Genomic DNA, 131,328 nt, shown 5'->3' with positions numbered 1-131,328 from the left:
AAGAAAGTAATTGAGGTATAGAGATTCCACTGCAAATAGAAACTTGCATTTTTAATGTTGAATTTCAAGTTACGGATATTTTGCCATCCTACAGTTATATGTTAAAAAGACCTTGGATCTACATCACTGGGGCTATGCCTTCATCTTTACATCAAAAGGTAAAGTTTAGGGCTAATGGAAGACAAGTTAGATCGATGTAGAAGAAACCCTGCTAATTACCAAGACTTTGAGAACCCCTTATATAAAAGTCATAGAAGAGTGCTTAAATGCTCTTTTTGTGCTTTTAAGGTTGTAAATACCATATATTTGGGAGAAGGCTCAGCTATACCTACCCTTAATTTATCAAAGACTACTAGAATGATGGTTAAATAGATGTTTGAAAAAAGATGGCAACCTAGTCTAGGTTTGGGGCTAACACTGCAAGGAATGAAAGAAGTGCTAGAGTTTGTAAAGAATAAAAAAAAGTTTAGGTTAGGAAACAAACCAACAGCTGCTAACAAAAGAAAAGTTATATAAGAAAGAAGAAAGAAGAGAATGACCTACCTCAAGAGGCAAGAAATAGATGGGGGAAGAATGGTGTTTCCATACTTTATCATACTTTTTGTTTAGAGGATATGTCTACCCTTAGGTGTTAAAGGTAGGAATGCTAACAGAAGAAATTAAAGTGGCCTTTTCAAAGTTAAACTTGAAATTAGAAGAGATAGATAAAGCAATGGTGATAGAAAAAGAGATTTTTTTTGTTCTCTTTTAATGGTTGAATATAGAGACCAATTTGTTTACTTTCGTTATCCTTGAACAAAAATCCAATTCTTTTACCCAAGGGTATGCAAATAGTTTGTATGGCCTTATTTTTCAACATCATCAATAAAATGTTAAATGTCACACATTTTTCATGAAATAATTTTTTCCATTCTATCCATTTCCTATTACATTATTTTATTTATATATATTCTATTCTTTGTCAAAATATCCATCTATATCCCTACAATCTTAATAATTTTCAGGTTTCCAAATACTAAACATCATGGATGATTATGATGATTTTTTCATATTTGATTTTGAAAATTTTGATCAAGTTAACAAACCTAATGATGAGGATTCAAAGTACTATATTTTACCTCCTAATCTAATAAAGCTAGTTAAGCAGGCAAAAAAAAAAAAAAACAAAACCCCATCGAGAACTTGTTGATATGATCAATTTGGAGGCTAATAAGAATAAAAATGAGATAAAGGTGAGTACTTCCCTTCCCTAAGAAGAATGATTGAGATTGGAGAAATTGCTAGAGAATATATAGATGTGATTGCATGGTCATACCAAGATATGCTAGGGCTTAACACAGATATTGTAAAACATAAGTTGCCATTGATCCCAAGTTGTAAACCAGTACAACAAAAATTAAGGTGTATGAAACTAAAAATGTTCTTGAAGATCAAAAAAGAAGTCAAAAAGCAATTTGATGTCAACTTCTAGTTGTATCCAAGTATCCCGAATGGATTGCTAATATAGTCCTAGTTCCAAAAAAGAATGGAAAAGTGAGAATATGTGTTAACTCTATGGATTTGAACAAAGGCAACCCTAAAGATAACTTTCCATTATCCCAAATTGATACTATAGTTGACAATATAGCATGACATTCAATGTTTTCCTTCATGGATCAATTTTTTTGGTTATAATAAGATTAAGATGGTAAAAGAAGATATAGAGAAAACTATATTTGTGATAATGTAGGGAACATTTTGTTATAAGGTCATGCCATTTGGATTAAAAAATGCTTGTATTGCTTATCAAAGGGCTATGGTCACCATATTTCATGATATGATACACAAGAAGATTGAGGTTTATATAGATCATATGATTACAAAATCCTGAAAAGGTAAAGATCATGGGAAAAACCTTAAAAAGCACTTTGAAAGGTTGCATAAATATCAATTCAAGTTAAATTTCACCAAGTGTACTTTTAGGATAAAATAAAGAAAATCATTAGGATTTGTGGTTAGTAAAAAAAGAATTGAGATGGATCCTAATAAAATTCAGGCAATCACAAAGCTAACTCCCCCATGCACATAGAAAGAAGTAAGGAGTTTCTTAAGGAGGTTAAACCATATTGCCTAATTCATATCACAATTTACTGTGAAATGTGCCCTATTTTCAAATTGTTAAAAAAGCATGACCCAAGGGAATGGAATGAAGAATGCTAGGATGCCTTCAACAAAATTAAAGGATAATTGTGAATCCACCGAAGTTGGTGCCCCCTGTGGCAGGAAAGCCTTTGATCTTGTATTTAACCATTAAAAAAGCCTTTATGGGATGTGTATTGGGGTCAAGAGATGAAATAGGCAAGAAAGAGCAAGCCATTTGTTATTTGAGCGTGAAATTTATTAGTTACAAAGTCAAGTATTCCTAACATAAAAAAAATGTGCTGTGCTTTGGTATGGACTACTTAGCAGCTCAAACAAAACATGCTACACCATACAACTTGGTTGATATCAAAATTAGATCCCTTCAAGTACATATTTGGAAAGCCATCTTTATCAGGAAGAATAGTAAGGTGACAAGTCATGCTATTTAAATATGATTTTTATATGTGGTGTAAAAGATTGTAAAAAGAAGTGCCGTAGCTAATTTTCTTGTTGATCAAGCTACTGATGATTATAAGTAGATGAAATTTAAATTCTCGAATGAGGATTTAATGGTTATCTTACCAATAGAAAATGAGGAGTCTAAGGAGTCTATGTAGAAAATGCTCTTTGATGGGGCATCAAATGCTTTGGGCATGGTATTGGAGCTATATAGATATCCCAGAAGGAGAATATTACCCCAACATTACAAAGTTATCTTTTTATTGCATTAACAACATAGCAAAATATAATCATGCATCTTAAGATTACAAATGGCTTTAAATAGAAAAATCAAAACTTTGAAAGTCTTTAGAGATTTTAGAGATTCAACACTAGTGATCTATCAGCTAAAAGGTGAATGGAAGACAAAATACACAAAATTGGTCTTATAGCAAAGATTTATCACTAAACTGATAGAGTAATTTGAAAATATCTAGTTTCAACATGTTCCAAAGAAGAAAATCAAATAGCTAATACTTTGGCCATACTATCAATAATGTTCAAACTAAATGCAGATGTTAAAATCTAGCCTATTAAATACAAATGCTTAAAGTCCCAACACATTGTGCTAGTGTAAAAGAAGAAGTTGATGGTCAACCATGTTATCATGACATCTTAGAATATATAAATCATCAAAAATATCCTAAATAAGCTTTAGACAATGATAAGAGAATTTTGAGAATGATGGGATTTATTCTCGATGGAGTAGTCTTATATAAGAAGAGCCAAGATGAAGTGTTACTGAAATTTGTGAATGCCATAAAAGCAAGAAAAATACTCAAAGAAGTGCTTAAAAGGATATATGAAACACATGCCAATGGCCATATGATGGCTAGACAAATAATGAGGGTTGGTTATTATTAGTTGATAATGAAAAGTAATTATATTAATTATGCTAGGATATGCCATAAATGTTAGAACTATGTAGATAAGATTCATGTTTTTTTGGTACCATTACATGTCTTGGCTCCTTTGTGGCCTTTCTCTATATGAAGAATGGATATGATTACGCCTATTAGCTTAAAAGCTTTTAATAGACACCGATTCATCGTTGTTGTAATCGATTACTTTACAAAATGGATGGAAGTAGTATACGATATGCTAGTATAACTCAAACAGTTGCATGCAAATTTATAAAAAAGGAAATAATTTGTCAATATAGGTTACCTAAAAGAATTATCACTAACAATGCTAGCAATTTGAACAATAAGATTACGAGAGAAATGTGTACTTAGTTCAAGATAAGCCATCATAATTCAGCACCCTACCATCCTAAGATGAATAGCATAGTGGAATTCGCTAACAAGAATGTCAAGAAGATATTAGAAAAAATGACTTAAACATATAAAGACTGGCATGAAAAGTTATCATTTGCTCTATTTGCATATAGAACAACAATTCACACTTCTACTATGGCAACCCTTTTTTTCTTTAGTTTATGGAATAGAGGCAGTTTTGTCGATTGAGGTAGAAATTTCTTCTTTAATGATCTTAATGGAGATACAATTAGAGGAAGCTTAATGGGTCCGCAATCATTACGAAAAATTAAATTTGATAGAGGAAAAGAAGCTGGCAACACTTAATCATGGCTAGATGTACCAAAAAATAAGGGTACATGATAGGAAGATGAAACATAGATGCTTTCGTGAAAAAGAATTAATTCTTAAAAGGATATTGCCCAATCAACATAATAATAAAAGAAAGTGGACACCTAATTGGGAAAGTCCATATATAGTAAAAAAGGCATTCTATAGCATAGCTTTAATTTTGGTAGAAATGGATGGAGATGAATTGTCAAATCCTATAAACTCGGATATTATCAAGAAATATTATGCTTAAATGTAAAAAAAAAAACAAAAAAATAAAAAAAGAGAAAAAAAAGAAAAAAAAAAGAGGAACCAGGTTGAAAACCCAAAAAGGGTAATCTGAATTAGAAGGGGAAATACTTAAGTTGAAACCTTAAAAGATTAGTTTAGGTATAAGGAGGAAAGTGGAGATAATTGGGCTCTAAGTCTAAAATAGAAAGAAAAAAAAAAAGGGTAATATCGTGATTCAACATAGATGAAATAGGAGAAAGATCTTTGACAGGTTAAGGGGTTAGGATTGTAATTCTATGAGTCAGCATCATTCAAAGCCATTAATAAGATAAAAATTCTTAAAAGAATATCAAGAATGAATGATCTAGATCCATCTTAATGTTCAGTATTTGGAAATTTGAAAATAGATTCTTATAACCATTTCATCTGTTTACCTTTTTCATTTGCTCGAGTATACATTCATTTACTTCTTTCCAAGAAACTTGTGAACCCAAACTATCCAAGATTGCAATGAATACCCCTTTGTTTCCTTTGTTTAAATTTCTTTTGGTTCATTCATTAGTTGAAGCATTGCATTTAACATCATATTGTTGATATTAAATGATAATTCCTATAATCTAACTTGAAGTATGCATAAAGAAGGTTTGGGATAACAAAGATAAACAAGCTAAACTCTTAAAAAAAAAGACAAAGAGAATGAATGAATGACAAAAATAGATGGTGAACATGAATGAATGAAATGGAATGAAGTGAATGTGAAGAATGAAATGATGAAAGAACAATGGTCAAAAGATCAAACTAAGACGATAATAGTGAATGAATGATAGGTGATTGAATAGTAAAAAGGATGATTGATGTAAGGAAATTGATGAACAAAGGGTGGTGGAGAGTTTAAAAATAGAAATGATAAATGATAATGGTAGAGAAAAAGAAGGAAAAGATATCTTTAGAAGAATTTCATGAGGTAACCACTGAAAAAAAAAAAAAAGAAAAAAGATTTGACCAAGGAAAAAGAAATAATAATTGTTTGGATTGCAAAAAAGATTTCTATCAGATGAGTTCAATTTGATTGTCGGTGCCTTAGTCAAAATTGTAAATTTGAAAAATACTTGTGATCATGAAAAAATTGTTTCCATAAGCATAAGTGCATGATATGGACAAATTTATGATCATAAGACTCATTACATATGTTGCACGCAGAATGAACTTGATTTCAAAAAAGAAAATAACAACAATAAATACTCTTAAAGAATGAACACTTGCCAAAAAGAGACAAAAGATGACTAAAAAAAAAATCCATTAAAAAAGATCAAAACCCTTTTCCAAGCTTTTATTGTAACCCAATTTTTCAAAATGAGACTTTTCAAAAACTTCTTCAGAATTAGACATTTAAAACCTTTTGAAAATGAAATTTTTAAAGTTTATTGCCTATCTCTATAAGAGCCTTTTGCAAAGTGAGATTTTTAAAGTTTGTTCCTATCTTTATAAAAGCTCTTTTAAAAAAAAATTGTAAAATGTTTGCCTATCTTTATAGGAGCCCTTTTTAGAATGAGATTTTTAAAGTTGTTTGCCTATCTTTATAGGAACCCTTTTCCAAAGTGATTTTTAAAGTTTTTGCTATCCTTTAGGAGCCCTTTTCAAAAATAGATCTTAAATGTTTATTGCCTATCGTTATAAGAACCTTTTCAAAATGAGATTTTAAAGTTTATTGCCTATCTTTGTAAGAGCCGTTTTCAAAGTGAGATTTTTAAAGTCTGTTGCCTATTTTTATAGGAGCATTTCCAGAAAAAGACTTTTAAAGACGATTGCCAATTTTCATATGACCTTTTCTAAAAAGGGTTTTAAAAAAGAAATCTCCAACACGAAAATAAATGAATAACACCCAAGCAAGCCTCCCTTAATTCTTGGTGCTGGACAAAATTAGTGTCCTAGGTCTTTGCATTATTTTTTATTCTCAGAAATATGCGAAGAAGGGCAACTGTAGACACTTAATTTTGTCCACCTAAAATTTTGGCTATTTGTGAAGCTCTTAAAATCCAACTTTTCTTCAATTTTGATAAGTTTTTAAAAATTAAAATTGGGACCAATTTAAACTAAATGCCCTAAGGTCAAATTAGATTAAACCTAATCAAATTTAGTCAAACTTAATTAAAATTAGTCAAAAGTGGTCAAAACGGATGAAACTTGGGTCAATTTTTAAAATTCACAACCAAATGGAGTCAATGTAGTTTTAAATAGAAATTTTCAATTTTTAAAGCATTAAAAAAAATTTTTGCACTTCAAAAAGTGTAAAATTACTAAATTGCCTTTAGGGGCATTTTCATAATTTGGCTTTTTTGAAGTCAACTTTTTGTGAAAACTTCTAGATCATAATTGAATTTTTTTAATGCATTCAAAACCCGAATCACACCTTAGGGTGTGTGAAATTACAAATATACCCCTTATGGGGTATTTTCATAATATGAACTTCCCAAGGTCAAAATTTTATGAAAAATTCTAGATCATGATTTCATATTATTTGATGATTTTTGGAAATTTGAAAACCTTGATTGCACCATAAAAGTTGTGAAATTAGCAAAATATCCCTTAGGGGTAATTTCATAATTTAACCTTTGCAAAACTTTTCAGATAATATTTTTATAATATTAGATAATTTTTGGTGCATTCAGAACTATAGCAGTACCTTGAGAGATGTGAAATTATCAAAATAACCCTTAAGGCTAATTTGGTAATTTGACCTTCACGAGGTCAGATTTTCACAAAAATTTTTAAATCATAATTTCATATTATTTCATGATTGTTGATGCTTTAAAATTATAAAAAAGAATAAAAGAACATTGATTTTTAGTAAAATGGCCTAGAAACTAAAACTTTGTGATAGCGAGCAATTTAGTCTTTTCACTTTGACTTAATAGCTTTAAAAATTCCATCTTTGGTAGTGTGCATTCTAGACCATTAGATCATCTTAGGAAAGTCAATCCAATGATGAAAACTCACACCTTGCAACCAAAAACAAGAATGGAATATAGACCATGGGATGAGCTTTTAATCCAAGGGCTTGTATTCAACCTTGGGAGATTTTTTTATCTTTTTCATGGGGAGCTCATTTACTTTTCTAAAAAGAAGAAAAGAGGGTTGGGAGTGCATGAAAAATAGAGGAAATCAAAGGGAAAAAAAGGTGGAAAAAAAGGGAAAAAAGAGAAAAAATTTAAAGAAAGCTTGAAGGTATAATTCTTTTACTTTTCTTGGCATTCTCATCACATTTTCCATAGCATTCTCATATTGTTTTTACATTTTTTTTTGTTTTCTTGAAAGTTAATAATTCATTTTAGTTACTCAAAACTTGGATCAACTTCATCCAATTAATCAATGGTTGGATGGAGCTAGAAAAAAGTAACAACAATCAACAAAATCCATCATTAGAACAAGTTAGAGGTTTAGCCAAGGCTTATCTTATCATGGCCGAACCTCCTATTGGCTTTTCTTGATGTTTTGATTACTCCAAAGTGTGATATATGATGGCTAGATGATAAATTTGTTAATGTTTTATAGGGTTTCTGATTGGTTGGTGATATAGTAGTGTTTGTTTTATGTCCAAATTGTTCGTGATCTCTTTACTATTTTTATTTTGTTTTATGGTTGGTAAAATTCTTCTCATGATATGATGCCCTTACCTGGTGATTTGGAAGGTAAAAGATGAATGTTTGGAATGGAATATGGGTGGGGAAATGCCATGAAGGTTCGACCATGGTGTTTTCTTGTTTGGTCGAACCTTGTTCTTCCTTTGGTAAGTAAATGTTGCTTGATTTCACATGTTTGATTGTTGCTTTTGTTATGTCTACTAAGTTTTTAATGTGTTGGATTAATTTTTTTTTTTAAATGCTAGCTTAAAAAATTGTTTGGTTGATCTTGGTGTTTATTTGGTTGGGTTTTAAAGAACAAAAAAATCGGTGGAACATCTTTTAAAAGTTTGAAAATTTGTTGTCTTTGATCCATATTTCTCATATTTTATCATGCATATATTGTTTGTAATTTAGTTTTGTAAATACCTAGATTTGTAATTAGTTTGTCCTTATGTCATACATTTGTCACATGCATTTTTAATGGCATTTTTATAATTTGATTTTGTCACATGCATTATTCCATGAAACCCAAAATTCCCATGAAACCTCAAATTCCATGAACCCTAAACCCCAAACCCTAAATTTCTATGAAACCCCAAATTCTATAAAAACCCCATAAACCTTAAACCCTAAAATCGTAAATCCTAAACCAAACTAAATTATCAACCTAAATCTACACCCTATACTCAATCCTTAATAAAAAAATCCTCCCAAACGCTAAAATCAACTTTTAACCCCATCCATGCATTTGCATGCCATTTTTATTTTATCATACATACTTAAATCATCATGCATTCATATCATGTCATTCATGCATTCATTCATTTTTGTTATGTTCATGCATATGTTTTCAAAGAAAAATGCTTTCAAATATGATAATATCTCAACTAAATATGATCATTAAAATCTTGCCTAACTATAAGGGTACTTCAGTGGTTATTATTTTTATGAAGTGTTATCTCAGTTTTTTAAGGCAATTTGAAAACTTTTTAATTAGAGATATTTTTCAAAGCTAGACCTAAATATAAGAGAGTGGAAGAAGTGTCTTGATATTTAAAGAGTTTTCACTTTGATCCAAAAATAAAACATTTTGTTGATTTGTTTAAAAAAATGAAAAATTCAACTTTTTTGGAATGAAAAAGGGAATTAATTTTGAGACACTATAATAAAACCATTTTTATCAAAATTCAAGGATGGCATGCAATCAATTGTTACCTTCTTCGACTAGCATTGTAGGGGTGCTAATCCTTCCCCACGCATATCCAACTTTCAAACCCTAAATCTGATTTCGTAGACTGTAAATTTGTTCTTTTTATAAATCTTGTAAATGTTTTATTAAAAGGACAAAATTTTTTTGTTGGCCAATCACACCCCAAAAAAAATTGGTGTCGACTTTTTATTTTGTTTTTTACCAAAAATGCTTTTTAAAACTACATGTTTTTTTTTCTCATTCGCTATTCATCTAATGGACGAGCACTTCCCCATCTCTAAATGTTGTGATGGATAGACATAAGGCAACTAAATATCCTCAAGAAATAAATCGAACCTAAACCTTAAAGATTATCCAATCTAGAGATCCTGAGCTAATAAACTCACTTATGATAGAACAAGACTCACTCCCTCCCATAAAGAAACCCTAATAAGACTTTTATATATCTTTGTTAAAAACCACATGTGTTTGCCTTTTTTTTTCTTCTTTTTATTACTCTTATAGCTATTATCATTTCTGTTTTTTATTACTTTGTGATAGTTTCATCGTTCTTGGCTACTCTTTCTATTTTTATTAATTTCTACTTTTTTAAATGTACTCTTGTTTTTAAATTGATCAATATCACGGTAATCTTTATGTAAATGTAAAATTATACTCCAATTATGAGTTTATTTTGAAAATAATTATGGTTTTTGTGTTATTTATTTTTTATAATGTTTGGTTATGTTTATTTGGGTATATATTTAATGTACTGTCAGTGTATAGATTCTATTCATTGTTAGTAACTCAGATGACATCATTTCATTAATAAAGTGAATCGGATGATTACACATCATTGATGAGTACATTTTTAAAAAATATTAATTTTTTATATTTATTTTAAAGACTAATATTTGTTCATTAACAAAAGGCCATTATCTAATTCATTAATAGTGTATAGGATTTATATACTAAAAGTATATAAAATATAAACTCATATATATAATACCACATTTATTTTCTTTGAATTGAGTATTACTTTATTTTATTTAATTTGTTCTATGTGTAGTTGGCCCATCACTTTTAAAATAAAAAACAAGCTAATGAATTAAATTTGTTTCTTAAGCACTTTCATGCTATTTCTTTTAATTCATAAAATTACATTTTAATTCACGATTAGTTTTCTATTAAAAATTGCACTAACGTGTGCCCATGGGAAAAGTGTTGGTGTAGAGCTCTGAGCTGAGGGACAAATCTTGAAATCACAAGAAAGGGAAAAAAAAGTGATTAGACCAAAGGTAGAGAATGTTCCCTATATTTGCACTTCGATGCTCATATCAGAGGTTGAAACCAAAGAGGTTAAAAAGAGAGGAAAATAAAAATATAAGGAAAAATGGGATTGGATTGATAGTATCTAGATGATTTTAATTTATAGGCAGAAGATGAAGGATCTGAGGGACAGCATTGTGATGTAATGGAAATGATGTGGCATTGTAGATGTCAAGTCGACTCAAATGTCTATAATGCCTCTGGCCATCTACTAACAGTCTTTAATAAGGGAAAAGAACAATTTACTTTCTAAACTAAAAAATACACTTAACATTATGTTTCCTCACTAAGTAGTAAGAGCATCAAATTGATAGGTGCATGATCGAGCCCTTCTAGTGCATATATTCACTAGTTTGACCTCGACCTTGTGAGTGGGTTTTTAAAAAGCTATGTTTGGAACCTAACCTCACATTTCTAGGGTTAAATATCATCAAGGGCAACGTAAGAGTTAGGTAAGAAGTTTGTAGCTAATAGTAAGCCATTAAATGTAAACCCAAGCTATGCCTGAATATGTCAATTTATGAATGTCTACTGGCATGACTCATCTGTCCGACATGGGACTTATGTTTTTTTCTTAGTTTAAGAGTTTTATCCTCAAGCCTAGCTCAAGGTTGACATGGCAATTGGTTTGTTTGACCAATCCATCCTAGGTTTTACAATCGATCTAGTCAGTTTGCATAAGCGAGATGACTGATTTGCCCCTTAGTCATTTAAAAATCACATTTAATCAAGAGAGAGGTATTTGGGCAGTAAAAATCTAGAGCTAGGGAGGTGAAAGGTCATCTTTGATAACTGTTCAACATGTGGCATAATCTAGGCCATTCATCTAATCTAAGCATTGGCTATATAAAGGGCCTCATAAAACCTTCATTTTTTCACCTTATTGTCTTTTGCTTTCAAATCGACCTATTTTTATCGACTTTAAAGTTTTCACCTTCTCCCAACCAACCTTCTTTCCTTCCTACTTTGGTATGTTTTCTTTTTTTTATATAATATCTTCTAATGCAAGTTTTAGGGTTTACAAAGTTATAAGGTAGTTTCCAAGGGAGATCAACTCAGTGATAGGGATGAGGATAATAAGGTTTTCCTAGTTATTTTAGGGAAAAACTATAGCAAGGTAGGGTACTAGTTAAATACGATGTTTGAGGAAGATTAAAAGAGGATAAAAGAAAATGCATTTGCTAAAGTAGAATGGTCTTTTAGAGTGTAGATGAACTTGTGGATGCCATTAACTTTAAGCTTAATAATCCTTAATTTCCTATATCTTAGGTCATTTGACTTCTCTAACTAACCTTTCTTCTAATGCTATTCCTTCTTCTAATGCTATTCCTTCTTCCAAGGTTTAGCCTTCTTAGTCTTTTATTCCTCTACTACTCTCTTTATTTTTGCTTCATCTGTTTCTTTTGAGTTAGCTTCAATCAATGTCCCTCATTATTCTTCATTGTTTGAGGAATCTTTTTGTCTCTCTTCTTCCTCTAACATTGTGATTCTCTTCACCATTGCTCTAGCTAAAAATGTTACTGTTGCTTAGGATTATAAGTCTTCTAACTATAAAGTTTCAATGATAATGAAGGTTCTAAGAAAGAGCAAGAGAGGGAGACCAATCAAGTTAATGAAAGAGGTGAGGATAGGAAAGAATCCTAAGATTCAGAAAACCTGGCTCAAGTCCTTTTCTTCACTCTTTGTTTTATAGGTTTAAACCCTAAGGACATGATTAAAAGCTTAAGGGTGGGGCTAATCTTAAAGAGTGCCTTAACATGTGCTTTACTCACCACGTTCGATATTTAAGGGTCCACTTTGGCCTACTAAAAAAGAGATATAGTGTATTGATGCCAACCATCAAAGATCGGGTCACTAATCTACTGGATAGTCACCAACTATGGGTGTATTGGGATTTCATAGTAGTCAATCTGAGGTTTCTTTTACAGGTTACCAACTCTGAGGTTTCATCTCACCCTAAATTCTTTCCAGTACATAGTAGCTTTCATTATTCTTTATAAAAACTTAGGTATTTTTCCTACTTTCCTTTTATTCGGAAAGTTTTTCTCAATTAAGAAACATCCACGTGATAAAAGGTGATTTTATGTAATAGCTCATTCATCCAAAAAGATATTCACGAATTGCTTAAGCTTAATAAAGTATTGGAAGTTACTCTTCCTCTATATTCAGAAAGAGACTAAGAATAAAAATAATTAGCCCTAGGTGTAGAAGATTTTTAATAAGCCTGGGGTTTTTGATAACGAGCTCATTCTTCTTTTTGCGAGTGACATCGATGATCAAGACAAGATTTTAGAGTTCCCCAAGAGAAAAGAGCTAGTTGTATATGCGTACAAGCTTATCTCCTCTAAAGTAGTGAATGAATCCATATACTAGGGTAGGTGTAAAGTAACCTTATAGGGTATTTAGTTTTGTCAATTTTTTCTAACTCTTAGCTCATCTCATAGAGATATCTAACAATCCTTAACTGTCTAAAGCTTTTGACTTTCACAAATACCTCTACAAGCCAAAACTAAAAAAAAAAAAAACTAGAAGAAGTAGCTTATATAGCTCGAGCTCCTTTTTAGGGGGAATTAAACTATTTGATCCCCTTGTCTCTCAAATGTTGAGCTGCTCAACTTAGGTTCTCGTTGACTCCACAGGGAAGCAAAAAGTGATGGCAAATTGAGAAGTCTAGGCCTCTCCCCTTAAGAAACAAATGATTGATGCCTCACCTTCCTAACTAACCTCAAGGTCCAAATCCTAAAGCCTACCTCAGAATGCTTCCCCACTTGCCTAAAGTATGATGCCAGTGGAATCCCTTTGAGAGCGTTAACATGGCTAATAAGTTCACAAGGGTCATGATCTTTCTAGAGAGCAAGTTGTCTTTTTAGTTAAGTGTTTATATTGTTTTATTAATTCCACTATTCTTCAAAGTCTGACTTAATTTTCTTTTGTAGTTTATGACAAGCTTCAAGCTTATCACACTTAGTGTGCCAATGAAGGCCTACACCATGCTTACATGGCCTTGGCTTGTTTTTTAAAAATCGAATAAGATCTGAAAAAATATGATTAGGATAACTATAAGAATAACGATCTGATCGCCTTTCTCCAAGCTAGTATCTCTGCTTCACGTGGAAAAGAATCAAAGTAGAAAAAAAAGGTTGATGACTTGGCGACCAAGCTAGAAGAGGTGTCGGCTCAAAAGGCCTTAGTTGATTCAATGAAAGAATAGGTCAAGTTTAAACTCAATAAGGCTTAGGCTAAAATTGCAAAGCCAAGGTTTCAATTGGAGGTTAAGCAAAAGGGTAGGGAGGAGGAAAAGGAAAAGGCTAAGAAATAGTGTAAAGAGGAGATCATCTATGAGTTCATGGCTTCTGAGATATATTCTGACCTTTAGGTCAAATTCTCAAGGAATAACATCCTTGGCACCTATGAGCTCTACAAAAACAAGGTGCAGTTTAAGTACACCAACATAAACCTTAACCTTTTTTATATCTGGCTAGACAATTTTAAAACTAAACCTCCAGTCTAGTCTAAAGAAGAAAAAAAATAGGATGATGAAGATGAAGACGTTGCCATGGATGCCAAACTCAACACCACCCTTACTCCTAAAGCTCGGAAAGACCTAGTACTATTGCAAAGAATATGGGGAATTAAAAAGAATGAATCTTTTTTTCTTTTTTGTTGTTTCTTTTTGTTGAAATTTTTTGTAAAGTGTGAGATCGGGTTTTTATAATGACCTTTAATCAATTCACTCACCAAAAACTTCTGTCATTGAAATCACTAGTGAAATCAATGTAACTATTTTTTATCCAAGTTTAAGCTTTGCTTTTACCTTTTAATTTATTATTTATGCTTTACTTTCATGACACACTTGGTTTAAATTCTAGCTTGAGCATTAAGTTCAAATGAGATGAAGTTACTTGATAAATTAATCTTAACCAATCAACTTAAATAGTTTTAGCTTAAGTAAGAAGATAAGTGTAAACATTAAATTAATTTGGTAAATTAGATGATCACCAAGTTTTAGCTCAGATTAGGCAAGCTTAACTGATTTAACTAGTCAACTTAAAGACCTATTAAATTAACTTCAGGATTTAGATTGACACAAGTCCCAGCTTGATTTACTTTGACTATCAACCTACTTCTCTAGGTTAGCTTGATTAACTCAAGATTAGATCTCGGTTAATTCAAGATTAGATGGATAGTTTATTAGCTCTGCTATTCATATAACCTATGTTCAGGACTTTCATAATAAATGTAATCAAAATACAAACTTTATTCAATAATTTTCAAAATTACAAAGTGTGAGCTTGGCCTTATCTAAGCTATTGGTAGTAGATTTTAAGATTATCCAAATTTCATGATTTAAGATGGGATTACCATTCATATCTTGCAACCTATAGCTCGCATCATGGATGATTTCTTTGACAACGTAACGGCTTTCCCAGTTCAAGACTAACTTGCCACCTTGGTCATCTACTTCTAAGTTTTTAACCTTTTTGAGCACCAAATCACCCTTTTTTATTTTTATGTTGGACTCTTCTATTATAAAACTTGGCACCTTTTATCGGTAGGCCACTATTATGGTCAATGCTACATCTCTTTACTCTTCTACTAAATCAAGATTAGCTTTAAAGACCCCTTCGTTCCTTTCTTTAAACCTGAGCTCAACTCAGAAGCTTGGGAAACCATTTCTACAAGTACCATAACTTTTCTTCCAAATGCCAAATTAAAAGGGATTTTTCGTGTAGGGACCTTCGTGGTCATCCTCAAGGCCCACAGGACTTTAGAGAGCTCATCAACCCATTTTCCCTTAGCTTTATCTAGTTTTTTTTAGAGCATCTAGTGTTATCTTGTTGGTCACTTAGGCCTAGCCACTAGATTGGGGGTGGGCGATTGACATGAACCTTAGGTCGATGTGAAGTTAGAGCACCATTTTTTTTATTTTTGAAGTTTCAAACTTTTTTATTATGGACTGAGCTTTTGTTGTTGTGACTAAGGCGTCAACCTCAAGCCATTTTGTGAAAGAGTTAATGCCACCAATACAAATCTTTTTTATCTTATGACCAAAGTGAATGGATGAGGACATTCATCCTCAATTATAGAAAGGGCTAAGAACTAATAATAGGGGCTACCTCAATTGGGAAAGATGTTATACATGGGCAAATCTCTAGCATTTATCATAAATTCACTATCTATTATAGAAATTGGCTACCTTCTATTGGTAGGCCACTATTTTGGTCAGTGCTACATCTCTTTGCTCTTCTGCTAAATCAAGATTGGCTCTAAAGGCCTCTTTGTTCCCTTTTCCAAACTCAAGCTCAACCTGAAAGCTTAGGAGATCATTTGTATGGGTACCACAACCTTTATTCCAAATGCTATATTAAAGAAGGTTTCTCCTGTAGGGACTTTCGTGGTCATCCTCATGGCCTAAAAGACTCTTAGGAGCTCATCAACCTGTTTTTCATTAGCTTCATCTAGTCTTTTTTTCAAAGCTTCTACTGTTGTCTTGTTGGCTGCCTCAATAGCCGTTAGACTGGGAGTGGGTGACCAACTTAAACCTCTGGTCAATGTGAAAGTCAAAGAACCACTCTTTAAATCTTAAATTTTCAAACTGTTTGTCATTATTATTATTATGGATTGAGGTAGGCTAAATCTACAGATTATATTCTTCTAAACAAACTTTTTAACCTAAGCTTCTATTGTTGTAGCCAAGGCTTTTGCCTTAAGCCATTTTGTGAAATAGTCAACTACCACTAACACAAATCTTCTTTGTTCTATAACCAAAGTGAATAGGCCAAGGATATCCATCCTATATTGCATGAAGGGCTAAGGACTGATGGTTAGCTTGATTGATGGAAAATGTTGCACATGGGTAAATCTTTAGCATTTATCACATTCTTTCACCATGTTAGTTGCATATTTCCTGATAGTTGGCCAATAGTAGCCCTATCTGAGCACTTTTAGACAAGTGGCCAAGGTCCAAGGTGATTTTCACATATCTTTTCGTGTATTTTCCTAAAGACATAGTTTACCTCTTCATCAACTACACATTTCAAGTAAGGTAAACTAAAATAGCTCTTGTATAATTTCCCATTAATCATGGTGTATCAAAGAGCTTTCCTCATCAAGGCTTTAGCTCAAACTTTATCTTTAAATAGTTCTCCCATTGTCAGGTATGTCTTGATTGAGGTCATCCATGATTTTTTTTCCTTGACATATCCAACTAGTTTCTCTTCAATGTTTTTTTGTGGTAGCTCTTCCATCAAAATATCGAATAAGCTCTTCATTGTCATCCCCAAAACTAGCTTAGACAAAAAATCTACCTGTGTGTTTTATGACCTCAGTATTTTTTTTTTTACCTTAGCTTTAAAGAATGTGGCAAGGTGCTAAGTACTTCTTTATCCCTTTTTCTCTAGCTCCAAACTCATAATTTATTTGGTTGACCACCAATTATAAATCATCGTATATAATGAAAATTTCAACATTCAACTCGGCTACTAACCTCAAGTTAGCTATTAATGTCCCATATTCAACCTCATTATTGGAAGCTATGAATCTGAACTTAAAGGCATACTAGAATTGCAAGTTTTTTTTACTGATCAAGATTAGGTCAATCTCACTTCTATGGCTGGTGGCTAACCTAACAACAAAGAGTTTTCATATTTCATGTTCTCTAATCTTTTTTGCCTCATCAAGCTATTTATCAATTCTGGTCAAGGTGCACTCCATAAGAAAATCTATTAGCACCTATGATTTTAAAGCCAACTTGAGGAGTATGTGTAGGTTATATTCGCTAAGCACTACTATCCATTTGATTAACCTTCTTGATAATTCTAGCTTCTACAAAATCTACCAAAATGGCTAGTCAGTCAATACATGAATGGTGTGAGTTTGAAAATATGACCGAGTTTCTTAGCCAACATAACTATTGCATTAGCTAGTTTTTCTATTTTGGCATAGTTTGTTTTTTACCCTATTAGTACTTTACTCATGAAATATATTGACCACTATCTTTTTTCTTCTTTCTTGACCAATACCGAGCTAATGGCCTAGTTAATTGTAGCCAGGTATAGGATAGTACCTCATTGAGTCTTGACTTAGAAAGAATAGAAAGGGAGGAAAAAAAAACCCTTTCAGCTCTTTAAATGCTTTCTGACACTAAGGTGTCCATCTGAAGTCTAAAATATTCCTAAAGATTTTAAAAAATGGCAAGTAATGCTCTACTGACCTAGACATAAATTGCTTAAGGTAGCTATTCTCCCTATTAATCTGTGCATCTCTTTAACTGAGGTTAGCTCTTTCATGTCTAAGATGGCATGAACCTTTTCTGGGTTTACCTCTATGCTACTCCTATTAATCATATAAACAAGGAACTTACATGACATGACTTCAAAAGTGCATTTGCTTGAGTTAAACTTAATGTTGTACTTTCTCAAAGTGTTAAAGTTCTCATCTAGGCCTTTTAGTGCTTGATCGGGCTCTCGCTCTTCACTATCATGTCATCTACATACACCTTCATATTTCTAACAATCTAATTTTTGAAAACCTTATTAACCAACCTCTAATATGTTGCTCTTGCATTCTTCAAGTCAAAGGCATGACCTTATAACAAAATAGACCTTTTTTTAATAATAAATGTTGTTTTTTCCTTATCTTCTTTCAATATTTTAATTTGATTATAGCTTGAGTAGGTATCCATGAAATTGACTAGGCCTTGCTTAGCACTATCATCAACTAGCTTATCTATATTGAGGAAAGAAAAATTGTCTTTCAGGCAAGCTTTGTTGAGGTCAGTAAAATCGACACATATTTTTCATTTTTTGCTATACTTCTTTACCATTACTACATTGATTATCCAACGAGGTAATATACTTCCCTAATAAAATTTGCTTATAGTAGTTTGCTAACTTTTTCCTCAATAGCCTTTTTTCTTTCAAGGGCAAAGGTCTTCTTTGTCAAATTGGCTTCATATTTAGGTTAATGTGTAATCTGTGGACCATCACCTCATGATCGATCCTTGACATATCTGAGGGTGTCTATGAAAATAGGTTAACATTGTTTTTTTTAATAACTGAATTAGTTGTTCTTTTTGGTCCAACTTGATCCTAATTTGCATACATATTCCATGATTATTCTCTCATAACAAATACAAAGATGAGCTCTTCTACCAGTTTTAGTCTATTGTTATCAATTTCAAGTTTTTTGTCGATTATTTCTTTTTGTTCAGTGAGGTCGAGACTATTTCTATGAGAAGGATAGATCTTAATGTGGTAGTTTTTATTATTAATAAGATGGTGTATAATAGAAATGTAAAGCTAAACAAAATGTATGTTTTCATTTCAATTTTTCTTTGGCCAACTTAATAGCTCAGTACTATAAACATGTATATTTGTCAACTTAAGAGCTCGACCTTTGTAAGATCAATTCAAAAATTACAAAAGTCTATAGCTTGTATAAGTATAGAGCTTAAAAGCTTAAAGCGACTTAAAAGCATGCTTCTTTTCCATCATATTCTTGTTGTTTCTAATTAAGGTCACTATGCTTTGCTTCTTTCACTTTTTAACCATTACATCAGTCCTCTCTGTCTTTCTAGCTCTTCTTTTATAGCCAAACTGTCAATCTGCTTCCTAATCCTATCCTTCATTATTAATGCAGCATTATTGTATTATGAACTAGTCCCCTTGAACTTCTCTGACCTCGTTTGGTGTCAAAAACTTGATCATTAAGTGAGGAGCTAAGCCATTAGCCATATAACAAACTAGTTAGGTCAGCCTAATATCATGTTGAAGGCTAAACACATATATACCACCATAACCTCAATAATCAATGTGATGTTCTTTGGCTCAGTGCCCAACATGATTGGTAGCCTAATTGTCCCTTTTACTAACACTTGCTCATTCCTAAAATTGATCAATGTGGTAGTGAATGGCTTTAGCATCTCTTCTCTGATTCTTATTTTTAGCATTATGGTAGAGTACAAGACATTAGTCAAGATCCCACTGCTGAACAAAATTCTTCTCACTACGTAATTATATATGATAGCAGTGACTATGATAACATCATCATATGGGAATTGGATTCTTTCATATCTTTCGACATGAAAGAGATTGGTTCATCTTTCCAATCTTTCTCATTCTTGGCTAAGGACACTATGACCATGATCATTCCCTGGTTAAAATTTCTCTTAGCCAATGTGGAACTTCCCCCAGTAATTACATTAATTATGCTCGCAATAGGCATGTTATCTATTGCTTGGCTTTTATTTCCATCTTGCTCGTTCCTCTAATTTTAACCACCCTTATTACCCTCTTCTTTTTGCTTTAGATTTTTTCTTATCTCTTCTCTCTAATCTCTCCTTCTGTGCTTTGTTCTACCCTGACCTTGTCTTACTCAATACATAAATCTACCCAGCTAACCTTTCCTAATCAAACTTTCTATTTCATTTTTTAGGTCAACACATTCCTTTGTATTATGGTTGATGCTTTTATGGAAGACACATCTCTTGATCAAGTCTTTTTTTGTATTCTGCCTTAGTGGCTTTAGCCATATAAGCTTTGGATCTCTTTTTATTTCCCTCAAATCCTATTTTTAGAGGTATTCAGTGCGGTGTAATTCTTCCCTTTATTTGGGCTCCTAGCCATATGTCATCTTTCTTTTGGGGGAGGATCATAGAATTCTTTGCTTCAATTCTTTTCTTTAGAGATATTCAATATAGATATGCCTCTCTAACCTTGGTTGTTTTTCATAGTAGCTTCAGCATTTATGTATGTTTCAGCCACAAGTAGGATGTCGACTACCGTTTTTGGTAGCTCTAGGGACAAGGTAAGCTTCAAGTGGTACTTTCTATCGTTGAATCCACTAGTCAGCATGGCTATAGCAGCCATTTGCGCTAGATTTTTCAGTTGTGGAGCTTCTTCATTGAAATGCATAATGTAGTTGTCATAATGATTTTGAGGACCACTAGATGAATTTGAAAACAAAAGATCACCACCAATCTTTTTTTACTAGGTGTGATTGGCCACCTATTAAAACCTACCTTCTTAACAAAATTTTAAAAGTAATTAAAAATTATTAAAAATATAATTTTTGGGTCTGCAAAAACAATTTGGACTCGAGAGTTGATTATGCATGGAAAAAGATTAGAACCCCCATGACACTCATTTAAAATGGTACCAATTAATTCTGTGTTATCCTTTAATTATGACTAAAATGGTCTTAATTTTGGTATTTAAATTTTAATTTCCCTAATTTTCTTTAAAAACATATTTTTAATTTTAATAGGCTTGAAAAATAAATAAGAACCTTATGTTGAAAAATTCCTAAAAATATTTCAATACTTTGACAATACTAAAAGGAACCATCTCACCTAAGTAATTTTTAATAATTGCTACTAAGAATTCTCCAAAATCTTATCCTCAGTTGTTCATATTTATTTCCACAAAAATTTAAAAACAAATAGTATTCTCTAAAATCTCATTTCTATGCCATTTATCAAAGAATGAGAAATCTTTATCGAAAATTAATCTAAATACTCCAATATATTATAAGCATTTTAGAAAGATTTTCTTACCTAAAGATTCCTAATGAATCACTAATTGGATTTCTTTAAGATCTCATCTTTGGAGATTTTTTATTTGTTTTTTAAAAATTATTATAAGTCATGTAATAATAATATTATCTATAAATACATTTATTTCAAAAAAAAAAACGCATTCTTATTTATTAAGAAAAACTATTCAAATTAAAGAAAATAATTAAAAAATATAAATTAAAGAAAAACTGTTCTAATACTTTTGTAATTTTTAGAAGACTTTCCTCATCTAAAAAATTCTTGAGAATCACTATTTAAATTTTTTAGAGTCTCATCATCAAAATTTCCCAATACTTAATTTTATTAATAAAAGAAACTTTTATTAATATATTTTATCCTTTTGCAAGAATTGTTCAAATTAATTGAAATTTTGTATTGAAAAGAGTTTTTAAATATTATAATACTTTAGTAATTTTTTAAAAATCTTTTCTCACCGAAAGAATTCGGGGAACCACTACTCAAACTTCCCAGGGTCCTATCATTAAAAATTTTATTTGTATTTAAAATTATATAATGCAAATAATAAAGTAGAATATGCATACGAAAAATATAATACTTATTATTATGTTATACATTTTGTTATTCATTTTAATTATGCTTTAATCTCTTTAATTTATCACTAAAATTTTTTGAAAGGAACAAAATAAATAAAATCTTTTATTGAAAATTTTTTTAGATACACCGATACTTTGACAATGTTTAAAAAAAAAATTTCACCTATGGATTTCATAGGAATCTCTACTCGAATTTCCTTATAGAGATTTCATTTTTTTTTTCTTTCTTGCTTAATTTATTCTAGTTCTAATTTTGAATTTTTAATGAATTAAATTTTTGAAGGATAAAATTAGTTAATCATTATATTCACATATTATTATATTAATCTCATTACTAAAAGAGTAATTGTACGTTATTTTATTATCATCTAATATGTTTTTAGGAAAATAGATGAATGAAAATATTTTGTATTGAATAATTTTTTAAATATTCCATTACTTTGATAGTATTTTTCGAAAAATATTCTTACCTAGAAATTTTAAGGAATCACTACTCGGACTTCCTCAAAATCTCATCCTCGAAATTTTTCCATTTAATTATTACTATTATTATGTTCTTTACTTTTTATCACAAATCTAAAGAATATGGAAAATAAAATGTATCACAAACAAATTAGAATATGAAGCATTAAATTGCATCAAATTAAAATAAGCATAGGCATCTAATTACTCCAAAAAATTTAACTTAAGTAATACAAAAGAGATGCATATGGGCCTAAAAAAAATTGTTAAATTACCTGTATCCAAGGTTTATCAAGCCCAAAGCAAAACAAACATTGCAGTATGTTCCCAAATAAAAGAAAGACTTTGGACTTTCTTCCTCTATGGATGACTATCATGTAGAAACAACAAAAACATGTAAACAACCTGGCCATAATTCTTGGTTTCTATGAATGGCCCTACATCAAAGTATCAAACATGACCCATATGCAAGGACAACATACATGAATGATAAAGCGTCAATTTTCCTGGGTATTCCATGCTACAAATGTGAAAATTGGTAGGACATTCCATTTTTCAAACCAATGTTATAAGGAAAAGGGAATAAACAAAACATGGTAAGCCAACTGTATACATGAACAACATGCATAAAAAAGAAAAGAACTAACTCTTAGCTTGCATACAATAAACCCAAATGGTAAATATCAAATGAGAAGAGACTTTAAACTTTTTCAAAATAAACGTAAGCTATGATAATTTTGAAAAGATATAGTTCAAGAAAGAAAGCTTTAGCTTTACATAATAGTAAAGGAAAAGAAAAAAAACTTTAAAATTAGTTTTGGGTATCAAAGGAAATATAAGCTTTGTTTAACCTTTCAAATAGCACTGAGACTCATTCCTCAAAACTTTAGTTCTCATGGGATTTCTAGACTATTAGGATTTGAAAGCTTTTCTTTTTTTCTTGTTTTAATCTAATGGGAGTCATAGGTGAACAGGATGAGCATAATCTTAAGTTATCGTAGAAATAGAAGAATAAAATAACACCATACTCATTTAACAAAAAGAAAATAAAAAAATGAATGCTTGCTAGGTCTAGAATGCAACTCAGTCTTGTGCAAACAGATCACACATGTAATGAAGCTTCAGACTTTAACCCATACAACTCATATGTAAGAAAAACAACATGAAAGAGTATTAACTTTAAGGTTCATATAGGTCATTCACTCATGAAAATAATAGTACAAAGAAATGACCTTTACATCTATTCATGTTCGCAACCTATCACCCCTTGTTTTAATATGCCATTTTTTGTCATAAAAAATATTTTCTTTCCTTTTCTTTTTCCATGTTAAAGCTAAAAATCATAGTCTTAAACCTCTATTTAGAAAGTTTGGAAATAGGGATGATCCATAATAGAAAGTTATAAATTTTTTGAATAAGTTTTCTCTTTCTTTATGCCTAAAAAAAATCATGTTTATCTTTCTTAAACTTGCTTGTATCGATCATAAAAATAGCATGGGATGGAAAATGCATATTAGCAAGTTAAAAAAGGTAAAGGCATTACATTTTTCTCAATTTTGACAAGGTTGTATTCTTTTTTTCTGTAAACACCCTCTCCCTAGTTGCTTTTTCTCCTTTTTTTCAGAAAACTTCCAACCTTCAAAAAAACCCTCCCCGACTACTCCAAAAAAAAAACTCCTCTTTCCTTTTTTTAAGAGCCCCCTTTTTTTTGGGTAGACTCATCCTTCACTTTTTTTTTCAAAAGCCCCATTCCTTTCTTTTTTGGTACACTTCCCCTCCCTTTAAAGAATAAGACCTTCCAAAATATCTTTTTTCTTGGTGAGTATAGGCCATTGAATCCAATATCATCTAAAGGCCAAAGTTTCTTCCTTTTTTTTCTTCAAGTCATTGGATCAAGATTTAATAAGAGATCAAATGGCCCATATTATTCACTTTAAAAATTGGACTTTTATAGCTTTTAAACCTATAGAGAGACCATTTTACCCCTAACATAAAATTTTTTTATATTTAGGCCATTTTCTTAGAAATCAATCTTTTCATGCTCATTTTTGAGATTTTAAAACACCAAAAATCATGAAATATTATAAAATTAAGATCTGAAAAGTTTCATGAAAATCCAATCTAGGAAGGACAAATTACAAAATACCCTTATTGGGGTATTTTAGTAATTTCATACTTTTTGGAGTACTGCTATGATTTCAATGAACCAAAAATCATGAAATATTATGAAATTAAGATCTAAAAAGTTTCATGAAAATCCAAGCTCAAAAAAGCTAAATTACCAAAATACTCTTATAGGGGTATTTTGGTAATTTCATATTTTTTGAGGTACTGCTATGATTTCAAATATTCCAAAAATCATGAAATATTATGATATTAAAATCTAGAAAGTTTCATGAAAATTCAAGCTTGAAAAAGCTAAATTACAAAAATACCCATTAAAAGGCATTTTAGTAATTTTGTACTTCTCTAGTGCAATAAAAATTTTTAGTGCTTTAAAAATCTCCAAATTTAACTTTAAACCACATTGATTCCAATTAAGTTGTGAATTTTGAGAATTGACCCTAGTTATATTCATTTTAACTAAGTTTTGTTTAATTTTGACCAGATTTGACTTTCGAGTTTACTCGCTTTATTTATTATTTACATCTCATGCATCCATGTGAAAAAGTATTATCCATATAAATCCCATGCAAAATAGTTTGACAGCAATCATATGGGTCTCCTTTTTCTTTGTTTATTATAGTCTTAATATTGATGCATTTTATGGGCTCTTAAATGGACCTCTTTATGGGCTTCAAATGAGCTTTGTTCAACCATGCTAAAAATGTTCCAGACAAAATTCAGTGTTTATAGCTACCTCTCTTTGCATTTTCCTAAAAATTAGATATAATGTAAAGACATAAACAATAATTTTGTCCAGATGATGCTTTTGAGAGTTTTTTTTTAAACAAATACTCAACAACTTTTGAAAGTAACATACAAGATCATGCCCGAAGGTTTTACAAATCTCGAGATGTTTGAATACTCCTTTAATCAAAGTCATTAAAGCTTTAAAAGGTCTTGTTTGAAAATGACTTTCCCTAAATAGATGCTTTGACAATCTTTTAAAATCTTGTTTCAAAATGGCTCCCCATAGACAGAGGCTTTGAAACTTTAAAAATCTTGTTTGAAAATGGCTTCCCTTAAATAGAGGCTTTAAAAATTTTAAAATCTTGTTTGAAAATAGCTCTACCTAAATAAAGGCTTTGTAACTTTAAAAATCTTATTTGAAAATAGCTTCCCCTAAATAGAGGCTTTGACACTTTAAAAATCTTGTTTTCCTTTTCTTTCTCTTTTTTTTTTATTTTGAAACAAGTTTGGAAATGACTCATGATGTTATGGCTCAAGGGTTTCACAAGTTGTGATTGTTTTGAAATCATTTCTCATACTTTAGTCTTTTACTTGAATGATTCTTCCTTAAAAAAACAAAGTTCAAATTTTTCTAAAGAATGTATTAAACATAATTCATGAATGCAATGAATGCAATACATGTGATGCAAGTATTATTAGAAACCAATATGATGCATCCAAATTGTGGTAACAAGGTTCCTTAAGTCAATCATTTCTAATTTTTATTTTTTTTCCAAAATAACCAATCTCAATCCTTATCTACATATTCTAAGAGCTATTTTCTTGTGAACTATGATGATTATTTGCTGATATCATTATCTAACACTACTTCCAACAAGTTTTTGCTTTCATTTGATGATTTGAATTTCCCCATTTTTCTTAAGCTTTATTTCAACTTCATTATCCTTGATTTTCACAAAATAATGTAAAACCTTTTACGAATATTATCAATCATTTATCATATTCTAAGATTCATGAATAGTGTAATGAATTAGCATTTCCTCTATTTGAGAGAATGAAGATTATCAGAAATCAAGGTAAATTAGAGAAAGATGAATATTTATTATATAAAAGTACGAGGACATGTCTAATGAGAAGCTTGAACAATAGTACAAAGTTTAAACAAGAGAATTATATTTAGACAATGAATATTCAGATAGTCATGAATAATATTCCAACACTTTTCCTCTTAAAAACCCATTCCATTAATCCACCTAATCCTTTTGAGTTCGTTGTATTGGACATTGCCCCTTGCACTTGGACATTAGTATTCCTTTGCATCTAAGCCACCTTTTCAAATTTTTAACTTAGATCCTTCTTTTTAACTTAAACTGCCTTTTTTAGGTTTTCAATTAAGAGTCTTCCTTCATTTTTTTATTCATCTATTTTTTTCTCAGGCAAAATATTTTTTTATAGCATCCGAATTTATTAGGTTTGGCAAGCCATCCATATCCATCTCTGCCAAGATTAGTACTTCATCCCAAAAAGCCTTTTTGACTAAATATGGACCCTCCTAATTTGGTGTCTTTTTTCCTCGATTATCTTGTTGATTTGAAAGAATTTTCTTTAAAACCAATTCTCCCTCACTAAAATGCCTAAATCAAACTCTCTTGTCATGTGCTCACATCATTCTTTTCTGGTACAACTGACCATGGCAAAGAGTTATGAGTATTTTCTCTTCAATGAGGTTTAATTCTTCATAATGATTCTAAACCCATTTTGCTTCCTCTAAATCTACCTACATCAAAATCCTTAAAGAAGGAATCTTTACCTCAATTGGTAGCACAACTTTCATCCCACCTACGAGCAAAAAAGGAGTGGCCCCAGTATATGTGTGCATTGATATCTTATAAGCATGCAATATGAAAAGTAACTTTTCATGCCAATCTTTACAAGTATCAGTCATTTTTATCCTTTTGATATATTTATTAGCAGCTTCTACTACTTCATTCATCTTTGGATGATATGAAGCTGAATTATGGTGCTTCACTTTAAACTAAACACAAACATCCATTAACATCTTGTTATTCAAATTGCAAGCATTATCATAAATGATCTTTTTTGGAAAGCCATATCTACATATTTTCTCCCTTTTTATAAACTTGCATACCACTACCCTTGTCACATAAGCATAATAAGTTGCTTCGACCTATTTTGTGAAATAGTCAATCACTACAAAAATGAATCAATGTCTATTTGAAGCTTTTGGAGTGATGGGTCTAATTACATCCATCTCCTACATGGAGAATGACCATAGAGGTGTGAGAACATGTAAATGGATTAGAGGAGCATAAATCTTATCTGCATAAATCTAGCATTTATGGCATTTTTTGGCATAGTTGATATAATCACTCTTTGCTATCAACCAATAATAACCTACCCTCATGATTCATCTAGCCATCATATGGCTATTTGCATGTGCTCCACAATTGCCTTCATGCACCTTTTATAGTATTTTTTTTGCTTTAATAGCATTCACACATCTCAATAACATTTGATCCTGACTTTTCTTGTACAAAATTTTTCCATCAAGGAAAAATCCCATAGCCAATCTTCTAATAATTTGTTTGGCATTTTCTTATGCATGGTTTAGGTATTATTGGTGCTTGACATATTGCATGATATCATAGTACCAAGATAGGCTATCAATCTTCTCTTCAATAGTTAAATAATATGCAGTGATCCTTGCACATTTAACCAGATAGGTTGGATTTCCATTTTATCACACATTTTAAACATTATAGCCAATGTAGCTAGAGCATTAACTATCAAAGAACATTTTTAGTGGCTGTTTTTTTTGTTTCTTTTTCTCCATATGGGATATGGTCATTAAATCTTCATCAGGAAAGTCCAATTTCATAGGCTCATAATCATCAATTGCAAGCTCTGCAAGGAATTCAACTATCACACTTCCTTTGATCATCTTTTGCAACACATATACAATATCATATTCAAAAAGTAATGCTAGAAATTGATGTTTAAGATGTTGAAGAGTAATTGCAAACAAAAAAATCACAAAGAAGACAACTCATAAGAATTTGAATAATGGCAAAAATATGATTATTAGATTAAAAGGGATAAAAGTTCACCACCAAGACTAGATACTAAAATATATAGAAACACTACCCTAAGAATTCTAATTAAGGATACAGAATAATAAAAGTTTACCACTTTAAGAAATCTACCTAAGAGATACAGAACTTAAAGAACAATCTAAGAGATTGCTTAAGAATAAAGAAAACTCTATTCTACCTTTTACCAAAGAATAACAAAAAATAAATAGGCTAGGAATATCCCTCTAAGCATAGGAATTTCATAAATTGAATTCCTAGAATTGTGCCAAAATCATAGGATTTGCATGTGAACACAATAATCTATAATGTGGAAGTAATTATTTGCCCATTTACTTTTGCAAATTACATGACAATAAATCTGACCACAATCTAATCCATCTTCATATTCTTTTCCAACTAGCGCGAACACAATCTCCCTATTCTGACCCATATTATTTTTGCATTTATTTAGCAGATTTTAACGAAAGATAGGCCTATCTTATTTTTGGATAAGTCTTCCTTAATCTTAACACATCTTACAACTTAGGCTTGAGACTAAGGAAGGCTTTCTAAAAATAAGATGGGCCTATCCTTGGTCCAAATCTACTAAACAAATTCAGAAATATGGTAGCTTGAATAGGGATATTGTGTTCACACTAGTTGGAAAAGAAGAGTATGAAGATGGATGGGATTGTGATCAAATTCATTATCATGTAATTTGTAGGAGTAAATGAGCAGATAATTGCATTTACATTACAGATTATTGTGTTCACATGCAAATCCCATGATTTTAGGTGTGATTTTAGCAATTCAATTTGTGAAGTTCCCATACTTTGAGGGATGTTCTTAGCTTATTTATTTTTTGGTAAAAGGCATAATAGAGTTTTCTTTATCCTTAAGCAATCTCTGAAATTGTTCTTCAAGTTTTGTATCTCTTAGATGGATTTCCTAAAGTGGTGAACATTTATTGTTCTGTATCCTTAATCAGAATTCTTAGGGTGGTGTTTTTATATCCTTTAGTGTCTACTCTTGATGGTGAACTTCTATCCTTTTTAATCAATAACCATGTTCTGCCATTATTCAAATTGTTATGAGTTATCTTTTTTATGAGTTTTTCTGTTTGTAATTACTTTTCAACATCTCAACCATCAATTCTTGGCATCAAATTGGCACAGAGATATGATAGGTCATCGTTGTCAAGCACTAGTAAAAGATGTTGAAGCCAATATCGATGTTAAAGTAACTATAAATGTTGACCTAAAAGATACCCTCATAAAGGAGATGCAACAACAAATCCTTCAACTACAACAACAATTGCATATAAAAAAGAAGAAAAGAGATAAGGTAGCAATGAAGAAAGAATGAGAAAGATGAAGGAGAGGCCAATCTATACCATGAATACAACAGCAATTTTAATGACAGTACCCACCTCACCCATGGCAAGTCAGAAACCAACTACATGAAAACTAACTTCAACATAGCATAATCAATTCGAAGATAGAGATTCCTAAGTTCAAAGGGAAAATGCAACCTGAAGAGTTTTTAGATTGGCTATACACAGTAGAGCACATCTTTGAATACCTAGTGGCTCCTTGATTCCTTACAAATTCGTTTTACCATCCTTTACCAAATGTTTGTTTGATGACCATCCCAGTTGCACTTGATAAGCATGGACTGTGCACTTTCAACCCTTCCCTTACATAAGTTGCATTAATGAATTCAAATGATCCAAAAGAGCACTTCACTGCCTCTTCTGCTAACTTTAGAATGTCAACACATCTTACAACTTAGGCTAAGACTAAGGAAGACATATCCAAAAATAAGATAGGCCTATCCTTGGTCCATATCCACTAAATAAATGCAAAAATAAAGTGGGCTAGAATAAAGAGATTATGTTCACACTAGCTAGAAAAGAAGAGCATAAAAATGGATGAGATTATAGTTAGATTCATTATCATGTAATTTGTAAGAGCAAATGGGCAAATAATCATATTCATATTATAGATTATTGTGTTTACATGCAAATCTCATAATTTTAGGCACAATTCAGCAATTCAATCTGTGAAGTTCCCAAGCCTAGAAGGATGTTCCAAGCCTATGTATTTTCTATTATTTTTTGGTAGAAGGCATAATAGAGTTTTCTTTATCTTTAAGCAATATTTTATATTATTTTTTAAGTTCTGTATCTTTTAGGTGGATTTCCTAAAGTGAACTTCTATTGTTCAGTATCTTTGATTAGAATTCTTAAGGTGGTATTTCTATGGCTCTTAGTGTGTAGTCTTGGTGGTGAACTTTTACTCTTTTAATCTAATAATCATATTCTGCCATTATTCAAATTCTTATGAGTTATCTTTTTTGTGAGTTTTTCTATTTGTTATTAATCTCTAACATCTCAACCATCAATTTTTTATATCAAATTGGTATCAGAGCTATGGCAGGTCATCATCGTCAAGCACTAACAAAAAAAGTTGAAGCCAACATCGATGTTATAGTAATTACCAATGTTGACCCAAGGGATGTCCTCAGAAAAAAGATATGGAATAGATCCTTCAACTACAACAATAGCTACATATACAAGAAGAGAGAAGAGATAAGGATGTAAAAAAGGAGGAACAAAGAAGATAAAAGAGAAACCAATCCATACTATGGAAACAACAATGATTCTAATGGTAACACCCCACCTTACCGACAATAAGTCAAAAACTATCTATATAAAAATCAACTTCAACATAGCATATTCAATCCAAAGAGAGAGATTCTAAAATTCGAAGGGAAGATACAACTTGAAGAGTTCTTAGATTAGCTACACATAGTGAAACATATCTTCGAATACCATTAAGCCCCTAAACATCACAAGGTGAAGCTAGTGGCCATCAAACTTAGAAAGCATTCATTCATTTGGTGGGAAAATTTGAAGAAGCAAAAGGTAATAGAAGGCTAGAGAAAAATTACAACTTATGAGAAGATGAAAAAAAGGTTAAAGAGGAAGTATCTCCCAGACAACTTTCATCAAGACATCTTCTTTAAGCTCCATAAGTTAAACTAGAAAGATCTCTTAGTAGGGGAGTATATGATTGAGTTTGACCACCTCATGTTGAAATACAAATTAGTGGAACAAGAGGAGCAAACTATTGCACAATATCTTAGAGGGTTGAAGATCAAGATAGCTAATGTGGTATAGCAACAACCCTATTAGACTTTTAATGATGTATGCAAGCTTACCGTTAAGGCGGAGAGACAACAAAAATAGGCCCATGGTAGCAACTTAGGATTCAGGTCCTCAAAAGGCTATATCAATAAAGGTGGCACATCTAAAATTGTTGTTCCTTCTAAGCCTATTCCAAAGTAGCCCTAAAAAAAGATGAAACCTTAACAAGAAAGCCTTAGTGTAGTGCACAAAACATAATGTGTTTTAAGTGTTAAGGGATTGGACACATTGCCTCAAGATGCCTTAACAGAAAAATTATGACTCTAGTATAAGAAGGCCTAAAGAAAAATAAAAAAGAGCTAGTTGAAGAGAATCAAAACCTTGTAAAAGAAAAAAAGGTAACCTATGGTGATTGTAGAGCATTCTTAAAAACAACTCCTAGAATTCTCGAAAAAAAACACTCATCTTCCCTTTTTTCAAGAGCCCTTATTTTTTTTGACAGACTCTTCATTCTTTTTTTTTTTAAGAGCCCTCATTCATTTCTTTTTTAGTAGACCTCCCTTCTCTTTAAAGAATTAGACCCTCCAAAATATCTCTATTCTTAGTAAGTATAGACCTTTGGAATCAATCTCATCTAAGGGCCAAAGTTTCTTCTTTTTTTTCAATGACTAATTTTTAACCATTGGATCAAGATTCAATAGAAGATAAAATGGTCCACATTATTTACTGCAAAATTTTTTATATTTAAGCCATTTTCTTAGAAATCAATGTTCCCAAGCTCATTTTTTAGATTTTAAAGCACCAAAAATCATAAAATATTATAAAATTAAATCTAAAAAGTTTCATGAAAATCTGAGCTTGAAATAGCCAAATTACAAAAATATTCTTATAAGGATATTTTGGTAATTTACACTTTTTGGGGTACTGCAATGATTTCAAATTTACCAAAAATCATGAAATATTACGAAATTAAGATTTGAAAAGTTTCATGAAGATCTGAGCTCCGACGAAATAACCTTAAGGGATATTTTGATAATTTCACATTTTTCAAGGTATTGCTATGATTTCAAATGCATCAAAAATCATAAAATATTATGAAATTAAGATCTAAAAAGGTTTCATGAAAATCTGAGCTCAAAAAGGTCAAATTACTAAAATACCCTTATAAGGGTATTTTGGTACTTTCACACTTCTCAGGGTACTACTATGATTTCAAATCTACCAAAAATCATTAAATATTTTGAAATTAAGATCTTAAAAATTTTCACAAAATTTTGAGCTCAAGAAGGTCAAATTACAAAAATACTCTCTAAGGGCATTTTAGTAACTTTTTATTTTTCTAAGTGCAATAAAAATTTTTAGTGTTTTAAAAATCACCAAATTTAATTTTAAACCACATTGATTCCAATTAGGTTGTGAATTTTGAGGATTAGCCCAAGTTCTATTCATTTTAAACAAGTTTTGTTTAATTTTAACCAAAGTTGACTTTGGGGTTTACTCGCTTCATTTATTCTTTATTTCTCATGCATCCATGTAAAAAGGTATCATCTATATAAATCCCATGCAAAAGAGTTTGACAGTAATCATACAAGTCTCTTTTTTTCTTTATTTATTCTAGGCCTAAATATCGATGCATTTTATGGGCTTTTAAATGAACCTCTTTATAGGCTTCAAATGCACTTTTTTCAATCATGCTAAAAATGATTCAAACAAAATTCGAAATCTACAGTAGCCTTTTAAAGACTTGTTTCTATCTTAATTCATTGACATCAAGTTTAAGGTAATTTTTTTAGTTTTTCTATTGCTGATGAAATAGAGGAAGAAAGAATGGCTGAGTTCTTTAAATGTGGTGTTCAACCTCGATTTAAGATTATAATACCAGGATTGAGCTGCCCTTTTAAGGGTTATCGCCAACCCTTTGCACATTAGGGCTTCATTTACACCCTGCATCATCATGTTAGTTCTATAAAGTTCTAAGTGATCAAAAAGATCAAAAGTACCATTATAAGTCTCCATGATCGGCATTTTGAATCCTTTGGGGGTATGGTCCTATCAATCTCCTCGATGAAGGGTAAGATTTCCAAGAACTTTAACTCGTCTTCAAAAGTGATAGCTTTTCCTTTCATTTCTTTTTCCATGTCTTGCATTCTAGCCTCAGATCTCTATTCAACTGAAGTTTTAGGTCAGTTTGTTTGGATTTTTTTTATGGTCATGTGAGTAAAGTTATGGCTAGGGTAGTGATGATGGATAGCTAGGGTAACATGTTCTTTTTCGCTTTAGGCTAAAGAAATCTTAACTACCTCGTAGCTTGGTTGTCTTTCTATTGGCTATCTACTGCGAGTGACTAGGTCTAATACTTTTGAGACTTAGGATGACGTTATGGTATGTAACATTTGTTTTAAGGCCTAGATCTATTCGATCAAGGTTTGAAATTGTTCCACGGTTGGCCCCGCTTGTGTTAGTGTAGGTTGGTCCGTATGCTGGCTATCATGGGTTTTGGTCCTAATTAGGATGCTGTCTTACCTTCTTTGTTGGCTCTCTTTCTGAGTAACATGGTGTTTAGCTCAACTGCCCTTACTTGACACCCCAAATGTTGGTGCCAAGCTCTAATCTGAGGGACAAAATCTTGAAATCATAAGAAAGGGAAAAGCGCGATTAAGACAAAATCAAAAAGAGTTCCCTACATTTGCACTCTGACACTCAAGTCAAAGATCAAGACTAAAGAGCTCAGAAAGAGAGAAAAATAAGAATACAAGGAAAAATGGGATTTGATTAACTGTACTTGGATGGTTTCTATCTATAGGTGAAAGGTGAGGAGTCTGTGAAGTAGTATAGTGACGTAGTTGAGCTGACATAACAATGTACATGTCAGGTTGACTCAAAAGTCTAAAATGCCCTTAGTTGTCTGCTGACAGTCTTTAATGAGCAAAAAGACCAATTTGCCCTCTGAGCCCAAAAATACTCTTAACAAAAAGTATAAAAAAATTTGTACTTTGACTTTAAATAAAGCAAATCTCAGTCATTTGAAATTAAACATTATTCAATTTTTGTTTTTAAAATATCACTATATGAGTTATGATACAAAAGCATGTTTCACTAAACTTTATTATATAGCTTCGATTTTTCCCTTACTTATTTTACATTGAAATTTTGTTATTATATTATAAATGAAATTTTGTATACATAATTGCATATATGTACATCATAGCGCTTAAAATTAGTTATATAAGAAATAACATAACCCAAAGAAGATCTCATAAGTCGTATTCTACAATTTCATCACCTTATAAACAAGCATGATAGTAAGATCAGCTAGATTCTTTAGATTAACTGGCCTAATTTTAGATTTCTTTCCACCCCATAAAGCCTTGGAAATAAGTTTGTAGGTATGTTCTATTTGAGGGAAGTAATCCCAGAACAAGAACTCATTAGGTTTTGGACAAATTTTGTAACCTTCCCTACTACATTGTAGCTGCCCTCCTAAAGGTCCAGCTCCATAATAGGTGCTACTTACATCAAAGAAACCCATGGAATCAAAGAAAATGATAATATCAATAATTAAGTAAAAATAAAAGTTTTTGGATTTTTTTTTCTAAAAGAAAAGCCAATAAGGTCACTAACATTGTAATTTAAAATTTGTAAGAAAAAACTATTTTTTAATAGAAAAACTACAAAAAAAAAAAAACATATTCTTCATTTTCGCTTATATTTTCACTTGTCACTTTTGGTTTTTTAATTTAATCCAACTTTTTTTTTTAACAAATACCATGTCAAGGTTGACATCCATCATTTAGCAGCCAAAAGATTGCACAAAAATTAAGGTTGAAAGGTAATATTGTATAAAATAATAGAATGATAAATATGGAGCTCTTAATTTAGTTCAGTGAAAATTTTACTTCTTATCCCTTATTAAAAGGAAAAAATGTATTAGTAAAACTAGATGGAATAAATTCTAATGGAATCTTGAAAAAAGATTTGAGATTACTTGATTGAGTATATCCTTGAAAAGTTTTGAATATGTAGAAGTTGGGAAAGCAAGTACTTTTTTAAATTTAATTGTTGAGCAAATTACATCATTGATCCCTAAAGTTCATGTATATCATTTTGGTTCTTATAATTTAAAAAGTAAATTGTCGATTCCTATTCTTCTAAAGTTGTAATGAAATGGTCCTTTATCAGTGATATACATATAAATATATTAAATGATGCCTTACAAAAGTTTATTTTTAATTAAAAGAACTATTTTTTGTATTTTTTCTATTTTATTTAATTGAGCTGTTAAATTACTATTTTTATTTAATTAAATCTTTATTTGAATGAAATAAAAAGTTTGTTATTTTTATCATTTCAACTTTGACATAGATAGTTATTACTATATTAAGCTTGCAATATTTACATGACACATAGGTGACAAAACTAGGGCTTTTATAGACGTTGATATAAAATCTCATGCAAAGGCCAATTCAACATGAAACTTCATAAATAAAAGTTTTATCTTAGAAATTTTAAAAATTACAAAGCCTTTTTGATATTTTAACTTCTATAATTTTTTTTATCAAATTTGAGAATCAAGGTGTGTTGCTCTTTTTTTTTTTTTAAGTTAGAGAAAAAAAATTCAAAACCTTTTCTTCGAGATATATGCATCAACTATATCCAAATGCTCGAATTCTTTAATTATTTAAATTTTATAGGGTTAGATATTTACCATAACGAGTTGGAATTACTTGAAAGTGCTGGACAGCACCATATACTGCCCCGTAAACACCAATTGCACTAGGATGTTGAATTAGGATATCATTTACCAAGCTTTCCAATCTTTTATTGTACTTCTTAACCATCACATTCATCTTTCCATAACAGCAATTAGTTGGCGCACTAGGCAAGAGGGCTTTTGTTGGAATGCAATCGATAGGACTTAGTGAAAACACAGCAATTTTACGAGCACCAAGTTTGTAAATTTGATCAACTAGGTTAGCTACTTCTTTGATCATGGCTTGCACATAGGCATCTGGATCAAGTGTTGGGGTACCAAAAGGAAAAAAGTAATTGTATATGTCATTTAAGCTGGACTCCAAGAAGAAAAGAGATTTCTGAACTAGACTTTTATCTATCCTATTTTGCTTTACTAATGTTTGGAATTGTCGTAATTGGTCTTAGATTGATATCACTCCCTATGGTGTGGCATCAAAGATCAAATTGTTTGTAATATAAAACTCTAAATTTTTAGTATATGCAAATAGAGAGTGTTTAGTGACTTCAAAGTACTTTTTTAGGTTTATTTGAATATAAAAGGTGTATTCAAATAATAGAATAGGGTATTTATGGACAGTTCCTTAAATTGAAAAATAAAAAAATTTTAACAAAAATTTTATTTAAATGCCCTCAAAATTTTTTCATGATATCTTTTTCATCCATAAAATTAATAAATAATTCATCGACAATTTATATATATAATAAATGATATTTGAAAAAAAATTGAATCTACCATAAGTTAAACATGCAAGTATAATAAAAAAAACAAAAAATTAATGAATTCACTTAAATATCAAGAGCAAACACAAAGCTTCTCCATTGTCACTCTCTAAGCTAACAAATAAAAAATAAAATAAGAAGTAAGAATAATTAAATCTTATCCAATATTTATTGGTTTCTTGCAGAACACCACTCCTAATGCTAGCAAAGTTGATGCCATTTGATAGGTAATCATTTCTACTACCATTCATGAGCGCTCTCTGTGCCTCAAAGTATGGTTGTTGCATATCAATGCCTATAAATTATGTTGCATGCCATTTTAATCGTTACTCCAAAAATATTAATTATTCAAAAATTGAAATAAATAAAGGAAATGTAATCAAAACAGCGGTATAAGAAATAAATAATAAAGTAGGAGGTAGCTAACACACAAATAAAATCAGTAACTGTTCTGCCATTAGTGAACCTACCATTAGGGTGGTGCAAAAATGTTGAGCCATAAGGAGCGAAATCTGCCTGTGCAATACAGTTTTTGTTAAAATGGTTGTTTCTAACATAAAAAATGGAGTCTCCAAAAATAAAAATTGCTAGAACTTTTTTGGGAAAAGACTAGAGTAAATGAAAGATAAATAAGGATATTTATGAGAAGTAGATTAGTATAAAGCTTATTCTCAATGTTGAAAGAGAAAATTGAATTAATGAAATTTAGGGAATGTAGAGGAGGTTATATGAAGTGAAAAAGGAAATAATAATAAGACAAAGCAAGAGAATCAAAAGATAATTTGAAATGGAATGCACGAGCATGGCATTGGTTTCCCAAATACTTTTTTTTAAAGGCATTTTGGGGTTCAAAGGACAAAATGGCTAGCAGATAGTCAAGGGCATTTATGACATTTAGGTTGACTTGATATGTACAGTACCATATCAGCTTGACCACCTTATCAACCTATCTAAAGGATCATTTTTTATGCTAACTTGTCACTTTTTAAGTTGATGATCAATGTCTAGGTTAGTTCAATCTGCTAGGTCATCCTAACTATAGATTGACTATGGAAAACCTAAGCTGCCCAAAAACCCCTCTTCAACTATAAATAGGGTCATCCAGGTATTATCTAAACATTTCATACTCTTTCACTTTCATATTTTCTCCTTCTTATTCCTTCCCACACTGATCTCTAACTTAAGTGTTGAGTACATATATTGGGAAAACTTTTATCATTTATCTTTAACTGCTCTCTTTCTCCCTCTTATGGTTTCAAGGTTTTACCCTTTAGCTTGAAGCTAGGCATAACATTTGGCACACCAGGTAGAGGGCTATTCATTATCTAACCAAGCTAAATACCATGTCACCCAGAAAGAGATTTCTTGAGGACGAAAAGCTAGCTGCCTAAGTTGGAACCGAAATCCATACCAACCAACCCACAGACTGACTTGCACCCATACAAATAGGCTTTACAATGGAGCAATTCCAAGCTTAACCAAACAGTTACAGCCCTTTATAGAGACGATTTAAAGCCTCACACATCCGTAAACTTTTAGTGCCTAACCTAGTCACCTCTAGAAGACTACCGATTGAAAAGCATCCAAGCTACAAAGATATTGAAGCCTCATCAGCCTTACGTGAAAAGGAACCTATTACTCCAGCTAGCCACTTCTGTACTCATGCCTCAACACAAGTCACCACCTAAAAATCTAAACAAGCTAATCTAAAGCCTTAACCAAATAGAAACCTAAAAGCTAAAATGCAAGCCCTAGAAAAATACTTGAAAAGAAAGGTTATTGCCTTTGAAGATGAGCTTAAATTTTTTGAGACCTCACCCTTTACTGAAGAGATTGATAAAACCATGCCCCCATAATGCCAACCTTGGGGACTTACGACAATACTACTAACCTTTTTTTCATGATGATACATAAAGTGAATAAAGTTCTTATGTGCAAAAGACTAGCTACCATACTTAAAGGGGTAGCTCAATCCTATTATTGTAGTTTAAAGCCAAGGTCTATCATAACTGTTAAAGAGCTCAGTCATACTTTTTTTTCCCAATTTATGAGTAGCAAAAAATGAAAAAAACTACTTTGAGCTCGATGTCAATCTACTAAGGTAGAAACAAGTTTTTGAAGACTACATAATCCATTTTAATGCAGAAGCCTTTTAAGTAAAAAATTTAAAGCCCTAACCAATGGACTCACTGATAGAGAGTACCACATGAAGCTTACACGTTTCCTAAAACCACTAAAAACATTAGGCGACATGCTACTAGTCATAAAAAATACATTAACGTTGAAGCTACAATGAAAAGCCAAAGTGAGAAAGGCTTATCCCCCCTATTCGACCAAAAAAAAGGGAAAAAAATCTAAGATCTTTCCTTAAAAAAGAGACAACTGTAGTACCCCAAAGCTAGGAGCCTGAGCAAACAGAGGTACCACACAGCACTGAATATCTTTAGAGAGAGAATTCTAATGCATATAAAAAGAGATCCTAAACTTAGATGACTAAAACCATTAAGGCAAAATACAAGAAGAGATTTGACAAAAATATACACTTTCTATCAAGATATTCAACCACAACACAAAAGACTGTGTTAACTAAAGAATGAAATAAATAGTCTAATTAAAAGAGGTTAGCTAGGCATATTTGTGGACTGAGCAAGATAAGGCCAAGGTAGGCCATATTACAGTAAGGGTAACTAAAGAGAAGAGGTAAAAATAAATCAAGAAAACAAATAAGAAGAAAATCAATGAGGTGAAAACCATATAAATAAGGAAAAAGAATATAAGGGCTGAGCTATAGATAACTGACTTATTACGAGTATCATTAATATGATAACTAGCAAGAGCTCCACCTCAGCCAAAAGGAAGTTTGACCAGGGGATGATTATGACCATTGGTTTCTCAGCCCAAAAAGAGAAATCTAGAAAGATAAGCCAATCTCTTTTAGCTCAGAAGATTTGTAAGGGATCCAATTCCCACATGATGACATGATTATGGTTACTATTATAGTGTACAACAATGTGATGAGAAGGATCCTATTTGATAATGGAAGCTTGATTTGTGTTGTATTATGCCACTATGTTGAGGATGAGCATAAGGGAAAAATGTTAAAGCCATTCATTACCACTTTAATTAGTTTTGAAAATGAATAAGTGCCAATAAATGAAACTACTAAGCTACTAATCACATTTGGCACTAAGTTGAGGAGCATCACCTCGGTCATATAATTTATGGTAGTGGATATTCCCCATATATTTAATATGATCCTAGGTCGACCTAGCTAATCTATTATAAGACTAATTAGTTTAGTTCTCATTTGAAGATTAAGTTTCTAACCTCAAATTAAGTTTGAGAGATCAAAGGAGACTAGTCTACCACACGATAGTGTTATAAAACAATGATAAAAGGAATGACTTGGAAACAGATTGACAATTTGACCAAAACCAAGTTACTAAAAAAGACAAATGTGATTAAGGTGGATGTCAGGGAAATTGAAGAAGCCAAGTAAGACAGCCTTGGTAAAAAAACAACATGAAATTAAAAAAAAGCACGTTTTTAAGCCATTTTAAGCTTTTAAGCTCTACAACTGTACATGTTACAAAAGTTTTGTAATTTTTGAATGATTCTACAAAGGTTGAACTCTTAACTCGACATATATACATACATGTCAATAGAACTGAGCTATTAAGCTAGTTAAAAAAAATTTGAAATACAATTCTACATTTTGTTCAGCTTTACTTTTCTACATACAATCCTACTAATAATAAACTAACTACCCCATCGAGATTCATCCTTCTTCTAGAAAATAAACCTAACTTAACAGAGCACAAAGAAATAATTGATCAAAGACCAAAGATCAATAACAACCGATAAAAATTGGTAGAATACCTTATTTTTATATCATTCTAAGAAAATAATTCTAAAAAATACAAGCAAATTGGAGTGAAGCTCGACCATAAAAGAATAGCTAATTCAACTTTTAAGAGACAATGCTAACCTATTTTCTTGGACCCCATTTGATATGCCCATAATAGATCATGAGGTAATGGTTTACAGACTATATGCTATCCGAACATGAAACTAGTTCAGCAAAAAAAAAAACCTATGCCTCAAAGAGGTAAAAAGTAATAGAAAAAGAGGTTAACAAACTACTGAAAGTAGGCTTTATTAGGGAGACCTACTACCTTAACTAGATTGCTAATGTAGTAATGGCAAAAAAGCATAGCATAAAATGAGAAAATGTGTGTAGACTTTATCAACTTCAATAAAGCTTGTCCAAAATATAGTTTTCCTTTACCTAGCATGGATCAGCTAATTAATGATAGAGCCGAGCATGGCCTGCTTTATTTTATGGATGCCTACTCTAGCTATAATTAGATTAAAATGCTTAAAAAAAAAGAAAAAAATAGCCTTTATAACTAAGAAAGACTTATATTGCTATAAGGTCATGCCTTTTGACTTGAAAAATACAGAAACAACCTACCTAAGACTAGTCAATAAAGTCTTCAAGGATTAGGTCGATCGAAATATGAAATTATATGTAGATGACATGATTATGAAGAGCAATAGCTTGAATAAGCACCTGAAAGATCTAGAAGAGACCTTCAACACTCTTAAATGATATAATATAAGGCTTAATTCGAGCAAATGTGCCTTTGAGGTCATATTAAAAAAATTTCTCGATTACATGATCAATAAAAAAGGCATAAAAATGAATTTAAAAAAGGTTTAGGCCATTTTTGACATGAAAGCATCGACCTTAATAAAAGAAGTACAGAAGCTAATTAAAAACATAGTCCCCTTGAGCATTTTTGTGTTCAGATCGACAAATTGGTGCTTGCCATTTTTAAAATCTTCAAGGACATCCTAGAATTTAGATAATGGACACCTCAGTGTTAAAAAGTATTTGAAAAGTTGAAAGAATTTTTTTTCTCTCATCTTATTCTCTCTAAACTAAGGTCAAATAAGGTCTTATATTTGTATATCATTACAACTAACCAAGCAATCAACTCCGTACTAGTCAAGGATAAGAAAGGAGGTAGAGGTCAGTATATTTTATGAGTAAAGTTTTGATAGGGTCAAAATAAACTATGCTAAGATATAGAAATTAGCTTACATAGTTATCACATCAGCTGGAAAGCTTAAGCCATATTTTTAAGCTCACACAATCAATGTTTTGACTAACCAACCACTTAAGTAAACCCCACAAAAGCCAAAATTATTAGAAAGACTGATCAAATTAACAGTGGAGCTTAGTGAATATGGCCTTCATATACTCCCTAGGTTGGCTTTGAATTCACAGGTACTAGCAAATTTTATTGCTGAATACACCTTATCTCAGACTAATGAATAGCTCAAGAAGACTGATAAGGTAAAAAAAAAAAAGGAATGTAAAAGCTTTTTGTTGATGTGTCAGCTACTAATCAAAGAAATGGGGCCAACCTAATCCTAATCAACCTAGAAGATCTACAATTTCAATATGCTTTGAATTTAGGATTCAAAGTTTCAAATAATAAAGCCAAATATGAGGCACTAATTTTTATACTGAGATTAACTACCGAGCTTAATATAAAAAACATTATTATATATAGTGATTCTTAACTTGTGGTCAACTAGATAAATGAAGAATTCAAAGCTTAAAAAATGAATAAAGAAGTATCTAGACAAGGTGCTAGCTTACTTGGCCACATTTTTTAAGGTCGAGATCATGAAAAATACTAAGGTTAGAAAACACCTTGGTCGACTTGCTATCAAATTGGCAATAAAAATAATAACTGATAGCTCATCCCATATTCTGGTGGAAGAGTTACTAGAGAAAAGTATTGATAAGAAACTGGTCGACCAAATTAAAAAAAAAAAATGTCATTGATGACTCCAATCTGAGCTTATCTAATGAATGGTGAACTACCCGAGGATAAAGTTTGAGCTAAGGCTTTAGTGAGAAAAACCCCTTGATACATCTTGATTAATAGGAAACTATATAAAAAAATTTTCAACCTGTCTTACCTTAAATGCATAGAGGAAAATGAGGTAAACTATGTGCTTAAAGAAATTTATGAAAAAAATATATGGCAACCACTTCTAACCTTAGCAACTGGCCTACAAAGTACTCAAACAAGGCTATTACTAGCCTACCATCAGAAAAAATGTAACCAACTTGGTGAAGAGAAGTGATAAATGCCAGAGATTCACACATATACAACACATTCCATCAACTAAGCTGACTCTTATCATTAGTCTTTAGCTTTTCATGCAATGGAAAATGGATGTCCTTAGCCTTTTCACCCCTGCCACAAGGTAGAAGAGATTTGTATTAATAACGATTGACTATTTTATAAAGTGGCTTGAAGCCGAAACCCTAGCTATTGCAACCAAATTTCAAGTTAAAAATTTTGTTTAGAAGAACATAGTCTACACATTTGGTTTACCTCAGTCCATAATAATGGATAATGAGAAACAATTTGATAATTCGAGATTCAAATAGTGATGTTTCAACTTCCATATTGACCTAAGGTTCCCTCGATCACACAACTTCAGTCCAATGGCTAAGCCTAGGTAGCTAATAAGATCATACTAGAAGCTCTTAAGAAAAGACTAGATGAAACCAAAGACAAATAGGTCGATGAGCTACTCAATGTACTATAGGCTCTTAGGACAACCACCAAAGTCTCTACAAGAAAAACTTCTTTTAACTTGGCTTTTGGAATAGAGGCTGTAGTGCTTATGGAAATCAACCTTTTAAGCCTCCAAGTTGAGCTTGAATTTGAAGAGGAGAACGAGGAAGCCTTTGAGGCCAATCTGACTTGGTCAAAAAATTAAGGGACATAGCCCTAACCAAAATAATGGCCTATCAACAAAGTGTGTGTCTAATTTCTATAATAAAGGGTTTGATGTAAGAATATCAAGAAGGGTAACTTGTTACTAAAAAAAGTAAAAGCCTCAAGAGTCAAAGATTGTGGTAAAAAGTAGGCCTCAAACTAAGAAAGCCCTTACATAGTTAAAAAGGTCATCCATAATGTGACTTACATGTTGCAAGATATGAAGAGTAATCTAATACCAAAGACATGGAATATGGACAACCTCAAAACTTAGTGCTAGTGAAAGGATGCAAAGCTAAGCTCAAACTTATAATTTTGAAAAATACTTGTACTATGCAATTACAAAGTTGAATAAAAGTTTTAACTTTGCTCAAATCATACTTAGTGCTTAACTGATACATTAACCAAGATCACACTTGCAAAATTAAAGCCAAATCCAAAATAATTAGGTATAACTACATCTAATCTAATAACAAAGTATGAAATCCAAAGCTTTTGGCTCAGATCAATAAAGGGAGTTGTCCACCCTGACACTTGTAAGAAATTATTACATGAGGGTTACTAAGGTCCTAAAATCGATCTTGAAGAACATATTTAAAATTGAAGTAAAAACCTTGGCAGCAGTCTTACATTGAGCTAGCACTTGTTTAACCATCAAATTAGATTTTCAAGTTAATTTATTAAATCAAATTGATCACCTCATTTTATTTGAGCTAACATTTAAGTAATTATGTGTGATGAAAAAAAACTACAAAGTAAAAAAAGAAAAAGTAAAGCTAAAACTTAGGCAAAAGTATACTTTTATTTCATTAAAATGTGAGTTGATTGAAGTTTTGTCAACATAAGTTTTGTAAAGTAGTTTTAACAAAATTTGATTTAAGATATTTACAAAAAACCCAATCTCATAGTACAAAAATTATTAATAAAAAAATTATCAAAAAATAAAAATTTACCAAAAAGAGAAAACTTTTTCTTTAAGCCTTCCTCTTATCAATTCTTTTCTTTCCTTGCTCTCTGAAAATAAGAGTCAAAGGTCCATTGGCACTGATCTCAGCCTCAAACTCAATAGCTTCACCCTTCATGGTAGCCTCAATCTCAACATCTATCTTAGTGACTATCTCAGCATCATCATCCTTATCATCATAATCATCATCATCCTTATCATCCTCAACTTATGTTGGAATTGGCCTAAACCTTATGTTGTTCAGGCTAATGTTAGACAGGTCTAGGTTTAGCTAGGCAAACTTGAACTTCATCTTATCCATTGCCAAGTCAAAGAAGTCAAAGACATTTTTCTTAGCAAACTCGATCTACAAATCATAATACGTTTTAGACACTAAGAAAGCATCCATTATTTACTCCTCGATCTTTTTCTTAGCCTCCAACTCTAAACTCAGCTTCACTACCTTGGCTAGAGCCTTATTAAGCTTTAGGTTAGCTTTTTATTGAAGAGATTCAACTGTAGCTTTTTGGACAAACATATCCTTAAACTTTGTAATAAGATTTTTGACCTTTTCGTTGAGCTCAACATTATCTTTTTTCATACTTATAAAGGAAGCCTTTAAACTTTTATTTGCAACAGTTGCGATGAAGGGGTCATAGGAACATTTCTTTAGGTCTTGTTCGATCTTTTAGTAGTGCACAAGAGTCTGATAGGCACTTACAATTCCTTACCTTAAAGTTTGAAAAACTGAGGTGGGAAGTTGCTTAGAGGCTACAAAACAAAGATTGAACTTAGACTTGAATAAAATAAGAAAAGTCATTGATGAAAAGTAAACTAAGCTAAAAGATATGCTGACCTTTTTTAAAGAAAGTTACCCTCATGATCTTCTTAACCAACTTTAGGTCTTTTAAAGCATTCTCCGATGAGTCATACTTTAAATTCATTACAGCCCTCTTTGAAATGAGTTGCAACCTTAACATTGTTGCCTTACAAAGAAAAGCCTCACTCCTCAATTTTTTTTGGCTTCTACCAATTGTCTACTTATGCCTTTTCTAGGGTAAAGAAGAGCTAGGTGGATGCTAAAAAGCTAAAGGATTAATTATTTTAATGCCTCTTCAAAGGGGCATTGAGTGGATAGGAGCTTTCCCTTTTTTATTTTACTTTGAAAGATGAGTAAAATGACCAAAGTAAAAGGTCTCCCATCTGGGCCAAAGTGTTTGTAAAATGAACTATGTGTTAGAAAAAATTCATGAAAATGAGCACAGTGTGGAGTTACCTTAGACCTACTCTAATACTTTATTTTCTTGACAACTTCAAAGGAGTTCAACTCATATACATGTACAACTAACTCCCTTTTCTTCAGAAAATCCATTATTTTATCTCAAGCAATAAGCTTTGAAAACATACTGGGGTTGACCTAGGTGTCTTAAAAAATGCCATGCCTATTAGTTATTTCCCATACTCCAAGTTCTCCTTTGTCATCCTTCATTTTTTTGCAAAGAAAAAGTAGTACTAGCTTTTTATTGAGCTTGAGCAATCTATAAAAAAATTTTTAGCTAGTCAAGCTGTCACACAGAATCAGCTTGTATCGTGGGGATGCTTTTTAGCTATAAAAAATTCTTAAATAGAGGGACAATTGAAAGAAGACTTAAATTTTTGCAAAGAATAAAAGCTACAATGTACCTAAAAGAATTGAGATTGAGCTAAGTGATAGTTAAATTAAAAGAAAGAAAAAGTTCAATGATAAAAAAATGTAAAGAAAATATCAAATTGACCCTTATAGACTCCCAATACACCAAAATGAGAAGGGTTTTTAAGGAACTAGTAACACAGTCATCGGTGGTCAGATTTATTATGTTGTATCACTTTTTAGAAAAGTCAAAATTAACATTCAAGGAATGGACATAATGCAAAGAGACGTGTTAAAGTAGTCTTCGGGATTGGTGTTTCCCTTCAAGCTTTACAACACGTCATTAGGGATTACACTTAAGCTATAAGGAGTATAAAAAGGGATATGATCTAACATATCATCATCTGATGAAACCTCCCCCTCACCACCTTCACCCTCTTTCTTCTCGATTTGGTCAGACCCCTCTACATCTTTCTTGTTCAAACCCTACTCGCTTTAAGAGGATTCATCACTAGAAGATTCGTTCCTTAAGGAGATAGTAAAGGCCACCACTAGAATAAGAGTTAGGATCTCTCATCTTGAAAAAAAAAAAGGAAAGAAAAAGACTCCTTAAACATAAAGCTCAAATGAGGGTTGAAACCTAAGATTGGCCTTGGAAGCTCATCGAAAAAAGGTAAAAGTAAAAGCTTATGGCTGAGAAAAAGAAACAGAAGAAAAAAAAGAAAAAGAAAAATGAGAAAAAAAAAAGGTGAAGGCAAGAAAAAGAAGAACGGTGAGGGTAAGAAAAAGGGATAAAAGAAGGAAAATCAATTGAAAAAACTAGATTGACCTTTGACATTGGAACTGGTGGATTTTGAAGATCATAATCTATTATAAAATAAGCTTACCCACCTTTGATAGACTCCTTCTCCCCTAGTATAGGTGTTCATTTATAATCTTCAATAAACATCGGATTCAACCAAAAAATAGCTCAAGTATAATCCCTTTTTACAATCATAGAAAGGACTTCATTATCTGAACCTTAATGATCGAGTTGACTTCCTCTTAACTTTACCCTAAAACTTTTAGAACTTGAATTAGAAAATATAATTAAAGGAAAAAAGTATCAAATTAGATGAATATAAAAAGGTCAATTAAAATAAAATTAAAAAGTTTAGAGATCGATAAAAATAGATCGACATAAAAGTAAAAAGGCTATAAAGTAAGAGATTGAGGCCTTAGAGGGCCCTTTATATATTCAACAAAAGGATAAGATGAATGTTCCATATCGTGCCATGTGTCTGAAATGATTACCGAAGATAACCTTTCGTATTCTTAGCTTTAAGCTTTATCACTTAATTTTCTTTCTCTTTATCATATGCCATTTTCAAACAACAAAAAGGTGAATCAATCATTTTGCCTACCTATGTTAGTCTAACATTTGTGACACACCAAGTCAACCAAGTGTCAAGTCAAAAATCAAATTTCAAATAGAAGAAAAGAAAGGTCAGTCCCGCATCAGCTTAGACAATAATAAGCCACTAAGCCATGGTAAAAAAGGCATCAAACGTATAAGTCACGTTGGTAATCATTCATAAACTTACCTAGTTTGACCTTCATCCACCTTAAAATTCACAATCATTCACCTTGATGACTTTAAGTAAAACCATTTAAACATAAATTTCAAAGCCCATATCTTAAGCTCGATACCATCGAGCTTGCATTAGATAGCACAAATTAGATCAGCCAAGACTACACCTAATAATGTGATACTCAGATTGCTCGATGGAAGAACAAAATGTTAGGGGCATTTTTTAGTTCAAAGGGCAAAATGATCTTTTTTCCATTAGAGACTGCTAGCAGACAACCAAGAGTATTTATGACTTTTGGACTTACTTAACATGTCAATACAACTTGATATGTACAATACCAATCAGCTCAACCACCTCATCAACCTCCCAAAGGACCCCTTTTTTTATACTGACTTGTTACTCCTTAAGTGGATTATCAACATTCAAGTCAGCTCAGCCTACCAAGTCATTCTGACTATAGGACTTAGGCTACCCAAAAAACCCCTCATTTTCAACTATAAATAAGGTTATTTAGGTATTATCTAAACATCTCATATTTCTCATTTTCATATTTTCTCCTTTCTATTCCTTTTTGCATCAATCTTTAACTTGAGTGTCGTAGAATAAATATTGGGAAAACTCCTAGCCTTTGGTTTTAACTGCTCACTTTTTTCTTCTTGTGATTTTAGAGTTTTACCTTTCAGTTCAAAGTTCAGCATCAAAACTTTTGTTTCTTTTTATGTTAGCTTAACCTAAAATTAATAAGAGATTTATTAAGTTCAAAAGATTTTATCTAAATTTAAAATTTTGTTCGAACATGATTCAATTTAATTTGATTAAAAGAAATGTAATAAAATGAGTTCATTTAATCCGAACTTAAAATTATTCAAATTTGATGATCTAAAAAATTAACTTCAAATAATTTAGAATTATATTAATTTAATTTTAAATTTTAATAATTTAAATAAAAATACACCAACTTAATCATCAAGACTCAAATAACCTAATGATGTATTTGGTATATAAGATTAAGATAGAATAGAATAAGATGATATTATGAATAGAATTAGATTAAATAATATCATCATATCTAATGTTTGATATATGTAAAGATTATGATAGGATAATTTATTTATTAATCAAAATTATCTTTTTTTAAAATTTATACAATTTAAATTATTAATATAATTTTTAAAAGTATAATAAAACATATAAATTTAATTTTATAGATTAAAAATAATTCTCTCTATTTTGAGAGAATTAAATCATTTTATACCAAAAAAATAATTAATCATACTTATAATTTTATTTTATTTTTTAAATATAGACTAAATTTAATATAAGATAATTACCATCTCAAAATAACCAAACCAAACGAAACCCGACTTATCGCCACTTCGAGATTCAAACATATACGGTGCCCCGTTCTGGAGTAGAGTACATAAAAATGGTGCGTTGCGTTTTGCTTCGACACGACCAAACCAAGAAGAAAAAATTAAGAAGGTGAAACGTTTTGCACCCTAGACTTAGGGCTTTTTGTCCTTCCCCTCTCTAGTAAATCCAATATCTCTTTTCTGGCTTCTCAGTTCTCACTTTTAGTTAGTAACCGCTGAAGAAGTAAAATGGCAGGAGCTGTTGGAAATGAAGAGGATGTATGGGGAAAAGCCATAAAAGCAGCGGATGATTTATACGAGCTTAGAGACACTTTTTTCCCTCAAAACCCAGATGATAAAATCTCTAAACTGCAACAAGAATCCGATCTCGCTCTCAAGCCCCTCGATTCTATTCCTGCTGGTATTTTCCCAAGTCATACACGTCTCTTTTTTTTTTTTCATGGATCAAATAAAATTGGATAGAAAATTCTTTTATTTTGTTCTTTTTTGTTGCAAGCAATCGGTTAGATTCTACATTTTATGTATGCAATACGAATTTAATGCTTTAAAAATTTCCGGTTATTATAACCTAACCTTGAAAAGAAGAATGCCGATATAAAGCTTATTGTTTGAGAATAGCATGAAGGCTGAAATACCTATTACTAGAATTATATCATATATTTCAGTCTAAAAAGTCGGAATTTGGCCCTTCTGCTATTTCTCTACTATTTCAATTCGATGTTTTAGTCCAATTTTAATGAATTTAGTACTTATGCTTTTATTAAAAAGATTTTAAACTTTTGTTATTAATTATGGCCATGTGTTCTTTTTGTTGATTTCATGACATGCCAACACAAATGCGCAAAATAAACCTTTGTTTCGAATAAAAACTAATAAAAACATTTTGTAGAATCTCCAAAAGAATTAATCATTGCTTAATTAAAATAGAATATGATTTTTTAGATTGATATTTACCACACGGTGAAAAATTGAATCCATCTTGTCATGCCATGTCTTTACCAAAATGTGCATGATCCAAATTAGCATTAGAGTTTTAACACAGGATCTCAATTGTCCTTAAAGTAAAGGGACCAACTTCAGACTTCAAGCTATATATTTCTCTTAGGTAGGTGTGATTATATTTTTATCATATTGATATCATTTTCTGACATGCAATGACACCGTCGAATTCAACAAACAACAATGGGACCCGAAATTCTTAAGCAAGCCCTTTTCTTTATTTAACATTGTACTTGTATCAATCTTTATCTCTCGTTAAACATTAAACTGAACATTTTTACTGCAGAACAAAGAAAATTGCCTTTACAGCGTGCAACATATGAGTATTTAAGAGGGAAGATATTAGATGTAGTGCCTGACTATAGGAAGGAAGCAGAGGATCATCTCTCAAAAGCAGTAAGATGGAACAGAACGTTGTTTGCTATTATGGCTTGCCATAATGCTTGGACTTTGATTAAGACTCATGTTTTTTATCTAATATTTTCTGCCCCAGGTTAAGTTGAATCCATCTCTTGCAGATGCTTGGCTCTGTTTGGGTAACTGCATTTGGAAGAAGGGAGATTTAACGTCAGCGAAGAACTGCTTTAATCTTGCACTAAGCAAGGTATCATCCATATTAGATTTTTCATTCTTAAGTTTGTGTGTAAGTGTGTGTATTAGTTATTACGCTTTCTTTACAGATCATGCCAATTAATTGTATATATTGGTTTGTATTATACAGGGGTCCAATAAGAAGATACTTTGCCAATTATCAATGCTGGAAAGAAGAATGGTTCAAGGCAAGGGATTTTTTTTTTCTCGCTTAATTCTTGTTATTCTATCGTGCTTGGTTTTTGGATGCTTCTGGACTTAAGAAGCCAGCCAATCTGTTCTTCAACTTAAAATTATCAGCCTATTGGGGATTAGAAGTAGTCAATTAGTCATTTTTAAAGTGTGGTTGGAATGCTTAGTAAGGTAGGTTGTGGTAGTTGTGAAGCTGAATGTGAGAACATAGGGAAAACACATTAGCAAACTTGCTCTTTCAAAAATGAATTTATATTCACAGATATATTAGGGAAAAGAACCAATGTCAAATAATTTCTTTTGATTTACGTGGAACCAACTTTTTTGAGCTGATGAAGAAATTGGATATGCTTCATATTGGTGTCAGTCAATGGGATTTTACGGTCTTCTTTTTTTTTCTTGGTTGCTTTTGATTGTTTATCTGTGTCTAAAAGACATTGCTAGCGGGGTAACTTGCTGCTAGCGCATTCAACAATAGCCTGCATTAAAATCCAACCAATAAAATCTTGAATTTCAACGGAGGTAGTTGTTATACTTCTTTGACCTACATTATGTTTTTGTCAGTGGCTGTTTAAAATAAGACAACTATCTAAGAGCCAATTTTTGATACTTTTAGGTCATGATATTTCCTCATTTTTAGCACTTGGTTGTGTAATTCCTGTCTATAATAGTCCCAGTCAAACTTTTGCATGAAGTTCTGTTCACTTTACAGTGCCTTTGGATGATTGCTTTCAAGGAGGTATTTCATTAAAGAGAATTTCAAAATTCTAAAATTAAATTATCTTGTTTGGTTACATAAAAATTCTAAGTCAAAATTCTTAGAATTTCGATTAGAAATTTTGAAGGCCAAAATTTCTCGTGTCGAAACTCTTGTGGTGGGATTTATGAAATTTCGTGGTTTATTAATAAGATTTGAACAATTAAGTGTCCGTTTTTTTGTGCAACTTTTATTTTCTTTAATTTTGGTTAAAAAACTCAAGTTTAAATATATTTCTTGACTTTTTCATATTATTAGTGACATCTGTACATTATTACTAATATAATGATACCCATATGTGTATTATTATTTTTCTATTCGTGGCATCATTGTTTTCTTTATAACTATTTTATTTATCTAATCAAATTCCAATATTCAAAATTTGATTCTAAAAAATGTTTATTCAAACAGTGTAAATATAAATATTGTTACTTTAAATTGATGCATTTTAAAATGCTTTTATTTCAAAATTCCTCATTCAAACAAACTCTTAACATTTGGAAAAGCTATGGCTTACTCTAATGTGGCAGTTCAATGCTCTTGTACTAGATCTTAATTGGTTATCAGGATAAGCAATTGGCTGTTTTAAGGTAGTTGAGCATCACAAAACTACCTTGGGTTTCTGCCTTCATTCAAAATAAATAAATAAATGACTTAGAAAACTGTATTATCAACTGCCAAGCAATATGGTTGCTCTTATTTCAGGGCTTCTTTATGGCTTGAACATGAATGAAGGTGCTTCATTGTTTCTTACAAAAGTTATCCTTCATCTGTAGGCGCTGAGAATCAGGCAGAAATGGTTGAACAGAGCATTCAACATGCTAAGGAAGCTATAACATTGGATGTCAAGGATGGAAATTCTTGGTGTAAGATTCTTGTGAACCAGTATCATGCTTTCAACCTTTAGTAGCATATCCAACTTTTTTCAGCCTTCAATATGATTCAGAAACAAAATATGCAGCAGATTTGTTCTCTCAGTTAATTTAAAATTTTATGGGGATAATGGTCAAAATTACCATTCAATTTTGGGTGCAATATTACTCTGCTATGTTTTTTTTTGTTGCAGTTCCTATCACATAGGAATGAAAAAGGATGTTGTGTCAAAGATTTTATTTTCTTTTACTGTTAATTGTTGACATGAAATTAAAACATATGTTGTATTTAAAAAATTCTAACTATGATAATATAATATAAACATGGTAAAAGTGCGAATTAGCATTATTTGGTTCAGAGTAAAAAAAAATTGAACCCTACAACTATGAGAGGATGGATTTCTTTTCCTAATTTATTTTATTTTTCCTAAAATATCTGGAGGAAAAATAGAAAAATAAGAAACAAAAAACTTGATTTTTATAATTTTTGTGACATGTAATCTTTTTACATGTTTAATTTAATGCAACTTTGCAACTTGTAAAATTTTTTACTTGAAATAATTGCTTCATCATCTCTGTGGTCAATTTCATCTTCTTAATGGTAAAATGGTGATATTGCACCAAAAAATGAAGTATGGCGCTATTGAATTGCACTGCCAAAAAATAGAGGTGAATTTGGAACTCTGAATTTGTTAGTGGTAAATTTGATCATTATCCCTTTTACTTATAGTTATAGGTTCTTGACATCTCTTATGTTAGTAGTTTGACTCCTCATATCGAACACAAAGAAACATTTAAGGTCAAAATTGACATTTGGTCTCTCTAATATTTCAATCTAACCCAAATTTAATGAATTTTTTTACTTTAAAGGAAGTTAATTTAAGGACAATTGATAACAGTTTTGAAGTTTTGTCATTAATTTCTATGATGTGGCCTTTTCATTGATGATGTGGCATGCCAACTTTGAATTTTTTTGCTCACATGCATGCATTAGCCAAAAGAAAAAACCTTTATTTTTAAAAATACTAAAATTGTTCAGACTCTAAAAAATGTTAATTATTATTTAATTACAATAGATGTGATTTTATAGATTGATATGTGTCATCTGGTCAAAAAATTAATCCACCACATTATGCCATGTCATCGGCAAAATGCCCCATCATGAACAGAAAAATTTTATCAATGTTATCAGTTGTTCTCAAATTAACCTTTAATAAAAGTGTAAGGATTAAATTCATTAAAATTGAGTTAGAAGGACTAAAACTGCCAAATTCAAATAGTTGAGGGAACAAAATCTAACTTGGACCAGCAGTTAATTTGAAGGAGAAATATTGACAATTTCTTAAAAAAAATATATGTAGTAATAAGAAGAATCTGAAAATTATTGGATTAACTACAAAACTTCTTTATGCTAGAATGTCCAACTATTGGTTTTCCAATGGAGGCTGTGAAAAAAATTATTTGTAATTCTAAAATATGCTTAAATATATGCAAATTCTACATAATATCATCCTCTCCATGTAAGTAATGAAAGTACATGTACCTGTTAGGTTTACAATTCAAACACTACATTTAGACATACTTTTCTTTTTAACAAATTAAAATTTAGAATCCCTTTAATTGTTAAGCTAATATTTTGCATAAATATCTGATTATATAATTAATCACTTGCCCACATGCAACCTACTAAAATAAACAAATAAACTAACAAGGTTAGTTTGATTTTCTTTCAGCTGTACTTGGTAAATTAGAATTTCTAGTAGATGGAATATCATAGTATGAGGCTCTTTTTTTTGTCTAATTGGTGGTATAGAGAAGAGTAGGTTGAAAATGGTTAGAGGGTTTTGTTTCGACTAAGAAAAGCTTTTGATCCATCAAAACTGGATTATAAAGAAAAGAAGAACAAAACAAAGGATAAGAAATACTGTGATTTACAGCTTTGCCTTTATTTTACTAAACTGAGGAAATATCAAATCATTTCCATCATTGCAACTTTCATTCATTATGTTTCCAGTTTATGAAGCTCAGATATGAATCTAAGATTCCACCTGAAATTTTGTAACTGCTCTGAATAATAGGTATGGTAGGTCATGCATTTAATGCTTTGTCAGGAGACGTTTAGAAGGGTTGTTAAAACCTTGAAATTTTGAATATAAGTGGGGTGAAAAAAGGCTGTACAAGTTGTTAGGATAATGTTTGAGAAGCTATGCCTTTGTGGAAATTGTGAATAAAACAATGATGGTAATGTAAGGTTTTAGAGATAGAATAAGTTTGAATATGTAAACCTAGTTAGAATTTTTGTTGAAAGAGTATTCTTTTGAATTACTCAAGGGAAAACAACCAGAATTTTTCGTAGTCGAAATTCAGCCTTGAAATTGAGACCAACTAGGTGTAATTTTTGAAATTTGTATGGAAAAGGATAAAGATAAATGAGGAAACTAATAAGAAAATATAAACATGGAAACTAATTACAAAATAGTAGACTCTGAAATCTTATATCTTTTCCTCACTCTCTTTTTTCTTGTCCATTTGAAATTTATACTTTTATCCTAAAATTCTTTTTAAAAATTTACTATATCAATTTCATTAACGAAAAGAGTTTTTGGTCTTATAAATCTCCTTTTGTGATGCTAGCCAACCCAGGACTTACGTTTTGAGTTCTACGCCAAGTTGTTAATATCGTATTGTATAACATTTCAGTTTTCTTTAAAAAAATGTATATGTTGGTAATCAGTTGTTTTGGCATATTATTTCGGAATTTTTGCTTTAATACAAATATATTTATAAATGTACATGGATTTGTACATAATAATAATACTAATAATATGCAAAATAAATATATAATATCTTGAAAAACCAAAACAATAAGTTTAAAAGTATAACAAATAATATCATCAATTTGTCATTATATTTTTAAATACTTAATCAAATCATATGATATTTAAATAAATAATTTTCTTTTTTAATGTAAAAATATATTAAGATAAAAACAAATAGATGAAAAAAATTAATTTTAGCTTTAGGATTCTTAAACTTTAGAGAGGGAACACAATTGCTTTTTTTTTTTAAAGAGATTGAAATACTTATGAATTTTGGTTTGAAAAAATAAAGTGTAAAACAAAACAATTTGCAGAAAAAAATAGAGAAACCCAACTTTCAAGGATTGCTTTGTTCATTAGCTTTATTTTTATTAGGTTAAAAGTAGTTAAACAATAAAAGACAAGTTAAAAATTACAAAACATGTTCCACATTCATTTACTGGCTGAAACAAAGCTATTCCATCGAAATTCATCGAAACCAGCTGAAACTAATGAAAACAACTAGTAGTGTCTGGTATCAAGTTCTTTACGAAAAATCACCCTTCAGTGTACTACTGTATTTTGGCATAACTGGAGTATACTGGCCCGTACAGCCGGCAGTGAAATGAAATTAATAACAATAGTTCTATAGGTAAATAATATTCTTATAAGTTTCTTCAATCTGAAGAAAGAATGTTTGCTTTCTCCATATGTATGGTGTATTTTGTTTTCTCTCTCTATATGTATGGTGTATTTACATGCGTAAATGGTTTTCATTTTTCCTTGTATGTGCATGTTGCTAAAGAATGCCATTCTTGTCTTGACCCTTTAATTATTTGAGAAGCCTTTCAATTCTAACCTATGTAAACTGTGAACTCTTCCCTTAATATGCATCATTTTCCTTTTGACAGATAATCTGGGAAATGCTTGCCTGACAAGTTTTTTTGTAACTGGGGCATGGGATCATAGCAAACTTCTGCAGTCCTTAAAGGCATACCAAAATGCTGTAAGCTGGTGGAATGAGAGCTTCACTGCATGATACATTTAATGATGATTTATTCTAATCATTAAATGTAGATGAGTTGATTGTTCAATTATATAGGGTTATCATATGATTGTGGGTGTAGCAACGACAATGTTTTTTCTTTTCTTATTGTATTGGTTTGTATGCTGCACTACTTTTAACATTTAATTTCGATGTAGTCATGTTATTTTGAGGGATGTGGTTAATTATTGATGACATATGCCAGGAGAAAGATGAAAGAATGAAGTTAAATCCAGACCTATATTTTAATGGTGCAACAGTGAGTTTACTCCTTCATACCTTTTTCTTTGAGAGTATTTTGGATGACAAACTTGCTGAGAAATAGCTTTTAGATGATGGGTGCCTCAGCTCTTTGAGTGCTTGGTCTCTTCTTATTACAAGTGTACTATTATATTGGTAGATATGTCCTTTTCAGTTTCAAAGACTGATAGGCTGAAAACAAATACTCTCGTCTGATGAAATGCTTGCCTCACCTTAATATGTTCACTATCTTTAATGCAGCAAACAAGTCTGATAAAGGATCTTCATGTCCACTTAACTGCAATAAGTGTGCTGCATGCCATTGCTGATATGGATTTTCTGATGGAGTTTCTGTTTTCAGGTAAACAAATATCTAGAGAATTACGATAGGGCTCTTAGTGGCTTTGAAGCTGCTGCCTTAAAGGATCCAAGTCTCAATGCTTTTGAGGAGGTTGAAAAGATGGTCAATCTTCTTAAGAAACTAGAGAATTTGCTGAAGGTAATGTATTTTTTTCTCTGAGAAGGCAATAGAATGGTTATGGGATAAATGCTGAATTAGTTACCTTATGGTAATGGTGCACATGCACCTGCCCTTAGAAAAAAATAGCAAGAACCACCCGGTCAATAGTTCAAATCTCAAGAGCTTCTAGAAATTGAAAATAAAATAAGCACTTGTAGCTTGCACTTCCATCCTAAATTTAAAAGGTAATACAAAATGCCAAATATAATCCTAAACTCAGAACCTAAACCCAAGTATCCTAATAATTCAGTAAATAATAAAAGGTTAGAAGTGAACCTCAAAATATAGCAAAGTTATCAGATATAATTGTAAATACTTTAGTCCTTTAATCATCTTTTTGTCCCCACATTAGATATACTACCTGCTATAAATTATATCAATGATGCTTCCCTTAGCTTTTCTAATTAGTGTGTAAACATGTTTGTGGCTTTTCCATGTCAAATCTCATAAGAAAAGCCTATCAAAGATTGTTAATTCAAATAAAAACATAATTTTCTCTCAAAATTTATCTATTCATCTGGTTCTTGGAAGAGAGGGAAGGAAAAGGGGGAGAGTTTATTCTAAGATTTTGACCCATTCGTCTATGGCTCTTTTGATATATTTTTTCATAATGATCTTGTGAACTGCTTTAATTTTGTTGACTATTTCATTTCACTTTCACAGTGATAATGCTACATGCATTCATGGATTGCTTTTGATAGAAAAGTGGTTAAGAAACACTTATTTTGTGAAATCATTGTTGTAAATTATAGTTTCTATGAGTTGGCTATAACATGATGAGAGAATACATGCTTTTCGTTACTGGTGTGATTAAGATTGTTTGGTGGTGAATCTCATTAGTTGTGTGATATCATTTTCCTCTGAAATGGAGTTGATCTGATAGATAGGTTATACAGGGACATTCTAGGGAAAAAATACTTGCTTCTTTAGCATCAACAATTGGTGCTGTTAATTGTAAGCAACCTGACTCTTCTACTGTGTTTAGTCATCAGTTCACATTAAGTTCAAGTGAGCTTCTAATTTGCTTATTCTATTCAATGTTTTTGGAATATATTGAGTACCTTTTATTTGCATCTTCTTGTGTTAGTGAATTCCTCATACAAAAGGGCCACTCTCGATGTGCTGTCAGAAGGCCTGAACAAGGGAGTTGCTGTAGTGGGAAAAGTGCTATTGTTTGTTAAGCATGAGAGTATCACCCCTCTGTAAGAAATCTACTTGACATCTCCATTTGTTCTTTTATTGAGTTTTTATAGTGCCTATAAAGTTATCCTTTGTTTGCATATATGACTTATATGGCTTGTCTTTGAAGCCATAATTTCGAAATTCTATGAATCCAAGCACATGGAAGATCCCTTGTGTTATTAGGACTAAAAACATGTGCTTTGTGGTCTATGTTGCTAATCATTACATGGACTTTTGTAAACAGCATGCTGGTCTGCAATATTGGTGCAAACTTAATTGCTATTTGGCATTTCTTATGGGTTAAAAATAAGTACCAAGTGGGATCTATCTAAAATGAGAATGCTGCCTCTAGAGATCATAGATATTATGGGCAAGGTTCTGAAGTCTTTAGACATAAAGTGAATGGTTGCTATGATTGAAAACCTGCTGAAAATTTTTGGACTCTACCCTTGTTTTAACCAAGTTATATGTCATTATTATGTGAAAAAAAATTATTTTCAACTAGATGAGGGTGTGTTAGCTCAAAGACTTGAAATAAACCAAGAGAGGGGGTGAATTGGTTGATAATAAAATTTTCAAAATTCAATATCCAATAAGCACAAATTTTACATATAAATTTTTCTAAGCAAATAAACACAACAAATATGAGTATACTAATAATCTTGAAAGCAAAATATAGAGATAGAAAATCAAACACCGAAATTTATAGGGGTTTGGCCCTCCTTTAGGGACCTATGTCCTCTCCATTAGCCTCACTTGCCAAGGAGTTCAATCCATTATGTGTTGATTGTTACAACCTAGCTTTTCAAAGCTCTATACAATCAACACCATAATCTTTTAAGGGTTATCCTCCCTCTTAAGCTCACAACCTCACAATACAAGCTTTTGACTGTTTTGCAAACTCAAAGAACCTCTCTAAGGTTGGGTGTTTACTAATTTGAAGCACAAATCAAGATTAGGAAGAATGTTAAGAGAAAAATAGATACAATATAAATTTTCTGCACTTTTCTCTCTCTAAAATGCTTTTTAATGCTTGGAGAAGATGGTAAATGGAAGCAATAAGTTTTCTTGGCTTTTCATACCCTTCAAATGTAGTGGGAAATCTTCATTTATATGTTGAAAAAAGGAAGATAGCCATTGCTTGCATTTAATGCTTGGAAACTTGCAAAATTTCAAACAAAACACTAGCCGTTGAGGCTTTTTAGGCACCGGGGGATTGATCCTTAATATGGGGGATCGATTCGGTCAGTTGAAAATTAGATCAATTTTGCGCACCTGATTGATTAGGTAAGGGACCTGATCGACTCTCTATCCCAGGTGATCGATCCTCTGTGTAGGGGGATCGATCCCATCTGCAAACTTTGAAACCTATTTTGTTTCTGGATAAAAAATGGACCGATCGCTTTGAAAGTGGGATCAATCGGTTCAATTAGAAAACCTAGCCAATCGATCCTTAAAGAGAGGGATCGATTGATTTTGAAAAACTTGCACGAGATAAGCTACTGGAAAAAAAATGGATCGATCCTTGGCTCGGGTCACATGAGGGGATCGATCCCTTCTATCCCAAATTGTCCAAAAGTCCAATTTTGTTTCCAGAACATGTTTTGCTTCAGTTCAAAAATAATTTTTGGCAAGATAGAAAGCTGGAAAAATGTTCAATTTGAGATAAAATAAATTTGATTCAAGTTAGGCAAATTTTTGTTTTGTTAATTCAAAAACTTTTATCAATTCAAGGCTAACAAACTCTTCCTTTTTGATATAACAAAACTAAGTGAAAATTTTGCTTTAAATACATTTTTCCATTTGAAAAGTAGACTCCCCCTAATTTAAGCATAAAGAAATTTAAACAAGCTAAGAGCTAGAATATAACCATCAATATCAAGATCAAATGACCTTTTGTTGCAAACCTTATCAATAAGAACTTTTCATGTCATTATTTCTCCTCCTTTTTGTCATAGCAAAAAGATCAAGACAATCAAAGTAATATGACAATTAATTCAAGGCTACAATAAGCTTAATATATGTCCAAATTAGATCAACTTAATTCCACAACGCAATGTCATAGCAACTCGATCAATATACCAATTTTCACATAACATCAATTTTAAACCAACTCCAATGCAACATACCAAATGCCATTATGAAAATAAAATGCATATATTATTAATATAAACATCAAATACCAAGGTTTAAAAAAATAATAATAATGCAAACTGTCTTTAAGAAAAATTAAAATTTAAAAAGATAGATATGTAGGGAAAACATCTAAGGCATGGCATCCGGGTGGATCATCGAGGAGGAGGATAAGGTGGGAAATGGTGATAGTGTTGGTTCATCTTAGTCTTTATTTGGCGAATTTCTTCAGTCATGGCATTTTGATATAACTTCAAAATTTCAAGCTTTGAGTTCATGTCTCCAACCAGGGAGTGCAAGCTATTCGTTTGAACCATCATAATTTATAGTGCACCTTGAGTATCAAATGGTGGACTACAGGGTTCTTCTTGAGGTATATAAGGAACATCTGGAATATCATGCTTTTCTTCTTCTTGCACAGCCCTAACATTTGTCTTTCTAATCCATAAACCAAATGCATTTTGTATATAACTCGTACTGTGCAAAGTATGAACTCCAAGAATGCTAACTTGGTCATTAAATACAATTTCTCTATTGCTCCTAGTGTTGATATTCAATTTCTTCAGTAAATATAGCAAACCCATAGATGAAGGTGTAATTTCTGATTTTGTACTACTTTCATCATGTCACTAAAGATAAAGTGCACAAGATTGAGTTTCTCCTCATGTTTGATCTTGTACATTCACCAGTAATCTTGTTTCCTAATAGTTGAATATTGGGTGCCAAAAGGTGCCAAAACATGAGTAACTATAAGGTGCAACAATCTATCATGCATAGAGAGTTTAGTGGCCTGTGTAGGAGTAATTCTCAAGTTTTCATTTCCAAAGATATCTTGAGCTAAATCCAACATTTCACACCTGGTGTTTGTGTCCCCATCATCATCCAACATAAATGTTTCATTGCTTATTAAACACAATCTCTCTACCCATCACATAAGTTTTGAACCTATTAAGATAATATCTATTTCCAGTCTCTTCAATCTCAATATGTGTAGCATTACTATAGAACACCTTAACTAGATTCTCATAAATTATTCCATCCATGCACAGATAACTCATCCAGTCAAAATCCTTAAATACATGCAGATAAGGAAACCCAATAAATTAGAGAAATTCAAGAGATATTAGCCTTTTATGCTTAACCTCCCTATGAGCAAAATGCATTTCATACCTCTCCTTAGCATTAGGATTTGCAAAATTCTGATTGAATGAAGGCTTAATTGATGAAATAGAAGCCTCCTTTGGAGGAGTCCTTCTTGTTCCAACACTTGCTTTGGTTTTAGGTGCTATGGGCAAATTGGATATGAGAAAATAGGTAATCTTTTATGAAATTGATGAAGGAAACTAACAATGTAAGTGATAGGAAGTGATATAAATTTGTAAGATGTAGGAATATTGAGGGAATGATGAAGGTTCAAAAAGGGATTAAAATTTTAGAGAGAGAAATCAGTAGGAGTGATTTGTGATGATTTTAGTATGATTTCTAAGAGACTAGATGAAGATTTTGCAAGAAAACAAGAAAACTTGAAGATATTTGTAAGAAATTTTGATTGTAAAGGATGAGTTTTGAGAGAATTTGTGAGAGAGAGGGTTATGGTATAGAGGAACAATGAAATAGTAAGATGAAGACGGAGCTCGTGTGGGGTTTTTTAAGAAGAAGAGTCAGAATTTGAGAAGCCAAAGATGATGAGTTTTAAGTCTGCTAGCGTACCTGATCGCTCGGGTCCCCTAAGGGATCGATCGGTTCATGCACATCCCAACTCAATTTTGCTACTAGGTGCAAAACCAATTGATCTGGTCCTCTATAGGATTAATCAATTCACATGTAGCCTTTTTTTTATTTTTTTAATTAAAAAAATACAATATAACTATTTAAACATGCATCATAACATTTCAAGTGTAATCATACACATTATCAAAAGTGAACACATATTTGTTCAAGTAAACCATCAATTTATCAAGAGTTGCATTTCAAGGAGCATTCACCATGTCAAGTTCACCTCTAATTGTATAAAATCTATCTCTATCAAGAGGTTTTGTAAAAAATCAGCTAATTGATGCAAGATATCAACATATTCAAGCACAATATCATCCTTTTGAACATGATCTCTAATGAAATGATGCCTAATTTCAATATGCTTAGTTCTTGAGTGTTGAATTGGATTTTTGGTAAGATTAATGGCACTAGTATTATCACATTTAATGGGAATGTGGTTCATGGTAATTCTAGAATCCTCCAATTGTTGTTTAATCAACAAAACTTGAGCATAACAATTGTTGGCCGCTACATATTCCGCTTCGATTGTGGATTAAGCAACGCTATTTTGCTTCTTGGAAAACCATAATATAAGTATATTCCCAAATAACTGACAAGTACCGAAAGTGTTTTTTTTATCAATTTTACAACCACCAAAATCCGCATCGGAATAAGCATGCAAAGCAAAAGATGAACCTTTTGGATACAATAATTCTAAGTTAGGAGTGTCCTTAAGGTATCTAAAAATTCTTTTAACAGCAAGTAAATGTGATTCTTTAGGTGATGATTGAAATCTAGCACATAAGCACACACTAAACATTATATCAGGTCTACTTGCAGTGAGATATATCAATTAACCAATCATAGACCTATATAATTTAGAATCAATACATTTCCCTCCATCATTGTCAACTTTTGTTGAAGTGCTCATAGGTTTTGAGTAAGGCTTTGATTCTTTCAAGCCAAACCTTATGAGCATGTCCTTTATGTATTTTGCTTGATTGATGAAAGTACAATCTTTTGTTTGCTTTACTTTTAATCCCAATAAAAATGCAAGCTCTCCCATCATGCTCATTTCAAATTCATCTTACATAGTCTTAGTAAATTCTTGACAAAGAGCTTCATTAGTAGCATCAAATATAATATCATCAACATAAACTTGCACAATTAGAATGTCTTTTCCTTTTGTTTTAATAAAAAGTGTAGTATCAACCTTTCCTCTATTGAAACCATTTTCAATTAAAAATTTTGACAATCTTTCATACCAAGCTCTAGGAGCTTGTTTTAAACTATATAAAGCTTTTGTCAATCTATAAATATGATTTGAAAATTGAGAATTTACAAACCGGGGAGGTTGCACTACATACACCTCTTCATTTATAAAACCATTTAGAAATGCACTCTTGACATTCATTTGAAAGAGCTTGAAATTTTGAAGCATGCAAGTGCAAGCAACATCCTAATGGCTTCTAACCTTGCAACCGGGATATAGGTTTCATCATAATCAATTCTTTCTTCTTAACTATAGTCTTGAGCTACTAACCTCGCTTTGTTTTTAACAACATTGCCATTCTCATCCATTTTATTCCTAAAAACCCATTTGGTGCTTATAGTAGGATGATCTCTGGGTCTAGGTACAATATTCCACACTTGGCTTCTTTCAAATTGGTTCAATTTCTCTTGCATAGCCAATAACCAATGATCATCTCCCAAGGCTTCATCTATGATCTTGGGTTCTATATGAGAGAGAAAGGCAACATAATTACACACATTGTAAGAAGATTTAGTTCTTACCCCTTGAGTTGGATCACCAATAATCTCACTATCTTTGACATACCTCTTTTCTCTATGATGATTTGGTTCTTGCTCTATTTGTTGTGGTCCTTCTAGAAACTCATCATCCCCCTTTTGAATGTTCTTCTCAATGTCATGTGATACATCAGTGATATTTTTTTGAAGTATACCTACATCATCATCAAAAGACACCTTTCTCGGAGGTGGATTAGATTCATCAAATAGAACATGTATAGACTCTTCAACAACTAATGTTCTTTTAGTAAAGACTCTATAGGCTTTTGAATTCAAAGAATATCCTAGGAAAATGCCTTCATCACTTTTTGCATCAAATTTTTCAAGATTATCTTTTTCATTGTTTAAAACAAAACATTTGCAACCAAAAGGATGAAAATAACTTATGTTAGGCTTTTTTCCTTTAAAAGGTTCATAGGGAGTTTTCTTTGAGATTGGTCTAATCATAGCTCTATTTATAATATAACAAGAGGTATTAATGGCTTCCGCCCAAAAATATCTAGGTAAATTATTTTGCAAAGCATGGTTCTAGCCATTTCTTCTAAAATTCTATTTCTCCTTTCTACTATCCCATTTTGTTGAGGAGTTCTAGGAGCAAAAAAATTATGGCTAATACCATTTTCACTGCAAAACACATTAAAGCTAAGATTTTCAAATTCTTTTTCATGATCACTTCTAATACTATAAATTCAATATTCTTTTTCATTTTGTATTTGTTTGCAAAAAGTGATGAATTTTTCCAAAGCTTCATTCTTTGAATGCAAGACGAGAACCCATGTATATCTAGTAAGATCATCAGCAATAACAAAACCCATATTGTTTTTCATCAGGGCTCATTGTCCTAGTAAGACCAAAAAGATTAATATGCAGTAATGGGAGAGGTCTAGTGGTTGAAATACAATTCTTAGGTTTGAAAGAGGTTTTTCTATGTTTTCCTTGATTACATGCATTACAAACCTTGTCATTTTCATATTTTAATTTTGGTAAACCAACAACCAAATCATTTTGAGAAAGTTTTGAAATTACATGCATATTTGCATGTCCAAGTCTTCTATGCCAAATCCAACTTTCATTTTCTTTTTGAGCCATAAAACAAACATTTTTAGAAGGTAGATCATCCAAATGCACCACATAAACATTTCTTTGACGATGTCCAATAAAAATAAGTTTGTTAGTCTTGATATCAATCACTTGACAGCATATAGATTCAAATACAACTCTAAGTCCTTTGTCACACAATTAACTCATACTAAGTAAATTATGCTTAAGTCCTTTCACAAGTAAAACATTTTCAAAAGTAGTAGAAGAATTGTTACCAATGGAGCCAATCCTTTCAATTTGACCTTTGGAGTTGTCTCCAAATGTAACATCTCTTCCACTTCTAGACTTTAAATCCTTGAATCGAGTCATGTCTTCGGTCATGTGTTTGAGCATCCACCATCAAGGTATCATAGATTGTTCTTGCTTGAATTTGCCTTGTAGCACTGCTCATCCACCTATAAGAACATAATCAAATTTTTGTTTTGGATACCCAAATTTTCTTGGGTCCTCGAGTGTTAGTACTCAATTCTTGTACCTTTTGGAATCCACTTCATCCTAGTAATCTTATCTTGAGATGTGCTAACTTCTTTTGGAATTCACACACTCCTAATGAGTTTACCTCTATGAGTGACTTTCTTCAAGGAACAATATTGTATAGAATGATCAATTTATGACAATATGTATATTTGCTAGATGAATCATTTGGCTTAACAAGGAAATTCTTCAAGTGAGTCTTTGTCACCACTATTATATCCTAATTCATCTTTATCAAAGAATGCTTTTTGTGTTTCAAGCATATCATTGAGTTTTTGATGTCCCGTATAAAATCTAGAAAATGAGTTATGCAAATTTTCATTTTTCTTAGTCATCAGCATTTAATTTTAAAAGCTCAATTTCTTTTTTTAAGTCATTCTTTGCTTTAGTTAGAAGTTTATTCTCTACCTTTAGTTGCTTCCTCAACTCCTCCAACTCTGGTGGGGACAATTGATAAGGGGCTCTAGCTGGTGGCTTGGCCTCGGGCACCAGCTCGATCTTGTCGTCCACCTCCCTCTTAGGTGGTAGCTTGCTAGGCAGTTTTGCAGGCATCACATCGCTAAAGGACTCCAGCACCTTTAGCACCTCCAAGGGGGTATCGGTCTCCTTCTCCCTTGGTTCCTCATATTTCAGGGTTGCAAAGGTGTCTTCAACCCTGCTCACCACCTTGGCAAATTGAATGGCTGACACCACCTTAAACCTAATCTTGAACCCACCCCTCAATGGTACAGGGCATTGGCACCGTGCATCCAAAATGCATATACAATTGGCAAAAGGCACGAGAAGGGCGTTAATCCGAACAAGGAAGTCTAACCCAATCATAAACTCAGTCATCCAGGGGTATTACCTCAATTGTTTCCTTGCCTTCCTAGTCTCCAAGCTGCAACTCCATTCCCCGTGCAACTCCAATGACTGGAACCTCCTTGGAGTTCACTGTCTTGATGGTACCAGTCTCTTTCTGCACCTTTAGTCTGAGCTTTTGGGCTCCATCACCTGAAATAAACAGATGTGAGGCACCTGGGTCCACTAGTGCGCTCATTTTTGTGCCCGCAACCATCAGATTCGCGAACATCAAGCCTTTTGGCTTGCGGATTCCCTTACTCTGGATAGCATTGAGCACCAACGACCTAAGCTTTGCTGCCCTTGCCTCTGGCTCCTTGTCAGACTCCTTGTCTACAGCAACCAGCTTGCCCTTTCGTGGGCAGTTGTGCGCTATGTGGCTTCCTCTAGATAGGTAGCATGAGATCAGCTCATGGTCTCCCTTTGCCTTCCACGTCCCTGTTGGTGGCTTCCTCGCCATCTTTGTCCAAACGGTCTTGGTCCCCATCCTTGGATTGTCGATCACGGTCCTTTCCCTTGGACTGCTTCTCCCAATCCCTCTTGTCCTTGCCCTTTCCCTTGGGCTTAGAAGACTCAAACTTGTTCTGTGGTTTGAACTCCACCAAGGACTCAGCAATAGTCATGGCTTTAGCCAAGTCACGAACTCCCTGCCTTTGTAGCTCATGCTTCACCCACAGCTTTAGCCCATCCATGAAGGCAAACAAACCCTCGGTCTCGCTTAGATTTGAAATCTGAAGCATCAGTTCAAAGAATTTCTGGACATACTCCTTTATGTCCCCTTGTTGGCTAAGCCTACGCAACTTCGACCGCGCCTCATCATTGGTGTACTCCAGGTAAAACTGCTCCTTGAACTCTTTTTTGAACTCTGCGTAGGTTCCAATCATGGCACCCCCGTGCCTTACATCATCACACCTGCACCTCCACCACAAGAAGGCAACATCAGTAAGATACATCGATGCGGTGCTTTACCTTGGTAGCATCCTCTTGCATGCTTGTGGCTCAGAAGTACTGCTTCATGCCCTATTGGTAGTTGTCTACTTCCTTGGCCACCTTAGTCCCTTTGAACTCCTTGGGCTTGGGAATCACCACACAGGTCTTAAACGCTCTAGTAAACATGCCATTCCCAATGGCAGTCTTGCACGCAACGAGCTCGCTCCTGAGCTCCTCCATCTCTTTGCGCATGGCCTCCATGCCATCACACATGGTCTCCACCTGGGCTTTCAAGGCTTGATTCCTCTGGGTGATCATGTCCAGGCCCTCATTGAGAGCAGCTTGTAACTTATCCTTGAGCTCCTCCATGAAGTCTAGCACTTCAACGTGAGTCTCTACATCATCAAGCTTTTCCTTCATATCGCCCAGGGTCACCTCCACCTTGGACAACCTCCCACCCATGGTGGACCAGATGTCTTTTGAACTGGCCTTTTTGTCCCTTTTCGCAACCTTGTTCTTAGGCCTCTATTTGTTGGCTAGCAACATCGCTTTGGGATGCCATCTCCTTGATTGTGATCTAACCTGCACACAAACACAAGCAAAACCGAAACTGCTCTGATACCAACTCTCATGGGTTTTGACCTAAGACTTAGAATCCGTGTGGCCTTAGGCTTGGAATCATCTCCTTCTAGCCTAAGTCAGCCTAAAACACAAGCATGCGGGCACTAAAACAACTAGAAGGACAGAATGTGCAAGTTTGAGAAAAATAGAAGAACAAGAGAATTGCTGGAATATGCTCTGTATATTACTGAAGCAAAGTGTCTGATGATGTACAAAGGAGGGTGGGGCGACCCTCATTTATAGTTGAGGCCCCCAGCTACACTTATGGCTAAGCCTTAGAATCATGGGATTATAATCTCTCTTAAAAATCAGGGATTACACAGAATACACATTAATATAGGATTCTACTTCTGATTTTCAGGGTCAACCAAATCCTCCAAAAGGTCCTTAGAATCATGGGATTATAATATCTCTTAAAAATCAGGGATTACACAGAATACACATTAATATAGGATTCTACTTCTGATTTTCAGGGTCAACCAAATCCTCCAAAAGGTTCCTACTGATCCTGTGCACTTCTAGAAGATCTAGGTGTGCACTTACTCCCTTGGGCCCTTCTAGATGTGGTACAAGCATCTTGCAAGCCTGGCCTTGGCCGTGCGGGCTGGCCTGCATTGGTGCCAACAATCTTCTCCCCCCAACAACACCATTGGGACTCGAACCCGTGACCTTAGCTCTGATACCACTTTAGGGCCTTAGGTGCTATCAACTCTCCCAAAAGCAATTGTTGTTAGGAAGGCACATATGTCACGGGTCAAGACTTAAGCTCCGAACCCACGCGGCTCCGGGACTCGGGCATCCACCCATCTGACGTCCCAAATCAGCCTGACTATCACGTTTCACACCCTTGTGAGGTATTATCCGCTTTGGCCCCAATGGTTTTACGGTTTTATCCTACAAAAGGCGTCTCACAAGGAAGAGGTGATGTGAACCCTTTTATACCCCAATGACCCTCTTATTATGTTTGATGTGGGATTCAGGACTCTTCTTTAGGTCCATGACATTCTCTCCACCCAACCTCGTGAGGCCCTCGTCACGGAGGCTGGCCACCCTGCCTACCTCCCTCGAGGGGCTTGACGTGGGTCAAACAATTTAGGGCTGGCTCTGATACCACTTGTCACAGGTGAAGACTTAAGCTCCGAACTCGTGCTGCTCCGGGACCCGGGCATCCACTCATCCGAGCTCCCAGATCAACCTAATTGCCACGGTTCACACCCTTGTGAGGTATTATCCGCTCTGACTCCCCTGGTCTCACGGTTTTGTCCTACAAAAGGTTCCTCATAAGGAAGAGGTGGTGTGAGCTCTTTTATACCCAAGTGACCCTCTTATTATGTTCGATGTGAGATTCAGGATTTTTCCTTAGGTCCGTGACACATACCCTAACCTTATAGTGCATTCAGCACACACAAGCACCTACGGCGTTCAAGTACATGGAGTTGATGGACGCGGCCAACCTCTAATTTGCCAACAGGGTGGATTGTGGTTAGCTAAAGTTTCAATTCAATGCCTAGTCCCAAGAAAGATTGGATCAATTTGCATGGTTTTGTTTTGGTTTTGTGGGTTGAAAGAAATTGGATCACATTTGATAGTATGGAGTATATTTTTCTATAAAACTCTAACTATACAATTCTGATTAGCATTTTATAAATTGGATTTTAATCAATATCAAGCTATTTTCCTTTTAGTACATAGTGAGGGAGATGTCCCACCCAACCTACTACCTAGGTAGAGTGAAATTGAATTAGGCACCCATCTCACTCTTGAGTATTTTTTCATGTCTTGTCACTTTGTCATCTAATTTCTCTATACCATTCTTAGATATCATCGAATTGCTAGATTTTAGGAATCCGCCTTTGTTCTTCTTTCTTCATTTGTTCCTCTCATGTTTGCATTGCCTCTATAAAAGTTGTTTGCAGGTTCACACGGGAACCTGCAAATGACTTGAATCTAATTATAAAGGCAAAGTATTATTGTCTACAAACAAGATAAAGGCAATGTCAAGTTCCTTATTTTGACAATATAAAGTTTTTCCTTTTCATTTTCTGTAAGCATGTGGGTAGAGGTGGCAAAAGGGGAGTTGGATCACTTTTGAGTTTTAGTTATTTTGGGTAGTTTCAGGTTTGGGTTTTCGTCAGATGTAAGTCGTTTGTAGGTTCACACAGGCTTAAGACTATTTTAGATCTTATATTTCAATATGATTTTCAGGTTCAGATGGTTTCGGATTCGAATTATTTATGGTTTGGGTTGTTTTAGATTGGGTTTGGGTCTTTGAGTTTTCAGTAAACTTGGATCTGACCAGGTTCGGTTCAGGCTTTTCAGCAGGTTTTAAGTTCAGCTTTATACTCTTAACTGTGGGAGAGAGAAAGGGAAGGAGGTTCGCAGCAGCAGCAGCATGTTTTTGCTTGTAAAATTGGCCCTTTTTTTTTTTTTGCTCTGAATCATGTATTAGCTAAAATCAAGAGTTCCCTTTTCCTCTCCATTCCTACCTGATGAGTTTCTTAGGCAAAATATGAGCTAAATTTATTTTGGTTTAGCAGATACTATTTGGTGTGCGATTCAAATCAAAGCTGCTTTGTACTGTCAGTATATGGTATACGCAATGATGCAGTAAGTATACTGCTTTGATGTTTGCATCAACTTAGTCTCTCGCTTTATTCCCAGTCAGTCTACCTTTTTTATTTTTTTTTTCTGCAATTTGATTCTGTTTATTTGTCATTTAGAGTTTTGTGTTTGAATTAAGTAAACCTTATGGTCACAGATTAAAGAAGGAGATGTACTAATTTTGTTGGAACCCTATTTCCATAACGTTGAGTTTTCTTGGAAAGGAAAGGTATTTTTTTCTACTAGACTTCACCTTCTCTTGTTTTTTTTTTTTTTTTTTGGGAGGATGGGCTTGGGAATCATGATATTTGTATTAGTATAGATCTCGTCAAAACCATCTAAGTTGTAATTGAGTTTTTATTTATTGAAATTATTCCAGTGTTACAAGTTCAAGTCGATTCGAGTGGATTTCTTGGAGCAGGTGCTTGTAAATGGAAAAGCTCTTCCTCCTCATCAGGCCATTCGCACTTCCATATTTGCTCAACATAAACCCTGAATGTTATTTGGAGTGTGATTACTGTTTGTGTTTACATGTTTTTTCTCCTTTTTCGTTTCATATTGGTCCTATTTAGGCATGATGATTCTTGTATTCGTATCGTGTAAAATATTAAAATTCGCGTATTCGTATCGTTTTACATGAAAATTACGTATCATAATTTTGTATTGACATAAAAATATAAAATATATTTTTTTATTTTATTAAATTTAGATGTAATTATTGTTAAAATTTTAAGTTGTGTTATTTTCGTATTTTATATTGATATCGTATTTATGTTATATTATTTTATCATATTTTAGATTGCCAGTTGGTCTTATTTGTACCTCGCGTAAACAGATGAACTGCTAAAAAAAGGAAAAGAGAGCATAATTTGTTGTTAATGTCGGATGTTTGCAAGTCCAAATGCAGAATGGTACCAGGGCTTTTCTTTTTTTGGCACAAAAATGTGGGCTATATGTATAGATGCGCAATTGTACCATATTCATTGTTTTCATTGTTTGATTTAATCCAATGGCTAAATTTGCTGTGGCTTGACCGTTGAAGCTATAACTATCCTCCAAGAGACAAAAAGAAATGGCGGTTACTGGACTACAATACAAAGTCAAAAGGCCATCCCCATTGGATGTTGTAGAAATAGTCAGAATAATACCCGCGCAAAGCAACCGATATTGGGCTGTAATGGATGTTCCAAAGCAATTTCCCTCAAATTTATAAAAATATATTAATTAGAGTTTTTCATTATTATTTTCTTTAAGGCTTCAATTAAAACAATAAAAAATCATCAAAATCTCAACTAAAGAATTAAAAATCTGCACCAACAAAAATGCGATAAGAAAATTCTTAAGTAAAAAATGAAATAAAAATGTTGACCTATATAATATATGCACTTAATCAATTACATAATCAATTGCTAATTTCTTGATAATGAAGAATAAATTATATAATTATATTAATTATTTATAATTTAAATGCTAAAATTGATTTTAATTTCTATGCTTATATGTTTTTTCAATCAATTATATACTTTATGAGTTAATATTTGATGTATTAATAGTGTATTAAGTGCGGTATACTGACAATGAAGCATACAATAACACTTCATTAATAAATAAATATCATAATGATTTGAAATAGATAATAGTTCAAATGAATATGACTATTTAAACTTGTTCGATGAATATATTTATTTTTTAAATTTTCAACTAATTTTTGGAATATTAATAAATTAGTACTATTTTATTTCTAATAAACTTGTATGGACAAAAATAATTATTTTATGACAAAATAAAAGATCAAAACAATTTGAAATAAAATAATTGTTTAAATAGTCATAACTATTTGAACTCGTTTGGTAAAGAAATTTATTTTTTAAATCTTTTAGTTATTAATTTTTTAATTTTAATAAATTAGTATTATTTTATTCAGAGTAAGCTTTTATGAACAAAAACAATTGATTAATGATAAAACAAAAGGACATAATGATTTGAAATAGATAATTATTTAAATAGTTATAACTATTTAAAACATATTCAAAAAATAGATTTATCTTTTAAATTTTTTCTCATTATTTTTTGGAATATTAATAAATTTATATTACTTTACTCATATTGTTCATATAGTCATAACTATTTGAACTTGTTTGATAAATAGATTCATTTTTTAAATATCTTACTCATTAATTTGTGAAATATTAATAAGTTATTTTATTTTGAATAAGCATATTCATCATACAATTGTTTTATGACGAAACAAAAAGTCATAACGATTTAAAATAAGTACCTATTCAAATAGTCATAACTATTTGAACTTATTTGGCAAACAGATTTGAAATAAGCTTATATGAATAGAAAAAATTATTTTATGACAAAAGAAAAAGTTATAGCAATTTGAAATAAATAATTATTCAAATAGTTATAACTAATTGAACTGATTTGGTAAATAGATTTATTTTTTAAATCTCTTATTACTTTTTGAAATATTAATAAATTTGGTTTTATTTTATTCCAAATAAGTTAGTAAGAGCTGAAAATTTATTTTATGACACAATAAAAAGGTCATACTGATTTGAAATAGATAATTGTTCATACAACTTTAACTATTTGAAGTGGTTAGGCAAACGAATTTATTTTTTAAATCTCTTAGTTATTAATGGTCAGAATCTTATTATATTAGCATTATTTTATTCGAATAAACTTGTATGAACATAAATAATTATTTTATGATAGAATAAATGGTTATAACAATTTGAAATATATAATTGTTCAAATAATTATAATTATTTGAACTAGTTTAGTAAATAGAATTATTTTTTAAATCTCTTACTTTTAAAATTTTGAAATATTAAAAAATTTGATTTATTTTATTATGAATAAACTTGAATGATCTAAAATAATTGTTTTTATGACAAAACAAAAGGTAATAACGATTTGAAATAGATAATTCTTCATATAGTTTTAACTATTTGAACTAGTTCGATAAATGAATTTATTTTTTAAATCTCTTAGTTATGAATTTTCATAATATTATTAATTTAGTATTATTTTATTTTGAATAAACTTATATGAACTGAAATAATTATTTTATGACTAAATAAATGGTCAGAACGATTTGAAATAGATAATTGTTCTAATAGTCCTAACTATTTGAACTGATTTGGCAAACATATTTATTTTTTAAATCTCTTATTATTAATTTTTTGAATAATATTAAATTAGTATTATTTTAATTCAAATATGTTTGTATGAAAAGAAACAATTGTTCTATAACAAAATAAAAATCATAACGATTTAAGATTCATAATTGTTCAAATAGTCATAACTTTTTGAACTGATTTGATAAAAAAATTTAGTTTTTAAATCTTTTATTAATTTTCAAAATATTAATAAATCGATATTATTTTATTTTCAATAATTCTGTATGAATAGAAACAATTTTTTTTAACAACAAAACAAAAGGTCATAACAATTTGAAATAGATAATTGTTCAAGTGGATATGAATATTTGAACTTGTTCGGTAAGCTAATTTCTTTTTTAAATCTTCTACCTATTAATTTGTAGAATATTAATAAATTAGTATGATTTTATTTAGAATAAACTTGTATGAATAGAAACAATTACTTTATGACAAAACAAAAGAGCATAACTATTTGAAATAAATAATTGTTCAAATAGTCATAACTATTTGAACTTGCTCGATAAACAAATTTAATTTTTAAATATTTTACTTATTAATTTTTCGAATATTGATAAATTAGTATTATTTTATTTCGAATAAGCTTTTATGAACAAAAACAATTGGTTTATAACAAAACAAAAGGCCATAACTATTTGAAATAGATAATTATTTAAATAGTCATAACTATTTGAATGGGTTCAGAAAGCAAATTTATTTTTTTTAATTTTTTACTTATTAATTTTTTAAATATAAACAAATGTAATTATTTTATTTGGAATAAGCTTGTATGAACAAAAACAATTATGCTATGAGAAAATAAAAAAGTCATAACAATTTGAAATAGATAATTATTCAAATAGTCATAACTAATTGAACTTATTCGATAAACAAATTCATTTTTTGAAATTTCTTACTCGTTAATTTTTGAAATATTAATAAATTAATATTATTTTATTTACAATAAGCTTATATGAACTGATACAATTGATTTATGATGAAACAAAAGGTCATAACGATTTAAAATAAATAATTATTCAAATATTTATGACTACTTAAACTTTTTCAGTAAGCATATTTATTTTAAAATATTTTACTTATTAATTGGTAAAATATTAATAAATTTGTATTATTTTAATCTAAATGCTTGTATGAAAAAAAAATAATTTTTTTTATGATAAAATAAAAAGTCATAATGATTTGAAATAAATAATTCTTCAAATAGTCATAACTATTTAAACTTATTCGGTAAACATATTTATTTTTTAAATATTTTACTTATTAATTGTTTGAATATTAATAAATTTATTTAATTTTATTTGAAATAAGCTTGTATGAATAGAAAAAATTGTTTTATGACAAAATAAAAGGTTATAGCGATTTGAAATAGATAATTGTTCAAATAGTCATAACTATTTAAGTTGTTAGGTAAATAGATTAAATTTTTAAATCTCTTACTTATTAATTTCTGGAATATCAACAAATTAGAATTATGCTATTTTGAATAAGATTGTACGAATAGAAATAGTTTTTTTTTTGATAAAACAAAAGGTCATAACGATTTGAAATAGATAATTGTTTAAATAGTCAAAACTATTTGCATTGGTTAGGCCAATAAATTCATTTTTTAAATCCGTTACTTATTAATTTTTAGAATATTAATAAATTAGCTATACTTTACTCTAAATAAGACTATATGAATAGAAACAATTGTTTTATGACAAAACAAATGGTCATAACGATTTGAAATAAATAATTTTTCAAATAGTTATAACTAATTGAACTGGTTTAGTAATAGATTTATTTTTTAAATCTCTTGCTTCTTAATTTTCAAAATATTAATAAATTAATCTTATTTTATTCCAAACAAAATTATATAAACAAAAACATTTGTTTTATGACAAAACAAAAAGGTCATAATGATTTGAAATAGATAATTGTTCATATAGTCCTAATTATTTGAATTGGTTTGGCAAACAACATTATTTTTTAAATCTCTGACCTATTAATTTTGAAATATTAATGAATTTGTTTTATTTTATTCTGAATAAGTTACTAAGAACTAAAAAATTGTTCTACGACAAAGCAAAAGGTCATAACAATTTGAAATAAAGAATTGTTCATATAGCCTTAACTATTTGAATTGGTTTGGCAAACAAATTTATTTTTTAAATCTCTTAGTTATTAATTTTCATGATATTATTACATTAGTATTATTTTATTTTGAATAAACTTATATGAACAAAAATAATTGTTTTATGAAAAAACAAAAGGTTATAATAATTTGAAATATATAATTTTTTTAATAGTCATAACTATTTGAACTGGTTCGGCAAATAGATTTATTTTTCTCTTACTTATAATTTTTCAAATATTAGTAAATTACTATTATTTTATTTCAAATAAGCTTGAATGATCCAAAACATTTGTTATATGACCAAACAAAAGGTAATAATGATTTGAAATAGATAATTATTGAAATAGTTATAATTATTTGAAATGATTCAGTAAATAGATTCACTTTTTAAATCACTTAATTATTAATTTTTAAAATATTAATAAATTTATATTATTTTATTTCAAATAAGTTTGCATGAATTGAAATGATTATTTTATGACAGAACAAAAGGTCAAAATGATTTGAAATATGTAATTGTTCATGTAGTCTTAACCATTTGAACTGCTTCAGCAAACAAATTTATTTTTTAAATCTCTTAGTTATTAATTTTCAGAATATTATTAAATTAGTATTATTTTATTTCAAATAGGCTTATATAATTTGAAACTATTATTTTATAATAGAATAAAAGGTTATAACGATTTGAAATGGATAATTATTCAAATAGGAACTAGTTCAATAAATATATTTATTTTTTAAATCTCTTACTTATTAAATTTTGAAATATTAATAAATTAGTATTATTTTATTCTGAAAAGGCTTGTATGATAAAAAAAAATAATTTTTTTTATAACAAAATAAAAGTTCATAAAGATTTGAAATAGATAATAGTTCAAATGGCCATAATTATTTGAACTGATTCAGTAAACAGATTCACTTTTTAAATCACTTATTAATTTGAGGAATATTAATGTATTATTATTATTATTATTATTATTATTATTATTTTGAATAAGCTTGTATAAACTAAAACAATTGTTTTATGACAAAACAAAAGGTCATAATGATTTTAAATAAGTAATTGTTCAAATAGTCATAACTATTTGAGCTTATTTAGTAAATAGATTTATTTTTTCAAATCTTTTTCTTATTAATTTTTTGAGTGTTAATATATTAGGTTGGAAAGTTGTTATTGGTGCTTGATGAGATTAATTGTGTGCTAAATTATTTTAGCAGTTTACAAAGGGGAGCACTCGAAACCTAATGCTTTTGAAATTTTATGTTTTGCTTTGAAAATGATTTTCATTTGAGTAAAGCTTTAAAATAAGAGAGCATCGTTTTAGCAGGTTTTTAAATAGAAATGAATTTGAAAATCTTGAATCCAATGTTTTAAACTTACTCAAACAAAGAAACACATAAAACTTGCATTAGTTTTAATTTTTCATAGTGTTAAGCATAAGTTATATAAAAGGATTTTAGAGCTTAAAACATCAGACTTTGTTTCTGAACAATTTTGGGCATAAAAACCATTCGCACAATTATTGCAAGATTTTAATTTTTCGTTGTGTTTCATACTTATTTTTTTTTAGATACATTTCTAGGCGCTCTAAGGAAGTTGAGGAATTACATATGAATGACCTTCATATCTGGATGCTATTTGAGAAGTTGTTATTGGTGCTTGATGTGATTAATTGTGTCTTAAATTGTTTTAGCAGTTTGTAAGAAGAGCACTCGAAGCCTAATGCTTTTGAAATTTTCTGTTTTGCTTTAAAAACGATTTTCACTTGAGTCAAGCTTTAAAATATGAAAGCAATGTTTTACCAAGTTTTTAAATGAAAATGAATTTGAATATCTTGAATCCAATATTTTTAGATACATTTTTAGGTGCTCTGAGGATATTGAGAAATTACATATGAATGATCTTAATATTTGAATATTATTTGTGAAGTTGTTATCGGTGCTTGATGTGATTAATTATGTGGTAAATTGTTTTAACAGTTTACAGGGGGAGCACTCGAAGCCTAATCCTTTTGAAATTTTATGTTTTGCTTTGAAAATTATTTTCACTGGAGTCAAGCTTTAAAATATGAAAGCATTGTTTTGACAGGTTTTTAAATGGAAATGAATTTGAATATCTTAAATCCAATGTTTTAAACTTACTCAAACAAAGAAGCATGATAAAATTTGCATTGGTTTTAATTTTTGATAGTGTTACGTGTAAGTTACAAAGGATTTTAGAGCTTAAAACATCAGACTTTGTTTCTGAACAATTCTGGGCATAAAAACCACTCGCACAATTATTGCACGATTTTAATTTTTCTTTGTTTTCCATATTTATTTGCTTTTAGGTACATTTTTAGGTGCTCTGACGATGTTGAGGAATTACATATGAATGATCTTCATATTTGAATATTATTTTGAAGTTGTTATCGGTGCTTGATGTTATTAATTATGTAGTAAATTGTTTTAGCAGTTTGCAGGGGGAGCACTCGAAGCCTAATCCTTTTGAAATTTTATGTTTTGCTTTGAAAACGATTTTCACTGGAGTCAAGCTTTAAAATATGAAAGCATTGTTTTGACGGATTTTTAAATGGAAATGAATTTCAATATCTTGAATCCAATGTTTTAAACTTTCTCAAACAAAGAAACAAAGTAAAAACTTGCGTCGGTTTTAATTTTTCATAGTGTTACGTGTAAGTTAGAAAGGATTTTGGAGCTTAAAACATCAGACTTTGTTTCTGAACAATTATGGGCAGAAAAACCATTCACACGATTATTGCACGATTTTAATTTTTCGTTGTTTTTCATACTTATTTGCTTTTAGATACATTTTTAGGTGCTCTGAGGATGTTGAGGAATTACATATAATGATCTTGATATTTGGATATTATTTGTGAAGTTGTTTGATGTGATTAATTATGTGGTAAATTATTTTAGCAGTTTGCAGGGGGAGCACTCGAAGCCTAATCCTTTTGAAATTTTATGTTTTGCTTTGAAAACGATTTTCACTGGAGTCAAGCTTTAAAATATGCAAGCATTGTTTTGGCGGATTTTTAAATGGAAATGAATTTGAATATCTTGAATCCAATGTTTTAAACTTTCTCAAACGAAGAAACAAAGTAAAAACTTGCGTCGGTTTTAATTTTTCATAGTGTTACGTGTAAGTTAGAAAGGATTTTGGAGCTTAAAACATCAGACTTTGTTTTTGAGCAATTATGGGCATAAAAACCATTCGCACGATTATTGCACAATTTTAATTTTTCGTTGTTTTTCATACTTATTTTGCTTTTAGATACATTTTTAGGTGCACTGAGGATGTTGAGGAATTACATATGAATGATCTTGATATTTAGATATTATTTTTGAAGTTGTTTGATGTGATTAATTATGTGGTAAATTGTTTTAGCAGTTTGCAGGGGGAGCACTCGAAGCCTAATCCTTTTGAAATTTTATGTTTTGCTTTGAAAACGATTTTCACTTGAGTCAAGCTTTAAAATATGAAAGCATTGTTTTGGCGGGTTTTTAAATGGAAATGAATTTGAATATCTTGAATCCAATGTTTTAAACTTTCTCAAACGAAGAAACAAAGTAAAAACTTGCGTCGGTTTTAATTTTTCATAGTGTTACGTGTAAGTTAGAAAGGATTTTAGAGCTTAAAACATCAGACTTTGTTTCTGAGCTATTATGGGCATAAAAACGATTCGCACGATTATTGCACGATTTTAATTTTTCGTTGTTTTTCATACTTATTTTGCTTTTAGATACATTTTTAGGTCCTCTGAGGATATTGAGGAATTACATGCTTAAAACATCAGACTTTGTTTCTGAGCAATTATGGGCATAAAAACCATTCGCACGATTATTGCACGATTTTAATTTTTCGTTGTTTTTCATACTTATTTTGCTTTTAGATACATTTTTAGGTGCTCTGAGGATGTTGAGGAATTACATATGAATGACCTTGATATTTGGATATCATTTGTGAAGTTGTTTGATGTGATTAATTATGTGGTAAATTGTTTTAGCAGTTTGCAAAGGGAGCACTCGAAGCCTAATCCTTTTGAAATTTTATGTTTTGCTTTGAAAACGATTTTCACTGGAGTCAAGCTTTAAAATATGAAAGCATTGTTTTGGAGGGTTTTTAAATGGAAACGAATTTCAATATCTTGAATCCAATTTTTTAAACTTTCTCAAACAAAGAAATAAAGTAAAAACTTGCGTCGGTTTTAATTTTTCATAGTGTTACGTGTAAGTTAGAAAGGATTTTGAGCTTAAAACATCAGACTTTATTTCTAAGCAATTATAGGCATAAAAACCATTCGCACGATTATCGCACGATTTTAATTTTTCGTTATTTTTCATACTTATTTTGCTTTTAGATACATTTTTAGGTGCTCTGAGGATGTTGAGGAATTACATTCTTAAAACATCAGACTTTGTTTCTGAGCAATTATGGGCATAAAAACATTCGCACGGTTATTGCACGATTTTAATTTTTCGTTGTTTTTCATACTTATTTTGCTTTTCGATACAATTTTAGGTGCTCTGAGGATGTTGAGGAATTACATGCTTAAAACATCACGCTTTGTTTCTGAGCAATTCTGGGCATAAAAACCATTCGCACGATTATTGTACGATTTTAATTTTTCTTTATTTTTCATACTTATTTTGCTTTTAGATACATTTTTAGGTGCTCTGAGGATGCTGAGGAATTACATATGAATGATCTTGATATTTGGATATTATTTGTGAAGTTGTTTGATGTGATTAATTATGTGGTAAATTGTTTTAGCAGTTTGCAGGGGGAGCACTCGAAGCCTAATCCTTTTGAAATTTTATGTTTTGCTTTGAAAACGATTTTCACTCGAGTCAAGCTTTAAAATATGAAAGCATTATTTTGGCGGGTTTTTAAATGGAAATGAATTTGAATATCTTGAATCCAATGTTTTAAACTTTCTAAAACGGAGAAACAAAGAAAAAACTTGCATCGGTTTTAATTTTTTATAGTGTTACGTGTAAGTTAGAAAAGATTTTGGAGCTTAAAACATCAGACTTTGTTTCTGAGCAATTATGGGTATAAAAACCATTCGCACGATTATTGCACGATTTTAATTTTTCGTTATTTTTCATACTTATTTTGCTTTTAGATACATTTTTGGGTGCTCTAAGAATGCTGAGGAATTATATATGAATGATCTTGGTATTTGGATATTATTTGTGAAGTTGTTTGATGTGATTAATTATATGGTAAATTGTTTTAGCAGTTTGCAGGGGGAGCACTCGAAGTCTAATCCTTTTGAAATTTTATGTTTTGCTTTGAAAACGATTCTCACTGGAGTCAAGCTTTAAAATATGGAAGCATTGTTTTGGCGGGTTTTTAAATGGAAACGAATTTCAATATCTTGAATCCAATTTTTTAAACTTTCTCAAACAAAGAAATAAAGTAAAAACTTGCGTCGGTTTTAATTTTTCATAGTGTTACGTGTAAGTTAGAAAGGATTTTGCAGCTTAAAACATCCGACTTTCTTTCTAAGGAATTATAGGCATAAAAACAATTCGCACGATTATTGCACGATTTTAATTTTTCGTTGTTTTTCATACTTATTTTGCTTTTTGATACATTTTTAGGTGCTTTGAGGATGTTGAGGAATTACATACTTAAAATGTCAGACTTTGTTTTTGACCAATTATGGGCATAAAAACCATTCGCACGGTTATTACACGATTTTAATTTTTCGTTGTTTTTCATACTTATTTTGCTTTTAGATACATTTTTAGGTGCTCTTAGGATGCTGAGGAATTACATATGAATGATCTTGATATTTGGATATTATTTGTGAAGTTGTTTGATGTGATTAATTATGTGGTAAATTGTTTTAGCAGTTTGCAGAAGGAGCACTCGAAGCCTAATCCTTTTGAAATTTTATGTTTTGCTTTGAAAATGATTTTCACTGGAGTCAAGCTTTAAAATATGAAAGCATTGTTTTTGAGGGTTTTTAAATGGAAATGAATTTCAATATCTTGAATCCAATGTTTTAAACTTTCTCAAACAGAGAAACAAAGTAAAAACTTGCGTCGGTTTTAATTTTTCATAGTGTTACGTGTAAGTTAGAAAGGATTTTAGAGCTTAAAATATCAGACTTTTTTCTGAGCAATTATGGTAAGAAAAACCATTCGCACGATTATTGCACGATTTTAATTTTTCGTTGTTTTTCATACTTATTTTGCTTTTAGATACATTTTTAGGTGCTCTGAGGATGTTGAGGAATTACATGCTTAAAACATCACACTTTGTTTCTGAGCAATTATGGGCATAAAAACCATTCGCACGATTATTGCACGATTTTAATTTTTCGTTGTTTTTCATACTTATTTTGCTTTTAGATATATTTTTAGGTCCTCTGAGGATGTTGAGAAATTACATGCTTAAAACATCACACTTTGTTTCTGAGCAATTATGGGCATAAAAACTATTCGCACGATTATTGCACGATTTTAATTTTTCGTTGTTTTTCATACTTATTTTGCTTTTAGATACATTTTTAGGTGCTCTGAGGATGCTGAGGAATTACATATGAATGATCTTGATATTTGGATATCATTTGTAAAGTTGTTTGATGTGATTAATTACGTGGTAAATTGTTTTAGCAGTTTGCAAAGGGAGCACTCGAAGCCTAATCCTTTTGAAATTTTATGTTTTGCTTTGAAAACGATTTTCACTGGAGTCAAGCTTTAAAATGTGAAAGCATTGTTTTGGCGGGTTTTTAAATGAAAATGAATTTCAATATCTTGAATCCAATGTTTTAAACTTTCTCAAACAAAGAAATAAAGTAAAAACTTGCGTCGGTTTTAATTTTTCATAGCGTTACGTGTAAGTTAGAAAGGATTTTGGAGCTTAAAAACATCAGACTTTGTTTCTGAGCAATTATGGACATAAAAACCATTCGCACGATTATTGCACGATTTTAATTTTTCGTTCTTTTTCATACTTATTTTGCTTTTAGATACATTTTTAGGTGCTCTGAAGATGTTGAGGGATTACATATGAATGATCTTGATATTTGGATATCATTTGTGAAGTTGTTTGATGTGATTAATTATGTGGTAAATTGTTTTAGCAGTTTGCAGGAGGAGCACTCGAAGCCTAATCCTTTTGAAATTTTATGTTTTGCTCTGAAAACGATTTTCACTGGAGTCAAGCTTTAAAATATGAAAACATTGTTTTTGGCGGGTTTTTAAATGGAAATGAACTTGAATATCTTGAATCCAATGTTTTAAATTTTCTCAAACAAAGAAACAAAGTAAAAACTTGCGTCGGTTTTAATTTTTCATAGCATTACGTGTAAGTTAGAAAGAATTTTGGAGCTTAAAAACATCAGACTTTGTTTCTGAGCAATTATGGGCAGAAAAACCATTCGCACGATTATTGTACCATTTTAATTTTTCGTTGTTTTTCATACTTATTTTGCTTTTAGATACATTTTTAGGTACTCTGAGGATGTTGAGGGATTACATATGAATGATTTTGATATTTGGATATCATTTGTCAAGTTGTTTGATGTGATTAATTATGTGGTAAATTGTTTTAGCAGTTTGCAGGGGGAGCACTCGAAGCCTAATCCTTTTGAAATTTTATGTTTTGCTTTGAAAACGATTTTCACTGGAGTGAAGCTTTAAAATATGAAAGCATTGTTTTGGCGGGTTTTTAAATGGAAATGAATTTCAATATCTTTAGTCCAATGTTTTAAACTTTCTTAAACAGAGAAACAAAGTAAAAACTTGCGTCGGTTTTAATTCTTCGTTGTGTTATGTGTAAATTAGAAAGGATTTTGGAGCTTAGAAATCAGACTTTGTTTCGAGCAATTATGGGCAGAAAAAACATTCGCACGATTATTGCACGATTTTAATTTTTCGTTGTTTTTCATACTTATTTTGCTTTTAGATACATTTTTAGGTGCTCTGAGGATGTTGAGGGATTACATATGAATGATCTTGATATTTGGATATCATTTGTGAAGTTGTTTGATGTGATTAATTATGTGGTAAATTGTTTTATCTGTTTGCAGGGGGAGCACTCGAAGCCTAATCCTTTTGAAATTTTATGTTTTGCTCTGAAAACGATTTTCACTGGAGTCAAGCTTTAAAATATGAAAGCATTGTTTTTGGCGGGTTTTTAAAAGGAAATGAACTTGAATATCCTGAATCCAAGGTTTTAAACTTTCTCAAGCAAAGAAACAAAGTAAAAACTTGCGTCGGTTTTAATTTTTCATAGCGTTACGTGTAAGTTAGAAAGGATTTTGGAGCTTAAAAACATCAGACTTTGTTTCTGAGCAATTATGGGCGTAAAAACCATTCGCACGGTTATTGCACGATTTTAATTTTTCGTCGTTTTTCATACTCATTTTGCTTTTAGATACATTTTTAGGTGCTCTGAGGATGTTGAGGGATTACATATGAATGATCTTGATATTTGGATATCATTTGTGAAGTTGTTTGATGTGATCAATTATGTGGTAAATTGCTCTAGCAGTTTGCAGGGGGAGCACTCGAAGCCTAATCCTTTTGAAATGGAAATTTTATGTTTTGCTCTGAAAACGATTTTCACTGGAGTCAAGCTTTTAAAATATGAAAAGCATTGTTTTGGCGGGTTTTTAAATGGAAATGAATTTGAATATCTTGAATCCAACGTTTTTAAACTTTTCTCAAACAAAGAAACAAAGTAAAAAACTTGCGTCGGTTTTAATTTTTCATAGCGTTACGTGTAAGTTAGAAAGGATTTTGGAGCTTAAAAACATCAGACTTTGTTTCTGAGCAATTATGGGCGTAAAAACCATTCGCACGGTTATTGCACGATTTTAATTTTTCGTCGTTTTTCATACTCATTTTGCTTTTAGATACATTTTTAGGTGCTCTGAGGATGTTGAGGGATTACATATGAATGATCTTGATATTTGGATATCATTTGTGAAGTTGTTTGATGTGATCAATTATGTGGTAAATTGCTCTAGCAGTTTGCAGGGGGAGCACTCGAAGCCTAATCCTTTTGAAATGGAAATTTTATGTTTTGCTCTGAAAACGATTTTCGCTGGAGTCAAGCTTTTAAAATATGAAAAGCATTGTTTTGGCGGGTTTTTAAATGGAAATGAATTTGAATATCTTGAATCCAACGTTTTTAAACTTTTCTCAAACAAAGAAACAAAGTAAAAAACTTGCGTCGGTTTTAATTTTTCATAGCGTTACGTGTAAGTTAGAAAGGATTTTGGAGCTTAAAAACATCAGACTTTGTTTCTGAGCAATTATGGGCGTAAAAACCATTCGCACGGTTATTGCACGATTTTAATTTTTCGTCGTTTTTCATACTCATTTTGCTTTTAGATACATTTTTAGGTGCTCTGAGGATGTTGAGGGATTACATATGAATGATCTTGATATTTGGATATCATTTGTGAAGTTGTTTGATGTGATCAATTATGTGGTAAATTGCTCTAGCAGTTTGCAGGGGGAGCACTCGAAGCCTAATCCTTTTGAAATGGAAATTTTATGTTTTGCTCTGAAAACGATTTTCACTGGAGTCAAGCTTTTAAAATATGAAAAGCATTGTTTTGGCGGGTTTTTAAATGGAAATGAATTTGAATATCTTGAATCCAACGTTTTTAAACTTTTCTCAAACAAAGAAACAAAGTAAAAAACTTGCGTCGGTTTTAATTTTTCATAGCGTTACGTGTAAGTTAGAAAGGATTTTGGAGCTTAAAAACATCAGACTTTGTTTCTGAGCAATTATGGGCGTAAAAACCATTCGCACGGTTATTGCACGATTTTAATTTTTCGTCGTTTTTCATACTCATTTTGCTTTTAGATACATTTTTAGGTGCTCTGAGGATGTTGAGGGATTACATATGAATGATCTTGATATTTGGATATCATTTGTGAAGTTGTTTGATGTGATCAATTATGTGGTAAATTGCTCTAGCAGTTTGCAGGGGGAGCACTCGAAGCCTAATCCTTTTGAAATGGAAATTTTATGTTTTGCTCTGAAAACGATTTTCGCTGGAGTCAAGCTTTTAAAATATGAAAAGCATTGTTTTGGCGGGTTTTTAAATGGAAATGAATTTGAATATCTTGAATCCAACGTTTTTAAACTTTTCTCAAACAAAGAAACAAAGTAAAAAACTTGCGTCGGTTTTAATTTTTCATAGCGTTACGTGTAAGTTAGAAAGGATTTTGGAGCTTAAAAACATCAGACTTTGTTTCTGAGCAATTATGGGCGTAAAAACCATTCGCACGGTTATTGCACGATTTTAATTTTTCGTCGTTTTTCATACTCATTTTGCTTTTAGATACATTTTTAGGTGCTCTGAGGATGTTGAGGGATTACATATGAATGATCTTGATATTTGGATATCATTTGTGAAGTTGTTTGATGTGATCAATTATGTGGTAAATTGCTCTAGCAGTTTGCAGGGGGAGCACTCGAAGCCTAATCCTTTTGAAATGGAAATTTTATGTTTTGCTCTGAAAACGATTTTCGCTGGAGTCAAGCTTTTAAAATATGAAAAGCATTGTTTTGGCGGGTTTTTAAATGGAAATGAATTTGAATATCTTGAATCCAACGTTTTTAAACTTTTCTCAAACAAAGAAACAAAGTAAAAAACTTGCGTCGGTTTTAATTTTTCATAGCGTTACGTGTAAGTTAGAAAGGATTTTGGAGCTTAAAAACATCAGACTTTGTTTCTGAGCAATTATGGGCGTAAAAACCATTCGCACGGTTATTGCACGATTTTAATTTTTCGTCGTTTTTCATACTCATTTTGCTTTTAGATACATTTTTAGGTGCTCTGAGGATGTTGAGGGATTACATATGAATGATCTTGATATTTGGATATCATTTGTGAAGTTGTTTGATGTGATCAATTATGTGGTAAATTGCTCTAGCAGTTTGCAGGGGGAGCACTCGAAGCCTAATCCTTTTGAAATGGAAATTTTATGTTTTGCTCTGAAAACGATTTTCGCTGGAGTCAAGCTTTTAAAATATGAAAAGCATTGTTTTGGCGGGTTTTTAAATGGAAATGAATTTGAATATCTTGAATCCAACGTTTTTAAACTTTTCTCAAACAAAGAAACAAAGTAAAAAACTTGCGTCGGTTTTAATTTTTCATAGCGTTACGTGTAAGTTAGAAAGGATTTTGGAGCTTAAAAACATCAGACTTTGTTTCTGAGCAATTATGGGCGTAAAAACCATTCGCACGGTTATTGCACGATTTTAATTTTTCGTCGTTTTTCATACTCATTTTGCTTTTAGATACATTTTTAGGTGCTCTGAGGATGTTGAGGGATTACATATGAATGATCTTGATATTTGGATATCATTTGTGAAGTTGTTTGATGTGATCAATTATGTGGTAAATTGCTCTAGCAGTTTGCAGGGGGAGCACTCGAAGCCTAATCCTTTTGAAATGGAAATTTTATGTTTTGCTCTGAAAACGATTTTCGCTGGAGTCAAGCTTTTAAAATATGAAAAGCATTGTTTTGGCGGGTTTTTAAATGGAAATGAATTTGAATATCTTGAATCCAACGTTTTTAAACTTTTCTCAAACAAAGAAACAAAGTAAAAAACTTGCGTCGGTTTTAATTTTTCATAGCGTTACGTGTAAGTTAGAAAGGATTTTGGAGCTTAAAAACATCAGACTTTGTTTCTGAGCAATTATGGGCGTAAAAACCATTCGCACGGTTATTGCACGATTTTAATTTTTCGTCGTTTTTCATACTCATTTTGCTTTTAGATACATTTTTAGGTGCTCTGAGGATGTTGAGGGATTACATATGAATGATCTTGATATTTGGATATCATTTGTGAAGTTGTTTGATGTGATCAATTATGTGGTAAATTGCTCTAGCAGTTTGCAGGGGGAGCACTCGAAGCCTAATCCTTTTGAAATGGAAATTTTATGTTTTGCTCTGAAAACGATTTTCGCTGGAGTCAAGCTTTTAAAATATGAAAAGCATTGTTTTGGCGGGTTTTTAAATGGAAATGAATTTGAATATCTTGAATCCAACGTTTTTAAACTTTTCTCAAACAAAGAAACAAAGTAAAAAACTTGCGTCGGTTTTAATTTTTCATAGCGTTACGTGTAAGTTAGAAAGGATTTTGGAGCTTAAAAACATCAGACTTTGTTTCTGAGCAATTATGGGCGTAAAAACCATTCGCACGGTTATTGCACGATTTTAATTTTTCGTCGTTTTTCATACTCATTTTGCTTTTAGATACATTTTTAGGTGCTCTGAGGATGTTGAGGGATTACATATGAATGATCTTGATATTTGGATATCATTTGTGAAGTTGTTTGATGTGATCAATTATGTGGTAAATTGCTCTAGCAGTTTGCAGGGGGAGCACTCGAAGCCTAATCCTTTTGAAATGGAAATTTTATGTTTTGCTCTGAAAACGATTTTCGCTGGAGTCAAGCTTTTAAAATATGAAAAGCATTGTTTTGGCGGGTTTTTAAATGGAAATGAATTTGAATATCTTGAATCCAACGTTTTTAAACTTTTCTCAAACAAAGAAACAAAGTAAAAAACTTGCGTCGGTTTTAATTTTTCATAGCGTTACGTGTAAGTTAGAAAGGATTTTGGAGCTTAAAAACATCAGACTTTGTTTCTGAGCAATTATGGGCGTAAAAACCATTCGCACGGTTATTGCACGATTTTAATTTTTCGTCGTTTTTCATACTCATTTTGCTTTTAGATACATTTTTAGGTGCTCTGAGGATGTTGAGGGATTACATATGAATGATCTTGATATTTGGATATCATTTGTGAAGTTGTTTGATGTGATCAATTATGTGGTAAATTGCTCTAGCAGTTTGCAGGGGGAGCACTCGAAGCCTAATCCTTTTGAAATGGAAATTTTATGTTTTGCTCTGAAAACGATTTTCGCTGGAGTCAAGCTTTTAAAATATGAAAAGCATTGTTTTGGCGGGTTTTTAAATGGAAATGAATTTGAATATCTTGAATCCAACGTTTTTAAACTTTTCTCAAACAAAGAAACAAAGTAAAAAACTTGCGTCGGTTTTAATTTTTCATAGCGTTACGTGTAAGTTAGAAAGGATTTTGGAGCTTAAAAACATCAGACTTTGTTTCTGAGCAATTATGGGCGTAAAAACCATTCGCACGGTTATTGCACGATTTTAATTTTTCGTCGTTTTTCATACTCATTTTGCTTTTAGATACATTTTTAGGTGCTCTGAGGATGTTGAGGGATTACATATGAATGATCTTGATATTTGGATATCATTTGTGAAGTTGTTTGATGTGATCAATTATGTGGTAAATTGCTCTAGCAGTTTGCAGGGGGAGCACTCGAAGCCTAATCCTTTTGAAATGGAAATTTTATGTTTTGCTCTGAAAACGATTTTCGCTGGAGTCAAGCTTTTAAAATATGAAAAGCATTGTTTTGGCGGGTTTTTAAATGGAAATGAATTTGAATATCTTGAATCCAACGTTTTTAAACTTTTCTCAAACAAAGAAACAAAGTAAAAAACTTGCGTCGGTTTTAATTTTTCATAGCGTTACGTGTAAGTTAGAAAGGATTTTGGAGCTTAAAAACATCAGACTTTGTTTCTGAGCAATTATGGGCGTAAAAACCATTCGCACGGTTATTGCACGATTTTAATTTTTCGTCGTTTTTCATACTCATTTTGCTTTTAGATACATTTTTAGGTGCTCTGAGGATGTTGAGGGATTACATATGAATGATCTTGATATTTGGATATCATTTGTGAAGTTGTTTGATGTGATCAATTATGTGGTAAATTGCTCTAGCAGTTTGCAGGGGGAGCACTCGAAGCCTAATCCTTTTGAAATGGAAATTTTATGTTTTGCTCTGAAAACGATTTTCGCTGGAGTCAAGCTTTTAAAATATGAAAAGCATTGTTTTGGCGGGTTTTTAAATGGAAATGAATTTGAATATCTTGAATCCAACGTTTTTAAACTTTTCTCAAACAAAGAAACAAAGTAAAAAACTTGCGTCGGTTTTAATTTTTCATAGCGTTACGTGTAAGTTAGAAAGGATTTTGGAGCTTAAAAACATCAGACTTTGTTTCTGAGCAATTATGGGCGTAAAAACCATTCGCACGGTTATTGCACGATTTTAATTTTTCGTCGTTTTTCATACTCATTTTGCTTTTAGATACATTTTTAGGTGCTCTGAGGATGTTGAGGGATTACATATGAATGATCTTGATATTTGGATATCATTTGTGAAGTTGTTTGATGTGATCAATTATGTGGTAAATTGCTCTAGCAGTTTGCAGGGGGAGCACTCGAAGCCTAATCCTTTTGAAATGGAAATTTTATGTTTTGCTCTGAAAACGATTTTCGCTGGAGTCAAGCTTTTAAAATATGAAAAGCATTGTTTTGGCGGGTTTTTAAATGGAAATGAATTTGAATATCTTGAATCCAACGTTTTTAAACTTTTCTCAAACAAAGAAACAAAGTAAAAAACTTGCGTCGGTTTTAATTTTTCATAGCGTTACGTGTAAGTTAGAAAGGATTTTGGAGCTTAAAAACATCAGACTTTGTTTCTGAGCAATTATGGGCGTAAAAACCATTCGCACGGTTATTGCACGATTTTAATTTTTCGTCGTTTTTCATACTCATTTTGCTTTTAGATACATTTTTAGGTGCTCTGAGGATGTTGAGGGATTACATATGAATGATCTTGATATTTGGATATCATTTGTGAAGTTGTTTGATGTGATCAATTATGTGGTAAATTGCTCTAGCAGTTTGCAGGGGGAGCACTCGAAGCCTAATCCTTTTGAAATGGAAATTTTATGTTTTGCTCTGAAAACGATTTTCGCTGGAGTCAAGCTTTTAAAATATGAAAAGCATTGTTTTGGCGGGTTTTTAAATGGAAATGAATTTGAATATCTTGAATCCAACGTTTTTAAACTTTTCTCAAACAAAGAAACAAAGTAAAAAACTTGCGTCGGTTTTAATTTTTCATAGCGTTACGTGTAAGTTAGAAAGGATTTTGGAGCTTAAAAACATCAGACTTTGTTTCTGAGCAATTATGGGCGTAAAAACCATTCGCACGGTTATTGCACGATTTTAATTTTTCGTCGTTTTTCATACTCATTTTGCTTTTAGATACATTTTTAGGTGCTCTGAGGATGTTGAGGGATTACATATGAATGATCTTGATATTTGGATATCATTTGTGAAGTTGTTTGATGTGATCAATTATGTGGTAAATTGCTCTAGCAGTTTGCAGGGGGAGCACTCGAAGCCTAATCCTTTTGAAATGGAAATTTTATGTTTTGCTCTGAAAACGATTTTCGCTGGAGTCAAGCTTTTAAAATATGAAAAGCATTGTTTTGGCGGGTTTTTAAATGGAAATGAATTTGAATATCTTGAATCCAACGTTTTTAAACTTTTCTCAAACAAAGAAACAAAGTAAAAAACTTGCGTCGGTTTTAATTTTTCATAGCGTTACGTGTAAGTTAGAAAGGATTTTGGAGCTTAAAAACATCAGACTTTGTTTCTGAGCAATTATGGGCGTAAAAACCATTCGCACGGTTATTGCACGATTTTAATTTTTCGTCGTTTTTCATACTCATTTTGCTTTTAGATACATTTTTAGGTGCTCTGAGGATGTTGAGGGATTACATATGAATGATCTTGATATTTGGATATCATTTGTGAAGTTGTTTGATGTGATCAATTATGTGGTAAATTGCTCTAGCAGTTTGCAGGGGGAGCACTCGAAGCCTAATCCTTTTGAAATGGAAATTTTATGTTTTGCTCTGAAAACGATTTTCGCTGGAGTCAAGCTTTTAAAATATGAAAAGCATTGTTTTGGCGGGTTTTTAAATGGAAATGAATTTGAATATCTTGAATCCAACGTTTTTAAACTTTTCTCAAACAAAGAAACAAAGTAAAAAACTTGCGTCGGTTTTAATTTTTCATAGCGTTACGTGTAAGTTAGAAAGGATTTTGGAGCTTAAAAACATCAGACTTTGTTTCTGAGCAATTATGGGCGTAAAAACCATTCGCACGGTTATTGCACGATTTTAATTTTTCGTCGTTTTTCATACTCATTTTGCTTTTAGATACATTTTTAGGTGCTCTGAGGATGTTGAGGGATTACATATGAATGATCTTGATATTTGGATATCATTTGTGAAGTTGTTTGATGTGATCAATTATGTGGTAAATTGCTCTAGCAGTTTGCAGGGGGAGCACTCGAAGCCTAATCCTTTTGAAATGGAAATTTTATGTTTTGCTCTGAAAACGATTTTCGCTGGAGTCAAGCTTTTAAAATATGAAAAGCATTGTTTTGGCGGGTTTTTAAATGGAAATGAATTTGAATATCTTGAATCCAACGTTTTTAAACTTTTCTCAAACAAAGAAACAAAGTAAAAAACTTGCGTCGGTTTTAATTTTTCATAGCGTTACGTGTAAGTTAGAAAGGATTTTGGAGCTTAAAAACATCAGACTTTGTTTCTGAGCAATTATGGGCGTAAAAACCATTCGCACGGTTATTGCACGATTTTAATTTTTCGTCGTTTTTCATACTCATTTTGCTTTTAGATACATTTTTAGGTGCTCTGAGGATGTTGAGGGATTACATATGAATGATCTTGATATTTGGATATCATTTGTGAAGTTGTTTGATGTGATCAATTATGTGGTAAATTGCTCTAGCAGTTTGCAGGGGGAGCACTCGAAGCCTAATCCTTTTGAAATGGAAATTTTATGTTTTGCTCTGAAAACGATTTTCGCTGGAGTCAAGCTTTTAAAATATGAAAAGCATTGTTTTGGCGGGTTTTTAAATGGAAATGAATTTGAATATCTTGAATCCAACGTTTTTAAACTTTTCTCAAACAAAGAAACAAAGTAAAAAACTTGCGTCGGTTTTAATTTTTCATAGCGTTACGTGTAAGTTAGAAAGGATTTTGGAGCTTAAAAACATCAGACTTTGTTTCTGAGCAATTATGGGCGTAAAAACCATTCGCACGGTTATTGCACGATTTTAATTTTTCGTCGTTTTTCATACTCATTTTGCTTTTAGATACATTTTTAGGTGCTCTGAGGATGTTGAGGGATTACATATGAATGATCTTGATATTTGGATATCATTTGTGAAGTTGTTTGATGTGATCAATTATGTGGTAAATTGCTCTAGCAGTTTGCAGGGGGAGCACTCGAAGCCTAATCCTTTTGAAATGGAAATTTTATGTTTTGCTCTGAAAACGATTTTCGCTGGAGTCAAGCTTTTAAAATATGAAAAGCATTGTTTTGGCGGGTTTTTAAATGGAAATGAATTTGAATATCTTGAATCCAACGTTTTTAAACTTTTCTCAAACAAAGAAACAAAGTAAAAAACTTGCGTCGGTTTTAATTTTTCATAGCGTTACGTGTAAGTTAGAAAGGATTTTGGAGCTTAAAAACATCAGACTTTGTTTCTGAGCAATTATGGGCGTAAAAACCATTCGCACGGTTATTGCACGATTTTAATTTTTCGTCGTTTTTCATACTCATTTTGCTTTTAGATACATTTTTAGGTGCTCTGAGGATGTTGAGGGATTACATATGAATGATCTTGATATTTGGATATCATTTGTGAAGTTGTTTGATGTGATCAATTATGTGGTAAATTGCTCTAGCAGTTTGCAGGGGGAGCACTCGAAGCCTAATCCTTTTGAAATGGAAATTTTATGTTTTGCTCTGAAAACGATTTTCGCTGGAGTCAAGCTTTTAAAATATGAAAAGCATTGTTTTGGCGGGTTTTTAAATGGAAATGAATTTGAATATCTTGAATCCAACGTTTTTAAACTTTTCTCAAACAAAGAAACAAAGTAAAAAACTTGCGTCGGTTTTAATTTTTCATAGCGTTACGTGTAAGTTAGAAAGGATTTTGGAGCTTAAAAACATCAGACTTTGTTTCTGAGCAATTATGGGCGTAAAAACCATTCGCACGGTTATTGCACGATTTTAATTTTTCGTCGTTTTTCATACTCATTTTGCTTTTAGATACATTTTTAGGTGCTCTGAGGATGTTGAGGGATTACATATGAATGATCTTGATATTTGGATATCATTTGTGAAGTTGTTTGATGTGATCAATTATGTGGTAAATTGCTCTAGCAGTTTGCAGGGGGAGCACTCGAAGCCTAATCCTTTTGAAATGGAAATTTTATGTTTTGCTCTGAAAACGATTTTCGCTGGAGTCAAGCTTTTAAAATATGAAAAGCATTGTTTTGGCGGGTTTTTAAATGGAAATGAATTTGAATATCTTGAATCCAACGTTTTTAAACTTTTCTCAAACAAAGAAACAAAGTAAAAAACTTGCGTCGGTTTTAATTTTTCATAGCGTTACGTGTAAGTTAGAAAGGATTTTGGAGCTTAAAAACATCAGACTTTGTTTCTGAGCAATTATGGGCGTAAAAACCATTCGCACGGTTATTGCACGATTTTAATTTTTCGTCGTTTTTCATACTCATTTTGCTTTTAGATACATTTTTAGGTGCTCTGAGGATGTTGAGGGATTACATATGAATGATCTTGATATTTGGATATCATTTGTGAAGTTGTTTGATGTGATCAATTATGTGGTAAATTGCTCTAGCAGTTTGCAGGGGGAGCACTCGAAGCCTAATCCTTTTGAAATGGAAATTTTATGTTTTGCTCTGAAAACGATTTTCGCTGGAGTCAAGCTTTTAAAATATGAAAAGCATTGTTTTGGCGGGTTTTTAAATGGAAATGAATTTGAATATCTTGAATCCAACGTTTTTAAACTTTTCTCAAACAAAGAAACAAAGTAAAAAACTTGCGTCGGTTTTAATTTTTCATAGCGTTACGTGTAAGTTAGAAAGGATTTTGGAGCTTAAAAACATCAGACTTTGTTTCTGAGCAATTATGGGCGTAAAAACCATTCGCACGGTTATTGCACGATTTTAATTTTTCGTCGTTTTTCATACTCATTTTGCTTTTAGATACATTTTTAGGTGCTCTGAGGATGTTGAGGGATTACATATGAATGATCTTGATATTTGGATATCATTTGTGAAGTTGTTTGATGTGATCAATTATGTGGTAAATTGCTCTAGCAGTTTGCAGGGGGAGCACTCGAAGCCTAATCCTTTTGAAATGGAAATTTTATGTTTTGCTCTGAAAACGATTTTCGCTGGAGTCAAGCTTTTAAAATATGAAAAGCATTGTTTTGGCGGGTTTTTAAATGGAAATGAATTTGAATATCTTGAATCCAACGTTTTTAAACTTTTCTCAAACAAAGAAACAAAGTAAAAAACTTGCGTCGGTTTTAATTTTTCATAGCGTTACGTGTAAGTTAGAAAGGATTTTGGAGCTTAAAAACATCAGACTTTGTTTCTGAGCAATTATGGGCGTAAAAACCATTCGCACGGTTATTGCACGATTTTAATTTTTCGTCGTTTTTCATACTCATTTTGCTTTTAGATACATTTTTAGGTGCTCTGAGGATGTTGAGGGATTACATATGAATGATCTTGATATTTGGATATCATTTGTGAAGTTGTTTGATGTGATCAATTATGTGGTAAATTGCTCTAGCAGTTTGCAGGGGGAGCACTCGAAGCCTAATCCTTTTGAAATGGAAATTTTATGTTTTGCTCTGAAAACGATTTTCGCTGGAGTCAAGCTTTTAAAATATGAAAAGCATTGTTTTGGCGGGTTTTTAAATGGAAATGAATTTGAATATCTTGAATCCAACGTTTTTAAACTTTTCTCAAACAAAGAAACAAAGTAAAAAACTTGCGTCGGTTTTAATTTTTCATAGCGTTACGTGTAAGTTAGAAAGGATTTTGGAGCTTAAAAACATCAGACTTTGTTTCTGAGCAATTATGGGCGTAAAAACCATTCGCACGGTTATTGCACGATTTTAATTTTTCGTCGTTTTTCATACTCATTTTGCTTTTAGATACATTTTTAGGTGCTCTGAGGATGTTGAGGGATTACATATGAATGATCTTGATATTTGGATATCATTTGTGAAGTTGTTTGATGTGATCAATTATGTGGTAAATTGCTCTAGCAGTTTGCAGGGGGAGCACTCGAAGCCTAATCCTTTTGAAATGGAAATTTTATGTTTTGCTCTGAAAACGATTTTCGCTGGAGTCAAGCTTTTAAAATATGAAAAGCATTGTTTTGGCGGGTTTTTAAATGGAAATGAATTTGAATATCTTGAATCCAACGTTTTTAAACTTTTCTCAAACAAAGAAACAAAGTAAAAAACTTGCGTCGGTTTTAATTTTTCATAGCGTTACGTGTAAGTTAGAAAGGATTTTGGAGCTTAAAAACATCAGACTTTGTTTCTGAGCAATTATGGGCGTAAAAACCATTCGCACGGTTATTGCACGATTTTAATTTTTCGTCGTTTTTCATACTCATTTTGCTTTTAGATACATTTTTAGGTGCTCTGAGGATGTTGAGGGATTACATATGAATGATCTTGATATTTGGATATCATTTGTGAAGTTGTTTGATGTGATCAATTATGTGGTAAATTGCTCTAGCAGTTTGCAGGGGGAGCACTCGAAGCCTAATCCTTTTGAAATGGAAATTTTATGTTTTGCTCTGAAAATGATTTTCGCTGGAGTCAAGCTTTTAAAATATGAAAAGCATTGTTTTGGCGGGTTTTTAAATGGAAATGAATTTGAATATCTTGAATCCAACGTTTTTAAACTTTTCTCAAACAAAGAAACAAAGTAAAAAACTTGCGTCGGTTTTAATTTTTCATAGCGTTACGTGTAAGTTAGAAAGGATTTTGGAGCTTAAAAACATCAGACTTTGTTTCTGAGCAATTATGGGCGTAAAACCCATTCGCACGGTTATTGCACGATTTTAATTTTTCGTCGTTTTTCATACTCATTTTGCTTTTAGATACATTTTTAGGTGCTCTGAGGATGTTGAGGGATTACATATGAATGATCTTGATATTTGGATATCATTTGTGAAGTTGTTTGATGTGATCAATTATGTGGTAAATTGCTCTAGCAGTTTGCAGGGGGAGCACTCGAAGCCTAATCCTTTTGAAATGGAAATTTTATGTTTTGCTCTGAAAACGATTTTCGCTGGAGTCAAGCTTTTAAAATATGAAAAGCATTGTTTTGGCGGGTTTTTAAATGGAAATGAATTTGAATATCTTGAATCCAACGTTTTTAAACTTTTCTCAAACAAAGAAACAAAGTAAAAAACTTGCGTCGGTTTTAATTTTTCATAGCGTTACGTGTAAGTTAGAAAGGATTTTGGAGCTTAAAAACATCAGACTTTGTTTCTGAGCAATTATGGGCGTAAAAACCATTCGCACGGTTATTGCACGATTTTAATTTTTCGTCGTTTTTCATACTCATTTTGCTTTTAGATACATTTTTAGGTGCTCTGAGGATGTTGAGGGATTACATATGAATGATCTTGATATTTGGATATCATTTGTGAAGTTGTTTGATGTGATCAATTATGTGGTAAATTGCTCTAGCAGTTTGCAGGGGGAGCACTCGAAGCCTAATCCTTTTGAAATGGAAATTTTATGTTTTGCTCTGAAAACGATTTTCGCTGGAGTCAAGCTTTTAAAATATGAAAAGCATTGTTTTGGCGGGTTTTTAAATGGAAATGAATTTGAATATCTTGAATCCAACGTTTTTAAACTTTTCTCAAACAAAGAAACAAAGTAAAAAACTTGCGTCGGTTTTAATTTTTCATAGCGTTACGTGTAAGTTAGAAAGGATTTTGGAGCTTAAAAACATCAGACTTTGTTTCTGAGCAATTATGGGCGTAAAAACCATTCGCACGGTTATTGCACGATTTTAATTTTTCGTCGTTTTTCATACTCATTTTGCTTTTAGATACATTTTTAGGTGCTCTGAGGATGTTGAGGGATTACATATGAATGATCTTGATATTTGGATATCATTTGTGAAGTTGTTTGATGTGATCAATTATGTGGTAAATTGCTCTAGCAGTTTGCAGGGGGAGCACTCGAAGCCTAATCCTTTTGAAATGGAAATTTTATGTTTTGCTCTGAAAACGATTTTCGCTGGAGTCAAGCTTTTAAAATATGAAAAGCATTGTTTTGGCGGGTTTTTAAATGGAAATGAATTTGAATATCTTGAATCCAACGTTTTTAAACTTTTCTCAAACAAAGAAACAAAGTAAAAAACTTGCGTCGGTTTTAATTTTTCATAGCGTTACGTGTAAGTTAGAAAGGATTTTGGAGCTTAAAAACATCAGACTTTGTTTCTGAGCAATTATGGGCGTAAAAACCATTCGCACGGTTATTGCACGATTTTAATTTTTCGTCGTTTTTCATACTCATTTTGCTTTTAGATACATTTTTAGGTGCTCTGAGGATGTTGAGGGATTACATATGAATGATCTTGATATTTGGATATCATTTGTGAAGTTGTTTGATGTGATCAATTATGTGGTAAATTGCTCTAGCAGTTTGCAGGGGGAGCACTCGAAGCCTAATCCTTTTGAAATGGAAATTTTATGTTTTGCTCTGAAAACGATTTTCGCTGGAGTCAAGCTTTTAAAATATGAAAAGCATTGTTTTGGCGGGTTTTTAAATGGAAATGAATTTGAATATCTTGAATCCAACGTTTTTAAACTTTTCTCAAACAAAGAAACAAAGTAAAAAACTTGCGTCGGTTTTAATTTTTCATAGCGTTACGTGTAAGTTAGAAAGGATTTTGGAGCTTAAAAACATCAGACTTTGTTTCTGAGCAATTATGGGCGTAAAAACCATTCGCACGGTTATTGCACGATTTTAATTTTTCGTCGTTTTTCATACTCATTTTGCTTTTAGATACATTTTTAGGTGCTCTGAGGATGTTGAGGGATTACATATGAATGATCTTGATATTTGGATATCATTTGTGAAGTTGTTTGATGTGATCAATTATGTGGTAAATTGCTCTAGCAGTTTGCAGGGGGAGCACTCGAAGCCTAATCCTTTTGAAATGGAAATTTTATGTTTTGCTCTGAAAACGATTTTCGCTGGAGTCAAGCTTTTAAAATATGAAAAGCATTGTTTTGGCGGGTTTTTAAATGGAAATGAATTTGAATATCTTGAATCCAACGTTTTTAAACTTTTCTCAAACAAAGAAACAAAGTAAAAAACTTGCGTCGGTTTTAATTTTTCATAGCGTTACGTGTAAGTTAGAAAGGATTTTGGAGCTTAAAAACATCAGACTTTGTTTCTGAGCAATTATGGGCGTAAAAACCATTCGCACGGTTATTGCACGATTTTAATTTTTCGTCGTTTTTCATACTCATTTTGCTTTTAGATACATTTTTAGGTGCTCTGAGGATGTTGAGGGATTACATATGAATGATCTTGATATTTGGATATCATTTGTGAAGTTGTTTGATGTGATCAATTATGTGGTAAATTGCTCTAGCAGTTTGCAGGGGGAGCACTCGAAGCCTAATCCTTTTGAAATGGAAATTTTATGTTTTGCTCTGAAAACGATTTTCGCTGGAGTCAAGCTTTTAAAATATGAAAAGCATTGTTTTGGCGGGTTTTTAAATGGAAATGAATTTGAATATCTTGAATCCAACGTTTTTAAACTTTTCTCAAACAAAGAAACAAAGTAAAAAACTTGCGTCGGTTTTAATTTTTCATAGCGTTACGTGTAAGTTAGAAAGGATTTTGGAGCTTAAAAACATCAGACTTTGTTTCTGAGCAATTATGGGCGTAAAAACCATTCGCACGGTTATTGCACGATTTTAATTTTTCGTCGTTTTTCATACTCATTTTGCTTTTAGATACATTTTTAGGTGCTCTGAGGATGTTGAGGGATTACATATGAATGATCTTGATATTTGGATATCATTTGTGAAGTTGTTTGATGTGATCAATTATGTGGTAAATTGCTCTAGCAGTTTGCAGGGGGAGCACTCGAAGCCTAATCCTTTTGAAATGGAAATTTTATGTTTTGCTCTGAAAACGATTTTCGCTGGAGTCAAGCTTTTAAAATATGAAAAGCATTGTTTTGGCGGGTTTTTAAATGGAAATGAATTTGAATATCTTGAATCCAACGTTTTTAAACTTTTCTCAAACAAAGAAACAAAGTAAAAAACTTGCGTCGGTTTTAATTTTTCATAGCGTTACGTGTAAGTTAGAAAGGATTTTGGAGCTTAAAAACATCAGACTTTGTTTCTGAGCAATTATGGGGCGTAAAAACCATTCGCACGGTTATTGCACGATTTTAATTTTTCGTCGTTTTTCATACTCATTTTGCTTTTAGATACATTTTTAGGTGCTCTGAGGATGTTGAGGGATTACATATGAATGATCTTGATATTTGGATATCATTTGTGAAGTTGTTTGATGTGATCAATTATGTGGTAAATTGCTCTAGCAGTTTGCAGGGGGAGCACTCGAAGCCTAATCCTTTTGAAATGGAAATTTTATGTTTTGCTCTGAAAACGATTTTCGCTGGAGTCAAGCTTTTAAAATATGAAAAGCATTGTTTTGGCGGGTTTTTAAATGGAAATGAATTTGAATATCTTGAATCCAACGTTTTTAAACTTTTCTCAAACAAAGAAACAAAGTAAAAAACTTGCGTCGGTTTTAATTTTTCATAGCGTTACGTGTAAGTTAGAAAGGATTTTGGAGCTTAAAAACATCAGACTTTGTTTCTGAGCAATTATGGGGCGTAAAAACCATTCGCACGGTTATTGCACGATTTTAATTTTTCGTCGTTTTTCATACTCATTTTGCTTTTAGATACATTTTTAGGTGCTCTGAGGATGTTGAGGGATTACATATGAATGATCTTGATATTTGGATATCATTTGTGAAGTTGTTTGATGTGATCAATTATGTGGTAAATTGCTCTAGCAGTTTGCAGGGGGAGCACTCGAAGCCTAATCCTTTTGAAATGGAAATTTTATGTTTTGCTCTGAAAACGATTTTCGCTGGAGTCAAGCTTTTAAAATATGAAAAGCATTGTTTTGGCGGGTTTTTAAATGGAAATGAATTTGAATATCTTGAATCCAACGTTTTTAAACTTTTCTCAAACAAAGAAACAAAGTAAAAAACTTGCGTCGGTTTTAATTTTTCATAGCGTTACGTGTAAGTTAGAAAGGATTTTGGAGCTTAAAAACATCAGACTTTGTTTCTGAGCAATTATGGGGCGTAAAAACCATTCGCACGGTTATTGCACGATTTTAATTTTTCGTCGTTTTTCATACTCATTTTGCTTTTAGATACATTTTTAGGTGCTCTGAGGATGTTGAGGGATTACATATGAATGATCTTGATATTTGGATATCATTTGTGAAGTTGTTTGATGTGATCAATTATGTGGTAAATTGCTCTAGCAGTTTGCAGGGGGAGCACTCGAAGCCTAATCCTTTTGAAATGGAAATTTTATGTTTTGCTCTGAAAACGATTTTCGCTGGAGTCAAGCTTTTAAAATATGAAAAGCATTGTTTTGGCGGGTTTTTAAATGGAAATGAATTTGAATATCTTGAATCCAACGTTTTTAAACTTTTCTCAAACAAAGAAACAAAGTAAAAAACTTGCGTCGGTTTTAATTTTTCATAGCGTTACGTGTAAGTTAGAAAGGATTTTGGAGCTTAAAAACATCAGACTTTGTTTCTGAGCAATTATGGGGCGTAAAAACCATTCGCACGGTTATTGCACGATTTTAATTTTTCGTCGTTTTTCATACTCATTTTGCTTTTAGATACATTTTTAGGTGCTCTGAGGATGTTGAGGGATTACATATGAATGATCTTGATATTTGGATATCATTTGTGAAGTTGTTTGATGTGATCAATTATGTGGTAAATTGCTCTAGCAGTTTGCAGGGGGAGCACTCGAAGCCTAATCCTTTTGAAATGGAAATTTTATGTTTTGCTCTGAAAACGATTTTCGCTGGAGTCAAGCTTTTAAAATATGAAAAGCATTGTTTTGGCGGGTTTTTAAATGGAAATGAATTTGAATATCTTGAATCCAACGTTTTTAAACTTTTCTCAAACAAAGAAACAAAGTAAAAAACTTGCGTCGGTTTTAATTTTTCATAGCGTTACGTGTAAGTTAGAAAGGATTTTGGAGCTTAAAAACATCAGACTTTGTTTCTGAGCAATTATGGGCGTAAAAACCATTCGCACGGTTATTGCACGATTTTAATTTTTCGTCGTTTTTCATACTCATTTTGCTTTTAGATACATTTTTAGGTGCTCTGAGGATGTTGAGGGATTACATATGAATGATCTTGATATTTGGATATCATTTGTGAAGTTGTTTGATGTGATCAATTATGTGGTAAATTGCTCTAGCAGTTTGCAGGGGGAGCACTCGAAGCCTAATCCTTTTGAAATGGAAATTTTATGTTTTGCTCTGAAAACGATTTTCGCTGGAGTCAAGCTTTTAAAATATGAAAAGCATTGTTTTGGCGGGTTTTTAAATGGAAATGAATTTGAATATCTTGAATCCAACGTTTTTAAACTTTTCTCAAACAAAGAAACAAAGTAAAAAACTTGCGTCGGTTTTAATTTTTCATAGCGTTACGTGTAAGTTAGAAAGGATTTTGGAGCTTAAAAACATCAGACTTTGTTTCTGAGCAATTATGGGCGTAAAAACCATTCGCACGGTTATTGCACGATTTTAATTTTTCGTCGTTTTTCATACTCATTTTGCTTTTAGATACATTTTTAGGTGCTCTGAGGATGTTGAGGGATTACATATGAATGATCTTGATATTTGGATATCATTTGTGAAGTTGTTTGATGTGATCAATTATGTGGTAAATTGCTCTAGCAGTTTGCAGGGGGAGCACTCGAAGCCTAATCCTTTTGAAATGGAAATTTTATGTTTTGCTCTGAAAACGATTTTCGCTGGAGTCAAGCTTTTAAAATATGAAAAGCATTGTTTTGGCGGGTTTTTAAATGGAAATGAATTTGAATATCTTGAATCCAACGTTTTTAAACTTTTCTCAAACAAAGAAACAAAGTAAAAAACTTGCGTCGGTTTTAATTTTTCATAGCGTTACGTGTAAGTTAGAAAGGATTTTGGAGCTTAAAAACATCAGACTTTGTTTCTGAGCAATTATGGGCGTAAAAACCATTCGCACGGTTATTGCACGATTTTAATTTTTCGTCGTTTTTCATACTCATTTTGCTTTTAGATACATTTTTAGGTGCTCTGAGGATGTTGAGGGATTACATATGAATGATCTTGATATTTGGATATCATTTGTGAAGTTGTTTGATGTGATCAATTATGTGGTAAATTGCTCTAGCAGTTTGCAGGGGGAGCACTCGAAGCCTAATCCTTTTGAAATGGAAATTTTATGTTTTGCTCTGAAAACGATTTTCGCTGGAGTCAAGCTTTTAAAATATGAAAAGCATTGTTTTGGCGGGTTTTTAAATGGAAATGAATTTGAATATCTTGAATCCAACGTTTTTAAACTTTTCTCAAACAAAGAAACAAAGTAAAAAACTTGCGTCGGTTTTAATTTTTCATAGCGTTACGTGTAAGTTAGAAAGGATTTTGGAGCTTAAAAACATCAGACTTTGTTTCTGAGCAATTATGGGCGTAAAAACCATTCGCACGGTTATTGCACGATTTTAATTTTTCGTCGTTTTTCATACTCATTTTGCTTTTAGATACATTTTTAGGTGCTCTGAGGATGTTGAGGGATTACATATGAATGATCTTGATATTTGGATATCATTTGTGAAGTTGTTTGATGTGATCAATTATGTGGTAAATTGCTCTAGCAGTTTGCAGGGGGAGCACTCGAAGCCTAATCCTTTTGAAATGGAAATTTTATGTTTTGCTCTGAAAACGATTTTCGCTGGAGTCAAGCTTTTAAAATATGAAAAGCATTGTTTTGGCGGGTTTTTAAATGGAAATGAATTTGAATATCTTGAATCCAACGTTTTAAACTTTTCTCAAACAAAGAAACAAAGTAAAAAACTTGCGTCGGTTTTAATTTTTCATAGCGTTACGTGTAAGTTAGAAAGGATTTTGGAGCTTAAAAACATCAGACTTTGTTTCTGAGCAATTATGGGCGTAAAAACCATTCGCACGGTTATTGCACGATTTTAATTTTTCGTCGTTTTTCATACTCATTTTGCTTTTAGATACATTTTTAGGTGCTCTGAGGATGTTGAGGGATTACATATGAATGATCTTGATATTTGGATATCATTTGTGAAGTTGTTTGATGTGATCAATTATGTGGTAAATTGCTCTAGCAGTTTGCAGGGGGAGCACTCGAAGCCTAATCCTTTTGAAATGGAAATTTTATGTTTTGCTCTGAAAACGATTTTCGCTGGAGTCAAGCTTTTAAAATATGAAAAGCATTGTTTTGGCGGGTTTTTAAATGGAAATGAATTTGAATATCTTGAATCCAACGTTTTTAAACTTTTCTCAAACAAAGAAACAAAGTAAAAAACTTGCGTCGGTTTTAATTTTTCATAGCGTTACGTGTAAGTTAGAAAGGATTTTGGAGCTTAAAAACATCAGACTTTGTTTCTGAGCAATTATGGGCGTAAAAACCATTCGCACGGTTATTGCACGATTTTAATTTTTCGTCGTTTTTCATACTCATTTTGCTTTTAGATACATTTTTAGGTGCTCTGAGGATGTTGAGGGATTACATATGAATGATCTTGATATTTGGATATCATTTGTGAAGTTGTTTGATGTGATCAATTATGTGGTAAATTGCTCTAGCAGTTTGCAGGGGGAGCACTCGAAGCCTAATCCTTTTGAAATGGAAATTTTATGTTTTGCTCTGAAAACGATTTTCGCTGGAGTCAAGCTTTTAAAATATGAAAAGCATTGTTTTGGCGGGTTTTTAAATGGAAATGAATTTGAATATCTTGAATCCAACGTTTTTAAACTTTTCTCAAACAAAGAAACAAAGTAAAAAACTTGCGTCGGTTTTAATTTTTCATAGCGTTACGTGTAAGTTAGAAAGGATTTTGGAGCTTAAAAACATCAGACTTTGTTTCTGAGCAATTATGGGCGTAAAAACCATTCGCACGGTTATTGCACGATTTTAATTTTTCGTCGTTTTTCATACTCATTTTGCTTTTAGATACATTTTTAGGTGCTCTGAGGATGTTGAGGGATTACATATGAATGATCTTGATATTTGGATATCATTTGTGAAGTTGTTTGATGTGATCAATTATGTGGTAAATTGCTCTAGCAGTTTGCAGGGGGAGCACTCGAAGCCTAATCCTTTTGAAATGGAAATTTTATGTTTTGCTCTGAAAACGATTTTCGCTGGAGTCAAGCTTTTAAAATATGAAAAGCATTGTTTTGGCGGGTTTTTAAATGGAAATGAATTTGAATATCTTGAATCCAACGTTTTTAAACTTTTCTCAAACAAAGAAACAAAGTAAAAAACTTGCGTCGGTTTTAATTTTTCATAGCGTTACGTGTAAGTTAGAAAGGATTTTGGAGCTTAAAAACATCAGACTTTGTTTCTGAGCAATTATGGGCGTAAAAACCATTCGCACGGTTATTGCACGATTTTAATTTTTCGTCGTTTTTCATACTCATTTTGCTTTTAGATACATTTTTAGGTGCTCTGAGGATGTTGAGGGATTACATATGAATGATCTTGATATTTGGATATCATTTGTGAAGTTGTTTGATGTGATCAATTATGTGGTAAATTGCTCTAGCAGTTTGCAGGGGGAGCACTCGAAGCCTAATCCTTTTGAAATGGAAATTTTATGTTTTGCTCTGAAAACGATTTTCGCTGGAGTCAAGCTTTTAAAATATGAAAAGCATTGTTTTGGCGGGTTTTTAAATGGAAATGAATTTGAATATCTTGAATCCAACGTTTTTAAACTTTTCTCAAACAAAGAAACAAAGTAAAAAACTTGCGTCGGTTTTAATTTTTCATAGCGTTACGTGTAAGTTAGAAAGGATTTTGGAGCTTAAAAACATCAGACTTTGTTTCTGAGCAATTATGGGCGTAAAAACCATTCGCACGGTTATTGCACGATTTTAATTTTTCGTCGTTTTTCATACTCATTTTGCTTTTAGATACATTTTTAGGTGCTCTGAGGATGTTGAGGGATTACATATGAATGATCTTGATATTTGGATATCATTTGTGAAGTTGTTTGATGTGATCAATTATGTGGTAAATTGCTCTAGCAGTTTGCAGGGGGAGCACTCGAAGCCTAATCCTTTTGAAATGGAAATTTTATGTTTTGCTCTGAAAACGATTTTCGCTGGAGTCAAGCTTTTAAAATATGAAAAGCATTGTTTTGGCGGGTTTTTAAATGGAAATGAATTTGAATATCTTGAATCCAACGTTTTTAAACTTTTCTCAAACAAAGAAACAAAGTAAAAAACTTGCGTCGGTTTTAATTTTTCATAGCGTTACGTGTAAGTTAGAAAGGATTTTGGAGCTTAAAAACATCAGACTTTGTTTCTGAGCAATTATGGGCGTAAAAACCATTCGCACGGTTATTGCACGATTTTAATTTTTCGTCGTTTTTCATACTCATTTTGCTTTTAGATACATTTTTAGGTGCTCTGAGGATGTTGAGGGATTACATATGAATGATCTTGATATTTGGATATCATTTGTGAAGTTGTTTGATGTGATCAATTATGTGGTAAATTGCTCTAGCAGTTTGCAGGGGGAGCACTCGAAGCCTAATCCTTTTGAAATGGAAATTTTATGTTTTGCTCTGAAAACGATTTTCGCTGGAGTCAAGCTTTTAAAATATGAAAAGCATTGTTTTGGCGGGTTTTTAAATGGAAATGAATTTGAATATCTTGAATCCAACGTTTTTAAACTTTTCTCAAACAAAGAAACAAAGTAAAAAACTTGCGTCGGTTTTAATTTTTCATAGCGTTACGTGTAAGTTAGAAAGGATTTTGGAGCTTAAAAACATCAGACTTTGTTTCTGAGCAATTATGGGCGTAAAAACCATTCGCACGGTTATTGCACGATTTTAATTTTTCGTCGTTTTTCATACTCATTTTGCTTTTAGATACATTTTTAGGTGCTCTGAGGATGTTGAGGGATTACATATGAATGATCTTGATATTTGGATATCATTTGTGAAGTTGTTTGATGTGATCAATTATGTGGTAAATTGCTCTAGCAGTTTGCAGGGGGAGCACTCGAAGCCTAATCCTTTTGAAATGGAAATTTTATGTTTTGCTCTGAAAACGATTTTCGCTGGAGTCAAGCTTTTAAAATATGAAAAGCATTGTTTTGGCGGGTTTTTAAATGGAAATGAATTTGAATATCTTGAATCCAACGTTTTTAAACTTTTCTCAAACAAAGAAACAAAGTAAAAAACTTGCGTCGGTTTTAATTTTTCATAGCGTTACGTGTAAGTTAGAAAGGATTTTGGAGCTTAAAAACATCAGACTTTGTTTCTGAGCAATTATGGGCGTAAAAACCATTCGCACGGTTATTGCACGATTTTAATTTTTCGTCGTTTTTCATACTCATTTTGCTTTTAGATACATTTTTAGGTGCTCTGAGGATGTTGAGGGATTACATATGAATGATCTTGATATTTGGATATCATTTGTGAAGTTGTTTGATGTGATCAATTATGTGGTAAATTGCTCTAGCAGTTTGCAGGGGGAGCACTCGAAGCCTAATCCTTTTGAAATGGAAATTTTATGTTTTGCTCTGAAAACGATTTTCGCTGGAGTCAAGCTTTTAAAATATGAAAAGCATTGTTTTGGCGGGTTTTTAAATGGAAATGAATTTGAATATCTTGAATCCAACGTTTTTAAACTTTTCTCAAACAAAGAAACAAAGTAAAAAACTTGCGTCGGTTTTAATTTTTCATAGCGTTACGTGTAAGTTAGAAAGGATTTTGGAGCTTAAAAACATCAGACTTTGTTTCTGAGCAATTATGGGCGTAAAAACCATTCGCACGGTTATTGCACGATTTTAATTTTTCGTCGTTTTTCATACTCATTTTGCTTTTAGATACATTTTTAGGTGCTCTGAGGATGTTGAGGGATTACATATGAATGATCTTGATATTTGGATATCATTTGTGAAGTTGTTTGATGTGATCAATTATGTGGTAAATTGCTCTAGCAGTTTGCAGGGGGAGCACTCGAAGCCTAATCCTTTTGAAATGGAAATTTTATGTTTTGCTCTGAAAACGATTTTCGCTGGAGTCAAGCTTTTAAAATATGAAAAGCATTGTTTTGGCGGGTTTTTAAATGGAAATGAATTTGAATATCTTGAATCCAACGTTTTTAAACTTTTCTCAAACAAAGAAACAAAGTAAAAAACTTGCGTCGGTTTTAATTTTTCATAGCGTTACGTGTAAGTTAGAAAGGATTTTGGAGCTTAAAAACATCAGACTTTGTTTCTGAGCAATTATGGGCGTAAAAACCATTCGCACGGTTATTGCACGATTTTAATTTTTCGTCGTTTTTCATACTCATTTTGCTTTTAGATACATTTTTAGGTGCTCTGAGGATGTTGAGGGATTACATATGAATGATCTTGATATTTGGATATCATTTGTGAAGTTGTTTGATGTGATCAATTATGTGGTAAATTGCTCTAGCAGTTTGCAGGGGGAGCACTCGAAGCCTAATCCTTTTGAAATGGAAATTTTATGTTTTGCTCTGAAAACGATTTTCGCTGGAGTCAAGCTTTTAAAATATGAAAAGCATTGTTTTGGCGGGTTTTTAAATGGAAATGAATTTGAATATCTTGAATCCAACGTTTTTAAACTTTTCTCAAACAAAGAAACAAAGTAAAAAACTTGCGTCGGTTTTAATTTTTCATAGCGTTACGTGTAAGTTAGAAAGGATTTTGGAGCTTAAAAACATCAGACTTTGTTTCTGAGCAATTATGGGCGTAAAAACCATTCGCACGGTTATTGCACGATTTTAATTTTTTCGTCGTTTTTCATACTCATTTTGCTTTTAGATACATTTTTAGGTGCTCTGAGGATGTTGAGGGATTACATATGAATGATCTTGATATTTGGATATCATTTGTGAAGTTGTTTGATGTGATCAATTATGTGGTAAATTGCTCTAGCAGTTTGCAGGGGGAGCACTCGAAGCCTAATCCTTTTGAAATGGAAATTTTATGTTTTGCTCTGAAAACGATTTTCGCTGGAGTCAAGCTTTTAAAATATGAAAAGCATTGTTTTGGCGGGTTTTTAAATGGAAATGAATTTGAATATCTTGAATCCAACGTTTTTAAACTTTTCTCAAACAAAGAAACAAAGTAAAAAACTTGCGTCGGTTTTAATTTTTCATAGCGTTACGTGTAAGTTAGAAAGGATTTTGGAGCTTAAAAACATCAGACTTTGTTTCTGAGCAATTATGGGCGTAAAAACCATTCGCACGGTTATTGCACGATTTTAATTTTTCGTCGTTTTTCATACTCATTTTGCTTTTAGATACATTTTTAGGTGCTCTGAGGATGTTGAGGGATTACATATGAATGATCTTGATATTTGGATATCATTTGTGAAGTTGTTTGATGTGATCAATTATGTGGTAAATTGCTCTAGCAGTTTGCAGGGGGAGCACTCGAAGCCTAATCCTTTTGAAATGGAAATTTTATGTTTTGCTCTGAAAACGATTTTCGCTGGAGTCAAGCTTTTAAAATATGAAAAGCATTGTTTTGGCGGGTTTTTAAATGGAAATGAATTTGAATATCTTGAATCCAACGTTTTTAAACTTTTCTCAAACAAAGAAACAAAGTAAAAAACTTGCGTCGGTTTTAATTTTCATAGCGTTACGTGTAAGTTAGAAAGGATTTTGGAGCTTAAAAACATCAGACTTTGTTTCTGAGCAATTATGGGCGTAAAAACCATTCGCACGGTTATTGCACGATTTTAATTTTTCGTCGTTTTTCATACTCATTTTGCTTTTAGATACATTTTTAGGTGCTCTGAGGATGTTGAGGGATTACATATGAATGATCTTGATATTTGGATATCATTTGTGAAGTTGTTTGATGTGATCAATTATGTGGTAAATTGCTCTAGCAGTTTGCAGGGGGAGCACTCGAAGCCTAATCCTTTTGAAATGGAAATTTTATGTTTTGCTCTGAAAACGATTTTCGCTGGAGTCAAGCTTTTAAAATATGAAAAGCATTGTTTTGGCGGGTTTTTAAATGGAAATGAATTTGAATATCTTGAATCCAACGTTTTTAAACTTTTCTCAAACAAAGAAACAAAGTAAAAAACTTGCGTCGGTTTTAATTTTTCATAGCGTTACGTGTAAGTTAGAAAGGATTTTGGAGCTTAAAAACATCAGACTTTGTTTCTGAGCAATTATGGGCGTAAAAACCATTCGCACGGTTATTGCACGATTTTAATTTTTCGTCGTTTTTCATACTCATTTTGCTTTTAGATACATTTTTAGGTGCTCTGAGGATGTTGAGGGATTACATATGAATGATCTTGATATTTGGATATCATTTGTGAAGTTGTTTGATGTGATCAATTATGTGGTAAATTGCTCTAGCAGTTTGCAGGGGGAGCACTCGAAGCCTAATCCTTTTGAAATGGAAATTTTATGTTTTGCTCTGAAAACGATTTTCGCTGGAGTCAAGCTTTTAAAATATGAAAAGCATTGTTTTGGCGGGTTTTTAAATGGAAATGAATTTGAATATCTTGAATCCAACGTTTTTAAACTTTTCTCAAACAAAGAAACAAAGTAAAAAACTTGCGTCGGTTTTAATTTTTCATAGCGTTACGTGTAAGTTAGAAAGGATTTTGGAGCTTAAAAACATCAGACTTTGTTTCTGAGCAATTATGGGCGTAAAAACCATTCGCACGGTTATTGCACGATTTTAATTTTTCGTCGTTTTTCATACTCATTTTGCTTTTAGATACATTTTTAGGTGCTCTGAGGATGTTGAGGGATTACATATGAATGATCTTGATATTTGGATATCATTTGTGAAGTTGTTTGATGTGATCAATTATGTGGTAAATTGCTCTAGCAGTTTGCAGGGGGAGCACTCGAAGCCTAATCCTTTTGAAATGGAAATTTTATGTTTTGCTCTGAAAACGATTTTCGCTGGAGTCAAGCTTTTAAAATATGAAAAGCATTGTTTTGGCGGGTTTTTAAATGGAAATGAATTTGAATATCTTGAATCCAACGTTTTTAAACTTTCGATTTTCGCTGGAGTCAGCGCCTTTTAAAATATGAAAAATTTGTTTTGGCGGGTTTTTAAATGGAAATGAATTTGAATCTTGAATCCAACGTTTTTAAACTTTTCTCAAACAAAGAAACAAAGTAAAAACTTATTAGGTTTTAATTTTTAACGTTACGTGTAAGTTAGAAAGGATTTTGGGGCTTAAAAACATCGAGACTTTGTTTCGAGCAATTATGGGGCGTAAAACCATTAGCACGGTTATTGCACGATTTTAATTTTCGTGTTTTTCATACTCATTTTGCTTTTAGATACATTTTAGGTGCTCTGAGGATGTTCGAGGGATTACATATGAATGATCTTGATATTTGGATATCATTTGTGAAGTTGTTTGATGTGATCAATTATGTGGTAAATTGCTCACTTGATTTACGGGGAGCACTCGAAGCCTAATCCTTTTGAAATGGAAATTTTATGTTTTGCTCTGAAAACGATTTTCGCTGGAGTCAAGCTTTTAAAATATGAAAAGCATTGTTTTGGTAAGGTTTTTAAATGGAAATGAATTTGAATATCTTGAATCCAACGTTTTTTAAACTTTTCTCAAACAAAGAAACAAAGTAAAAAACTTGCGTCGGTTTTTAATTTTTCATGATTACGTGTAAGTTAGAAAGGATTTTGGAGCTTAAAAACATCAGACTTTGTTCTGAGCAATTATGGGGCGTAAACCATTCGCACGGTTATTGCACGATTTTAATTTTTCGTCGTTTTTCATACTCATTTTGCTTTTAGATACATTTTTAGGTGCTCTGAGGATGTTGAGGGATTACATATATGAATGATCTTGATATTTGGATATCATTTGTGAAGTTGTTTGATGTGATCGTGTAGCTGGTAAATTGCTACAACGGTTGCGGGGGAGCACTCGAAGCCTAATCCTTTTGAAATGGAAATTTTATGTTTTGCTCTGAAAACGATTTTCGGCTGAGTCAAGCTTTTAAAATATGAAAAGCATTGTTTTGGCGCGGGTTTTTAAATGGAAATGAATTTGTGAATATCTTGAATCCAACGTTTTTAAACTTTTCTCAAACAAGAAACAAAAGTAAAAAACTTGCGTGGTTTTAATTTTCATAGCGTTACGTGTAAGTTAGAAAGGATTTTGGAGCTTAAAAACATCAGACTTTTGTTTCTGAGCAATTATGGGGCGTAAAAAAACCATTCGCACGGTTATTGCACGATTTTAATTTTTCGTCGTTTTTCATACTCATTTTGCTTTTAGATACATTTTTAGGTGCTGCGAGGATGTTGAGGGATTACATATGAATGATCTTGATATTTGGATATCATTTGTGAAGTTGTTTGATGTGATCAATTATGTGGTAAATTGCTCCCAGCAGTTTGCAAGGGGAGCACTCGAAGCCTAATCCTTTTGAAATGGAAATTTTATGTTTTTTTGCTCTGAAAACGATTTTTATTGAGTCAAGCTTTTAAAATATGAAAAGCATTGTTTTGGCGGGTTTTTAAATGGAAATGAATTTAGAATATCTTGAATCCAACGTTTTTAAACTTTTCTCAAACAAAGAAACAAAGTAAAAAACTTATGATGGGTTTAATTTTTCATAGCGTTACGTGTAAGTTAGAAAGGATTTTGGAGCTTAAAAACATCAGACTTTGTTTCGAGCAATTATGGGCGTAAAAACCATTGCTGCAGTTATTGCACGATTTTGACACCGTGTTTTTCATACTCATTTTGCTTTTAGATACATTTTTAGGTGCTCTGAGGATGTTGAGAGTTACATATGAATGATCTTAGTATTTGGATATCATTTGTGAAGTTGTTTGATGTGATCAATTATGTGGTAAATTGCTACAACGGTTGCGGGGAGCACTCGAAGCCTAATCCTTTTGAAATGGAAATTTTATGTTTTTGCTACGAAAACGATTTTCGCTGGAGTCAGCTTTTAAAATATGAAAAGCATTGTTTTGGCGGGTTTTTAAATGGAAATGAATTTGAATATCTTGAATCCAACGTTTTTAAACTTTTCTCAAACAAAGAAACAAAGTAAAAAACTTGCGTCGGTTTTAATTTTTCATAGCGTTACGTGTAAGTTAGAAAGGATTTTGGAGCTTAAAACATCAGACTTTGTTTACGAGCTTAATTATGGGCGTAAAAACCATTCGCACGATTTATTGCACGATTTTAATTTTAAGTGATTTTTCATACTCATTTTGCTTTTAGATACATTTTTAGGTGCTGCGAGGATGTTGAGGGATTACATATGAATGATCTTGATATTTGGATATCATTTGTGAAGTTGTTTGATGTGATCAGTATGTGGTAAATTGCTACGCGATTGCGGGGGGAGCAGATTTCGAAGCTAATCCTTTTGAAATGGAAATTTTATGTTTTGCTGCGAAAACGATTTTCGCTGGAGTCAAGCTTTTAAAATATGAAAAGCATTGTTTTGGCGGGTTTTTAAATGGAAATGAATTTGAATATCTTGAATCCAACGTTTTTAAACTTTTACGAACAAAGAAACAAAGTAAAAAACTTGCGTCGGTTTTAATTTTTCATAGCGTTACGTGTAAGTTAGAAAGGATTTTGGAGCTTAAAAACATCAGACTTTGTTTGACAGTATGAGGCGTAAAAACCATTCGCACGGTTATTGCACGATTTTAATTTTTCGTCGTTTTTCATACTCATTTTGCTTTTAGATACATTTTTAGGTGCTCTGAGGATACTGTTGAGGGATTACATATGAATGATCTTGATATTTGGATATCATTTGTGAAGTTGTTTGATGTGATCAATTATGTGGTAAATTGCTCGCCGGTTGCGGGGAGCACTCAGCTGTCAGCTTTTGAAATGGAAATTTTATGTTTTGCTCTGAAAACGATTTTGGCCTGAGTCAAGCTTTTAAAATATGAAAAGCATTGTTTTGGCGGGTTTTTAAGTAAAATGAATTTGAATATCTTGAATCCAACGTTTTTTAAACTTTTCTCAAACAAAGAAACAAAGTAAAAAACTTGCGTCGGTTTTAATTTTTCATAGCGTTACGTGTAAGTTAGAAAGGGTTTTTGGAGCTTAAAAACATCAGACTTTGTTTCTGAGCAATTATGGGCGTAAAAACCGTTCGCGCGATTATTGCACGATTTTAATTTTAAGTCGTTTTTCATACTCATTTTAGCTTTTAGATACATTTTTAGGTGCTCTGAGGATGTTGGGGATTACATATGAATGATCTTGATATTTGGATATCATTGTGAAGTTGTTTGATGTATGATCAATTTATGTAGTGAAATTACTCACAACGGTTTACGGGGGAGCACTCGGCTTTAATCCTTTTGAAATGGAAATTTTATGTTTTGCTGCGAAAACGATTTTTAGCTGGAGTCAGAAGCTTTTAAAATATGAAAAGCATTGTTTGGCGGGTTTTAAATGGAAATGAATTTGAATATCTTGAATCCAACGTTTTTAAACTTTTCTCCGACAAAGAAACAAAGTAAAAAACTTGCGTCGGTTTTAATTTTTCATAGCGTTACGTGTAAGTTGAAAGGATTTTGGAGCTTAAAAACATCGGACTTTGTTTCGAGCAATTATGGGCGTAAAAACCATTCGCACGGTTATTGCACGATTTTAATTTTCGTCGTTTTTCATCATTTTGCTTTTAGATACATTTCGGTGCTCTGAGGTGTTGGGGATTACATATGAATGATCTTGATATTTGGATATGTTTGTGAAATTTATTTGATGTGATCAATTATGTAGTAAAATTGCTCTAGCGAGTTTGCGGAGGCACTCGAAGCCTAATCCTTTTGAAATGGAAATTTTATGTTTTGCTCTGAAAGCAGTTTTCGCTGGAGTCAAGCTTGCAAATATGAAAAGCATTGTTTGGCGGGTTTTTAAATGGAAATGAATTTGAATATCTTGAATCCAACGTTTTTAAACTTTTCTCAAACAAAGAAACAAAGTAAAAAACTTGCGTGGGTTTTTAATTTTTCACTTAGCGTGCCGTGTAAGTTAGAAAGGATTTTTTAGACTTGGCGCAGCCTTCGGACTTTTGTTTTATGAGCAATTATGGCGTAAAAACCATTCGCGCGGTTATTACGCGATTTTAATTTTCGTCGTTTTTGCCATAATTTTTGCTTTTAGATACATTTTTAGGTGCTGCGAGGATGTTGAGGGATTACATATGAATGATCTTGATATTTGGATATCATTGTGAAGTTGTTTGATGTGATCAATTATGTGGTAAATTGCTACAGCAGTTTGCGGGGAGCACTCGAAGCCTAATCCTTTTGAAATGGAAATTTTATGTTTTGCTCTGAAAACGATTTTTGTTGAGTCAAGCTTTTAAAATATGAAAAGCATTGTTTTGGCGGGGTTTTAAATGGAAATGAATTTGAATATCTTGAATCCAACGTTTTTTAAACTTTTCTCAAACAAAGAAACAAAGTAAAAAACTTGCGTCGGTTTTAATTTTTCATAGCGTTACGTGTAAGTTAGAAAGGATTTTGGAGCTTAAAAACATCAGACTTTGTTTCTGAGCAATTATGGGCGTAAAAACCATTCGCCGTTTATTGCACGATTTTAATTTTAAGTAGTTTTTCCTTACTCATTTTGCTTTTAGATACATTTTTAGGTGCTCTGAGGATGTTGAGGGATTACATATGAATGATCTTGATATTTGGATATCATTTGTGAAGTTGTTTGATGTGATCAATTATGTGGTAAATTTTGCTCTAGCAGTTTGCAGGGGAGCACTCGAGGCACAATCCTTTTGAAATGGAAATTTTATGTTTTGCTCTGAAAACGATTTTCGCTGGAGTCAAGCTTTTAAAATAAACGAAAAGCATTGTTTTGGCGGGTTTTTAAGTGAGTAAGATTTGAATATCTTGAATCCAACGTTTTTAAACTTTTCTCAAACAAAGAAACAAAGTAAAAACTTGCGTCGGTTTTAATTTTTCATAGCGTTACGTGTAAGTTAGAAAGGATTTTGGAGCTTAAAAACATCGAGGCTTTGTTTTACGGCGATTATGGGCGTAAAAACCATTCGCACGGTTATTGCACGATTTTAATTTTTCGTCGTTTTCATACTCATTTTGCTTTTAGATACATTTTTAGGTGCTGCGAGGATTGTTGAGGGATTACATATGAATGATCTTGATATTTTGGATATCATTTTAGCTGAAGTTGTTTGATGTGATCAATTATGTGGTAAATTGCTCTAGCAGTTTGCAGGGGGAGCACTCGAAGCCTAATCCTTTTGAAATGGAAATTTTATGTTTTGCTCTGAAAACGATTTTTCGGCAGGTCAAGCTTTTAAAATATGAAAAGCATTGTTTTGGCGGGTTTAAATGGAAATGAATTTGAATATCTTGAATCCAACGTTTTTAAACTTTTCTCAAACAAAGAAACAAAGTAAAAAACTTGCGTCGGTTTTAATTTTTCATAGCGTTACGTGTAAGTTAGAAAGGATTTTGGAGCTTAAAAACATCAGACTTTGTTTCTGAGCAATTATGGGCGTAAAAACCATTCGCACGATTCAATGCACGATTTTAATTTTTCGTCGTTTTTCATACTCATTTGCTTTTAGATACATTTTTAGGTGCTCTGAGGATGTTGAGGGATTACATATGAATGATCTTGATATTTGGATATCATTTGTGAAGTTGTTTGATGTATTCAATTATGTGGTAAATTGCTCTAGCAGTTTGCAGGGGAGCACTCGAAGCCTAATCCTTCTTTTGAAATGGAAATTTTATGTTTTGCTCTGAAAACGATTTTCGCTGAGTCAAGCTTTTTTAAAATATGAAAAGCATTGTTTTGGCGGAGGTTTTTAAATGGAAATGAATTTGAATATCTTGAATCCAACGTTTTTAAAGCTTTTCTCAAACAAAGAAACAAAAGTAAAAAACTTGCGTCGGTTTTAATTTTTCATAGCGTTACGTGTAAGTTAGAAAGGATTTTGGAGCTTAAAAACATCGGACTTTGTTTTACGACAATTATGGGCGTAAAAACCATTCGCACGGTTATTGCACGATTTTAATTTTAAGTAGATTTTTCATACTCATTTTGCTTTTAGATACATTTTTAGGTGCTACGGCGAGGATGTTGAGGGATTACATATGAATGATCTTGATATTTGGATATCATTTGTGAAGTTGTTTGATGTGATCAATTATGTGGTAAATTGCTCTAGCAGTTGCAGGGAGAACGCACCAGAAGCCTAATCCTTTTGAAATGGAAATTTTATGTTTTGCTCTGAAAACGATTTTTCGTAGGTCAAGCTTTAAAAAATATGAAAAGCATTGTTTTGTCGTTTTTAAATGGAAATGAATTTGAATATACTTGAATCACGACGTTTTGAAACTTTATAAACGAAAGAAACAAAGTAAAAACTTGGCATGGGTTTTAATTTTTCATAGCGTTACGTGTAAGTTAGAAAGGATTTTGGAGCTTAAAAACATCAGACTTTGTTTCTGAGCAATTATGGGCGTAAAAACCATTCGCACGTTTATTTTACGATTTTAATTTTCGTCGTTTTCATACTCGATTTTGCTTTTAGATACATTTTTAGGTGCTGCGAGGATGTTGAGGGATTACATATGAATGATCTTGATATTTGGATATCATTTGTGAAGTTGTTTGATGTGATCAATTATGTGGTAAATTGCTCTAGCAGTTTGCAGGGGAGCACTCGAAGCCTAATCCTTTTGAAATGGAAATTTTATGTTTTGCTCTGAAAACTGAATTTTCGCTGGAGTCAAGCTTTTAAAATATGAAAAGCATTGTTTTGTGGGGTTTTTAAATGGAAATGAATTTGAATATCTTGAATCCAACGTTTTTAAACTTTTCTCAAACAAAGAAACAAAGTAAAAAGCTTGCGTCGGTTTTAATTTTTCATAGCGTTACGTGTAAGTTAGAAAGGATTTGGAGCTTAAAAACATCAGACTTTGTTTCGAGCAATTATGGGCGTAAAAACCATTCGCACGGTTATTGCACGATTTTAATTTTTTCGTCGTTTTTCATGCTCATTTTGCTTTTAGATACATTTTTAGGGTGCTCTGGCTGAAGGATGTTGAGGGATTACATAACGGAATGATCTTGATATTTGGATATCATTTGTGAAGTTGTTTGATGTGATCAATTATGTGGTAAATTGCTCTAGCAGTTTGCAGGGAGCACTCGAAGCCTAATCCTTTTGAAATGGAAATTTTATGTTTTGCTCTGAAAGCGATTTTCGCTGGAGTCAAGCTTTTAAATACTGAAAAGCATTGTTTTGGCGGGTTTTAAATGGAAATGAATTTGAATATCTTTAGAATCCAACGTTTTTAGAGCTTTTCTCAAAACTGAAAACAAAGTAAAAAACTTGCGTCGGTTTTAATTTTTCATAGCATTACGTGTAAGTTAGAAAGGATTTTGGAGCTTAAAAACATCAGACTTTGTTTCTGAGCAATTATGGGCGTAAAAGCGAATTCGCACGGTTATTGCACGATTTTAATTTTTCGTCGTTTTTCATACTCATTTTGCTTTTAGATACATTTTTAGGTGCTCTGAGGATGTTGAGGGATTACATATGAATGATCTTGATATTTGGATATCATTTGTGAAGTTGTTTGATGTGATCAATTATGTGGTAAATTGCTCTAGCAGTTTGCAGGGGAGCACTCGAAGCCTAATCCTTTTGAAATGGAAATTTTATGTTTTGCTCTGAAAACGATTTTTTTCGCTGGAGTCAAGCTTTTAAAATATGAAAAGCATTGTTTTGGCCAGGTTTTTAAGTAGGAAAATAGATTTGAATATCTTGAATCCAACGTTTTTAAACTTTTCTCAAACAAAGAAACAAAGTAAAAAAGCTTTGCGTCGGTTTTAATTTTTCGTAGCGTTACGTGTGATTTAGAAAGGATTTTGGAGCTTAAAAACATCAGACTTTGTTTCGACAATTATGGGCGTAAAAGCCCGAATTCGCGCGGTTATTGCACGATTTTAATTTTTCGTCGTTTTTCATACTCATTTTGCTTTTAGGAGTCTTTTTTAGGTGCTCTGAGGATGTTGAGGGATTACATATGAATGATCTTGATATTTGGATATCATTTGTGAAGTTGTTTGATGTGATCAGTATGTGGTAAATTGCTCTAGCAGTTTGCGGGGGGAGCAAGGTTTCGAAGCTGTCCTTTTGAGAGTAATTTTATGTTTTTGCTCTAGAAAGCGATTTTCCATTTGGAGTCAAGCTTTTAAAATATGAAAAGCATTGTTTTGGCGGGTTTTTAAATGGAAATGAATTTGAATATCTTGAATCCAACGTTTTTAAACTTTTCTCAAACAAAGAAACAAAGTAAGAAATACCGCGCTGAGTTTTGAATTTTTCGCTAGCGTTACGTGTAAGGATTAGAAAGGATTTTGGAGCTTAAAAACATCAGACTTTGTTTACGAGCAATTATGGGCGTAAAAACCATTCGCACGGTTATTGCACGATTTTAATTTTTCGTCGTTTTGCACTTAGCACTCATTTTGCTTTTAAGATACATTTTAGGTGCTCTGAGGATGTTGAGGGATTACATATGAATGATCTTGATATTTGGATATCATTTGTGAAGTTGTTTAGTGTGATCAATTATGTGGTAAATTGTCTAAGCAGTTTGGGGGAGCACTCGAAGCCTAATCGCTTTTGAAATGGAAATTTTATGTTTTGCTCTGAAAACGATTTTGGCTGGAGTCAAACTTTTAAAATATGAAAAGCATTGTTTTGGCGGGTTTTTAAATGGAAATGAATTTGAATGTCTTGAATCCAACGTTTTTAAACTTTTCTCAAACAAAAGAAACAAAGTAAAAAACTTGCGTCGGTTTTAATTTCCGCAAGCGTTACGTGCTTGCTGAAGTTAGAAAGGATTTTGGAGCTTAAAAACATCGAGACTTTGTTTACGAGCAATTATGGTATTAAAAACCATTCGCACGGTTATTGCACGATTTTAATTTTTTAAAACATTTTCATGTACTCATTTGCTTTTAGATACATTTTAGGTGCTGCGAGGATGTTGAGGGATTACATATGAATGATCTTGATATTTGGATATCATTTGTGAAGTTGTTTGATGTGATCTGCAATTATGTGGTAAATTGCTCTAGCAGTTTGCAGGGGGAGCACTCGAAGCCTAATCCTTTTGAAATGGAAATTTTATGTTTTGCTGAAAACGATTTTCGCTGGAGTCAAGCTTTTTAAAATATGAAAAGCATTGTTTTGGCGGGTTTTTTTAAATGGAAATGAATTTGAATATCTTGAATCCAACGTTTTTAAACACTATAAACAAAGAAACAAGTAAAAAACTTGCGTCGGTTTTAATTTTTCATAGCGTTACGTGTAAGTTAGAAAGGATTTTGGAGCTTAAAAACATCAGACTTTGTTTCTGAGCAATTATGGGCGTAAAAGCAATTCGCACGGTTATTGCACGATTTTAATTTTTCGTCGTTTTCATACTCATTTTGCTTTTAGATGCATTTTTAGGAATTGCTCTGTAGGATATTTAGAAGTTACATATGAATGATCTTGATATTTGGATATCATTTGTGAAGTTGTTTGATGTGATCAATTATGTGGTAAATTGCTCTAGCAGTTTGCGGGGGGAGCACTCGAAGCCTAATCCTTTTGAAATGGAAATTTTATGTTTTGCTACGAAAACGATTTTCGCTGGAATAAAGCTTTTAAAAATATGAAAAGCATTGTTTTAGCGGGTTTTTTAAATGGAAATGAATTTGAATATCTTGAATCCAACGTTTTTAAACTTTTCTCAAACAAAGAAACAAAGTAAAAAACTTGCGTCGGGATTTTTAATTTTTCATAGCGTTACGTGTAAGGTTAGAAAGGATTTTGGAGCTTAAAAACATCAGACTTTGTTTCGAGCAATTATGGGCGTAAAAGCCATTCGCACGGTTATTGCGCGATTTTAATTTTCGTCGTTTTTCATACTCATTTTGCTTTTAGATACATTTTTAGGTATACGAGGATGTTGAGGGATTACATATGAATGATCTTGATATTTGGATATCATTTGTGAAGTTGTTTGATGTAGTCAATTATGTGGTAATTGCTCTGAGTTTGCGGGGGAGCACTCGAAGCCTAATCCTTTTGAAATGGAAATTTTATGTTTGCTGCGAAAACGATTTTTCGCTGGAGTCAAGCTTTTAAAATATGAAAAGCATTGTTTTGGCGGGTTTTAAATGGAAATGAATTTGAATATCTTGAATCCAACGTTTTTAAACTTTTTCTCAAACAAAGAAACAAAGTAAAAAACTTGCGTCGGTTTTAATTTTTCATAGCGTTACGTGTAAGTTAGAAAGAGTTTTTTAGACTTAAAAACATCAGGCTTTGTTTCTGAACAATTATGGGCGTAAAAACCATTCGCACGGTTATTGCACGATTTTAATTTTTCGTCGTTTTTTCATACTCATTTTGCTTTTAGATACGTTTTAGGTGCTGCGAGGATGTTGAGGGATTACATATGAATGATCTTGATTGGATATCATTTGTGAAGTTGTTTGATGTGATCAATTATGTGGTAAATTGCTCTAGCAGTTTGCAGGGGGAGCACTCGAAGCCTAATCCTTTTGAAATGGAAATTTTATGTTTTGCTCTGAAAACGATTTTCGCTGGAGTCAAGCTTTTAAAATATGAAAAGCATTGTTTTGGCGGGTTTTTAAATGGAAATGAATTTGAATATCTTGAATCCAACGTTTTTAAACTTTTCTCAAACAAAGAAACAAAGTAAAAAACTTGCGTCGGTTTTAATTTTTCATAGCGTTACGTGTAAGTTAGAAAGGATTTTGGAGCTTAAAAACATCAGACTTTGTTTCTGAGCAATTATGGGGCGTAAAAACCATTCGCACGGTTATTGCACGATTTTAATTTTTCGTCGTTTTTCATACTCATTTTGCTTTTAGATACATTTTTAGGTGCTCTGAGGATGTTGAGGGATTACATATGAATGATCTTGATATTTGGATATCATTTGTGAAGTTGTTTGATGTGATCAATTATGTGGTAAATTGCTCTAGCAGTTTGCAGGGGGAGCACTCGAAGCCTAATCCTTTTGAAATGGAAATTTTATGTTTTGCTCTGAAAACGATTTTCGCTGGAGTCAAGCTTTTAAAATATGAAAAGCATTGTTTTGGCGGGTTTTTAAATGGAAATGAATTTGAATATCTTGAATCCAACGTTTTTAAACTTTTCTCAAACAAAGAAACAAAGTAAAAAACTTGCGTCGGTTTTAATTTTTCATAGCGTTACGTGTAAGTTAGAAAGGATTTTGGAGCTTAAAAACATCAGACTTTGTTTCTGAGCAATTATGGGGCGTAAAAACCATTCGCACGGTTATTGCACGATTTTAATTTTTCGTCGTTTTTCATACTCATTTTGCTTTTAGATACATTTTTAGGTGCTCTGAGGATGTTGAGGGATTACATATGAATGATCTTGATATTTGGATATCATTTGTGAAGTTGTTTGATGTGATCAATTATGTGGTAAATTGCTCTAGCAGTTTGCAGGGGGAGCACTCGAAGCCTAATCCTTTTGAAATGGAAATTTTATGTTTTGCTCTGAAAACGATTTTCGCTGGAGTCAAGCTTTTAAAATATGAAAAGCATTGTTTTGGCGGGTTTTTAAATGGAAATGAATTTGAATATCTTGAATCCAACGTTTTTAAACTTTTCTCAAACAAAGAAACAAAGTAAAAAACTTGCGTCGGTTTTAATTTTTCATAGCGTTACGTGTAAGTTAGAAAGGATTTTGGAGCTTAAAAACATCAGACTTTGTTTCTGAGCAATTATGGGGCGTAAAAACCATTCGCACGGTTATTGCACGATTTTAATTTTTCGTCGTTTTTCATACTCATTTTGCTTTTAGATACATTTTTAGGTGCTCTGAGGATGTTGAGGGATTACATATGAATGATCTTGATATTTGGATATCATTTGTGAAGTTGTTTGATGTGATCAATTATGTGGTAAATTGCTCTAGCAGTTTGCAGGGGAGCACTCGAAGCCTAATCCTTTTGAAATGGAAATTTTATGTTTTGCTCTGAAAACGATTTTCGCTGGAGTCAAGCTTTTAAAATATGAAAAGCATTGTTTTGGCGGGTTTTTAAATGGAAATGAATTTGAATATCTTGAATCCAACGTTTTTAAACTTTTCTCAAACAAAGAAACAAAGTAAAAAACTTGCGTCGGTTTTAATTTTTCATAGCGTTACGTGTAAGTTAGAAAGGATTTTGGAGCTTAAAAACATCAGACTTTGTTTCTGAGCAATTATGGGGCGTAAAAACCATTCGCACGGTTATTGCACGATTTTAATTTTTCGTCGTTTTTCATACTCATTTTGCTTTTAGATACATTTTTAGGTGCTCTGAGGATGTTGAGGGATTACATATGAATGATCTTGATATTTGGATATCATTTGTGAAGTTGTTTGATGTGATCAATTATGTGGTAAATTGCTCTAGCAGTTTGCAGGGGGAGCACTCGAAGCCTAATCCTTTTGAAATGGAAATTTTATGTTTTGCTCTGAAAACGATTTTCGCTGGAGTCAAGCTTTTAAAATATGAAAAGCATTGTTTTGGCGGGTTTTTAAATGGAAATGAATTTGAATATCTTGAATCCAACGTTTTTAAACTTTTCTCAAACAAAGAAACAAAGTAAAAAACTTGCGTCGGTTTTAATTTTTCATAGCGTTACGTGTAAGTTAGAAAGGATTTTGGAGCTTAAAAACATCAGACTTTGTTTCTGAGCAATTATGGGGCGTAAAAACCATTCGCACGGTTATTGCACGATTTTAATTTTTCGTCGTTTTTCATACTCATTTTGCTTTTAGATACATTTTTAGGTGCTCTGAGGATGTTGAGGGATTACATATGAATGATCTTGATATTTGGATATCATTTGTGAAGTTGTTTGATGTGATCAATTATGTGGTAAATTGCTCTAGCAGTTTGCAGGGGGAGCACTCGAAGCCTAATCCTTTTGAAATGGAAATTTTATGTTTTGCTCTGAAAACGATTTTCGCTGGAGTCAAGCTTTTAAAATATGAAAAGCATTGTTTTGGCGGGTTTTTAAATGGAAATGAATTTGAATATCTTGAATCCAACGTTTTTAAACTTTTCTCAAACAAAGAAACAAAGTAAAAAACTTGCGTCGGTTTTAATTTTTCATAGCGTTACGTGTAAGTTAGAAAGGATTTTGGAGCTTAAAAACATCAGACTTTGTTTCTGAGCAATTATGGGCGTAAAAACCATTCGCACGGTTATTGCACGATTTTAATTTTTCGTCGTTTTTCATACTCATTTTGCTTTTAGATACATTTTTAGGTGCTCTGAGGATGTTGAGGGATTACATATGAATGATCTTGATATTTGGATATCATTTGTGAAGTTGTTTGATGTGATCAATTATGTGGTAAATTGCTCTAGCAGTTTGCAGGGGGAGCACTCGAAGCCTAATCCTTTTGAAATGGAAATTTTATGTTTTGCTCTGAAAACGATTTTCGCTGGAGTCAAGCTTTTAAAATATGAAAAGCATTGTTTTGGCGGGTTTTTAAATGGAAATGAATTTGAATATCTTGAATCCAACGTTTTTAAACTTTTCTCAAACAAAGAAACAAAGTAAAAAACTTGCGTCGGTTTTAATTTTTCATAGCGTTACGTGTAAGTTAGAAAGGATTTTGGAGCTTAAAAACATCAGACTTTGTTTCTGAGCAATTATGGGGCGTAAAAACCATTCGCACGGTTATTGCACGATTTTAATTTTTCGTCGTTTTTCATACTCATTTTGCTTTTAGATACATTTTTAGGTGCTCTGAGGATGTTGAGGGATTACATATGAATGATCTTGATATTTGGATATCATTTGTGAAGTTGTTTGATGTGATCAATTATGTGGTAAATTGCTCTAGCAGTTTGCAGGGGGAGCACTCGAAGCCTAATCCTTTTGAAATGGAAATTTTATGTTTTGCTCTGAAAACGATTTTCGCTGGAGTCAAGCTTTTAAAATATGAAAAGCATTGTTTTGGCGGGTTTTTAAATGGAAATGAATTTGAATATCTTGAATCCAACGTTTTTAAACTTTTCTCAAACAAAGAAACAAAGTAAAAAACTTGCGTCGGTTTTAATTTTTCATAGCGTTACGTGTAAGTTAGAAAGGATTTTGGAGCTTAAAAACATCAGACTTTGTTTCTGAGCAATTATGGGGCGTAAAAACCATTCGCACGGTTATTGCACGATTTTAATTTTTCGTCGTTTTTCATACTCATTTTGCTTTTAGATACATTTTTAGGTGCTCTGAGGATGTTGAGGGATTACATATGAATGATCTTGATATTTGGATATCATTTGTGAAGTTGTTTGATGTGATCAATTATGTGGTAAATTGCTCTAGCAGTTTGCAGGGGGAGCACTCGAAGCCTAATCCTTTTGAAATGGAAATTTTATGTTTTGCTCTGAAAACGATTTTCGCTGGAGTCAAGCTTTTAAAATATGAAAAGCATTGTTTTGGCGGGTTTTTAAATGGAAATGAATTTGAATATCTTGAATCCAACGTTTTTAAACTTTTCTCAAACAAAGAAACAAAGTAAAAAACTTGCGTCGGTTTTAATTTTTCATAGCGTTACGTGTAAGTTAGAAAGGATTTTGGAGCTTAAAAACATCAGACTTTGTTTCTGAGCAATTATGGGGCGTAAAAACCATTCGCACGGTTATTGCACGATTTTAATTTTTCGTCGTTTTTCATACTCATTTTGCTTTTAGATACATTTTTAGGTGCTCTGAGGATGTTGAGGGATTACATATGAATGATCTTGATATTTGGATATCATTTGTGAAGTTGTTTGATGTGATCAATTATGTGGTAAATTGCTCTAGCAGTTTGCAGGGGGAGCACTCGAAGCCTAATCCTTTTGAAATGGAAATTTTATGTTTTGCTCTGAAAACGATTTTCGCTGGAGTCAAGCTTTTAAAATATGAAAAGCATTGTTTTGGCGGGTTTTTAAATGGAAATGAATTTGAATATCTTGAATCCAACGTTTTTAAACTTTTCTCAAACAAAGAAACAAAGTAAAAAACTTGCGTCGGTTTTAATTTTTCATAGCGTTACGTGTAAGTTAGAAAGGATTTTGGAGCTTAAAAACATCAGACTTTGTTTCTGAGCAATTATGGGGCGTAAAAACCATTCGCACGGTTATTGCACGATTTTAATTTTTCGTCGTTTTTCATACTCATTTTGCTTTTAGATACATTTTTAGGTGCTCTGAGGATGTTGAGGGATTACATATGAATGATCTTGATATTTGGATATCATTTGTGAAGTTGTTTGATGTGATCAATTATGTGGTAAATTGCTCTAGCAGTTTGCAGGGGGAGCACTCGAAGCCTAATCCTTTTGAAATGGAAATTTTATGTTTTGCTCTGAAAACGATTTTCGCTGGAGTCAAGCTTTTAAAATATGAAAAGCATTGTTTTGGCGGGTTTTTAAATGGAAATGAATTTGAATATCTTGAATCCAACGTTTTTAAACTTTTCTCAAACAAAGAAACAAAGTAAAAAACTTGCGTCGGTTTTAATTTTTCATAGCGTTACGTGTAAGTTAGAAAGGATTTTGGAGCTTAAAAACATCAGACTTTGTTTCTGAGCAATTATGGGGCGTAAAAACCATTCGCACGGTTATTGCACGATTTTAATTTTTCGTCGTTTTTCATACTCATTTTGCTTTTAGATACATTTTTAGGTGCTCTGAGGATGTTGAGGGATTACATATGAATGATCTTGATATTTGGATATCATTTGTGAAGTTGTTTGATGTGATCAATTATGTGGTAAATTGCTCTAGCAGTTTGCAGGGGGAGCACTCGAAGCCTAATCCTTTTGAAATGGAAATTTTATGTTTTGCTCTGAAAACGATTTTCGCTGGAGTCAAGCTTTTAAAATATGAAAAGCATTGTTTTGGCGGGTTTTTAAATGGAAATGAATTTGAATATCTTGAATCCAACGTTTTTAAACTTTTCTCAAACAAAGAAACAAAGTAAAAAACTTGCGTCGGTTTTAATTTTTCATAGCGTTACGTGTAAGTTAGAAAGGATTTTGGAGCTTAAAAACATCAGACTTTGTTTCTGAGCAATTATGGGGCGTAAAAACCATTCGCACGGTTATTGCACGATTTTAATTTTTCGTCGTTTTTCATACTCATTTTGCTTTTAGATACATTTTTAGGTGCTCTGAGGATGTTGAGGGATTACATATGAATGATCTTGATATTTGGATATCATTTGTGAAGTTGTTTGATGTGATCAATTATGTGGTAAATTGCTCTAGCAGTTTGCAGGGGGAGCACTCGAAGCCTAATCCTTTTGAAATGGAAATTTTATGTTTTGCTCTGAAAACGATTTTCGCTGGAGTCAAGCTTTTAAAATATGAAAAGCATTGTTTTGGCGGGTTTTTAAATGGAAATGAATTTGAATATCTTGAATCCAACGTTTTTAAACTTTTCTCAAACAAAGAAACAAAGTAAAAAACTTGCGTCGGTTTTAATTTTTCATAGCGTTACGTGTAAGTTAGAAAGGATTTTGGAGCTTAAAAACATCAGACTTTGTTTCTGAGCAATTATGGGGCGTAAAAACCATTCGCACGGTTATTGCACGATTTTAATTTTTCGTCGTTTTTCATACTCATTTTGCTTTTAGATACATTTTTAGGTGCTCTGAGGATGTTGAGGGATTACATATGAATGATCTTGATATTTGGATATCATTTGTGAAGTTGTTTGATGTGATCAATTATGTGGTAAATTGCTCTAGCAGTTTGCAGGGGGAGCACTCGAAGCCTAATCCTTTTGAAATGGAAATTTTATGTTTTGCTCTGAAAACGATTTTCGCTGGAGTCAAGCTTTTAAAATATGAAAAGCATTGTTTTGGCGGGTTTTTAAATGGAAATGAATTTGAATATCTTGAATCCAACGTTTTTAAACTTTTCTCAAACAAAGAAACAAAGTAAAAAACTTGCGTCGGTTTTAATTTTTCATAGCGTTACGTGTAAGTTAGAAAGGATTTTGGAGCTTAAAAACATCAGACTTTGTTTCTGAGCAATTATGGGGCGTAAAAACCATTCGCACGGTTATTGCACGATTTTAATTTTTCGTCGTTTTTCATACTCATTTTGCTTTTAGATACATTTTTAGGTGCTCTGAGGATGTTGAGGGATTACATATGAATGATCTTGATATTTGGATATCATTTGTGAAGTTGTTTGATGTGATCAATTATGTGGTAAATTGCTCTAGCAGTTTGCAGGGGGAGCACTCGAAGCCTAATCCTTTTGAAATGGAAATTTTATGTTTTGCTCTGAAAACGATTTTCGCTGGAGTCAAGCTTTTAAAATATGAAAAGCATTGTTTTGGCGGGTTTTTAAATGGAAATGAATTTGAATATCTTGAATCCAACGTTTTTAAACTTTTCTCAAACAAAGAAACAAAGTAAAAAACTTGCGTCGGTTTTAATTTTTCATAGCGTTACGTGTAAGTTAGAAAGGATTTTGGAGCTTAAAAACATCAGACTTTGTTTCTGAGCAATTATGGGGCGTAAAAACCATTCGCACGGTTATTGCACGATTTTAATTTTTCGTCGTTTTTCATACTCATTTTGCTTTTAGATACATTTTTAGGTGCTCTGAGGATGTTGAGGGATTACATATGAATGATCTTGATATTTGGATATCATTTGTGAAGTTGTTTGATGTGATCAATTATGTGGTAAATTGCTCTAGCAGTTTGCAGGGGGAGCACTCGAAGCCTAATCCTTTTGAAATGGAAATTTTATGTTTTGCTCTGAAAACGATTTTCGCTGGAGTCAAGCTTTTAAAATATGAAAAGCATTGTTTTGGCGGGTTTTTAAATGGAAATGAATTTGAATATCTTGAATCCAACGTTTTTAAACTTTTCTCAAACAAAGAAACAAAGTAAAAAACTTGCGTCGGTTTTAATTTTTCATAGCGTTACGTGTAAGTTAGAAAGGATTTTGGAGCTTAAAAACATCAGACTTTGTTTCTGAGCAATTATGGGGCGTAAAAACCATTCGCACGGTTATTGCACGATTTTAATTTTTCGTCGTTTTTCATACTCATTTTGCTTTTAGATACATTTTTAGGTGCTCTGAGGATGTTGAGGGATTACATATGAATGATCTTGATATTTGGATATCATTTGTGAAGTTGTTTGATGTGATCAATTATGTGGTAAATTGCTCTAGCAGTTTGCAGGGGGAGCACTCGAAGCCTAATCCTTTTGAAATGGAAATTTTATGTTTTGCTCTGAAAACGATTTTCGCTGGAGTCAAGCTTTTAAAATATGAAAAGCATTGTTTTGGCGGGTTTTTAAATGGAAATGAATTTGAATATCTTGAATCCAACGTTTTTAAACTTTTCTCAAACAAAGAAACAAAGTAAAAAACTTGCGTCGGTTTTAATTTTTCATAGCGTTACGTGTAAGTTAGAAAGGATTTTGGAGCTTAAAAACATCAGACTTTGTTTCTGAGCAATTATGGGGCGTAAAAACCATTCGCACGGTTATTGCACGATTTTAATTTTTCGTCGTTTTTCATACTCATTTTGCTTTTAGATACATTTTTAGGTGCTCTGAGGATGTTGAGGGATTACATATGAATGATCTTGATATTTGGATATCATTTGTGAAGTTGTTTGATGTGATCAATTATGTGGTAAATTGCTCTAGCAGTTTGCAGGGGGAGCACTCGAAGCCTAATCCTTTTGAAATGGAAATTTTATGTTTTGCTCTGAAAACGATTTTCGCTGGAGTCAAGCTTTTAAAATATGAAAAGCATTGTTTTGGCGGGTTTTTAAATGGAAATGAATTTGAATATCTTGAATCCAACGTTTTTAAACTTTTCTCAAACAAAGAAACAAAGTAAAAAACTTGCGTCGGTTTTAATTTTTCATAGCGTTACGTGTAAGTTAGAAAGGATTTTGGAGCTTAAAAACATCAGACTTTGTTTCTGAGCAATTATGGGGCGTAAAAACCATTCGCACGGTTATTGCACGATTTTAATTTTTCGTCGTTTTTCATACTCATTTTGCTTTTAGATACATTTTTAGGTGCTCTGAGGATGTTGAGGGATTACATATGAATGATCTTGATATTTGGATATCATTTGTGAAGTTGTTTGATGTGATCAATTATGTGGTAAATTGCTCTAGCAGTTTGCAGGGGGAGCACTCGAAGCCTAATCCTTTTGAAATGGAAATTTTATGTTTTGCTCTGAAAACGATTTTCGCTGGAGTCAAGCTTTTAAAATATGAAAAGCATTGTTTTGGCGGGTTTTTAAATGGAAATGAATTTGAATATCTTGAATCCAACGTTTTTAAACTTTTCTCAAACAAAGAAACAAAGTAAAAAACTTGCGTCGGTTTTAATTTTTCATAGCGTTACGTGTAAGTTAGAAAGGATTTTGGAGCTTAAAAACATCAGACTTTGTTTCTGAGCAATTATGGGGCGTAAAAACCATTCGCACGGTTATTGCACGATTTTAATTTTTCGTCGTTTTTCATACTCATTTTGCTTTTAGATACATTTTTAGGTGCTCTGAGGATGTTGAGGGATTACATATGAATGATCTTGATATTTGGATATCATTTGTGAAGTTGTTTGATGTGATCAATTATGTGGTAAATTGCTCTAGCAGTTTGCAGGGGGAGCACTCGAAGCCTAATCCTTTTGAAATGGAAATTTTATGTTTTGCTCTGAAAACGATTTTCGCTGGAGTCAAGCTTTTAAAATATGAAAAGCATTGTTTTGGCGGGTTTTTAAATGGAAATGAATTTGAATATCTTGAATCCAACGTTTTTAAACTTTTCTCAAACAAAGAAACAAAGTAAAAAACTTGCGTCGGTTTTAATTTTTCATAGCGTTACGTGTAAGTTAGAAAGGATTTTGGAGCTTAAAAACATCAGACTTTGTTTCTGAGCAATTATGGGGCGTAAAAACCATTCGCACGGTTATTGCACGATTTTAATTTTTCGTCGTTTTTCATACTCATTTTGCTTTTAGATACATTTTTAGGTGCTCTGAGGATGTTGAGGGATTACATATGAATGATCTTGATATTTGGATATCATTTGTGAAGTTGTTTGATGTGATCAATTATGTGGTAAATTGCTCTAGCAGTTTGCAGGGGGAGCACTCGAAGCCTAATCCTTTTGAAATGGAAATTTTATGTTTTGCTCTGAAAACGATTTTCGCTGGAGTCAAGCTTTTAAAATATGAAAAGCATTGTTTTGGCGGGTTTTTAAATGGAAATGAATTTGAATATCTTGAATCCAACGTTTTTAAACTTTTC

At 32.0% G+C, this 131,328-nt stretch overlaps 2 protein-coding genes across 9 annotated transcripts; one reads left to right on the top strand and one right to left on the bottom strand.

Annotated features, from left to right (window-relative positions):
* Positions 1–34,148: 34,148 nt before the first annotated feature.
* LOC111281567 (GDSL esterase/lipase 6) lies at positions 34,149–39,619 on the bottom strand. Its single transcript, XM_022869287.2, is given in 14 exon segments — positions 34,149–34,208; positions 34,546–34,788; positions 35,969–36,433; positions 36,748–36,752; positions 36,901–37,038; positions 37,163–37,343; positions 38,085–38,184; positions 38,327–38,388; positions 38,548–38,625; positions 38,810–38,827; positions 38,913–38,991; positions 39,159–39,227; positions 39,411–39,421; positions 39,542–39,619. Coding segments are annotated over 14 exon segments (1,587 nt in total).
* A 9,467-nt stretch (positions 39,620–49,086) lies between these two features.
* LOC111282844 (uncharacterized) lies at positions 49,087–71,224 on the top strand. 8 transcript variants are annotated; one of them, XM_022871104.2, is made up of 13 exons: positions 49,090–49,460; positions 50,346–50,455; positions 50,553–50,663; positions 50,781–50,838; positions 52,376–52,465; positions 56,181–56,275; positions 56,520–56,573; positions 56,916–57,053; positions 57,971–58,028; positions 58,162–58,276; positions 70,454–70,526; positions 70,678–70,749; positions 70,900–71,224. In XM_022871104.2, exons 1-13 carry the CDS (start codon positions 49,289–49,291, stop codon positions 71,014–71,016), a joined length of 1,263 nt encoding a protein of 420 aa, XP_022726839.1. In that variant the 5' UTR covers positions 49,090–49,288; the 3' UTR covers positions 71,017–71,224. The 8 variants fall into 8 exon arrangements, 7 of the variants coding, with proteins under 7 accessions (XP_089616982.1, XP_022726842.1, XP_089616981.1 ...); XM_022871105.2 differs by having other exon boundaries at positions 49,094–49,460; positions 70,457–70,526; XR_002689290.2 differs by lacking the exon at positions 70,454–70,526 and having other exon boundaries at positions 49,088–49,460.
* Positions 71,225–131,328: the final 60,104 nt, after the last annotated feature.

The sequence above is a fragment of the Durio zibethinus genome, chromosome 5, assembly GCF_047325235.1.
Source record: "Durio zibethinus cultivar Kanyao isolate XHJ-2024 chromosome 5, ASM4732523v1, whole genome shotgun sequence".
Lineage (NCBI taxonomy): Eukaryota > Viridiplantae > Streptophyta > Magnoliopsida > Malvales > Malvaceae > Durio > Durio zibethinus.
This window is presented reverse-complemented; position numbering and strand designations above follow the sequence as displayed.

Bases quoted from the DNA above. Each gene is read 5' to 3' on its own strand.
- LOC111282844 (XM_022871104.2), top strand. From the start codon at position 49,289: ATGGCAGGAGCTGTTGGAAATGAAGAGGATGTATGGGGAAAAGCCATA. The intron at 58,029-58,161 runs GTAAGCAACCTG...TTCTTGTGTTAG, and splicing joins AACAATTGGTGCTGTTAATT to TGAATTCCTCATACAAAAGG. The intron at 70,527-70,677 runs GTAAGTATACTG...TTATGGTCACAG, and splicing joins ATGGTATACGCAATGATGCA to ATTAAAGAAGGAGATGTACT.